Raw genomic sequence first — 144,179 nt, forward strand, 5'->3', positions numbered from 1 at the left:
GTTTCTCAATTGGGTATGTGTGAAATTAATTCTAGATTGAATACCAACTTGATAGACTACTCTAGTCTAGGCTATAAGCTTCTCAACCATAGATAAACAAATAATTTTCTTCCAAATACCTCCAAATAATTCAATTGTAAATGCTACCCCTTTCTCTTATTCCTATCTTCTATTAATTGCAATGGAAAGCCTCAAAGAAGCAAAATTTGTCTCAGAGATGAAAAATCAACCATTCAGTTGTAGCCCATTTTCAGCATTGAAGGCCTTGTGTTGTTTAGGGAAGTCCAAAAGTGTTATTTCTTGCCCCTTTTCAAATCAGAGGTGGTATTCTCACTTCTTTTGTACCATTTTTTTAAATTTACTTTTTTGGTATTTTTTTATTTTTTTGGTATTTTTGATGTCTTTCTCAAAGATTTTAGACATAAAACCATTTGAGATGGATGCTATTGATAGGTTCTATTAATTTTGTACCATCACAATCTAAAAGTTGGTAGGTAGCAATCCCAAAGGATTCTATGATAAGGTAAGGACCAATGTAGTTGGCCTCCCATTTCCCTTTCTTTTCCCTTGTTGCTTGGTTCTTAGGGTTTTCTCTGAGCACTAGGTCACCAATCTGAAAGACATGAGGTTTGACCTTTTTGTTATAATGCCTTGATAATCTATTCTGATACACTTTGAGATGTTTATGTACTAGACGTTGATGTTCTTCTAACAACTCTACCTGTTCTAGATGGGCCACTCTATAATCCTCATCTGATAGGACATCTTGAAGAGTAACTCTCAAGGATGGGATCTCAACCTCTAAAGGGAGAATAACTTCACAACCATAAACCAAAGAGAAGTGTGTCGCACCTATAGGCATCCTAACACTAATCCTGTAGGGCCAAAGGGTGGGATTCAATTGTAAATGCCAATCCCTACCAGTATCATTCACAGTTCTTTTGAGGATGTTGATGATGGTTTTGTTGGTAACCTCTACTTGCCCATTGCCTTGGGGATAATAAATTAATGAAGAATGGTGTATAATGTGAAATTTTTCACATAATTCATCAATTATTTGGTTTCTAAAATACAAGGCATTATCCGTGAGAATTGCATGAGGTATTCCAAACCAATAAATGATATGGTTGAGAATAAAAGAGATTTGTTTTCCTATAGAGTCAGCATGTGGCACTACTTTGACCCACTTGGTGAATTATTTGGTGGTGGTGATAATCCATTTATGCCCACCAGAGGAGGGTGGATGGATGGCTCCAATCAAATCAAAACCCCACTAATAAAAAGGCCATGGTATGGCCTAAGGATTTAGCTCTTGGGCTGGTGCATGAACAAGGCTACCATGGATCTGACATTTTTTGCAGGTTTTGACAAAATCAATAAAATCCTTTTCCATGGTCAGCTAGAAATAGCCCATTCTAAGAATCTTCTTTGCTAATGTGAACCCACTAGAGTGTGACCTGCAACTCCCTACATAGACTTCTTGTAGAGCAAATCTAGACTCATCTTTTTTGAGACACCTAAATAAAGTACTATCAAGACCTTTCCTATATAGCATAATAGCCAACAAAGTGTAATGGGAGGCTTGGAAAATGAAATTTTATTTTTGGTTGCGTGAGAGGTCAGAAGAAATGGTGTTATCACAAAGGTAAGTGATAATGGGACCATACCAAAGGGAATTAGGGGCATTTAGATGGAAAATGATAAGGGCATCAGGTTGAGTAAATGTACGTTGAACCACCTCTTCCACTAGGAACTCATACTGCTCATGCTATTCCAGGAGTTGAAGTAAGGAGGCCAAGGTGACCATAGCATCTACTGCTCTATTCCTTTCTTTGGGAATTTGTTCAAAAGTAATGTGAAAAAAAATATGCCTTGAGTGTATCGACTATATCTTTATAAGGCAATAATTTTTCATCCTTTTTCTAATAAGTATTAGCAACTTGATTGATGATTAACTGTGAATCTCCATAAACTCCTAGGGTCGTCAATTTCCATTCCAAAGCCAACTTGAGACCCAACACCAAAGCTTCATATTCGGCCATGTTGTTGGTGTGAGGGAAGAGTAGTTTGTAAGATTTAGGGATGGTAACACCAAGTGGTGTGATGAACAAAATATCGGTGCCTGATCCATGGTGTGTGTAGGAACCATCAAAATAAAATTTCCATTTTACTGGCTCTATTTGAAGGATGTGCATATCAGGGAATTCAACTGAGATAGGATTGGAACTATCTATAGGCACATATGCCAATTGATCAAAAATGGCATGTCCTTTTGTTTCCTTCCTATCAACATACTCAATGTCAAACTCTCTTAGGATCATCACCCATTTAGCTAGTCTACCCATTAATGTTGTCTTGCTGAGGAGGTATTTGAGAGGATCAATTTTGGAGATGAGCTTGACTTTGTGTGTCAAGAGATAATGACATAGTTTTTGGGAAGCAAAAACTACAGTCAGGCAAGCCTTTTCAATGAAAGAATAATTAAGCTCATAGTTGACCAAGGTGTGGCTAATGTAGTAAATGGCTCGTTCTTTTCCTTGGTCATTTTCTTGTGCTAGGAGGGATCCTATAGACTTATCTGTTATAGAAATATACAATAGTAATTATTTGTGTGATACTAGAGGTACCAACATAGGTAGATTTATCAAATAGGTTTTATGTGTTTCAAAAGCCTTCTGACATTGATCATCCCACTTAAAATTTATGCCTTTATGTAGCAAGTGTGTAAAAGGTATACACTTTTTTGCCAACTAAGAGAATAACTGATGAATTGATTGAAGCCTATCTTGAAGAGAGCATAACTAATTCAAGTTCTTTGGAGGTTGCATACTAATGATGTCTTGTACCTTCTTGGGGTCAACTTCTATCCCTTTGGCTAAGATAATGTATCCTAGGAGCTTGCCTAATTTGATGTCAAAAGTGCATTTCTTGGGATTGAGCCTGACCTTGAACGCTTCTAGGTGGGTGAATATTTTGGCTAGAATGGGAAGATGTTCTTCTTGACTATGAGATTTGGCAAGAATGTCATCCACATAATCTTCCATAAATATATGCATCATATCATGAAAGACAGTGGTCATGACCCATTGATAGGTAGCCCCAACGTTCTTTAACCCAAAGGGCATTACATTCCAACAAAATGTGTCCCATGCACAAGTAAAAGTTGTTTTCTCTTGACCTTTTGGTGCTATTCTGATTTGGTTATACCCTAAAAACCCATCCATGAGTGAAAACATGGAATGCCCTACTATGAGATTGACAATGGTGTTGATATTAGGGAGGAGAAAGTCATCTTTAGGATATGCTTTTTTTAAATCCTAGAAGTCAATACAGATGCATATGCTACCATTCTTCTTTGATATGGGGAAAATGGTGGAGATCCATGATGCATATGCTAGGGGCTGGATGAAATTGGTGCTAATTAATTTTTCCAATTTTGCTTTCACTAATAGGGCTATATGGGGATGCATCTTTTTGAGTTTTTGTTTTACCAGCTTGACCTCTGGAGAGATGTTAAGATGGTGGAGGATTAGGGTCGGGTCTAAATCAGGCATGTCTGTATAAGACCATGTGAAGTTTATCTATCTTTCTTTGAAGAATTCAATGAAGGCCTTCCTTTCTTCTAGGTTCAAAGACTGCCAAGTAAATGACCTTTGGTTCTTGTTATGTGTTGATGTTGACTAGTTTAGTTAGCTCAATCAAAATAGAAGATCACTCCTTGGAATGTTAAGGTAAGGTATCAATTACCCCATCCACGGGTTTCATAGTTGGGTTTTCACCTTGGGATACATCACTTCTATTTGTTTCCATTTTTTTATCAAGATTAGCCACAACTTGTTGGTGGTCTATAAGGTTGTGGGATGCTTGCCCTGCTCTAGTGTGACTAAGGTGATTGATACTCAACTTGACTATATGCTCTTCTTCTATTCTTCATTGATGAGATAGTTCAACCACGTTAAGGTAGATGAAAACTTCATGGTTGGTGTCAAAATGAGGGAGGTGATGAGGTTTGGTTGTATCCTAGTTAATGAGTTTGGGATGGTCTAGGGAAAGTGATTCATGGTATGGGAAGGGTTTGACAAGGTTTAAAGACATAAATTCATTAGATGGCTCATATGTTATATCTGTTAGATCTATGACATGGACTTCTTCTAGAGTGTCAAGGAAAGTAGAGCTTGCGAGAGGCTCATAGTAATCATCTTCAACTTCTACTAGGAAGAAGTCAAGGAATAAGGTTTGAAATTGAAACCCTTCAATGTGTTCATCATCTTCTAAACCACCCTAATGTACTCTATTTCTTGGTGAAGTGGATCTTGAATTATGATTTGTTCTTTTTATAGCCAAACTGTCAAGGGTGGGTATGTGGACAACATCACATTCTTTGTCATGGAGAGATTCCTTAGATAGTGACTCAAATTCCTACTTAGCAAAATCATGATCATCTGTATTATTGGAGGTATTTGTGGGTAGTTCTTTTGTGAAATGTGAACTTGAGAGGGCCAAATTCTTATTTATGATATCAGTTGTTACTGGGGTATGATTGTCCTTTTGTTTGGGTACCCACACCAAGGAGGAAGGATCATTATGCTTTGGGTGAGCTTCAGAAGAGATTTGTACCTTGTCTTGTCCATCATACCCTACCCCTATTTTAGATTTATTGGACCTAAACTATGTCATTAGAGGTTTGATGATTCCTTTCCCTTTCCCTAAGGGACCATCTCTCATGTATCCCATCTTTTTCATTACATCAAAGCCTTTCCTGTATAGGTTGGAGGAGATGTCAATGTTCTGCTGACTGATGTCTTCCACTAGGTTTGGAGGTGTGCCACTTGCTTTGATAAAATGTGCATGATATGGTTTGGTGGAAGTTAGTTTCCATGAGACCTTGGAGAAAGTGGGGGATCAAATAAGGAGACTAAGTACTCACCTACCCCTTTATGGTGCAATTTACACTTTCTATCAAATTCCTTCATCAGTTTATCTATTTCTTCATAGTGTAGTTGTTTATGATCTTTTGATGATGATGGTAGTGAAGCGGCAGTAGGACCCGAACAAACCAGTTTCTCTTTACCCTTAGTTGATGTTGATGAGTGGTTTCTTGTTTGGTTAGTGGAGTGTAAAGTGCCTGTAACTATAAACTAACGACTGGTATCTGTTGGTGTATCATCTTTTTCTCTATTATGAGGGACAAATGAGTTACAATACTAGGAAAAGTATTGATCTCCAAGTATGGTTATCTCTTGACCCATGTATGGAAATATAAGGCACTAGTGGTAGGTGGAGGGAATGGCTTGCATGTCATGAATCCATGGTCTTCCTAGTAGGATGTTATAAGTTAATTGTAGGTCTAAGACCTGACAAACAGTTTCTATCATGACTAGCCCTACTCTGACGGGTAATATGACCATGCCTTTGGAGGATCTTTCTTCATCATCATAAGCCTTGATGGTAATTTTTTTTCTTGGGTCAACAGCATCCTCTACGTACCTGAGGGCTTTCACTAAACTAAGAGTGTAAATATTGAGACCAACCCCACCACCGACCAATGCTCTCTTTACTTGGTTCCTATGGATGAATACCTCTACGTGAAAAGGAGAATTTTTTGACATGTCATCTTGAGTTGAAAAAGACATGCAGTGAGGAGCAACTAAAGTATTGACCATGTTTTGGAATCTACTCACATCTAGGTCATTTGGCACTAAGGCTTTGGTGAGTATCACTTTATCCTTTAGGGGTATTTGCAATAGTTTGAGAATGGAGATGTGAGCCAAAGTCTAGAGTAATTGGTTAACAAGGTTATGCTTGGCCATGGAGGAACTTGGAGCTGTTTGGTCAGGATTTGTCACAGGGCTTGGTAGGATAATTTTGGAGGCTTGACCTCGAGTGATGGCATTTGAGGACTATTTTTTTATTTTTATCTTTAATTATGATGACATTTATAGTGTCATCAAATTTGGAAATCATGCCAATGGTATTATAATAGTGGTGTGCATAGTTAACCTTTATTTGCAGAGGTGCACTTTGATTGGCCTTGGAAGACTCCCCCTTTTCATGACTCATGAAGGGGTTCTTGAAGGTCGTATGGTCTTCATTATCACTGAGATTATTTACTTCAATGGTTCCATCATTTATTAATTTTTGGATGACCCCCTTGAGGGTGAAATAATTATTTGTTAAGTGCCTCTAATTTAGATGATAGGCACAAATGTGTTTCTCGTTCCACCATTTCGGCTTGACTTGGGGTTCATATGGTCTAGCCTCAGGTAACATGATGAGGTCATCGGCAAAGAGTGTTTATAAAGAACTCTCATAGGACACCCCTATGGGTGTATACTCCTTAGGTATATTAGAAGACTGATATCTTCGTGGTGGAGAAGCTTGATTGTTAGCAACTTATTGATTAGACATAGAGGGAGTCTTTTTGTTATGTCAATAAAATGGGTAGGCATTATTTTGTTGAGGCACAACAATGGGACCCAGTTGATTTAAAGGGGGTTGACTTTGAATTTTGACATGATTGGCTTCAACTATCCCATCATTTGTGATGTTTTTATTATTGTTCCTCCACCATGAATTATGTTTGTCAATGGACCAATTAGAGGAATTGTGTGTTTGTGTGGAATTGTTGGAGAAACCTTTACCATCTTTAGATAATTTAATTATTTCATTGTTTACCAAGGTTTCTTCCACTTTAGTAGCATTTTCTAAGGTGGTTTTAAAATCTTTAGGCCCTTGGAGTTGGAGCTAATAATTCATTGGCTTCGAGAGACTGTTAATGAAGATATCCATCTTCTCTTTATTTAGTATGTCTCTGTGATATTTGGCAAACATGTCCTTTACCGTTGTAGGAAGACCTTGAATGATTCATCTAGGAGTTGTTTTGAGTTACATAGATCAATCATTGTAACCTCTCTTTCAATTTTATATGAATATTGGGTGATAAAAATGGAGGCCAATTGATCAAAGGTTTTAATATTGGAGGGTAGTTTGGAGAACCACTCCATAGCTTGCCCCCTGAGGCTCCTAGGAAATAGACACATTAGGTATGTTGTGTCACAGACAAACTCCATGCTTAGCATATAGAATTGCCTCAGGTGATCTTGTGGATCTGACATGCCTAAATATTTATCATATTTTGGTATCTACACATTTGGAGGAAAAGGTGTGAAGGCAATGTTTTTATCGAATGGTAGGGGACACACCATTTCAAGGCTAAACTCTGCGGGTTGTGTTTTTCCTCTTTTCACCTTTTTCATTTCTAGTTGTAAGTCTTGCAATTTTTGTGTGACTACATCTAAAGGTGATTGTTCTTCATCTCATTTTTGATTGGTCACATCAAAATCAAATGGCAATTTTACACCTTGTTGTGCTAATGCGAGTATGTAGTGTTCTTTGATTTTTTCTAGTATCTTTTCCATGATATTGACAAGTTTGGGATTTTGTTGAGAATCTTCAATTTTAGATTTAATACTTCTATCAACTCACATATGAAATGAGCCCATTGTGGCTAGAGATTTTGAATTTTGATTGAATAAGGATGACTCGGGAGTAACTTTGTTCTCTGTGCAATCTATTGTTGTGGTAGATTTGAGGAGGTTTAGAGATTTCATGTGTTTGACGGTTCTACTTGCTATCCTAGCACTCACTCATATGAGAAACTATTTTGGTTTTGTTGGTACTCCTATTTTGCATGGTGGCATGAAAGGTGAGCTGGATTCTTTTAGTTTTTAGGCATTTTTCAAAAGTGAAAGTTTTTGTTGACTGTGATTTGTTTTGAACAACAAGCTAGACTAGACAAGGTGTTTTCCAATGTTGATAGGATAAGGTTTAATTTTGAAAAGTCAAGTAAAGGAATAGATGTGTGTTTCTGAATGTTTCTAGCTTGATGTGGAAAGTGAGGTAATGGTAACTGTTGGGTTAATGATAATATAGCTTTTCTTGTTCCAAAAGATGTTTTCGGTCAAACGCAAAAATTCTTAGACTTTGTAAAATACAAGCACGGAAAAGGGTATCCAAATTTATTGTTTGTTCATAGGTATCATGTTTGCAAATAGCTTCTATTTCATGTTTTTGTTTAGATGTGTCATAGGAATGCTTAGATGCATTGTTACAGTAACCAAATGTGTTGTTCTAGTAATCAAATGTGTTGTTTTAGTAATCAAATGCATTGTTTCATTGTTCATATGCACTATTTAAGTACTCAATTGCACTATTTTAAATTTCATATGCACTATTTTTGAATCATATGCATTTTTATAAGTCTCAGATGCATTGTTTCATAGGTGCATGCATCACAATAGAGATCAGAAGGATTATAGGAATGTTTAGAAGTATGTAGTATATGCATTATTTCAAGGATTATTCAACAATGTCTTCATTTTAAACTTGGTTTCTCGATACTGGTTTGAGGTTTGTCTTTCTAGAAGGTTTATGATCCACACTAGTGTTCATTATTAAGTTTTAAAGCACTTTCAAGCATAGTAGTGAGATCCAAAAAAAATGAAAAATTGCACCCACCTAGAAAATGAAAAAAAAGGCTTCCCACCAAGGTTATTTAAGGTCGGTGACTAGTGGGTCTTAGTCTTCCAACTGTGTTCAAATTAACCTCTCCTATGATAGAGAGCTTCTCACCAATGCCAGGGAGGTTTGGTGCAATCCCTTGTGGGACTACTAGAGTAAGGCTATGTTTCAAACATAGGTGGCTTGTATTCGATTAAGAATACACGATTGGGGGCAATTCCTCTCACTAGCGCTGCTAAGGCAACTTGGGAGGTAGCCCTTCTATGGCTAGATTATCCTACCTAGTGAAAAACAAGAAATGGAAGTACAAATAGGTCTAGGAATCTGATCACTTGAGAAGAGTGAGAGCATATCCCTATTGTTTTTGCTCCCCAAACACAATAGACACAAAGATTTGATTTCCAGCCCTTATTCTATTGAAGACAGGGGGCTCCTAATTAGACTATGTGTGGGTTCTTTCCTCATTCTATTGTAACTGGTCTTTACAAAAGGTCAGGCATTCTAATAAACTCAAAGGAGTTGAGAGCATAGGCCTACCTCTTTATCAAATCAACTAGATTGAACATTCTTATTAAGCTATGTTTGAAAAACTTTAAAATGCCACACTTTTAATTGACGAGTCAAGGCCCAGCTACCTGATTCGAAGCTAGCAAAGGCTAGGTGCATTTATGAGGGTCTTCATTCCAATTGCACGTTGTCTACAATCTGAAAGCTTGTTTGTTAATGTAGAAGGGACCTATAAGCAAAAGATGTTCGGATCTAGAAGTTAAATTCAAGAAACTGCAACTTTTATCAAATGTGCTACATAAATGCTCATATGCATCACAAGAAATCTCATATGCACTATTCTATCATGCAAAAGCACTATAAGAAAATCAAATGTGCTTTAAGATGCTTCACATGCTTTACAAAAATAATCAAATGCATAATAGAAATATTCAAAAGTGTTGTAGGAATAGGCAGATGCATTACAGAAGTATGCAAATGCATTACAAAAAAATGTAAATGCACTATAGGACTATACAAGTGCATTACTAAACTATGTAAATGTGTTATAGTACAATGCAAATGCACTATAGTAAGATTAAATGTGTTAAAAAAAGTTCATAATCATTAGAATATCTTTTGAAAGTGTTGAAACAAAGTGCAGAAGTGTCAGAAGATTTAGATCTAACCCCTCTATGCTAGGGAAAGACTTTGGAATGTTGTTCTTGCTAATATGAGGTCTCCCAGATGTAGTAGAACCTGTATTTGGTTAGATCTACGCAAGAGAATAGCCAAAAAAGCACAGATCTATACTAGAAATGAAAGATTAGACTAAAAATCTTGAAAATAGAGAGGCTATTTGTTTAGCCCCATAGTGGGCACCATTTTGCACATGGTATGAATGCATATTCATGAAACTTTAGTTTAGAATGCAAATGGACTGATGATAAACTATACTAGACCCAAGATATCATCATTAGAATGTAATCTCTACAAGTGTCTCATGTCTCCCTAACTACAACTACTAAAATAGGTCTCATACCAACATCTTAGTGATAGTTCTAGAATGCGATTGTGCTAAAAATGTAGATCTACAATGAAGAATGCATGATCTATGACTAAAATGTGGATTATATGTGAAATACAACCCTTAGAAATGACCTTGAAATGATCATGCTATGAGCTAATATGAAATAAATGAAGATAAACGATACAAAATGATGTTAAATGATACAAAATGATGCTAAAAATGCTATGAACATGCTATAAAGGAAATGCTAAAACAATGAGTCTAAATATGCCTATAGTGTAGATGCATAAAAACTTGGGTCCCTTGCCTCTTAGATTTCCCTCCTATTTATAGGATTTTGGAAGGGGTTGGGGTAAGAATGAGGATTTTTTCTTTTGACTAGGGGTGAAAGTGAAACTCAAAATATCTCATAAGAGGCCAGAAGGAAGAGTCCAACAAACTTGGTTTTGAGGATAATATGAGGATTTTTCAAATTATTTTAAATGGTAAAAGGGAGATTTTCAATCTTGTGAGGATAAATGATTTTATTGATTTAATAAATGATTTATTTTCAACACTTTGTCTTCTTCTTCCTCCCTTTTTGAATTTCATTTTAATTTTGAATTGTTTTCTTCCTCTTTTAAAGTTGATTTAGGTCTTGTCGATTTGATAGGTGATTAATGACCTGATGTGATTTTTTATTTGAAAGTCTATTGTGTTTCTTCTAATTTTCTCTTTAATTTGGACTTGATTGATCAGGATTTATATCCCTGGCAATGGCACATGGAATTAGTGATTCAGCTATTCATATCTAGCCAATATCATCCTTGTATGGTTGATGAATCCTATTTTATTATTTAAATTAAACCTTCTAGTGATTTATTAAACTTAGACTCATTTGAATTATGTGATTATACCTATGAGTGTGTCTGTGCATTTAGAGGTTCGCATTTGTAGCAAAAGTTATTAAAAAATTCTATGATTTTGGTTTCAATGATTTTTGAGCTTTATTTTAATTAATTTTAATTCATGGCAGCTTTTTCATAGATGAATTCCAATTACTTGGAATAGTCTATTTTCATTTGGGTTGATTCAACATTTAACTTGGTTATTTACCCTAATCCATTATTCACTCAAAAAGTGAACAAGTATCCAAAGAGTAATGTTATTCCTCGCTTCTCACTTTTGGAAAATAGGAAATTGAGAGCTATTTCCAAATCCTCTTCTATAGGAGTATGTTTTTGTTCACTATAGGATCTATGGGTGTGGGATCTTCATGAGATCAGTCTCGTCCGATCTAGCTTGGGGAGACCTTAGATCATCATGACTTTAGATAGCTTCTACGCAATATTTATTTTATTATGTTGATTCATGTCTCTGCTCTTTTGGCTGTCAAGTAGGGCTCTCTCATTTTTATGTTTATGCTTTCATTTCTAGTGGTTGTATGTTAGGAGGTTGAGAACTAGTGTTCCCTTCCATTTTTTATCATTGGTTCTACCTAGTTGGTCACATATGAATTTTTTCCCAATTTTTGGGATGAGGGTTTGCGGTTTCACACCATTATGCTAGCCATTTTTGCATACGTCATTCCAACCCTATTTTTATTAGGTTTTTGTGGCTTATTCATCCTTGGGGTGAATGGTTTTAATTTTTGTTGAATTTAGTCAACGTTGGTTTTTGGGAGGTTTTTACCTCGATTTATGTGTCATCAAGTTTTCTTAGGTTTTCTTGGCATGATATTGTTCATGACTTGGATTATCCATATAATGTCAATCTGATCATTGTTGCACTTTTATGTTGCATGGGGATGCATGACACATCTGTACTCCTGAGCTTGTATTTGGTTGAGTGTTATTTTACTTTTGTTCTCATCCAACCCTTGTTTTATGATCTTTGTGATGGTGGTGCACCCACACACAAGCACATACATGTGCATTTTCCAGGTGACTTGCAAGGCCCAAACTCCTAGTTATATTTCAGTGGATTTATGTTCTTTGGGGTTGGGTTGGGAATATGCATGCCTATAGGAACTCATCATTGTGATGGGCATGGGTATGTAGGGTAGCATGGAGGGGCTTCTCTCACAACCTTGGTGACTATTTCCTAGAGGGTTGGCATAATGAATTTCTAAACAAGTGATAACTAAATAAATCACTAGGAAATGAACTTAAGACAATAAAATGTTATGTGAGCACTAGGTTAAGTCCAAAGAAATAGGATTGTGCATCTCCCCAAGGGAGTTGATGCTACCACCACTAGCTTGGGCTACCCGATGCCAAGTGACTTACCCTCTAGTGAGTCCCTACATAGTGACCCATAGAGTGTCTAAACAAGACCTAATCCACTAGCATTATCTCATGATCTTGGTTGCAATCCTCCTTACTATCTAGCGTGAGTGTTAGCCATGGACATTTTCTTTATGTGTGTTTCTGGTTGGACCATTATCTCCATCAACATGATAGGAGTGGGCCTATGGGTTCCACATGGTTGGGAGGTGTAGCTACCTACATCACTACTAAGGATTGATGTACAAAGATGATGTATTATTCTAGTGTGACTAGTGCTTGATGTTTCACTTGGTATTTCAAGTTTCTAGAGCATGTTTCATGGTGATTTATGCTTTACTTTGAATGCTTGGATATCATGTTTAGATGATGTTAAATATTTGATGCATTCCTTTATTATGATGTTTAGCATATGGTTAGATGATGTGATTTACTTAGTTCGAGTATCTATTGCTTTGCTGATTAGCATGTTAGATCTTTATATTCTTATGATGTTATTATGTTATAGTAGTGACGCCCTCATAAGACATCTCTGACTATCTAGTTGGCAGTTTGGGATGTTATGCACAATGGATGGCTAGGGCCTTCAAGGTATCATGATGCTATTATAGTTGGGAGGAATCATGCAAGAGTTTGGTCATTTTTGTTTATTAGAAATGTTGTTTTCAGCATGTTTCCTTATATTGCTATGCTTTAGATGGTTAGTTGCATTTATGTCATGTTTCTCTTTTGTTTGAGTGTCCAAGCCTCGATTTGTGCATCCAATACGCCATAGTGTGGAGGTTCTAACTCTCTATTCTACTCTTTTGTTGCTTTTTAGAATGTTTCTTGTATTCTTGAGCAACAATGCTTCAGCATTGGGCAATACTTGTAAAGTATCACACACTCAAAGAAATTATATTGTACAATACTAGAAAGTATTGCACTCCTTAGTGGATTCTATCGTACAATACTAGAAAGTATTACACTCCTTAGTGGATTCTATCGTACAATACTAGAAAGTATTGCATGCCCTTTAGAGAACAGTCATACGCCACTGGAAGTGTGTCACACGACCATAGAAACTTTATCGCCCATACCTTGAAAGTGTCATACGACCATTGTGGAAATTTTGTATGATACAAGTAAAGTATCACCTAGGTTGTATGGAAATATTACCTGGGTCTATGAGAAAATTTTCTTAGGTGACCAATAGGCACCTTTCGACTTGATTGGAAGGTTATGAGAGGTGATCAAGATACCCTTTATAGAGTTCTTTAACCTTTTTTTTTAACCTTTCAAATTTGGGATGTTTTGGATTCGAATACATTTTTTACTTTCGTAGTTTTGTCATTGTGGTCAGTAGTAACACTTGGGGATTCATTGGTGGTTAGATGTTTGTTTAGTCTTTTGTTCTAATCTTTGTGATCCTTGTATGTTGATTTTCATGTGTATCCATACTTTTTTTTTAAATATATATCTTGGCTTTTAATTTATCCTTGTTCTAAGGATCTTCAAGTGGAGCATTACACTAGCTATATCTTCAGATCTACAAACTTGCAAGATTGATGCCATTATTATGATGCAAAAACTCTCACATCACCATGTTGAAATAAATATGGGAAACAAGATTCTGAGGGGGGGGGGGTGAATCAAGATCTTAAACTTTTGACTATCAAATTAATTTCATTAAATTATACCTAATTCATCATTAAAACTATAATGTTGGAACAAAATAAGTTCATCACATCCATAACAGTTCAACACATAACACACCGATTTGGTTACCTAGAAACACTTCAAGATGAAGGTAAAACTAGGGTGGGGATAAAACTCACAAATCTTCATTATTTCAAAAATAAAGTTAACCTATTAAGGTTATAATGTTTGACCATAAGATATGATCTACTCAGTGAAAGGTTTGGCATGTTAAAGGCTTGAAAGACTATTAGGTCTTTCCTTGTTAGAGGGCTTGACACTTACAATAAAGTAAGGACTCTATTAGGAGATTTATATAAGACTGTTAGGACCACTCTATTAAGAGATTTACACTATTTCAATTACAAAATAATTTATTGAGTACCTAACCCTCGGTATGCTCTATAAGTTAAGCTTGGGTCTCCTTGTTCCTCTATCTTTGATTTGATTCTCCTAATTTGATATAACCATTCAAGCCTTCACTGCTTTGATTTCTCTCTATGTTGGATTTGTCTCTTTAACTCCTCCACATACATGTATCCTTTCCACATTTAATTCTTTCAGTTTTGTCTCTCTCCATATCTCTCACTCTCTTTAATTCTAGAGTTAGAATCCTTCTTAGATAGATTTCATGTGAATTTTCTAGATCTTGATCAACGGTTTAAACTTCATCATCATTTTTCATTTATATCCATTTTTCTAATTGGTCAAATTTATTTTCCTAGGGATCATTACCTTTAGCAAATGATTCTTAATTAGAATCTGATCTGGCTCTATAGATATTAAATCTTATAGAAATATCGGCCAAAATTATTCACATATGTGTTTGTGTTATGTTACAAATTCATATGCCAAAACTACATTTCTCGACACTTGAGTACTCTAACACTCAGTCATGTATGTTGTTGGTCAACTTCTATAAGCATGTGTGCTCAAAACTTTATAACTTCTCAATATTATTTATTCATCACTGGGCAAGATTTGATGGGACCCTTCACCGGGTTTCCATGGTTTGGAATCAATTCTTTCATAAAACTATTGATCCATCTTATCAATTTTCCTATTTGATTATTCTCATGTTAACGATATCTGCATATAAAGGTTGTTATTGCATGGGATAGGTTTCCTTTTATTTCTTGTATTCATTGTAGATGTATTTCATCACTTAATGACTTTGAGCTTGTTCCATTCACTCTAAATAATTTCTAACATTAGAACTTTTATTGTGTCTATAGTCAATAGTACAAAGGCAATATAATGTTGTTGCTAATGCTTGTTCTATTTTATTGGCCCTTCCACTAATTACTACTTCAGAAACGTTCATTACTTCCTTTAATCTAGTCACCGCTTTCCTTTAACCAAATAGGTTTCAAATATTATTCCCTCAATGGACTTTCAATATGATCATTATAGATATTATTTATACTATTAGTATTATATTTTCAAGGCACAACTCTGTTATGTGTATATTTGGATTGAGCTCGAGCCAACAATCTACATGGGTGTGATTTCGATATTCATCTTTTGCTGCTCTATATAGATATATATCATTGTATACTTGTCACTTAGAATATGTATTACTGCTATTTGTTTCTCATCATGCTGAATATACATGTTGTGTGTTGTGAGAAGGCATAAAATGGACATAACATTGATTGTATAATGAATTTGCCTTATCCATCAATCTCCATCTCATTAGTTCAACATCCTAGTTAAGCATGGCTTGTTCGCAAAGCTTCATGTCATTGAAGGATTTAATTAAACAATCTAAGTTGCTTATTATCCTTCCTATCCATGGTGAGGTTATATTAATAACTCTAATTTCCCCATCACCATATGCCAGTCATGCATGACATTTCTTCAATAACCATCTCTTCCATATGTCTTATCTACATCACTTATGTGAAGTTAGGAACATTATAAAACTTAAAGCCTATAGATAGATATGTATGACTTAATAATAGTCTTAGGAATTAGGTTCAAGCAATAGGATATAGGTTCTTATTTCGCTAGAACCTTAGTTCTATTAGAAGATCCAAACCAATTAAACAATAGATATTAGCAAAAAATTCAATCTCCTCAAGATGGTAACTACTTCAACTAGGAACATAACACATCTTAAAGGTCAATAATGAATTATCATGTTGTGTCATGATACATAAAAACTACCTATCTGAAGTCTACTGCTGGCTAGATATGTCATAATACTCTCTATTTCTGGTAGATTTCCTTGATGGCTTGACGATATATATACAAATGAATCATAATCCTTGTCTTGTTAATATATGCTCACAACCAATTTTTTATTAAATCTACTATTTAGTATTGTTCTTTCTACTAAGCTCTTGAAATTTTTCTATAGGATGGCAAGAAATAGACTTTGATACTACTTGTAATGAACCCTTTCGAAGGGTCATTCATTTATTTATGACTTTTTCTTTATTTGTATCTTTTAATAAACAAGCCTACCTTTATATTGACACTTGGTCCAATATTCTGAATTTCATTCTGATATTCATGTCGATCCCAGGAAAATATCTTGTTGACATGGGATGACTTCACTAGAGAACCACCAATTACAATTAGGTGCCTTCACTCACCTTGCATTGACATTTTGTTCAAAGACCAGACCATAGCAATAATGTGGATAATCACTGAATCATTAAATGCAATAGCTTGATGTCTATTGGGATATGAGAAACCTTTGCTTGCTATTCCCGAGACAACATGGTATGTTTCTCAATTTCTTCCTACAGTTCATGATGGTTTTGTGCCTTGGTTCAAGTCCAAATATTCCTTCATAATGCAAGTTGTAATAATCCATATACATGGCTCCGAAAAGGTACTATGTGTATTGATCGATCAACCCAACATACTATGATCAAAGTATTTGTCATGGGAATTTTACTGATGGGTCGCAATAAGGGAGTCTTCGTAATAGTGAAGACATCATATTGGAGCTTGGTGAGCTATCCCAATGATTGTGATGTGGAACTGCCTGCTCTTTCCTATTTACTCACTTCTGACATATATATTCATTTGAAATCCTCTATCATGACTCATCACTGGTTCTGTTGACTTCCATAACTATTGATCAACATATTTACTCCATATTTATCTATGATTATACATGGAGACATGACTTTTTTCAAAAGAAGACGTCTCTTAACATAGCCTTTCATTTTAATTAATCTCTTTAATTTAATTACCCATAATATTATGACTATGAAACCTTAATATAATATGAAGCAGTTTAAGACTTGGGATGTTTATCATTTGAATAATATCTAACATACTTTTATATTTGTATACTTATATTGTACTATCATTTTATATTAATGGTTGTACCATATTTATTAATAGATATAATATTATATTGATTAATTAATCAATTCATTATCTTTAGTTATCAGTAGTATTTATATTCAAATGTGATAGTAGTTAGATATAGTACCATCTTATTGATTTATAATGTAATTTTAACATATTATATATTATATTAATAATAGTATTAGTAATATCACTATTCTTAATACTATTATATAGGATATTTTCTTTATATATTATTTACAATAATATTTAATTCTCAATTATATTATAATATTATCCTTGAATATGCCCATTTCATAATATAATATCATTAATCGTTTATTTATATATTTTTATACTATCATAATAATAATTATATATCAATATTATATAATAATGCTTGATGCACTACTATTAATATTTATATATTCAATATTTATTTAATAATAGTGTACATAATTTATTAATAACATTATTGTTATTATTATGTGTAATGCCTCGCTAAGGGATCCAAAAGAATTAACCTAAAGTTTTCCAAATATTTTTTTTTGAAACATGAAAGATAACATCATACACCTCATACACATAGTAGCGGAAGCAATGACATGTAATCATCTAAAAGAATACATAACAGGTTACATTCCTTAAGGATCCCAAGACGTTGAGTCACATTTAATATAATTAATACTAAGTCTAACAACTACCACATCCACATGTAGGAATATGTAGTGCCTGCCCCTTGTCTACATTTTCGAGCTACATTTAAGATATGATTGCCAAACTCTTTTAGGCCAATTTATGTTTGATGATTAGTATTATTATTTTAGAGATTATCAGATGATGTTTACACTCAGTTTATTATATGATGAGATTACTTGGTACTCTATATTTCATGCATGTATGATGATTATTCAATGGTTTGAGTTATCGATGATGATTAGTTAGATGGTTTATTATTCCATGTGCTTCTTATGGATACTTACCCCATACTGCATGTGTATGGTGTGCGTGTTGTTTTATTTATGTATGGTGTTTCTGATATGGTTAAGGAAGGGAGTCATAGTCACCTGCTAGTCGGGATCTACACGATGCACCACTTCTTGCCATTGTCTGTTTAGCTTAGAATATTGTGTTTGTACATGCATGGATTTTATGCAAGTTGCAGGTACCGGGTATCGACTTCCTTGAATTTTCAGGATGAGCGTACCCTATCGCACTATCTCAATGGTAAGAGAGGGGAGATAAACTCTTAAGTCCAAATCCTAAACCCTTTAGCCAATTGTCCTAATTGATAATTAGGACAAGTGTCTGAGTTAAGTACCCTCTGAATGCATCAAATGATGTAATTTCGTGATTATAACCCTTTTTGTTGTTTTGGTATGTATTTCTCTATGATGGGTTTTCGTATGTTGCTTTATGAGTCCTTGGTGTATTTTCTATTAATTAAGTCTAATTAAAAAAAAAAGATTAATTAATGATTTAATTTAATAGAGAATTATTATGATATTTTTATATTTAATTAATTAATTAATTAAATAAAAGAATTAAAGTTCAAAGATAAATTTAGAACAGGATAATATTTATTTAATTTAATAATAATATATTTGGAGTTCATTTTTAAATAAATGCTAAATATTATTGTTATTTAAATTAATTAAATATGTTATCAATTAAGTTCTAAAATAAATTAAAAGTTGAAAGATATTAAATTATTAAGAATTCTAGATCGCATGATCTAAACATGAGTTTTAATATGAGAATTAATTAAAAGATTAAATTATAGAAATTAATAATGTTATTTTAATTTCTTAAAAGTGCACATAAGATTAAAGTAATAAATTAATTAAGAATAGAAGTCAAGTGGAATTTTAAATAAAGTTATTTAATAATTCAACTTAATGTGCATGAAAGTTGAATGCAAAAAAATAAGAAAAGATAATAAAGGTTAATTTGGAGTTAACTGAGTTGTGCAAAGAGTCTTCTCGGGTAAATGCACAATTAGTGCCCCGATTTGAGGAGAAATTGCTTATCACAACTTTGAGGGTTCATTTTTGAGATATACGAAGTTGGACGGGAATTTTTGGGAGACAATTTTTGGAAGCGAATTTCAGAAAGCTGATACCAAGAAAGTTTTCCAGAGGAAGGTTATTGAGAAGAGCGAATTCTCATACAGCTCTTGGAGATTGCATAATAGCATCAGGATCCGGTAGGGTCTTGTGTTTTTTATTATCCATTAAATATGCAATTATCCCTTCCTGCCTTCTTCGTGTCTAGGGTTTGTAGATCTGAATTCTCTGTGATGAAAGTTTTAAGCTTTCAATATTGTGAAGTTATTAATTGTTCGTCAATAATTTCTGTATCCATGGAGACTGGATGAATTAATTAGAACCCTTGTCTTCTTGATTTAGAAATTAAGATTTAATTTAGTAAGGGTTTTGTTTTAATGAAATTGAAAGTTCTAGATATAAAAAAAATTTATATATATATCATATATATATATTCTTTAAAAAAAAAATTTGTTCAATTGAAAATTAAACAAAACTAATATTTAAAATAAAACTGGATTTGTTTTATTTATATTGAAATTATATATATATATATATATATATATATATATATATATATATATATATATATATAGTGGGGGGGAGGGAATCACCCCGTACCCACCCCCCACTGTCGGAGGCCGACAGTACCTGCGTCGCAGGTACTGCGATGGTAGGTATAGAGTACCTACCGCCGTAGGCCCTGTGACCGCAGGCCTGCGGCCAAGCCGACGGGCTATAAACGTTTGTTTTAATTTTAAAAAAATAAAAAACAAAACAAATTTGTTTAATTCGCTTTTTTTTTATATATAATTTTAATTTTTAATTTTTGTAAAAACAAATTTTATTATTTAAAATTTTTAATTAATAAAATTATAATATATTTTAAATTAATAATAGTTTTAACTTTTTTAATATTTAATAAATAAATATTAAATGCATAAACATAGTTGTAAATATTAATTTATTAATTTTGGTATAAAATTAATAAATTAACAATTAGTGATTAGATTAAGATAAGTAAGTAGAACAAGCAATTATTGATTAATTTAATTAGTTTAATTAAGTTAATTAATAATGAATATTATTTGACTAAATTATAGATTTGGATTATGGATTTAATGAAAGTTATTATAGAAATGGGTTATTCGTAAAGGGTAGTTGTGAAAACTTTGTTACTTGAATTCGACATTAAACTGAAACATAAACCTTACCTTAACTCAAATAATATACTTTCAGATCCAATCTTTGAGACTTTGATGTTGTCTTTGTACTTTGAATGTTTTGGGGTTGGTTTAGCGTCGACCAGTTTAGGTTGTTACCAGAGACTCGGGGGTTGTGAATGTGATGTCATGATGAATTGGTCTCGATCTTTCTTAACCCGACCATGGTAATGTGATGAAGTGCTCTATGACATGATTGTGTTTACTGTTTGTTATTGCTTTCCAGTTTCCTTGTGTGAAGCTGAGGTGTATGTATTTGAGAATACCTAACTTAACCATTTCTGAGTCTCGATCAGTTATACTTATATTACTTTTTGGTTGCTCATTGGAGAACCATTGGATTTTGTGACTTATCATTGATGCCTTCAGTTGCTGATAGAGAACTGTCGTGATTACATGATTACTATTTGATGTTATCTGTTGCTCATGAAGAACTGATGTAATTTTGTGGATTATATTTTTATGATGTTTTTCAGTTGCTTGTATAGGACTGAGGTGGTTTTATTATGATTCTTTGATTTACGAGTTCATGAGCTAGGGTAGGTTATCTATGTGTAGAGTCGGGAAGTGGCTTGCAATGGGGGTCGGAGCCCTAAGAGGCTGCCTTGATAAACCCATTGTAAGTCATTTTTAATAAGTGAAAACATTTACACTAAATGAGAGAAAATGAACCTAACAAGATAATTGTATGTTCTCTCCCATGCCATGAGTGCTATTACAGACTAGGATGGGGTAGAGAGGACGCTTGGTTACGACCTTGCATTTCATAGTATGCCTCGTCAGTACGAGAGGATACTAGTGGCCGCAGGATCAGTAGGGACCTGGGATTCTTAAGGGATTGCTTGGGTAACTTCTACGTGACTTTTGCGATGACACTTTCCCACTTGCATATTAGGTTTCCTACGTGTCTTGTGGTACCTCTGGGATTTAGATGTCGATCTTTTTAGGAACCCTTGAGTTAGCATACTTATAAGATTTCCTGGACTTAGAGAGTATTTATGATTATAGGTTTCATTATCCTATTTGGGACTTGAGACTATCTCCTCAGCATGGTAGGAGTGGACCATTTAGGTTCCACGCGGTCAGGTGGTAGTGCTTTTACTCTTACCATTGAGATCCGTTCCGTGGTCACCGTGGCTGGAGATTTCGTGATTGGCATTTACCTTCACTATGTTCTTGGATTATTATGATGGATGGTTAGATTTTATGATAGATGTTTTATCATTATGGATGTATCATGTATGGTGAATAGTTTCATATATTTTACTTTACTTTGTATCATGGATTTGAGGATGTTGTATATTGATCTTTACATATGTATATTCTTTTAAGCCTTTCATACCCTGTGACTTGTACAGTGGATGATTGAGCATTCCGAATTAATTTGCCAAGAGGCATTCGGAACAAATGTATAATATGGACATGGGACTTCTGATTATTCTTTCATATTTATGTGGTATTTGTTAGACTTAGAATTAATTAAATTTAAACGTGACTCAACGTCTTGGGATCTTTAAGAAATGTAACTTGCAATGTATGTTTGTCGATGATTACATGTTATTGCTTCCGCTACTATGTGTTTGATGTGTATGTTATACTTTCTTACTTTAAAAAAAAAATGTTTAGCAAACTTAGTGAAACTTTAGGTTAATTCTTTTGGATCCCTTGGCGGGGCATTACAGAATAATTAGAAAGTCCAAAGTCCATAATACACATTTGTTCTAAATGCCTCTTGGCAAATGAAATTCAAAATTCTCAATCATCCACTGTACATGTCACAAGGTATGAAAGGCTTAAAAGAATATACATATGTAAAGGTACAATATCCTCCACAAATCCATGATACAAGTACAATAAAGTAAATGGAATCAATAACATACATGATACATTCATCCATCAATCATCATAAAACATAATTAATTTAAGTGTGTGGTTCCTCCCAACCGTCAATAGCATCATTAGACCATCGTGGGCCCTAGCCATCCCTCCACACATAACAATCTCAAGTCACCGAAGAGATCATCGGTATTATCATAGTAGGAATGTCACACCTAAGACATACTACAACTTATGTAGAAAGAAATCTAACATGCTACAACATATGCATGCAAACATTAAGCATAAGATGATCCTACAAATTAGATAACATCATCTATCACATGCTAATCATCAATATAAAGAAACATGTTAGTAGATAACATCCATCATAAGATATAACATCTATCATAATGATCCAAGAACAGAATGAAGGTAAATGCCAACAAAGAATGTGTTGGAGGAGATAGGCTCAAGTCAAAATCCACATGTCAAAAGTACATCATCCAAAAATTGCCAATCATCATTAAGGAAAGTAAATAACCATACTAAGCACATCCAACAATAAGTACACCACTAGAGGTATACCAACTCTATAGAGGAGACTTAGGCTACATTCTAGGGAGTATCATCACATGGATGCTTGAGTTACCCTCGACTGGTCTCTCAATAGACCCTGGACCCTCAAGTGTTGAGTTACCCTGGACTAGTTACTTTGAACCCTGGACCCTCAACGTGGCACATGTGGAACCAGAAAAGCCCTCTCATGAAGATGAGAAAATAATTTCATTCCCATCCTTAGTCTATACAAGCACTCAAGGTATGAGTAATTCAAATATCTCTAACTTATCTTTTTAGTGTGTTTTCCCAAAATTATTCATTACTAGATTATCACTTATTACATAACTTGCAATAGGTTACCTTGGTACTGACCACTTTGGGCCTTGGACCCCTACTGCAAGCCACTCCCAAAGAAATGTACCTAGACAAACTCTTTTAAGAACATAAAATACAGTTGTGTCCCATACCACAACATTCACAATAATCAAACTCAGTTCCTTAATAGGAAACCTAAAACTAAGATGATACTTCCACCCAAGTGCACATAAATGCTCCAAAGGGTAAACCTCATAAGTATAGTTTTCAATTTGAATCATAGGACATATCATGACATCGAGCCACATAATCAGTGTAAAAGAAATCTCACAAAACCTCATCCAAAGATAATCCACAATGATCACATCAGTTCTCCACGAGCAACTGAAAGACATTAAATGATAATCTATATAGATTGGCCCAATTCTTGGATCTAATCAAAAGTCCAATTACCCTTCTTGATTTAAATCAATTCTCTAAAATGTTCTAAAGGCAAGTCATTTATTCAACTCACTAAAATAATTAGGTCATTCCAATTCAAACTATATTATCAAACAATTTTACAATTTCCATCTAACTGAATACATCATTAAATAAATTTTAACTAAACCATTTTAAATTAAATTAATTAATGATTATTATCTCAGCAATTATTAGTTATCAATAATTAATAAAATTATCAATAATGTTATTAATTATAAATTAACTATATTTAAAGCATTACTACTTACATCAATAGATAGTAACAAAACTTCATTAATAATTACTTTTTAAGTAATAAAGAATTATTAAAATCTTATTATTAAATATTATTTATAAAATAATATTTATCAATAACATAACAACTTTATTAAAATTCATTTTATGATAATAGTAAATCACTTCTAAAATCTATTAATGAAACTATTAAATATCAATAATCTTCACTATAAAACTTATTAATAATTTAATATCAAATTCCTATTCAATCTCAATCAATTTATAAAATTTTAACAAACTTTAATATAACTAAACTTCATAAAAATCCAACAGCTTGATGGCAGTCGTACGACTGAATGAGCAGCATAAAACTAAACTCATATACTATGAAACATGTTATATAAAATAAACTTTAATAAAGTTACATTTAACACTTATCTGTGGTTAATTGTTCATAAACGGTCGTGCATAAACAAAAGTTGCATAATAACTTAACAAAGCCATATATGGTCGATTGCCTATTGAGGGATGGCTAGTTTATGCAGTGTACTGTGAAAACAAGCAATGAACAGTAGATAATAAGCCCCAACAATGGGATGAGGTTAAGCTCGGGCTCTTCATGAAGTAGATGTAGGCAGCGAGGGAAATGGTATACATTGCGTGAATGTGTTGGGTGTAGCATTGTGTGTATATGTTTATACATTCACCTCAAGGATCGATTCTCAATCCATTGATTGAGAGTACATTTGTTGGGATGAAGAAAAATATTACTTTACTTCTAAAATATTTTGAACACACTTAAATAGCTCTAAATTTAGGCCCACGTTTCATACACTATGAGAACAAATCTAAAAAGTAATGATAGGGCAAATTTTTATAAGAAAACTATATCATTGTTAACTTTTACTTTAATTGAGTCAATTCCATCCCTAGTTGGTGTTCTTTGTTTTCACTTTACAATATTTTAAATAGGTTCCTACCTTCTCTAAGCCATCATGTCTATTCCTTCACAACCTGAACCATTCATGAATAAATAATTTTCTTCTTATATAACATCTAAAAACCATATTATAAAGTAGCATAATATTAAAAGAAATGTACCACTATCACCTGCGATATGCATTTTTATGCCAGGTGTGCTTAATACACTATCGGCCGACTGAGCAGTTGCCTGCTAACACAGGCCTGCGACTACTGTCACAGGGCACAGTGGCTGCTGGCGTTAAAGTAAGAAGGGTGGAGGTATGGGGTTATTCCCTCCCCACCCCACCATATATTTTGTTTTATTAATATTTTGCATAAACGTTTCTATATTAACATTTTCCCTTTGTACAACATTTTCTATATATATATATATTTTTTTTAAATAATAATTTACTGTATGACTAGATTGATGCCAACTCCAACTATTATTGTTTCCTAGAAAGCATAACTTGTGATAATGTCACCTATAATGTCAAGAATCATTCTGTAAACTGAACCCAAGCTGAATGTATCAATCAATAAATATAATCTGAGACTAAGCTTGTCTAGAGTGAATTTGATGGAATGATATTAGATCAGTGTTCGATGTTAAAATTTGATATAGAGGTTCTTCAAAAGAAATAGAGAAACTTTTCACAACAACAAGGCCATTGTCACTATTATATCTTTAATAAACCTTTACCAGTTTCAGCATGTTTTTCATAATTTTTCTTATCAACCATTTGTTAGCTGAAAATATCCTTTAATTCTTCTTCTTGACCACACTGTAATATTTATTAATATTAAAGCTTTAATAGTGTTAAACTTTACCTTATGTTTAATATCACTAGCTTATTATATAGCTGCCAGTGTATGATCAATGTGTAATACGAGAGAAAGGCATTTGCTCATGACATCGCTGTGGACTTGTAACGTTGTTTCTCAGTTGATAGAAAATTGAAGGTAATATACAGGATGAACTTTTCCACACTAGATTACTTCCAGCTAAATCAAAAATATTAGTGTACTATACAAGTTGATGCAACAGTTCATCTAAATATAAGGAAGATGAATTGACGATCTCCAAAATCATATAAGAGAATAGTAAGGATGGTGACAGTCACATAGACAGGGTACAAGAACTGTTGACGACATATGATGATAAAGGTTGTTCCACTACTTCCATCAGAAACAAAGTGTAACCCATACAAAATTGGTGGTATGGTTATTCCTCAGCGATTGAATCATGAAAGGCTTAGTTCAGTAGTTTTCGTAGGGTTAAATAAAATTCCAATCACTATCATCATTTCTCCTTGAGATATGAAAACATCCTTCTTGTAAATTATCAATTTGGGATCAGGACGAAGCAGTTGAATATATTTTAACTGGCCTTCCCTAGGTGAGACCATAGGTACCCAGCTAGGTGCTAGCATAGTAACAGTTAAAAGATGAATGCATGTATGAATTGAAAGGTGGAATCGATGAATTTCTCAAGTGTTTTTTGAGTGTATAGGAGACTTTGAAAGCCTTGATCAGGCGAAGAGAATAGTCACATATGTCAACAGTCGACAACCTTGTGGAGTTGGCTTAAAAGCCAAGGTCAAATCATCCAACATGTTAAAGATGAGCATTGCCAGTATGAAGAAGGCAATCACCAGCGCTTGTGTTAGATGCCCGAACTTAGTCAAACAAAACTCCAAGTTAACTATTAAGAAATTATGAACAGATCCAAACACCATACATATAAAGTTGCAGAAAGCTTTAAAATATCTTTCATGTTTAAAAATTATTTGCATACAATAGTAGTAGCGTTAGAGATCTACTAATAATTTTCAAGGAGATGTACAAGTTAATAGATATAGTGATAAAGAGGGCTGAGTGATCCAATCTATTCCATGGGAATGGTTAATGTACACTTCCACTTATTCAATGGGGTGAGTAATAACCAAACATCTACTTATTTGGAAAACAAATATAGAACAACTCTTCTACTTATTCACTACGGATATGCTAACATTCAATCCTACTGGTAGTAATATCATTCACTCTTACAACATAAATTGCAATGGAATATATATGCACTGACCTCAAACCAAATCTTGTGCAAATAAAAATCCCTTCTCCAATATTCGCAGCCCTTCCAAAAACCTTCCCCTCCAAAGAGACCAAGAGTGTTTGAAGACAAAGACTCCTCAAGAAGCACTTGGAATCCTCTAGAAGCAACCAGGAGATAAGATAAGCATTGACAACTAAGCACGAGCCTTATCCAACCTTCTAGATAAATGAATAAGAATGATAAGGCTGTAGACACCATGTATTTAATTAGTATGCTAACTCCCATGTCATAGACAACTCGTGCATCAAGGAGGTACGCATACTCCTAGGTGAATAATTATTAAAATAATTCACATTACTTTATTTAATATTCACCTGACCCTTTTTAATTAATTTATTAATTTTTAAATCTCATGCACTTATCATGCAATCATGACATTTTTAATAAATTAATTTATTTTCCACTTTAAAATTTATTTTTGAAACGTAATTAACTTAAATAATAATGTTATTTAACATTTATTAAAAATGAACTCTAAATATATTATTATTAAGTTAAATAAATATTATCACGTTCCAACTTTGAACTTATAATTTTCATCTCCAAATTTAATTCTTTTATTTAATTAATTTCCCAATTAATTAAATAATAAAATATCATATTAATTTTCCATTTAATTAAATCATTAATTAAATAATTTAATTAGACTTAATTAATAGAAAATACACCAAGGACTCACAAAGTAAAATACGAAAGTACATCATAGCAAACTGTAAACTAGGGTAGGCACTACATTATGTGTACAATTGATATCCATGAATCTTGATTACCTAACTAATATTATCAATCTTTTTATTTATTTATTATTAATACTATTATCACATTATAATTATAATGTAATATCATACTGTATGATAATAACATTATTATTATTTTATTTATTAATAATGATTTGACCTTTAATATTACCTTATTACCTTAGTAACGTATTATTATTATTATATCAATAATATATTATTATTTATTCTTTAATAATATATTATACCATTAATAATATATTAGTATTTCTTTTAATATATTATAACATTAAGAAATAATGTATTTATTTATTCATAATAATTTACTTATATTACCCTAATTAGGGCTAATTAGGGGACATGACAGTCCGCCCTTCCTCAAATTGCTTATCCTCAAGCAATGATTGTTTACACTAAACCTTTACTGTGAATTCAATATACAAGTTATACACTGGAATAAAAGAATACATAAGGTATGCATGTAGTTAATGTCATACTGCATGAAGTAAATATCTAAGTACTTGCAAACATGAAGCATACACGAAGAAGACACGTTAATGCATGAAGACACAAAGTATACATGATGCAGACACATGATGCATGAAGGCACAAAACATACACGATGCAAACACATCATACATTCTTTGTTGATTTTTCACAATGAAGTATACTAAAAGGAATGAAAAATATACTTCCCCAATATGCCTTTTGATCATGGACCCTACAAACACAAATAATTATTAGCATATAATAGCTCCAAAGAAAGGTGAGTCTTGTGGTGATCCCTTTTCTCATTTACATAATCCTTTGGAAGGAATCTTTCTCTCTCTCCTTATTACAATCATCATAAGATGGTAGATTTACGGTGCAGAGAGCACATGAAATAGGCTACAAGTGATTCCCTGGAGGATATCTATCATGTGCCCGAAATTACTTTGCCTCTCCCTCCACCAACTCCCTACCTTAGGATATCATAATGTGGATGAGAAGATGAGTGTTAAATTTAATTTACTTAGTTCATTTGAAAGATTTCTTCTTATAGTACATAGAAAACTTTCTCTCTCCTTATTATGATCATCTTGAGATGGTAGATTTACGGTGCAAAGGGCGCATGAAACAGGCTACAAGTAGTTCCCTAGAGGATATCTGTCATGTGCCCAAAATTACTCCGCCTCTCCCTCCACCAACTCCCTAGCTTAAGAGATCATAATGTGGACGAGAAAATGAGTGTTAATCTAATAGCATAATTATTTGGCACAGGAATCTTTCTCTCTCCTTATTATGACCATCTTGAGATGGTAGATTTACAATGCAAAGGGCGCATGAAACAGGCTACAAGCGGTTCCCTAGAGGATATCTGTCAAGTGCCTAAATTTACTCTGCCTCTCCCTCTACCAACTCCCTATCTTAAGAGATCATAATGTGGATGAGAAATGGACTCCTATGTACTATCTAATCACATGGCTTTCTCTTCTATCATAATTGGTTAAATTCTTTATTTTCTTTTTTGGAATATACACTGCTCTATGGACATATATTTACTCTTTTGTAATGTTAGGTGTAAAACCAATAGTCACTAAACTATGATAGGTCACTACACCTCATTTCATATATTTCCATGGTGTTTAATACTTCACTTGAGTGGTGGGACAACATTTGTCATGGCTCATGCCACACATTTTTTTTTTTTCTCAAACCTATTTGATTTCCCATGGTCTAGTAGTCTGTTGATATTATTCTCTTTTTCCATTGTCTATTAGAATACTAGGATGGTCTTTTTTATGTAAAATCAACTGCACACTCTATCCAAGTACCTTTTTAAATCTTAGTGGTACCTAGTTTTAGTATTGTACTCCATATGATCTACAAAATTTTCATGGTGGTGGTACTACCATCATCTTTCTCTAACATTTAACTCTGCATTTAATTTCTCTATATATTTCATAACAATATTATAAATTATCATAATATTTGAATTTTTTTTTTCTATACTAAAATGAAAGGAAAAATGTGAATTAAGCATACCTTATGCATTGTCCTGTGACATAAGCTCATGGGGTGACCACAATCATAAAATAAATTCATGGGCCATTCTCATAGCCATGTATGTTTTCTCAATCTCTTAAATTTGCAATGTTATTAGGAAGACTATCAAATTAGATCCGACCTTTATGGATTTGTTCATAGACCGATGGAATCATTCTTCCTCCACGTAGATCGTTGGGCTATTATGTTTGTCTTATTCTTTTTCTCTATGTTTGGAAGTGATATTTGAATTGCACCTTCAAATTACTACTTTTGGTTATGTTAATTAACCCTTAAATAATTCATGCTAGCACATTGACTTGTCTTGACTCCCACTTCCTCTTTGCACTTGATTAATTTGTTGTCCATAAGATTTTTATGGTGACCACCATATATTTATTCCAAATTTTTCTCATTTGCCTCCTGTTAAATACAGATCACTCCATCTATTAATTTTATTGTATTTATTGAGCCATGTAATTAACAGAGTCATCATCCAAGGTATTGATGTACTTGCTACTTTGAAATACAATTCTATAGCACCATGCCCTAAACATTCCCAATAGCTGGTGAATATTAATCTCCTAATAAAATGTACTCTTTGACCATACATTGTTGGAGTTCACTGTAAAATCTCATCATGGGCACATTTTCTTTGTACATAATTTGACACCATTTATAGTGTTCAAATTAGAACTTATTAGTTATGAATAGAAGTTTCTAACGGCATCTCTAGGAATATCTCACTACTTGCTTGGTTTATTTGGGATGTAGTCTCTTCCTCATTTCATAGTAACTTTATTATTCTCTTTGTGTTTGCTAAGCCTCAGCTAGTGTTTATTGCAGATTTATTCATCACTGGTCAAGATTTGATGGCACCCTTCACTAGGTTTCCATGGTTTGGAATCAATTCTTTCATAAAACTATTGAGCTATCTTATCACTTTTCATATTTGAGTATTCTCATGTTAACAATATCTACATATACAGGTTGCTATTGCATGGGATAGGTTCCCTTTTATTTCTTGTATTCATCGCAAATGTATTTCATCACTTAATGACTTTGACATCGTTCCATTCACTCTAAATAATTTCTAACATCAGAACTTTTATTGTGTCTATAGTCAATAGTACAAAGGCAATTGATATAATATTGTTGGTAATGTTTGTTCTATTTTATTGGCCCTTCCACTAATTACTACAAAAAATTTCATTGCTTCCTTTAATCTGGTCACCGCTTCCTTTTAACCAAATAGGTTTCAAATATTATTCCCTCAATGGACTTGTAATATGATCGTTGTAGATATTACTTATACTATCAATATTATATTTGCAAGGCACAACTCTATTATGTCTATATTTGCATTGAGCTCGAGCCAACAATCTACATGGGTGTGATTTCGATATTCATCTTCTGCCGCTCTATATAGATATATATCATTGCATACTTGTCACTCAGAATATGTATTACTGCTATCTATTTCTCATCATGTTGAATATACATGTTGTTTGTTCTGAGAAGGCATATCACTGACATAACATTGATTGTATAATGAATCTTCCTTATCCATCAATCTCCATCTCATCAATTCAACTTCCCAGTTAAGCATGGCTTGTTCAGAAAGCTTCATATCATTGAAGGATTTAATTAAATAATCTAAGTTTCTTATTATCCTTCCTATCCGTGGTGAGGTTATATTAATAACTCTAATTTCCCCATCACTATATGCTAGTCATGCATAACATTTCTTCAATAACCATCTCTTCCATATGTCTTGTCCGCATCACTTATGTGAAGTTAGGAACAATATAAAACTTAAAGCCTATAGATAGATATGTATGACTTAATAATAGTCTTAGGAATTAGGTTCAAGCAATAGGATATAGGTTTTTATTTTGTTGGAACCTTATTTCTATTAGAAGATCCAAACCAATTAAATAATAGATATTAGCAAAAAATCCAATCTCCTCAAGATGGTAACTATTTCAACTAGGAACATAACACATCTTAAAGGTCAATAATGAATTATCATGTTGTGTCATGATACATAAACACTGCCTCTCTGAAGTCTACTACTGACTAGATATGTCATAATGCTCTCTATTTTGGGTAGATTTCCTTGTTGGCTTGACGATATATATATGAATGATTCATAATCCTTGTCTTGTTAATAAATGCTCACAACCAATTTGTTATTAGATCTGCTATTTAGTATTGTTCTTTCTACTAAGCTCTTGAAATTTTTCTACAAGATGGCAGGAAATAGACTCTGATACCACTTGTAATGAACCCTTTCAGAGGGATATTCATTTATTTATGACTTTTTCTTTATTTGTATCCTTTTAATAAACAAACCTACATTTATATTGACACCTGGTCCAATATTCTGAATTTCATTCCAATATTCATGTTGATCCCAGGATAATATCTAGTTGACATGGGATGACTTCACTAGGGAACCACCAATTACAATCAGGTGCCTTCACTCACCTTGCTTTGATTTTTTTTTCAAAAACCAGACCTTAGCAATAATGTGGATAATCACTGAATCATTAATTGTGATAGTTTGATGTCTATTGGGATATGAGAAACCTTTGCTTTCTATTCCCAAGACATCATGGTATGTTTCTTAATTTCTTCATGCTGTTCACGGTGGTTTTGTACCTTGGTTCAAGTGCAAATATTCCTTCATAATACAAGTTGTAATAATCCATATACATGGCTTTGAAAAGGTACTATGTGTATTGGTCGATCAACCCAACATACTATGATCAAAGTATTTTTCATGGGAATTTTACTAATGGGGTGCAATAAGGGAGTCTTCATGATAGTGGAGACATCAAATTGGAGCTTGGTGAGCTATCTCGATGACTGTGATGTGGAACTGCCTGCTCTTTCCTATTTACTCACTACTGACATAAATATTCATTTGAAATCCTCTATCATGTCTCGTCACTGGTTTTTTTGACTTCCATACATATTGATCAACATATTTACTCTATATTTATCTATGATTATACATGGAGACATGACTTTTTTCAAAAGAAGATGTCTCTTAACATAGCCTTTCATTTTAATTAATCTCTTTAATTTGATTACCCATAATATTATGACTATGAAACCTTAATATAATATGAAGCAGTTTAAGACTTGGGATGTTTATCATTGGAATAATATCTAACATACTTTTATATTTGTATACTTATATTGTACTATCATTTTATATTAATGGTTGTACCATATTTATTAATAGATATAATAATATATTGATTAATTAATCAATTCATTATCTTTAGTTATCAATAGTATTTATATTCAAATGTGATAATAGTTAGATATATTACCGTCTTATTGATTTATAATGTAATTATAACATGTTATATATTATATTAATAATAATATTAGTAATATCACTATTCTTAATACTATTACGTAGTATATTTTCTTTATATATTATTTACAATAATATTTAATTCTCAATTATATTATAATATTATCCTTGAATATGTTCATTTCATAATATAATATCATTACTCATTTATTTATATATTTTTATACTATCATAATAATAATTATATATCAATATTATATAATAATGCTTGATGCACTACTATTAATATTTATATATTCAATATTTATTTAATAATAGTGTACATAATTTATTAATAACATTATTGTTATTATTATGTGTACAATTGATATCCATGAATCTTGATTACCTGACTAATATTATCAATCTTTTTAGTTAATATATTTTAATACTATTATCACATTATAATTATAATGTAATATCATATTGTATGATAATAACATTATTATTATTATTTTATTTATTAATAATTATTTGACCTTTAATAGTACCTTATCACCTTAGTAATGTATTATTATTATTATATCAATAATATATTATTATTTATTCTTTAATAATATATTATACCATTAATAATATATCAATATTTCTTTTAATATATTATAACATTAAGAAATAATATATTTATTTATTCATAATAATTTACTTATATTACCCTAATTAGGGGACATGACATAATAATTGAAGTTGATAGTCCCAACTTATTTCATATTTTTGCATCTTTAGTTGTGAGCTCAGCTACCTTGTCTGACTGATTGTAAGTTCACTGAATGAATTTGAACTTAAACTTTTGTTCTTGCTCAATGAGTGAACATTAGTCTTCATTCGTGCATGTAATAACTCTAAAGATTGTTTTGTATCAGTTGTAAGGAAAATTATATTACACAATTTTAAGTATAAAGCATTTATATTTTCAAAATTGTTTCCAATTGTGTAATAGCTATAGAAAGCTCAGCTTGGCATTGTACAAGTTCATGCGAGACTTTCTACAATACTTTATGCTCCATTCTCCTTTCAAACCATTGTAATAACTTCTCATTTGTTTCTATGTCCTCTATATGAACTCTATCTACTATAGATACTAGTTGATCCAAAATTGTATGCTGATGATTTACATTTATAATACCAAAAGCATTTATAAAAATGTCCCTAACAATATGCAATACATGTCTTCTCTTCTATTCTCTCTTTAGCTATTCTTGTTTGGCCTTTCAACTCAACAAGATTTTCAGTTCATGCATTTACTCTAAGGTAAGATTATTCAAGTCATATATAGGTAAAGTAATTACCTCATTCAGGTCTGTTGACTCATCATTGTCCTCTTCTATGTCACTTATAACCTAAGAGCTTGAGGGTGTATCACTTGGCAATGATAGTTGTATTTGCTTCCCTTTCTCATTTGATCTCTCATTTGTTTGTAGCACAGGTGTAGATATCACCTATTGTATAGGTGTCACTAGTGTAGGTTCTACAACCTTTGTGTCATATCCCCATTTTAAGATAGAATTTTAATAATAATTAGATAATAAAATGTTATTAAATAAATAATGATAATAAAGTTATATTTATAAAACTAGGAAATAATAATTATTTAATCTATATTATTAATGAAATAATATTTAGTATGATATTTTAAATAATTAAAAAAAAATTCAAAAAGAAAATAAAGAAAAAAAATACAAGAGATAATATTGTAGAAAGTATGCTAACTTTCTAAATTTCATAATAAATAATAATAAACAAAAATAAGTAAGTAAATAAATAATATAACATAGAATAATATAAAATAACTAAATCTAATAAAAAGTCAAGAGAGATTTAACAAATAGACATGACTCTTTAAAATTAAGATATAAAAAGGGAGGAGAGTTTATTTTAGAGAGGGGAAAAAAGGAAGAGGAGAGGAGAGGAGTTCAAAAAGGGAAAATGGAAGAGGAAAGTAATATGATTAAAATAAGTGACTTTCTAAAAAGGTATCAACAATATTGAAAGGATGTGAACCTTTTGAAAGGGTCATAATTATGAACAGTTGTGACTCTTCAAAATTATTTTGATTATAAAGTATTGGAACTTTTCCAAAAGATTTTAGTTATGAAGTGTTGTGACTTTTTAAAAGCATTATAACTATGAAGTGTTGTAACTTTTCAAAGGATTTGTATTATGAAAGGTTGTGACTATTGGAAAAGAAGAAATGAAAAAGTATATTTTTTCCTTTCCTTATAATTAGAAAATGAAGAGTTTTGGAAAGTAAATATAGATTTGAGATAATCTAGAAGAAATAATTCATTGAAGGGCTAACTAAGGATAGAGCCACATAGACTTGGAAAAGAAGAAGATAAGAAAGGTATGTTTATGAATTATATTTTTTAAGTATGTTTATGAATTTATTTATATTAATGAACCATACTTTTGGATAATATTGTGTTATCTCATGGGGTTAACACCATGGATATTAATGTGAACTAGAAGCATAGAACATGTGAAATATTAAGATCTCCATTGTCCATCATGGCTGAGAATTGATATCGAAGCATGGAGCATGGAGATATTAATATCTCCATTGTTTGCCATGGCTAATAATCAATGTGCTAGAATATTCTGATGTTGTCAAACATATGCATATGTCATTGGCCTTGGATAGAGGATGCACATCCAAGAAGAATCTTAAGGGTTGCACTCCTAGGATGACAATGAGGTAGCTATGAGCTAAGAAGCCTAGTCTAAAGACTTTCTTAAGATTGGGGTTAACTTAGAGGGTAGAATAATATAGTTAGCTTTATTATTATTGTGATTCTAACATTTATTTTCTAGGTATTACTTGTCCCTAACTAACCCTATTAGTGGGGACATTACATTGCACTCGACATTTGAATGAGAGCTTGAGTAGCCTCTTGCTCTTTTGTTGTAATTTCTTCATCTACCAACTTTGTACTTGAAAATTTCTTAGAATTTATTTCCTTTTTTAATATTTTCGTACAAGTTATTGGTGACGAATATACAATCAATGCCTTACCAAGTTTCTCAGTACTCGTAGCCCCTATAATTAGTGCGATTATAGCATCATCAAAGTTCTTAACTTCAAGCTTTGGATATTCATTTATTTGTAATAGAATTGGATTTTTATAGAGTTTTCTTGAGTCCTTCATCAATCCTTGGATTTCCTCTTTAGTTAGTACATTTTTATTAGGTGGAGGGATGTTAATATCATCTTCAATTGTGATAATATCCTTAAATTTAATTCTATTGATAAGTTCTTCCATTTTTGTTGCTAGCTTTGCTACTTCTTGCTCATCTTCATCTTTAAGTTTTGTAGCATCTTGACCTTCCCTCACCTCTATAGTTGGAGTAAGTACTCTAAATACTTATTTCTAAAATTTAATACTGGCTTCCTCAAATTTAGGAACTTTAATCTTTAAAACTTTGAATGCCCTATCCCTTGACATAAGCTTCTTAATAGAATCTTTAAGGGTTATATGTTAGGGTTAAACCACAGACAGAAATAAAAATTACATAGAAATATAACCAATAACAGAAAATAATAGATCACACAGAAAAGAACACAAGGCACCAAGATTTAACATGGTTCACCCAATCCTTGGGCTACATCCACCAAACAGTAAGTCTGATATTATTACAATCTAGTGATTACAACCTTATTACAATATATAATCCCTTATAGCTCAATACCATAGCAAGAACTGATTTTGCATCACAACTAAATGAAAATACCTAACCCTAAGCCCTTTTATACAACTAATTTTATGGCACTTTAGGGTTACAACATGTCAGCCATATGTCGGCAATATGTCAGCCACAACATATGTACAATTCTTTCCTTATTAGTCACCACAAATTAACAATCTCCCACTTGAGGATTGATCAGGCTCTACACTAAACAACAATCTCTCACTTGGAGACTGATCCTAAAGCTATATAGCTACCACATGGGGCTCCCACTGGATCAAACCACCCTAGAGTCTGCTACTCTTTTATGCATATTTAGTCTAGAAAACCAACCAAAGATGAAGAGGAGTTTAGCTTCTCCCTTGTTACTACCTTTGTAAACATATATGCTAGATTATCATCTATATGTATCTTATCCAGCTTTAACTATCCATCCTCCAAAATTCACTGAATGAAATGGTACCATAGCTGTATGTGTTTGGTCTTTGAATGTAGAGTCAAATTCTTCACAAGATGAATGGCACTCTGACTATCTGTAAACAAATAATTATCCTTTTGAGGGTGTCCCAATTCTTCCAAGAAGAACTAAAGCCATATCATCTCCTTGGCTACCTCTATAATAGCTACATACTTTGTCTCTATAGTAGATAAAGCATTAACCTTCTGTAACCTAAAAATCTAGCTCACGGCTACCCCACCAATAGTAAAGACACAACCTGTAGTACTCCACCTGGTATCAATATCCCCTACCAAATCTAAGTCAACATAGCCCTATAAATCAATAGTAGAGCCCCCAAAGTGTAAACACTTATTAGATATTCCTCCCAAATATCTGAGAATCCATTTGATGGCATTCCAATGCTCAATTCCTGGATGACTCATATACTTGCTAACGACTCCCATTGCATGTGCAATATTTGGCCTAGTACATACCATAGTATACATCAAACTTCCTACAATGGAAGCATACGGTACCTTAGACATCTTATCCTCCTCTTCTTGTGTCTTAGGACACATCTCCTTAGTCAACTTCAAATGACTAGGTAAAGGTGTGCTAACTGCTTTAGCATTCTCCATAAAGAAATGTTGCAACACCTTCTCAACATAATTAGCCTAAGATAGTGTCAATTTTATGTTTTTCCTATCTCTGCAAATCTTCATACCAAGGATTTTTTTTTCTACCCCCAAATCCTTCATAGAAAATGCATGTGCTAATTGGCATTTCAGCCCCTTAATGTGATCCATGTTAGACCTAGTTACAAGCATTAAATCAACATACAAACATAAAATAATGTAGCTATCATCATCCAACCTCTTAAAATAAACACAATGATCTGAATGACACCTATTGTATCCATGCTCATGCATAAAACTGTCAAATTTTAGACACCATTGTCGAGGTTCTTGCTTCAAGCCATATAATTTATTTTTCAATTTGCACACTAAGTTCTCCTTACCTTTGACCACAAATCCCTATGGCTGAGCCAAATATATCTCTTCATCCAAATCACCATGAAGGAAGGTTGTTTTAACATCAAGATACTCTAAATGAAAATCTTCAATAGGCACAAGACTTAAAATAGTACAGATAGAAGTCATCTTAACAATAGAAGAAAATATCTCATCAAAATCAATGCCCTTTTTCTATGCAAATCCTTTCACAACTAAACTAGTTTTAAATCTTTTCTTTACCTCCTTCCTATTCTTTCAACCTGTAAACCCACTTATTCTATAAAGCTCTTTTACCTACAAAAAATGTGCATAAATCCCATGTCTTATTCTTTAGCAAAGAGTCCATTTCATCATTCATTGCAGACTCCCACTGAATCTTAGTATCCATCTGCACAGCTTCATCATAACATTCAAGTTGACCAACATTAGTAAGTAAAATTGAATACAAAGAGGAAGAGAATCTTTCTGGAGGTCTAATTTGCCTTGTTGACCATCTAACATTCATCAATGTGTGTGGTATTTGTTGTTGTGGTTGTTGCACATCATGAGGAATGGCTAGAACATCAGCTTTTGGAGTATCATCCAACATTACATAATCATCTTCTTTCTTCTCATGTTGCTGCAATAGATCTTTGTACAACACTTTCTCATTGAATATGACATCCCTACTTCTTACAATTTTTTTATTTGCAAAATCTCAAAGCCTATAACCAAATTCATTAATGCCATATCCAAAAAATACACATTTCTTTCACTTAACTTCCATCTTGGTTCTGTTTTTAGAATCTATGTGAGAAAATGCTTCACAACTAGAAAGTTTTGAGAAAAGAATAAATCACCTTCTTACCAGTTCATGCTTCCTCTAGAATAACACAACCTAAAGGAGTAGAGAGACCTCTATTAATCAAATATACAAAAGTATTGACAACCTTTTCCTACATGTGTAAGGGCAACCTAGCATGCAACCTCATGCTCCTTGCACATTCCATTATAGTCTCGTTCATGTGTTTAGTCACTCCATTTTCCTATGGAGTCCTTAGAATAGTTTTCTATCTACAAATACCATTAGTGGAGCAATAATCTTCAAATTCATGACTGCAATACTCACCACCATTGTCAGATCTGAGACATTTTAATTTCTTACTAGTCTCATTTTCAACCAAGCATTTCCATTTCTTAAAAGTTTGAAATACATCATATTTCTGTCTAAGGAAATAAACCCATACTTTTCTAGTTGCATCATCAATAAATGAAACATAATAATGAGAACCATCGAGGGAAGATACCTGAGGCAATCCCCATACATCTATATGCACAAGCTCTAATTTCTCCTTTTTGTTTTCCTTCCTAGTCTTTACAAAACTCACTCTCTTTTATTTTTCATACACACAACTTTCATAGAAATTCATATTAACACATTTCAGACCTGGTAAAATTTTCTTTGAATGAAGTACTTTCATACCATTCTCACTCATGTGCCCAAGTCTATTGTGCCACAGTCTTGTATTAGAATATACAGCAACTATTTTTTCTCCCTACTCAACTACAGCAATTGTTCCTGAACATTCATTTTTCTCTAAAACGATTAAAGTAGAAGGAAAAATATGACCTGTACAAAGATATAAGGTGCCTACTTTCACACCTTTTTCTACTACAAGGGAACCTTTTGAAACCTTCCAATTTTTATCATTAAAAGTAACTACACAACCCTCATGAACGAGTTGCCCTGCTGAAATTAAATTCCTGCTCAGCCTTGGAACATGTCTTACCTCATGTAGTAGCCAATGATTCCCATTTTGCAACTTAATCTTAATTTTTCCCTTTCCAACAATCTGATAGGGTTCATTATCCCCCAAATAAACAAGCCCAAAATCCCCTTGCACATAATCAATGAAATAACCTCTAAGAGGTGTAGCATGAAATGAAGCACCAGAATCTAAAACCCATGAATCATCAACACTTTCCTCTTGGTTTTCCACAATTTTTAGAATTACTTCCTCTCTCAGTCATTCTGCCCCTACTTTGTGCATTTAAAGCACTTCCTAATGTAGATCCACTTAAGAATTTCCTATGAGTTTCCTCACTCAAAATAACACTGATAACATCATCATATTTTAGGGTACTAGATCCAGGAATAGAATTACTCATAGCCATTACCAAGCCACTCTAGCTTTCAGGCAAAGAACACAAAATCAAGAGAGCCCTAATTTTTTCTTCAAACTTGATACCCATAGAAGATAACTGACTAGTAATAGTATTAAAATCATTTAAATGATCTACAACAGATCCACCTTCTGCCATTTTCATATTAAATAAATGCTTCATGAGAAATACCTTGTTTGAAGTGGAGGGCTTTTCATACAATGTCGCTAGGGTTTTCATCAACTCTTCTATTGTCTTCACTTTTGTAATATTAAATACCATTGATGGTACAAAGCATAATTGAATTCTTTCAAGTGCCTTTTTTCCAAAAGATCTCATTCATCATTTGGCATAGATCCCTAATTCTTGGCTTTTTCTTCTAACATCTTCCATAAATCCTTTGATAAAGATAGTCTTCCATTTGCATCTTCCATAACTAGAAGTTCTACCCATTAAACCTATCAACCCTCAGCTTACCCTCGTTTGACATCACTCCCACTCAACTGTGAGACTCCCACTCAACCATGACACTTTCCTATAGAGGATAACTGAAAAAACAACCTCGCTCTAATACCACTTGCTAGGGTTAAACCACAGACAAAAATAACAATTACATGCAAATATAGCCAATATTAGAAAATAATAGATCACACAGAAAAGAACACAAGGCACCAAGATTTAACATGGTTTACCCAATCCTTGTGCTACGTCCACCAAACAGAAAGTCCGATATTATTATAATCTAGTGATTACAACTTGATTACAATCTGTAATCTCTTACAACTCAACTGCCGCAAGAACTAATTCCACATCACAACTAAATGAAAATACCTAACCCTAAGCCCTTTTATACAAGTAATTTTATGTTACTTTAGGGTTACAACATGTTGGTCATATGTCGGCCACAACATCGGCCACCGCCCAAAAAAAATTTGGGGTATGAAGTATGTACAGTACTTTCCCGATCAGTCACCACAAACTAACACTACAGAGATATGTGTCTTTTCCAAATCTGGCATGATATGTATCAATGTTGTTTCTTGTATTTTCTTCTCTATGGTCAATACCCATTTCCATTTGGCATCCATACAATCCCATGGGAATTCTAGTTCCTAATTCCATGGGTGTGCATGTAAACTTGATCAATATATCAATTAAAGCTTCTTCAAGTTTAACTTGATCTTCATTGCTCAAAGAATCAAACTATAAGTCTTTAAGAGTCAAAATAATTTCTAATTCTATCAATTTTTCACATACCAGATCTACAATCATTGGAGGGAGTCTCTTTACAACTTGTAGTTTGTTGACTTTATCAGACTCTATCCTTTCTTCTTCTTCCTCCTCCTCTTGTGCAACTATCATCTTCCTCTTTGGTTATACTTGCTCATTATAATGCCCCGCTCGAGAAACCAAGGGAAATAAACCTATTATGTTATAATGTTTAATGAACTATTTTTTAAAAAAGTTTGACAACATCAAGATAACATTAATGCAGAAGCAATATGAACATACACATAAGCAATTACAGTTACAATTTCAATTCTTTAAGGGTTCCCTTACATTAAGTCACATTTAAGAAGTTTAAATTAATTAGTTTAAGTTTCAAGTACAATGTCTCCTGAACATAAAGAAATAACATATACATAATCACATAAGAAAATGCATAATTATAACTAATACAATGGAAGCACATCCAATAAATAACATCTATTGCACATGTCGTAGTGTATGTGAGAATAGATATAATACATCAGAATACATGATAACATATATACATCAATTGAAAAGAAGTCTCTGAGATAAGAAATAAAAATGATAAAGGTACAACTGCCTCACCAAACATTGAACAATTGGAAATGTGAGCGGGACCCAAATGGTAAGAAGACACTACCTCTCGACCATGTGGTTACCTAGTCAGGCTAAAAATAGAAAACTAAGCATAGTATGGTTACATGCATGTGAAAACAAATATGCTAAAAATAGAAAGCTAAGTATAGTATGGTTACATGCATGTGAAAATAAATATGCTAAAAATAGAAAAACTAAGTACAATATGATTTCATGATTCGAGAGATCAAAGAATGCAAAAAATACTAATTGCATGTGTAATTTTCTTTTATATAATTTAATTTTCAGATTTATGTATTTGATAATAATAATAATAATTTATTAATTTCTAAAATTAAATAAACATTATCCATTTAATTATAAACTAAATGTTAGTATTAGTGATTATTCAAGTCTAATTAAACTCTTAGTTGCATATAAATAATTTTATATTTATTATTGCAAGAGGGGGGTTAATAAATAAATATTTAAAATTTTATTATATTTTAAGAGAAGTGTGGTAGAGTTCACTGTTAGAGTAATTATTTGTTCTAACTTATTAATTAAATCACTTTGATTTAATTAATTAAGTTGCCTATTACTCTAGTTTGCTTAACCTATCTTGTAGGTTCATATAATTAATATTTTATTAATTATATTGTGCAACCCTAGCTTTTTTAGGATTTAGTTTCCCTTTTCGGGTTTCGTGATTCCTTTATAAGGATTCACCTCTTTGTATTTTATTCATTCACTTATTGGATTATATGAGATATTGCTCTTTGTATGTCCATAAGATGGATCTGGCTTTTTGGCCTCCTTGATTTTTCCTTGCCTCTATTCTTTGCTTCATCCATGTGACAGGTTTATGCATGTAGGTGTTCTTGGGAGATTAGTTTTTCACCTAATCTAACATGGTATCAGAGCAAGCTTGTTGCTTGATGTTTGTAGTTTGTTGAAGCATTTCAGAAGCTGCTTTTTCAAGGGTTTCAGAAGCTTTTTATGTGGATTTAGGGGGGACCTTATTTTTTGGTCACTTTGGGCTCAAACAAACATCACCATTGCGCTCAGAGCGCCCAAAAACCCTAGAATCCATATAAAATTTGTCCATTTTGTACACCGTTGGTCTGGGAGGCAAAAAAATTTGTCGTACAGGGTCGTACGGCCTCTGCACGCATTCCAAGATGCAGAATTGTAGCATTTTTTCACCGTGGCAGTTAATTAACTGCAGCGGAGCCGCTAGCGGTCACCGCTGTCGGCCACCGTCGCAGCTCCGCCCCACGGCGGCCCTCCACCCTCCCGCCACCCGGCCGCCGCTCTGCCAGCGGTGGAGAGTTTGTTTTTTTTTATTAATATATATATATATATATATATATATATATATAGTTTTTTTTTTTATTTGTTTTATTAAAAAAAAAAAAAATTCTTGCATCTAGAGGCCCTGGAAGTTTTTTCTCCGTAACTTGAGCATACGGACGTATTTTTTCAATCTGAAAAATGCGTTGGAAAGCTGGTTCTGAGGTGGAGATGTTGGTATAGGTTTTTTTGGATTTTGATGTAGTTTGGCTTCCTATTTTGGCAGTCAAAGCTAGATGTTTTGTTTTGCACTCCGGGAGGCATATCTTGAGCTTCCGATCTCCAATTTTGGACTTCTTTATATCGCTGGAAAGCTCTTTCTATGCTCTTTATAGTGATTTGGTTGTTGTTCCAGATTCTATTCCAGGCACATCCTATTCAATCTTTTTCATTTTAGCATTCTGGTGGATATTCTATTTGTTTCAGGTCCGAAGATCAATTTTGTTGCTTCAGTTGCTTCGTTTTGGGCTCTACCTTCTATTGTTTTAGCCTTATATTTTTTCTGATCATTTTTTATATTCATTGTAAGCATCTTTATGCAACACACTGAGATAAAGTGCCACTCTTGCGTTTCGAGATCCTTTTCATCATTGTGATTCATTGTACTCGCACTATTTTATAAAGTGCCATGGGGGGGGGGGATAGTTGTTTGCCGCTTATAGACCCTCTTTCTCTATTTTCTCATGCAGTTTTGATGACATGTGCCTTTATTGGTGTTTGTACCTCACTCTTGATGTGTTTGGCTCCTATGTTGTAGGAGATTTTAGGCTCATCTTTTCAACTTCCTGTCACCTCACCTGCCTTAAGGGGAGGTTATATTATTGTTCTATGCTTCTTTGGTTGATGGTTCATGCATTCTATTTCCATGGAGGTTCCTTTGGTTGATGGTTCGTGCCTTCTATTTCCATGGAGGTTCTATAGATCAGCATTTTGACAGAGTTTTGTGGTTCTTCATGCTTCAATGATTCTCTTCTGATCTCTTTGTTCCTTCTTCTAGAACATTCTTTGCTTTCTCTTTTTGGAGTAGGGTTTTTCCCATGTGGTTTTCTCTATTTCTCCTCTTTATAGAGATTTTGTTGTGATTGGGTACCTGATGAGGCCTTGTTGTCAGGACCCAATTCTCTTTCGTAGCTGTGCTAGGTTAGCTTACCTCCTGAGCTTCGCTTAAGGGGGGGTGTTAGAGTAATTATTTGTTCTAACTTATTAATTAAATCACTTTGATTTAATTAATTAAGTTTCCTATTACTCTAATTTTCTTAAGATATCTTGTAGATGCATACAATTAATATTTTATTAATTATATTGTGCAACCCTAGCTTTTTTAGGATTTAGTTTTCCTTTTCGAGTTTTGTGATTCCTTTATAAGGATTCACCTCTTTGTATTTTATTCATTCACTTATTGGATTATATGAGATATTGCTCTTTGCATGTCCATAAGATGGATCTGACTTTTTGGCCTCATTGATTTTTCCTTGCCTCTGTTCTTTGCTTCATCCATGTGACAGGTTTATGCATGCAGGTGTTCTTGGGAGATTAGTTTTTCACCTAATATAACATTCACTTTGTAATCACCTAGTTTAATAACTATTTGACTTTGAGAGAAATTATAAATAATTCAATTAAATTTATAATTTTATCTCTAGCTGCATTATGAATTAAAGGAAAAGTAAATATTAATATTGGACTTAAATAAAAGTCAAATTAATATTTTAGAAATGAAATTTATATTAGTATGTAATCTAATAATATACATTTATGCTATTAAATAAATTGTTTATATTTAAGATTGTTTAAATTAATAACATGATAATATTGCATGATATTTTATATGCACAGAAAGATTGGATATTTAAATACTTATTGTTTTAAATAAGTTTATTAGCATAACAATTTATATTAACATGTATATTCTTACTTAATTTCTAAACACATCCTTATGACCCAAACAAAACAAGAAAAATTGGTGGAATTAAATCATGTGGCGAAAAATTATGTGTTTTCTAATATTGTTTTTATAGTCTTCCGATGTTTATTTTCTTGATAATTTTTCTTTGTGGGTTGTTTAGTTGGCCAAGTTAGGATGTGCACCAGAGGTTGTCATTGTGATTTCTTTTATGACGTATATTTATTCTGAATATTATGATGAGCTTGTGTTTTTTTTTAAATCTAAAAGAGCATTTATGAATTTTTCTATGTAGTGCATTTATGTCTACTTGGGTTGGGAGAACTAATTTATTTTTGGGTTGCATGTTAAGGAACTAGGTTTGATCTTTATGGGTGTTATGGTATGGGATACAACTGTGTTTTATGTACTTAGGAGAGGTTGTCTAGGTACATGTCTTTGGGAGTGGCTTGTAGTAGGGGTCCAAGACCCAAAGTGGTCAGTGCCAGGGTAACCTATTGTAATTTATTTAATAAGTGATAATCTAGTAATTAATATTTTGGGGAAACATGATAAGAAGATAAGTTAAAGATATTTTCCCTACCCATGCCTTGATTGCTTGTATAGACTAAGGATGGGAATGGGATGATAATATGACTGGTTTGCCTCATCTTCTTGAGAGTGTTCTCTAGTTCTGCATGTGTCACATTGAGGGTCTGGGGTTCAGAGTAATCAATCTAGGGTAATTCAGTACTTGAGGATCCAGGGTCTATTGAGAGACCAATCCAGGGTAACTCAAGTAGTTTGACCATGTGATGACACTCTCTAGAATGAAGCCTGAGTCTCCTTTGTAGAGTTTTTTTATACCTCTGTTGGTGTACTTATTGTTGGATGCATTTAATGTGGTTATTTTCTTTCATTGATGGTGATTGGTGGTTTATGAATATTGTACTTTTGACATGTGGCTTTTTTCTTGAGGTGGATATCTTTTATTGACTTTATCTTATGATTTTGGTGATTTGATATATTATTGGTATATGTACGATGTTTTTTATGTGATGTTGGTGTAGGAGTTGATGAAATCCAACTCCACAACTCACCAAGATCACCTGCATGCAATAACCTATCGAAGGGAAACCAAAGAAGGAAGAGGTGGAGCTTGGAAAAACCTTAAATGAACTTGAGAGAGAACATATTGCAAAATAATGAAAATGTATTTACTATGAAAATAAAATATGAGTTGAGAAAATACAATGAGAGAGCCCAAATATAAAGGCCTCATGGAAGCCTTTAGAACAAGTTGAAAAGTGGTAGAAGATAAGGTTGACAACCAAGCACACTTCCACAAAAAGGTGGAACATGCTAAAAGGGAACGAACTCCCATGTTGTCAACAACTCATCACTACAACTATTAAATGAATGCATTAATCTAAGTAAGCTTAAGTAAATAGAATAAATAATTAATAATTAATTAATTATTTACTCTAACACCCCCTCTTAAGTGAAACTTAGGGGAATGCCTTAAGCTCACAAAAATAAGATGAAATGTAGAATGGGTCTCAGCAATGATGCCATGTTAGGTACCCATGTACAATGCAAAGGGATGCAACCTTTGAAAATGGGGAAAGAGAGAAAACCACTTGGGAAAAACCCTCCCCCAAAAAGAGGTTATCTAGTGAAGGACTAAAGAAGCCTCCAACTAGGGGAATTGTCAAAAAAGTGATCATGAAGAGCATCATTAAAGCATGAAGAAGCTGCAAAATCTGCCATCAGAAAGAAACTACTAATCTAAATAACCTCCATGGAAGAAGAAGGCACGAACCGAGCGTGTCTATATGGTAGATGATCCATCTCACTGAAATGCATAGGTAGTCGACCACTGCAATTGCCTTGTATATAGGATCAACCACTAAATACATAGCTCACACTATCAAACCATTTAACCAAAGATGCATTAGAACAATAGCATAACCCCCCCTAATACAGATGGGGTGAGATGATAGGCAACTGAGAAGGTGGGCCAAAATCCTTTGCAAATAGAATAAAAAATGACGAGAGAGGAAGAGGTACAAACACCTATAAAGACATGGTCACACCGATACTGCATGGGAAAACAAAAGGAAGAAGGCCAAAAAACACAAACAACTATCCCCCCATGGTGCTTTATAAAAATAGTGCAAGTACAACTATCTCAAAACAACGTTCATGAACCTGGAATGCAAGAGTGACACTTTATCTCAATGTGTATACATAAAAGTGCTTACAAATGATGTCTACAATGATCAGAAAAGGAAAACAACTTACACAGAAGGTAGTACAGCTCAAAACAAAAGAAACCATGCCAGGAAAATGATCCTTGGACCTGAAACACCCAAGATATCCACCATAGAGAAAAAATGCAAAAAATATGATAGAAAGAGCATGGGCTAGAATCTAAGGAAAAAGACCACATTTCTAAAACGATGACAAAACCAACTTTCCAAAAATATAACATTTTCAAAAAATTGACATGGGATGCAAAAAATATGCATGCAAGAGTCAAAAATAGAACTTTGAATTTCAACTAGAAAAAGGTCAACAAAACTACATCAAAACCTTAAAATACCTACACCAATATCTCTATCTTAGAACCAACTTTCTGGTGCTTCTTTCAAATTGCAAAAATACCTCTGTATTCTCAAGTTATGCCCAAAAAATTGCAAGTAGGTCCAAAATGACCCTAGAGAGGTGCAAGAGGTATGTTATTGTAGTGTTGACATCAGCATTTCACGCAATTAAATTTGACAGCTTGGGGGCCATCGCAGCAAAAAAAAGATGCCACATAGATGCCATGTGGCAGTAAGCTGACATGGCAGGTGATGTGTCAGGGTCCACATGGCACCCATGCCACATGTCACCACCAAATAGGTGCCAACTATGGAAAAAGTGATGTGCTGTGTCCACATGTGTAGAAAGGACAATTGACTATGCAGAGGCTATGGGTGAGTAGGGAACACCAGCAGAGAGGCTGTAAGTGACCGGCAACACCAGTTGAGAGGTGGTAGGAACAGAGGCACCACTAGGAAAGGTGGCGGGGAGGTCGTAGTAGGGCTGAGTGCCTAGTGGGCTGTGTAGCTGGTCTATGGTGAGGTGCAGGTGGAGCACAAGCATTCACTAGGTGGTGCGGTGGCGGCCACCTCATGGTGCACCCGTTTATATATATATATATATATATATATATATATATATATATATATATATATATATATATATATATATATATATATATATATATATATATATATATTTTTAAAAAAAATTTGCTCCAATCGTCCATACAATTCGTACAGAAAGCCCTCCAACTAAAAAAATTTTGCCTCTTAGAGCCCTGTCTCCAAAATTGACAAATTTTATATGAATCCTAACTATAAACAGCCTTATAGATCCAATGCCAATGTTCATTTGGGCCCAAAGTGCTCCAAAAAAATGCTCTTCCCTTAGATTGAAGAAAAAAGCACAAAAAACTAGGGTTTGTGTCTTTGAATCGTGGCTTCAAAAATCCTTCAATGAAGCAGTAGTAGGGAGGCTCTAATATCATATAGGAGTTGATGAAACCCAACTCCATAGCTTACCAAGATCACCTACATGCAAATAACCTATCGAAGGAAAACCAAAGAAGGAAGAGGTGGAGCTTAGAAAAACCCTAAACAAACTTGAGAGAGAACGTATTACAAAACAATGAAACTTTATTTACAATGAAAATGAAATATGAGTTGAGAAAATACAATGAGACAACCCAAATATAAAGGCTTCATGGAAGCTTGTAGAATGATCTAGAAAGTGGTAGAAGATAAGGTTGACAACTAAGCACACTTCCACAAAAAGGTGGAACATGCTAGAAGGGAACAAACTCCGGTGTTGTCAAAAATTTATCACTACAACTATTAAATGAATGCATTAACCTAAGTAAGCTTAAGTAAATAGAATAATTAATTAATTATTTACTCTAATAGTTGGTATTGGATTGAGTGTTCTTTCTTTTGGAGTATCTTATCTTCTTGAGTAGTATGTGTTACCTTTGAGGTAGTTTTGGCTTTTAGGATTCCTATCCTAAGAATGCTTTATGTTTGATTAGCCATTTGTGGATCATTCAATATCTTCCTTACATGATGGGAGTGGAAGCCTGACTAGGTAACCACATGGTTAGAAGGTAGTGTCTTCTTACCATTTGGGTCCCCCTCACATTTCTAGTTGTTCAATGTTCAGTAAGGCAATTGTACCTTTATCATTCTTATTTCTTATATCAGAGACTTCTTTTGAATTGATGTATATATGTTATCATGTTATCTGATGTATTGTATCTATTCTCACATATCCTATGACATGTGTGCAGTGGATGTTATTTATTGGATGTACTTTTATTGTATTAGTTATACTTATGCATTTTCTTATGTGATTGTGTATTTTTTATTTCTTTATGTTCAGGAGACATTGTACTTGAAACTAAAACTAATTAGCTTAAACTTCTTAAATGTGACTCAACATAAGGGAACCCTTAAGGAATTGAAACTGTATCTATAATTGCTTATGTTTATTTGATGTGTATGTTCATATTGCTTCCACATTAATGTTATCTTGATGTTGTCAAACTTTTAAAAAAATAGTTCATTAAACATTGTAACATAATAGGTTTATTTCTCTTGGGTTCTCAAGTGGGGCATTACACTCATTTGTCTGATTTCTCTTCTTTGATTGGCTTCCTGGTAGTAGCTTGGTAGTAGGTTATGTTGACATCCTTGTAATCATAACTTTTCCCTTTGCCATGGATGGTTTTATCATTTCTTGCATATCTTTTTGAACATCTTCCTTTACCTTAGGTGCAATTATTACAACCTTCCTTTGTTTTGTGGCCTTCTACTTTTTAACTGCAAGCTCTTTTTCTTTTTCTTCCTTGGCCTTTGAGGGTTGACCTAACCCTTCTCCTTGTTCAATTTCTCTCATGTCAAAAAAAATTCTTTTTCTCTGCTTAGTAGACTTAGGTTTGCTAGCTTCAATAGTTAGCTCAGTAATAACTATTTCATATGTGCCAAAATTCTCGGCACTATCATCAATGTCTTCTACTAATAGTGCACTAACTATTGTTGATATGTCATCAACATTTAGCTTATAGGGCATAGGCCTCAACTATGCTACTCTTGTTATTATTTCTTGTGCATACACAAAATTTGTATCCATAATGAAACATCTTTCATCATAATATTTAACCACAACTAATTTTGGAATCCTTATCATGTTCTTCATTTTAGTTTTGAATTCTTCAAAATAGTTGTCCATGACTACTTCAAGATTATCTCCCAACCTCTTTATTACATCATTCAGCCAATCTACAAGAATCCTATTCCTATCCCATGTTACCTTTCCAATAGTAGGAAAATAGTTTTGTACATCAAAAATATACAAATAATAGGGAATCAAACTTACACAATGTGTTCTTAGCTTTTCTTACTACTTGCATGTTCTCTATAAGTTGTTGTAACTCTAGCTCGACAAGATTGTATGTATGATCTTTCTTCACAATTTTGTAGCCCAAATTAACTACAATGCATAGTATGTTGTTCAATCTATTGGATTGAATATAAAACTTGTGTGCAAACACATGAACAATGAATTCAATTGTTGGGTCCCCAATGTTGTCTATTGAAATTCCATGACCATTCCACTTTTTCTTTGTTAGGTTTATAATTTCATTCCATGTACCACTCCTTATGCCCTTAGGTTCATCCAATGTAGGATACCCAATTACTCTTTGAATTATTGTCTTGTTGATCTTGATTGGCATGCATTCCAACCATACTTTCATGTTGTGAACTCATCTTAAAACAATTTTTATCCATTCATTCTTGGAAACTTCAAGAAAATCTAGGATACAAGTTAGCCCTTTGTTTGCAACAATCTTGAATTCATCTTTTAGAATTTCATCTACACATAAGTTGTCCTAATTTTGAAATATCCAATTTCTCGAATTTTACATTGATAACATATTTGATGTCTTTCACAATCAAGACTCTAGGTGGAATAGATGACAACTCTCTAGCATTATCAACAACGGTTTCAATATTAACTATTTTTGTCAAATTTGGTGGAGGTTGTTGATCATTCCTTATGATTTGTGTATTTTTATCCTTTGACATTTCACTTCTAGCACCATTGTCAACTAGGATTTTCAATAAAATAATTTTCACAAAATACCTTACTTGGCAATAAGAGTAATACATATTTCTCTTCACAAATTTCATGATAAGTTGGTATGGTTCCTTGCTCTGGTTCCTGAGATCATTTTTGAATCTTTATGTAAACTCCTTGATTGTTGGGTAAGAAAAATTATCATTCAATTTTGATATATACCTTTGATCTTTCAATTTAGGTCTACAATAAATGTCCTCATACTCAAATAGTATTGTATGACAACTAGACTTGGCCTTAACTTTATTTTGATCAAATTTATGCACTCAGCCATAACCAACTTACTTACTTAGTATATAATCCTTCTCAATCACTTGATTTATATTGTAAGGCTTAGTCAATATAGAATGTACCACTGATGCTCGATACTTACTGAACATTCATTTATATTATTTCTCATTGCATCTCCAATTATGTACATATATATTTTCATCACTTTAATGCTAGGAGCTAATGTAAAATATAGCTTTTAAGAATACAATTCGTACAAACCTCTTCCTTTTAGTGAGATGTGGTGTGATCACTAGATCCATTAGATTGGGTGATCACAATGTCTTCTACTCTACTTCTTCCAACTCTTACTACCTCTATCCATTTCTTTTCTGGTTTGTAAATTTCATTTCTTGGTGTTGGTGCAAGTATCCTGGTTTTGCAATTCTTACTGATGTGTCCCACTCTAAGACAACTAAAACATACTATCTCACCATTTAGCCATTTCTTGTAATTTCCTTGGAAATGTGCCTTGATACAATTCTTTGGAATGTGTCCATACTCTCCACAATAGCGACAATTATACCATGTGTTATAATCCTAGTCATAGGAATTTCCTTTCTTTGCTGCATAAGTATATTTTCCAAATGACCAGTGTGATTTCTTCTTAAGTCTACACTCATAAGCCTTATGTCCATACTTTTGATGATTGTAGTAGTAACCTTAGAATCTAGATACCTTTCCAGTTGAATCCGTGTTTTCTATTTTTTGTTCATGAGTTGATGTCTTATTTTCTTGCATTTAGAACAATTACCACTTGGCTTAAGTTTAGAAGTTTTCTTACCATATTTGCTTTTGCAAATGTTTTTTGTATGTCTAATCTTTCCATAGTAATTACATGTATGTTTTCCTTGTGATTTTGCATTCCTTTCTTCACCACTTTTGGATGATTCTCCTTCTTCAGTAGTTGAAAATTGCTTGTATCCAAGTCCTAGTCTTTCTTTTCCTCTTGGTGACTTCATCATGTCTTCAAAAAAAAAATTGTTTCATTTGGTTTGTTCATCCTTTCCATGAGATCCCTTTCATTCTTTAACTCATTCTTCAATTTCTCATTTTGTAACTTTATATTTGTGATCTCCAAATATTTTATGTTTGCTTCTTGATTTCCAATCACTAATTGATTTATCATGTTAATCTAAGCATTTATAAACTTCTAAACTTCAAATGATGTTTCTTCAATTTTGCTAGCTATTTGTCTTTTTTCTTCTTCATCTATGAGCTTATCTTCTATTTTTTTTATCTTTTGTTTAATGGCTTCATGTAATGTGATAGATTGAATTTCTTATTCAATCTTTAGATCTTTTGCTTCTTTCACTAGGGCACTATTATATTCTAGTATTTTGTCATAGCTTCATATTTGTTAGTAGTCCTTCCATTTTCCAACAATCCTTCTATATCAACTTCTATGTACTGATTGTCATTAATATGTATAGCCATCTCTCTTCTCCTTTAGAGAGATTTTCACAACTCTTCTTTAGTTGTGTACAATTGTTGCAACCCGATCTAGATTTCAATTATCTAATTCTCAAAGATCTTTCCCATCTTGTATACTTCCATCTCAATGATCCTATACTCTCAAGTTGTTAAACTTCCTCACAAGAGAACTCAGCTCTTATACTAATTATTACAATAAATATGGGAAACAAGATACTGAGAGGGGGGGTTTGAGTTGGGATCTTAAACTTTTGACTAAAAAATTAATTTCATTAAATCAATACCTAATTCATCATTAAAACTATAATGCTGAAAAAAATAAGTCCATCACATCCATAGCAATTCAACACATAACACATTGATTTGGTTACCCAAAAACACTTCAAGATGAAGGTAAAATTTGGGTGAGGATAAAACCCACAAATCTTCACTATTGCAACAATAAAGTTAACTTGCACTAAGGTTACAATTTTTTACCATAAGATATGATCCACCTGGTGAAAGTTCTATCATGTTAAAGACTTGAAAGACTATTAGGTCTTTCCTTGTTAGAGGGCTTAACACTTACAATAAAGTAAGGACTCTATTAGGAGATTTACATAGGCTTGTTAGAAACACTCTATTAAGAGATTTACCCTGTCTTAATTACAAAATAACTGATTCAGTACCTAACCCTTGGTATGCTCTGCAAGGTGATATTGGGTCTCCTCTTTCCTCTATCTCTAATCTAATTCTCCTAATCTGATATAATTGTTCAGTCCTTCACTACTCTAATTTATCTCTACTAGATCTGTCACTTTAACTCCTTCACATGCATGTATCCTCTCTGCATTTTATCCTTTCTTTTTTGTCTCACTCCATGTCTGTCACTCTATTTGATTCTAGGGTTAGAATCCTTCTTAAATAGATTTTATGTGAAGTTTCTAGATCTTGATCAATGGTTTAAACTTCATCATCTTTTTTCATTTTATCCATTTCTCTTATTGGTCAAATTGTTTTCCTAGGGATCATTAACTTCTACTAATGAGGCATAATAAGAATTTGATCTGGCTCTAAAAGTATTAAATGTCATAGAAATGGTGGTCAAAATGATTAACATATGTGTTTTTACCATCACAAAATCATATATCAAAACATCATTGCTCAACACTTGAGTACTCTAATTCTCAATCATGTATGTTGTTGTTTGACTTCTATAAGTTTGTGTGCTCAGCACTTGATAACTTCTCAATATTCTTTTTCATCATTATATTACTTGGCTCATACTATATTCTTCGGCTCGCATATCTTCTTGGTCTCTACTGAATTCTCAACAATCATTGTTTTTCTTACTCTAAGTATTACTTGTTCAACCTTTACTAGATAACTCAGTCGCAGTGATGACCTTGTAATCTTTCCTAGTAAATGACTAAGTGTTTGGTCACTAATCAGCAACATATTCTTAGAGATCAACATGCCATAGTCTTCCTTGGAATTACAATTTGTTTCTTGCTTCCACACTATGATGACAAGAACTTGTTAGCATCCCTCCAAGTCTTGTCACTTTTTATAATGCTAAGCAATAAATTTGCAACTCTATCCCACACAAGGATGCATAGGCATCAAGCCTTTACAACCATCTTGAAAGTCATGAAAAATCTTATAAAGAAGCCACTAAGTTTTTATCTCTCTATTTTTATCACAAGAGACCACTTATTTCATAAAACTCTCAATAGCTCTCACTCCAAACCCTTCGCTAAGAGAAAATACTCTTCAAGAGATTTTACATATAATGAGAATACACAATAATTTCTTCGAGATTCTCCTCTTTGGAAAACTACAAAGACTTCTCCAAGTCCCCTCCCAAAGTCTAATTTCCTCTTCAAAGCTAAAATTTCCCCCTTTATATACATTTATTTACTAATATAGCTTTCAACCATTATTCCTAATTTTAAAATATATCCATTAGAAAATCAATAACCTCCACTAAAATTATTTGGAGTTTATTCATTTTGAGAAAAATGGAGATTGATTTTAACCCATTCCTTATTTTGGAAGCTTGGACTCATTTAATAATGGGCTTCCTTCTACAAAGAAAATTGCATCTAGTTTATTCCATTGCATTTCATTTCAATGGGGTTGTTATGTTTCTTTTCAATTTTCATCCGTTACATTCAAGATATTCCATTTCATGCCTATGATGAAAACTTAGTTTTTCCTTGCATTGATTCATGTTTCCCCTTAAAGGGTAATCTTTTCAAAGATGTTTTTGATCAACCTTTAGTGGTTCATGATGTTATTACTTTTAATAGTGACACTATTTGGGATGAACCCTTAGATAAGCATATAGATCACTCCATTTCTCATGAGTTAATTTCTTGTTATAACATGGTTATTTCTCTAATTGATGAACTCATTTCTATGCATCTCATTGATATTCATTCTATACATTAGGCCTTTATGATATTTGTATGTACTTATCCTAAGAGTGCCTTAGACATATAACACCACACCTTTGATTCCACTTCTTGCTCCTTTCAAAATATATCTCAAATATTTGTGTCTCACGAATCTGATTTTGCTTCTTTTAAACTCTTGAAGATTGTTGAGGAGCAAATTTCTAGAGATATGGTTCCTCCCTTTTTGGATCTACCACCTCTTTAGAGTGTAATAAGGATATTTGGATTTAAACAATGTGTTTGGCTTAGTGGTGGTCTTATTCTCTTTAAAAGATGAAGTTAGGGATTCAAACCTTGCTAATTGTATTTTGAACAAATCTTCGTCCATGTAGGACAACCACATGCCATGTGACACTACTTCATTGGTTCACATCCGAAGTCACATAGATGTCATATCATCATCAGTTTCTATGAGTCCTTTTTTTTTTTTTTACTTCCACATCAGTAGTCTTGACTCCCACTTGTTGCTATAGGAATGGAGGAAGATGATGACTAAGCTACTCATGTCATACTGATGTCACCATTTTGACTATCAACCCTTTTCCTAGGCAACTTCCAATGAGCATAACTTTCACATACAATCTTCATTTTTGACATAATGAATGTCATTGGAATGCTCTTGACAAGATCTTTATTTTGAAACCCATTGTTGACCACTTTTAAGATGGTCAAATTTCACCTTTTTGGTCAACCCTTGTTTTGCCTATTTGGCCAAACCTTTGACCAAGCATATCTCAAGCAAACAAACTCTTTTTGATAGGCTTCAAGTTGTGTTAGGAACATTTCCCCATGCTCTATTCATTGATGCCAATCTTGGGAGATTCTACGTGGGTTGAATCTTTTAGGTCTTCAAGATCCACTTAGATCATGCAGACTTGAAACTTGTTATCAATCTTTCGTCATTAACCTAACAATAACTCTTCCAGTGTTAGTGTATGTGTAACTATATTTTAACCTTTTAAAATAATAATTATTGGTGTGTTTTTTCCTAAATTTTGGGCATTAGAATGTCATATGGTAAGATTTACTAGTGGACAAAGAAACTCTTTTAGTTATTCATGCAATTAGTTGCACCATCAAAAAAAGTAAACACATACACATTGTTGGATCTTTCACTATCAATATTGTAATGTCCTTTCTTGGGGTTCACCCTTAATTCACTTCTAATTCTAAACTTAGGGGTTGGAAAGGTCTTATTTATATAAATATTATGGATAACTTATTAGAGCTTCAATTATATTTCACTATTGAAAATATAAAAGTTTATTCCCACACAATATGTTCCCAAAAATATACAAGCTCTTTGAATATCATATATATATGTTATATATAAGATAAGATAATTTGTATGCAAAAATAAATCTTATTTAGCATTATACTCTTTCTACCATAATATTGATATGACTTGAATTGGTGTATCTATTTCCATCTTCTATTGTCCTTCCTCACACTTTGTTTTGCTCCTTAATAACTTCAATGCCCATTTACCAATTTTATTCATTGCCAATTATTTATTGCAGCTTTTATACCAACCTTTATACATTTAGAAGGGCTTCCTTCTTCATTATCTAGTCTTATTATTTTATGCAATTTAATATCTCTCCGTCGTATAATGTTAACTTGGCTTTAATATACTATATTCCCTTTTTGTCTTTTTGTTGCTAGTCTCATTTCATATATTTTCTTAGTTTACATTAGACTCCATATTCTTTGCTTCCCTTTTGTATGTAGAAATTTCTTATTATATTCCTCTTCTATTTGGTGAATGCCCCCTCCTCTATATATTTACTCAAATGGTCACCTTTTGAATGTGATTCCCCCACATGCATAAACACTAGCACCTTTGTATATGGGCCTCTCAATCGAAAGGGTCATTTAATTGATTGATTAGATTTGAAACGTATTTAGGAAAGGTGATGAATTAAATATTATTATAGTTAACAAGAATACGAATAAGAATAGAGTATTATTATTATTTAGAATGAATAATGATATATATTAATTATTATGTAACGTTATTATTGATAAAATAAATTATATATGGTATTTTATGATATTTATTTTGATTATTCAATATTTCTCTTATTTATTTTTTATTTAATTTAAATTAGGTATATACATTTATCTTAATGATATTTAATAATTATTTCATATATCGATATAAGATAATATATTACTTATTATATATTCTAATCATAATAATAATATATCACATTGTGTTAGTATATAAATATTTATTATTTCTAATCATGTATAATTGTTGGATCCCATTCAAGGAGAGGTCATGACAAATATCATCTACCTTGTCTAAATTCACATAAATTAAAGAGATCAAATTTCCACAATCTATTGCATAAATATATCGATTTGTTTCTGGATTTGATTGTGTAAATATTTTTATCATCAATGTTTTGAATCACACTATGTGATCCATCAATGTAAACTAAGAAATTCTTTGTTTAGCATCTCTTGCTCTCTTTCATCCTGATGCTGGATCATGTAGTGATTCAAAACATTGATCGTAAAAATATTTACACAATTGAATCTAGAAACAAATCAATATATTTAAATTCACATAACCATAAATATCAATTGAATATTTTCCTTCTATCATATGACCATTATAATGCAAAGAATAATCTCATACGTCCTTCAAATATTTGAAGACTCTTTTGATTGCATCATTATGGACTCTATCAAGATTAGACACACATCTAGAAAGATCTCCCATTATTTAGGAAGTGACTAGTCTAGTATAGATAATAACATACATCAAATTTTCCAACTACAATTTGGTAAGCTACTTTGCTCATTTATTCCATCTCAAATGGGGATGTAGGACAATTTGAAATAGATAACTTTATTCTAGTTTTAAAAAGGAATGAATTAATAGTTTATAATCTTACATGTTGAACTTATGTAAAACGAGTTTACATACCTAATGTAGCATAGCCATAACTTTCTATTAAGTATATCTCATTAATATTATTTTATGATTGAATAATACAATGGAGTATATATTATTTTGCAGTCTATGTTTTTTCCTTCATGAAGGCTTTCTTAGGGTATATCTTATGTTCTATTATGGCTTCTCTTTTTTATCAATTCATAATAGTTATTTTATAATCTTTTATATATTGTTTTCTTACATGGGTTGTGTAGGAGCTTAATTACATTTAATTTGATATAAAGCATTATTCCCTAGAAGTGATATAAGAGATTTTCATGGTTTCCTTTTTATTTATTATCCTAAATTCAAGTCATGCATGAAATATTCAAATGCTACAAGATTAGGGATACACTTGCAAGTTGTTGCTTTTTAAATTGGAGGGTTTTGGGTTTATTGTTATGATGAGTTCTTCACAAATTTGGGTAAAGAAAGTTTCTCTAAATGGGTTTTTATGTGATGGTTTTGTAAAGAAAATTGGATAGATGATTTATCGAGACAAAGGAAATCTCACTATTGGATTCAATCTGGCTAAGCAATGGATTCTTATATTAAATTTTCTCTATATGAAACATGTTTTATCTACAACATGGTCATATAGTCAAACTAAGGTGTAAATTTGTAAAATCTTAAAAATATGTGTTTGTGCTTGTGAATCAAACATTTACCTACAAAAGAAAAATTTTAATTAAGTAAAAATATATTGGTAGGGGTTTCTGATTTTGAAATGGAAAAAAAGAAAAGAAAGAAGATAGGGATGAGTGTACCACACATTGTCCCCATAGTTATGTAGTTATCCACAAAACAATGGCCAGCGATAGTCCCCACCTTCTAGACACTAGGGAACTAAAAACTAAGCCTGTTGTTTTTTTTTGCTAAGAAACTTTATTTAATTTATACAAATTAGTTTGTAAAAAATTTCAACAGGTTTTTTTAATATTGGAAATTTTATTTAGGTTTTTATTATCTTAAAAGAACATACGTACTTTGTAAGACCTTTTAGCTCTTCATTATGGCAATCTACTTGAGCATAGATGTATTATGCTCAATCTATTGTCTTTCCTCAAGTATTTTCTTATTTCTAATCATTATTTTTTCCTCTCCAAGATCTTGCATTGAATCCTGATGCATGAAATCTCTTGGGTTGATGTTGAGATTCATCTCAACTGAAGACTGAGGTTGAGGTAAACCTCAACCCTTGGCACTTTGCCTCAAAATCCCAAGCCTATTTCAAGGTTTTTAATTTTTTTCATGCCCATTAAAATTGTTCCTTTCAATTTTGATGTTCAAATATCTATGAAATGAGGCCTTCTCACATCATTTTATTATCATTTTTTTTTTCACATTTATTCTATGTGCAAGCTATTCATTTTCATTCATTAACACACACAAGAAAACCAGACTTCAAGCATAAAACCATCATTTGTAAGAAACCTTTCAAGGTAAATTCAAGGAGTTCAATTATCACAAGAAAGGATTCATTGAATACACTTAGTTCATATCATCATCTATTTATTTCCTTTTAAGAATCTAGCTTCTTTCTTGATTGGAGATAGTGGAGTTGGTCATCAAGGAAGGATATTTTCACCCGCCAAACCTTGCAAAAGCATTCAAGAGAACATTTGTATCCATGGATCTATGATTTCACATTTGTAGTTCTATTGCATTTTTTAGAGATCAAAAATTATCATTATACATCATTCATCAACATATAAGAATCTATTCATATCTGTGGATAATGGATCTGAATTCATCCATAAAGGTGAATGTTTATAGTTGTGTTGCTTTTACATTCTTTTTCATTTCAAGTTTAATTCCTAAATGGGGGCATGACCAAGGAAAGATTCTTCCCCCAAAAAAAAAAACCCATTTTTAATGTTTTTAGGAGTAGATCTATAGGTTTTTGAATAATTAATTTGGATTTTGGAACAAGGGTGTCAAGATTCTATTAGACTTTTTGGGTCTTGCATTTATATAAAGAGAAGGTTGACATCAACCTCATGTAGTGCCTGCCCCTAGTTTACACTTTTCGAGCTACATTTATGATATGATTGCCAAACTCTTTTAGGCCAATTTATGTTTGATGAGTAGTATTATTATTTTAGAGATTATCAGAGGATGTTTACACTCAGTTTATTATATGATGAGATTACTTGATACTCTATATTTCGTGCATGTATGATGATTATTCAATGGTATTAGTTATCGATGATGATTAGTTAGATGGTTCATTATTCCATGTGTTTCTTATGGATACTTACCCCATACTGCATGTGTATGGTGTGCGTGCTGTTTTATTTATGTATGGTGTTTCTGATATGGTTAAGGAAGGGAGTCGTAGTCACCTGCTAGTCGGGATCTACACGATGCACCACTTCCTGCCATTGCCTGTTTAGCTTAGAATATTGTGTTTGTACATGCGTGGATTTTATGCAGGTTGCAGGTACCGGGTATCGACTTCCCTGAATTGTCAGGATGAGCGTACCCTATCGCACTGTCTCAATGGTAAGAGAGGGGAGATAAACTCTTAAGTCCAAATCCTAAACCCTTTAGCCAATTGTCCTAATTGATAATTAGGACAAATATCTGAGTTAAGTACCCTCCGAATGCATCAAATGATGTAATTTGGTGATTTTAACCCTTTTGTTTGATTTGGTATGTATTTTTGTATGATGGGTTTTCGTATGTTGCTTTATGAGTCCTTGGTGTATTTTTATATTAATTAAGTCTAATTAAAAAGACTAATTAATGATTTAATTTAATAAGGAATTATTATGATATCTTTATAGTTAATTAATTAATTAATTAATTAAATAAAAGAATTAAAGTTGGAAATTAAAGTTCAAGATATATTTAGAACAGGATAATATTTATTTAATTTAATAATAATATATTTGGAGTTCATTTTTAAATAAATGTTAAATATTATTGTTATTTAAATTAATTAAATATGTTATCAATTAAGTTCTAAAATAAATTAAAAAGTTGAAAGATATTAATTTATTAAGAATTCTAGATCGCATGATCTAAACATGAGTTAAATATAAGAATTAAATTAAAAGATTAAATTATAAAAATTAATAATGTTATTTTAATTTCTTAAAAGTGCACATAAGATTTAAAATAATAAATTAATTAAGAATTGAAGTCAAGTGAAATTTTAAATAAAGTTATTTAATCATTCAACTTAATGTGCATGAAAGTTGAATGCAAAAGAATTAGAAAAGATAATAAAAGTTAATTTGAGTTAACTGAGTTGTGCAAAGAGTCTTCTGGGGTAAACGCACAATTAGTGCCCCGAATTGAGGAGAATTTGCTTATCACAACTTTGGGGGTTCATTTTTGTGATATACGAATTTGGACGAGAATTTTTGGGGAAGACAATTTTTGAAAGCAAATTTCAGAAGGCTGATACGAAGAAAGTCTTGAAGGGGAAGGTTATTGAGAGGAGCGAATTCGCATACAGTTCCTGAAGATTGCATAATAGCATCAGGATCAGGTAGGGTCTTGTGATTTTTATCCATTAAATATGCAAATTATCCCTTCCTGCCTTCTTCGTGTCTGGGGTTTGTAGATCTGAATTCTCTGTGATGAAAGTTTTAAGCTTTCAATATTGTGAATTTATTCGTCAATAATTTATGTATCCATGGAGACTGGATGAATTAATTAGAACCATTGTTTTCTTGATTTAGAAATTAAGATCTAATTTGATAAGGGTTTTGTTTTTATGAATTTGAAAAGTTCTAGATAAATAAATAAAATAAATAAATAAATAAATATATATATAAACATATATATTTATATTTTACATATTTACCCTTTAGAAGAAATTGTTTTTTATTAAAAAGATTAAACCAAATTAATTTTTAAAATAAAACTTATTTTATTTGTATTAGAATAAAATAAAATCAAATATAAAAAAAATATATAAAAAAATATATATATATATTATCATATTTGGTGGGGGGGGAGGGAATCACCCCGTACCTGCCCCCCACTGTCGGCAGGCGACAGTACCTACGTCGCAGGTACTGCGACGGCAGGTACAGAGTACCTGCCGCCGCAGGCCCTGTGACCGCAGGCCTGCGGCGAAAGCCGACGGGCTATAAACGTGGGAGAACTTGAATTCATTTTTTTATTTTTTATTTTTTATTTTTATAATTTATTTTAAAATTATTAAAACGAATTTTATTTATTTAAAAATTTTAAATAATAAAATTATAATATATTCAATTTTTATAATAGATTAAACTTTTTAAATATTTAATAAATAAATATTAATTGCATAGATATAGTTGTAAATTTTAATTTATTAATAATTTTGCTTAAATATTAATAAATTAACAATTATTAGTGGGATTAAAATAAGTAATTAGATCTAATGAATATTGATTAATTTAATTAAAATTAGTTTAATTAAGTTAATTAATAATGAATGTTATTTGACTAAATTATAAATTTGGATATTGACTTAATGAAAGTTATTATAGAAATGGGTTATTCGAAAAAGGGTAGTTGTGAAAACTTTGTTACTTGAATTCGACATTAAACTAAAACACAAACCTTACCTTAACTTAAATAATATACTTTCAGATCCAATCTCTGAGACTTTGATGTTGTCTTTGTACTTTGAATGTTTTGGGGTTGGTTTAGCATTGACCAGTTCAGGTTGTTACCAGAGGCTCGGGGTTGTGAATGTGATGTCTTGATGATTTGGTCTCGATCTTTCTTAACCTGACCATGGTAATGTGATGAAGTGCTCTATGACATGATAGTGTTTACTGTTTGTTATTGCTTTCCAGTTTCCTTGTGTGAAGCTGAGGTGTATGTATTTGAGAATACCTAACTTAACCATTTTTGAGTCTCGATTAGTTATATTTGATAACCATTTCTGACTCTCGATCAGTTATACTTGTATTACTTTCTGGTTGCTCATTAGAGAACCATTGAATTTTGTGACTTATCATTGATGCCTTCAGTTGCTGATAGAGAACTGTCGTGATTACATGATTACTATTTGATGTTATCTGTTGCTCATGAAGAACTGATATATTTTTGTGGATTATCTTTTTATGATATTTTCAGTTGCTCGTATAGGGCTAAGATGGTTTTATTATGATTCTTTGATTTACGAGTTCATGAGCTAGGGTAGGTTATCTATGTGTAGAGTCGGGAAGTGGCTTGCAATGGGGGTCAGAGCCCTAAGAGGCTGCCTTGAGAAACCCATTGTAAGTCATTTTTTTATAAGTGAAAACATTTACACTAAATGAGAGAAAATGAACCTAACAAGATAATTGTATGTTCTCTCCCATGCCATGAGTGCTAGTACAGACTAGGATGGGGTAGAGAGGACACTTGGTTATGACCTTGCATTCCATAGTATGCCTCGTCAGTACGAGAGGATACTAGTGGCCGCAGGATCAGTAGGGACCCGGGATTCCTAAGGGATTGCTCGGGTAACTTCTACATGACTTTTGCGATGACACTTTCCCGCTTGCATATTAGGTTTCCTACGTGTCTTGTGGTACCTCTGGGATTTAGATGTCGATCTTTTTAGGAACCCTTGAGTTAGCATACTTATAGGATTTCCTGGACTTAGAGAGTATTTATGATTATAGGTTTTGTTATCCTATTTGGGACTTGAGACTATCTCCTCAGCGCGGTGGGAGTGGACCATTTAGGTTCCACACGGTCGGGTGGTAGTGCTTTTACTCTTATCATTGAGATCCGTTCTGTGATCACCGTGGCTGGAGTTTTCGTGATTGGCATTTACCTTCACTATGTTCTTGGATTATTATGATGGATGGTTAGATTTTATGATAGATGTTTTATCATTATGGATGTATGGATGTATCATGTATGGTGAATAGTTTCATATATTTTTACTGTACTTTGTATCATGGATTTGAGGATGTTGTATCTTGATCTTTACATATGTATATTCTTTTAAGCCTTTCATACCCTGTGACATGTGGAGTGGATGAATGAGCATTCTGAATTAATTTGCCAAGGAGCATTCGGAACAAATGTATATTATGGACATTGGAGTTTCTGATTATTCTTTTCTATGTATGTGATAGTTGTTAGACTTAGAATTAATTAAATTTAAACGTGACTCAACGTCTTGGGATCTTTAAGAAATGTAACTTGCAATGTATGTTTGTCGATGATTACATGTTAGTGCTTCCGCTACTATTTGTTTGATGTGTATGTCATACTTTCTTACTTTAAAAAAAAAAAATGTTTAGCAAACTTAGTGAAACTTTAGGTTAATTCTTTTGGATCCCTTGGTGGGGCGTTACATCTGGTATCAGAGCCCAAGTTTCTACATTGGGAGCTCTGGGTATATTGGAACGCCACTAGTGTTAACTAGTTGAATAAAAATGCAAACCTTAAACTAAAACTGGAAGCTAGTTGAACTGAAATAGTATATAAACTATTAGTTACCTATTTTATTCATACTTCAACACTCAAAACTTCAAAACTGAAATTATACTTAAACTGAAATTATAGGTAAACTGAAAACTGAAAATATCTTGTTTGCAAAACATGTGTCTTTTATCTATGTATTTCAGTAGTATGTTTCATGGTTATTTTAGCATCTTGTGTCTTGGATATTATTGTAGGATGGTATCTGGGACGAGATCTTCCGTTAGGGGCCATAGCCTTGGCCATGGCAGAGGTCGTGGACGAGGCAGAGAGGTTAGTGTTCATGAGTCTATCCATGAGAGCCCCATTCAGGAAGAGAATAGGGAAGAGCATGTCAGTGAGCATCAGGAAGAGAACCATGATGAGGGACATGCCGACTCTGAGGAGGTTGATCTGAGGAAAATGATGCGAACCCTTATTGATTGCTTACCTCCTGTTCTTGAGCAGGATAGAGCACACCAGGTTGGACATGAGCATAGACGCAGATCTAGGAGTCCTCAGAGGGATCGACATAGATTCATAGTATCTTCTCAGATGAAGGATCTTCAGAGGTCCAAGATCAAGCCCTTTAATGGGCAAGGTTTTGGGTATGTAGCTGAGCAGTGGCTTATTGCCCTTGACAGGATTTTTGCTATGCAGGACTTTGACAGTAATGTCAAAGCGAGGTTTGCCATTACCAATCTAGAGTTATTTGGAGCCACCTAGTGGACTATTGAGGAGAAGAAGTTGGGCATTGACATGGGTAGTGTCACTTGGGAGATTTTCTTGGAGAGTTTTCATGAGCGATTCCTACCAGAGGAATGGAAGCAGCATAGAGCAGATGAGTTCCATAACCTAAGACAGTTTACTATGACCGTTGTAGAGTAGGAGTGCAAGTTCTATGAGCTCATGCCTTTTTCGGGATTCAGTGACAACCCAGCACAGTTGGCACAACATTTCATTCGAGGCTTGAACAACCGTTTTATTGGGGGTGTTAAGGTATTTGAGCCTAAGACCCTCAAGGATGCGGTACATCGAGCTATCCTGGTAGAGCAGAGTGTCAACTTTGGGCAAGGGGGATTTGTGGGAGCGCCTACTATAGCAGGATCTAAGGGCAACCACAATTCTGGTGGAATTAGGAAGCCTCCCTTCCCTAGGAGGAATCAGTATTCTCAGCAGCACTCTCAGCAGCATTCTCAGCAGCAGCCTCAGTAGCATAAGGGATTTTAGCCTCAGGCACAGAGTGGTGGCGGTGGATCCAACTCTATGATCAATCGCAATGCTCAACGTAATAGACAGAATCAGCAATCTCGGCCTGCACAGAGCAACCAGTCTTTTGCTAGCAGGGGTAGCCACCAGCGGTCGAATGCACCACCTATAGGGAGAGGATTTGGCAGAGGCACGGGATGTTATTCGTGTGGACAGATTGGTCACATTGCGGCATACTGCCCACAGCGAGCATCTCAGTACTCAGGACCCAAGCCAGCGGCATCTGAGCCTACAGTCGAAAATACAGGTGGATCTCATAGAGTATTTGCAGCGGTGGATCACCATCAGGCAGACCATCAGGGGACAGTAGTTGGGACTACAGGAGCTATCCGAGGTACACCTCTCTCTGTATTATTTGATTCAGGTGCTACAGATTCTTTCATTTCTCCATCTCTAGTTGATAAGTGTAAGCTAGAGTCGGTTAAGCAAGATCATGGTTGGCAAGTGGAACTAGCCTCAGGCGCTAAAGTTTCCACAGATTCGGTAGTTCATAAGTGTGGACTTAGCATAGGAGGGTTCGAGACTTCAGTCAATTTTCGAGTTATTCCTCTTGGCTCCTACGATGTGGTCTTAGGTATGGATTGGCTTGGCTCTCATAGGGCTAGTATTGACTACAGAAAGAAGACCATTATGTGTCAGGATGACCAAGGGAAGGATGTTGAGATTGTGGGGATACCGAGACCTATATCCCTACGGATGATCTCTGCTATGCAACTTAAGTGAAGCTTTCGTAAGGGGTGTCAGGTATTTGCCGTTACGATAAATGAGCTTGATGAGGAAGAATCTACGAGGAAGACCCTAGATCACCCTATTTTACAGGAGTATGTTGATGTCTTTCCGAGTGAGATTCCAGGCATGCCTCCGAAGAGAGACATTGATTTTAGCATTGAGCTCACTCCAGGAGCGGAACCTATCTCTAGAGCTCCTTACCGTATGACCACTCAAGAGCTAAGTGAGTTGCGTTTGCAGTTAGAGGAACTTTTGGCCAAGGGTAGTATTCGACCTAGTGTATCACCATGGGGAGCTCCAGTGCTCTTTGTGAAGAAGAAGGATGGTTCTTTGCACCTTTGCATTGATTACAGACAGCTAAATAAGGTGACAATAAAGAACAGGTATCCTTTACCAAGGATTGATGATTTATTTGATCAGATCAAGGGAGCTATAGTGTTCTCTAAGATTGATCTTAAGTCAGGATACCATCAACTTCGCATCAAGGAGGCTGATATTCATAAGACCGCCTTCTGAACTCGCTATGGGCATTATGAGTTCACAGTGGTACCCTTTGGGCTGACGAACGCTCCATCAGTTTTCATGTGCTTAATGAATGGGGTGTTCCATTCCTATCTTGATAGATTTGTTCTTGTGTTCCTCGATGATATTTTGATATATTCTAAGTCCCAAAAGGAACATGAGGAACATTTGAGTTTAGTTTTGCAGTGCTTGAGAGATAATCAACTTTATGCCAATGCGGCAAAGTGTGATTTCTTTCAATCAGAGATACAGTATTTGGGACACGTTATTTCAGGCGAAGGTATCTTTGTAGACCCTGCGAAGATCCAGGCAATAGTAGATTGGCCTGCACCCACTACTGTGTCAAAAATTCGTAGGTTTATGGGTCTAGCTGGGTATTATCGCAGATTTGTTCAAAACTTCTCCAGAATAGCACACCCTATTACCTCCCTTCAGAGGAAAGGAAAGAAGTTTCTTTGGACAGAAAAGTGTGTAGAAGCATTTCAGAAACTCAAAGAGCTTCTGACCAGTGCACCGATCTTAGCAGTACTTGATCCAGAAGGTGAGTTCATGGTGTGTACAGATGCTTCCCTCGAGGGTATTGGAGCAGTTCTAATGCAGAATGGTCGAGTGATTGCATATGAGTCACGCAAACTCAAGGATCATGAGTTGAATTATCCTACACATGACCTTGAGTTAGCAGTAGTAGTTCATGCCTTAGTGAGATGGAGACATTTCTTGTTGGGACACAGATTTGAACTACATAGCGATCATCGTAGTCTTCAGTACATATTCACGCAGCCTAATCTGAATGCTAGGCAAAGGCGTTGGATGGAGTTTTTGTGCGAGTATGACTTTGAGGTGAAGTATATCCAGGAAAAGGAGAATGTTGTAGCTGATGCTTTGAGTTTCAGGAAACATGTGATATCATCTATGACCCTTAGTGTCGATTTGAGGTGTCAGATACTTCAGGCACTCCCCACTGATTCATGGTATCTGGAGGTGTGCAGTGAGATCAATTCAGGGAGATCCTTGGAGGGTAAGTTTTCAGGCTATGTCTTAGAATCAGATGGCCTTTTGAGACTTTCAGGAAGGATCTATGTGCCGCTACTGGATGAGCTTCGCATATTGATCCTATCAGAGGCCCATCGTGCACCTTACTCAGCACATCCAAGTGTCAAGAAGATGCATGCAGATTTGCGACGTTTATTCTATTGGTCCGGGATGAAGCACGACATTGCTGATTTTGTGGCTAGATGCCTTGAGTGTCAGAGAGTCAAGGAAGAACACCAGCATCCGGCAGGACTCTTGCAACCGAATCTCATTCCTTCATGGAAGTGGGACATCATCTCTATGGATTTTATAGTAGGATTACCTATGACTCTTCGTCGTCATGATGCTATCATGGTCACCTTTGATCGGTTGACCAAGGTGGCACATTTTGCACCAATCAGGTCTTCCTACACTGCAGCTTCAGTAGCTAATGTCTTCATGCGTGACATTGTGAGACTACATGGTATTCCCCGAAAGATCATTTCGAATAGGGATCATGTTTTCACTTCCGCATTTTGGACATCACTACAGCATGATCTTGGAGCACAGTTGAACTTCAATTCAGCATATCACCCAGAGACAGATGGGCAGACAGAGAGAGTGAATCAGGTTCTCGAAGATATGTTGAGGATGTACGTGATGGATAGGCAGACTCATTGGGAGGACTATCTCTACCTAGTGGAGTTTGCTTACAACAACGGGTATCACAGTTCTATTGGCATGGCACCTTTCCAAGCCTTATATGGACGCCCTTGTCGTACACCTTTGAGTTGGGATAGCCTTGAGGATCGCATCCTGTTGGGCCCAGAGATGCTTCGTGACATGGAGCAACAGGTGGTGCGTATCCGAGAGCACTTGACAATGGCACAGGATAGGCAGAAGAAGTATGCTGATGCTCATAGGTCAGATAAGCAGTTTGCTGTGGGAGAGAAGGTTTTCTTGAGAGTGCATCTGCGGAAGAGTCTGATCCATTATGGAAAGGGCTCGAAGCTAGCACCTCGCTTTGTGGGACCATTCGATATTCTTGAGAGGATTGGTCCAGTTGCCTATCGTCTTGCTTTACCGCCCAGCCTTGCTCGCATTCACGATGTTTTCCATGTTTCAGTACTTAGACAGTATATTCCTGATGTTGTACATATTCTTGATTGGAATGCATTATAGGTAGAGGACGGGCAGCTGGCTTTGGAGCCAATACGTATTCTGGAGCAGCGGGAGTTGACCCTCAAGGGTCGAACCATAGAGCAGGTAAGGGTCCAATGGGACCCTACTGATGACTCTTTAGCTACATGGGAGGATGCATCTAGATTATGGGATTTATATCCCTATTTGTTTATAGGCTTCCAGGAGTAAGCCTAAGTCTAGGGGGGGTGGATGTAGTGCCTGCCCCTAGTTTACACTTTTCGAGCTACATTTATGATATGATTGCCAAACTCTTTTAGGCCAATTTATGTTTGATGAGTAGTATTATTATTTTAGAGATTATCAGAGGATGTTTACACTCAGTTTATTATATGATGAGATTACTTGATACTCTATATTTCGTGCATGTATGATGATTATTCAATGGTTTTAGTTATCGATGATGATTAGTTAGATGGTTCATTATTCCATGTGTTTCTTATGGATACTTACCCCATACTGCATGTGTATGGTGTGCGTGCTATTTTATTTATGTATGGTGTTTCTGATATGGTTAAGGAAGGGAGTCGTAGTCACCTGCTAGTCGGGATCTACACGATGCACCACTTCCTGCCATTGCCTGTTTAGCTTAGAATATTGTGTTTGTACATGCGTGGATTTTATGCAGGTTGCAGGTACCGGGTATCGACTTCCCTGAATTGTCAGGATGAGCGTACCCTATCGCACTGTCTCAATGGTAAGAGAGGGGAGATAAACTCTTAAGTCCAAATCCTAAACCCTTTAGCCAATTGTCCTAATTGATAATTAGGACAAATATCTAAGTTAAGTACCCTCCGAATGCATCAAATGATGTAATTTGGTGATTTTAACCCTTTTGTTTGATTTGGTATGTATTTTTCTATGATGGGTTTTCGTATGTTGCTTTATGAGTCCTTGGTGTATTTTTCTATTAATTAAGTCTAATTAAAAAGACTAATTAATGATTTAATTTAATAAGGAATTATTATGATATCTTTATAGTTAATTAATTAATTAATTAATTAAATAAAAGAATTAAAGTTGGAAATTAAAGTTCAAGATATATTTAGAACAGGATAATATTTATTTAATTTAATAATAATATATTTGGAGTTCATTTTTAAATAAATGTTAAATATTATTGTTATTTAAATTAATTAAATATGTTATCAATTAAGTTCTAAAATAAATTAAAAAGTTGAAAGATATTAATTTATTAAGAATTCTAGATCGCATGATCTAAACATGAGTTAAATATAAGAATTAAATTAAAAGATTAAATTATAAAAATTAATAATGTTATTTTAATTTCTTAAAAGTGCACATAAGATTTAAAATAATAAATTAATTAAGAATTGAAGTCAAGTGAAATTTTAAATAAAGTTATTTAATCATTCAACTTAATGTGCATGAAAGTTGAATGCAAAAGAATTAGAAAAGATAATAAAAGTTAATTTGAGTTAACTAAGTTGTGCAAAGAGTCTTCTGGGGTAAACGCACAATTAGTGCCCCGAATTGAGGAGAATTTTCTTATCACAACTTTGGGGGTTCATTTTTGTGATATACGAATTTGGACGAGAATTTTTGGGGAAGACAATTTTTGAAAGCAAATTTCAGAAGGCTGATACGAAGAAAGTCTTGAAGGGGAAGGTTATTGAGAGGAGCGAATTCGCATACAGTTCCTGAAGATTGCATAATAGCATTAGGATCAGATAGGGTCTTGTGATTTTTATCCATTAAATATGCAAATTATCCCTTCCTGCCTTCTTTGTGTCTGGGGTTTGTAGATCTGAATTCTCTGTGATGAAAGTTTTAAGCTTTCAATATTGTGAATTTATTTGTCAATAATTTCTGTATCCATGGAGACTGGATGAATTAATTAGAACCATTGTTTTCTTGATTTAGAAATTAAGATCTAATTTGATAAGGGTTTTGTTTTTATGAATTTGAAAAGTTCTAGATAAATAAATAAAATAAATAAATATATATATTTATATTTTACATATTTACCCTTTAGAAGAAATTATTTTTTATTAAAAAGATTAAACAAAATTAATTTTTAAAATAAAACTTATTTTATTTGTATTAGAATAAAATAAAATCAAATATAAAAAATATATATATATATATATTATCATATTTGGTGGGGGGGGAGGGAATCACCCCGTACCTGCCCCCCACTGTCGGCAGGCGACAGTACCTGCGTCGTAGGTACTGCAACGGCAGGTACAGAGTACCTGCCGCCGCAGGCCCTGCGGCCAAAGCCGACGGGCTATAAACGTGGGAGAACTTGAATTCATTTTTTTTATTTTTATTTTTATTTTTTATAATTTTTTTTAAAATTATTAAAACGAATTTTATTTATTTAAAAATTTTAAATAATAAAATTATAATATATTCAATTTTTATAATAGATTAAACTTTTTAAATATTTAATAAATAAATATTAATTGCATAGATATAGTTGTAAATTTTAATTTATTAATAATTTTGCTTAAATATTAATAAATTAACAATTATTAGTGGGATTAAAATAAGTAATTAGATCTAATGAATATTGATTAATTTAATTAAAATTAGTTTAATTAAGTTAATTAATAATGAATGTTATTTGACTAAATTATAAATTTGGATATTGACTTAATGAAAGTTATTATAGAAATGGGTTATTCGAAAAAGGGTAGTTGTGAAAACTTTGTTACTTGAATTCGACATTAAACTAAAACACAAACCTTACCTTAACTTAAATAATATACTTTCAGATCCAATCTCTGAGACTTTGATGTTGTCTTTGTACTTTGAATGTTTTGGGGTTGGTTTAGCGTTGACCAGTTCAGGTTGTTACCAGAGGCTCGGGGTTGTGAATGTGATGTCTTGATGATTTGGTCTCGATCTTTCTTAACCTGACCATGGTAATGTGATGAAGTGCTCTATGACATGATAGTGTTTACTGTTTGTTATTGCTTTCCAGTTTCCTTGTGTGAAGCTGAGGTGTATGTATTTGAGAATACCTAACTTAACCATTTTTGAGTCTCGATTAGTTATATTTGATAACCATTTCTGACTCTCGATCAGTTATACTTGTATTACTTTCTGGTTGCTCATTAGAGAACCATTGGATTTTGTGACTTATCATTGATGCCTTCAGTTGCTGATAGAGAACTGTCGTGATTACATGATTACTATTTGATGTTATCTGTTGCTCATGAAGAACTGATATATTTTTGTGGATTATCTTTTTATGATATTTTCAGTTGCTTGTATAGGGCTAAGATGGTTTTATTATGATTCTTTGATTTACGAGTTCATGAGCTAGGGTAGGTTATCTATGTGTAGAGTCGGGAAGTGGCTTGCAATGGGGGTCAGAGCCCTAAGAGGCTGCCTTGAGAAACCCATTGTAAGTCATTTTTTTATAAGTGAAAACATTTACACTAAATGAGAGAAAATGAACCTAACAAGATAATTGTATGTTCTCTCCCATGCCATGAGTGCTAGTACAGACTAGGATGGGGTAGAGAGGACGCTTGGTTATGACCTTGCATTCCATAGTATGCCTCGTCAGTACGAGAGGATACTAGTGGCCGCAGGATCAGTAGGGACCCGGGATTCCTAAGGGATTGCTCGAGTAACTTCTACATGACTTTTGCGATGACACTTTCCCGCTTGCATATTAGGTTTCCTACGTGTCTTGTGGTACCTCTGGGATTTAGATGTCGATCTTTTTAGGAACCCTTGAGTTAGCATACTTATAGGATTTCCTGGACTTAGAGAGTATTTATGATTATAGGTTTTGTTATCCTATTTGGGACTTGAGACTATCTCCTCAGCGCGGTGGGAGTGGACCATTTAGGTTCCACGCGGTCGGGTGGTAGTGCTTTTACTCTTATCATTGAGATCCGTTCCGTGATCACCGTGGCTGGAGTTTTCATGATTGGCATTTACCTTCACTATGTTCTTGGATTATTATGATGGATGGTTAGATTTTATGATAGATGTTTTATCATTATGGATGTATGGATGTATCATGTATGGTGAATAGTTTCATATATTTTTACTGTACTTTGTATCATGGATTTGAGGATGTTGTATCTTGATCTTTACATATGTATATTCTTTTAAGCCTTTCATACCCTGTGACATGTACAGTGGATGAATGAGCATTCCGAATTAATTTGCCAAGGAGCATTCGGAACAAATGTATATTATGGACATTGGAGTTTCTGATTATTCTTTTCTATGTATGTGATAGTTGTTAGACTTAGAATTAATTAAATTTAAACGTGACTCAACGTCTTGGGATCTTTAAGAAATGTAACTTGCAATGTATGTTTGTCGATGATTACATGTTAGTGCTTCCGCTACTATTTGTTTGATGTGTATGTCATACTTTCGTACTTTAAAAAAAAAAAAAATGTTTAGCAAACTTAGTGAAACTTTAGGTTAATTCTTTTGGATCCCTTGGCGGGGCGTTACACCTCAACCTCAACCTAGGTCATCCTTGACCGCAAGCCATACATAACCCTCTAGGATTTCTCTTTCCCTAGTCCTCCATACTTTTAGAATCAATGAGTCTCAATATCGGGGCCTTTGATCCAACTCTAAACTAGTGTATATCACAATTTGATGGCTAGTTTTCATATTTGAATTGGTCCATCCTACTAGCCCTCAAGGTGAGTTTTATTTCTCATTTTTTATTTCATATCTTAATTAGATGTTTTATATCTAATCCTTTGGTGTTCTTGGTGATCATAAGTATTTTTACATTACTTGCAAATAATTGGTCAATTTACTTGCACTAAACACACACATAATCAAATCAATTAATAACACAATATTAAAGTGAAAGAAGAGTCCTATAAAAAAAGATAATTTGGGTATTCATCTTGGAAACGGACTTGTATCTAGTACTTTTACCCTATTCATTCTTTGTGGGTCATGCTAATTTAATTTGGTCCCTTTCAAAGGTTATACTTAAAGGGACCTCTTTGATGTTCCCTAATGTACATTTTAACTTAGGCATTCAATATTCGAATCTTAATCTCTATTTCACATATTCAATGTGCCCCTAAATTTTATGTTACATTTTGGTGAACCTAGCACAAATATTGGTCTCTTTGCATTTTCACATTGTATGCATAATTGCAGTTCACACATTCTTGATTTAATAGTTAGATCTCATCTTGGAGTTACATTTGGCACTTTCATTTCTTGATCTACATTGTATGAATTTTTATCTTCAAAATTTACATTATATATTTGATACATTGTTATTTTCTTTACCTCTTTTTGCTTGAGCTTCATTATTTTTTGTCCCACCTATAGCATTCCAATTAGAAGAAGTCATAGGCTCATGGGCTCTTTGATCTCAACTATTCCTTCTTAACCAAAAATCTTGATGAGATAGGCACCCAATCCTATTGTGGAGAATAATCTCTCTCATTATTCTCACCATACTAATTATACATTATGTCTTCCTCCTACCCAAGTCCAAAATCTTAAAATGAATTGGAGAAATTAGAAAAAATTTTAGGTCAATAAAATCACAAACGTGTTACTATTTTTATTATAGAAGCATCAAGGAAGCTCATTCACAATGATAACATAAAACTATCTTCTTTTCTAGCTTTTCCCATCATATTGATTCCAGTATTAAACCTTTATCACATGGTTATCAAGAGATAGGGTATTGCGTTCCTTCTATGCATGTTAAAATTTCCTTCCTAATTTCTACTTCTATTACTAGTGTTTCTACTTATACACTGCCTATTTTTACCACTTCAACCCAATTTTTCAATTCTACAAGTATGATTCTTCCTCTTCCCATTCTTCCTACAAGTGTCTCATGTATTTCATTACCTTCATCTATGCATTCCTACCATAACGTTCTATTTACCTATGCCAAACCTCTTCTTGCCACTTCTACCATGTGCCATGCTTCTACCAACATTCCCTCCACTTTACATAACTTTCCTAACACTATCAATGTATCTATTTATTTATTTTCATATCTCTAGCTCAAATGGTTACTTTCTTGAAATAAAAACTCTTATTGTTGACTCAATCCAAATTCAATGTTCTCATGTCTGACATTGACAATCTTTTTTCCTTAGACATTACTCAAGTTTTAATTCCTCTAAATATTGATATCTCATTTCTTAAAACTTATAGTGGTAAGGATGATTTTGTGACTCATGTTAAAACTTTTCAAACCTTGTATAGTGATTTTTCTCATGACTATAGGTTCATGAATAAGTTATTGACAAGAACTGTTTAAGATGAAGTTGTTGAATGGTATTGATACTTACCTCCCCATTTCTTTGATTCATTTCAAAAACTTTCCAATTATTTTATTCAAAAATTTCAAAATAACATTGGCCCTCAAATTTCTTTGAATAAATAATGCATTAAAAATATGAGGTTAAAGAAACATATAGTGACTTTATTGAAAAACTAAAATATTTGAATTATGAAATTTATTATCAAGTGTTTGATGTTGATATAACACATATTACTTTATGATTTGTAAAAAGGTATTAAAGATAAGATCCTCAATACCAATTTCACCTCTTTCTCACAATTATATGTAGGTTTCACCATTATCAACTATAAGTGAGTCAATTTGAGAGAAACACTCTATCTCGTATTATTATTTATAAGAGTGATATCACATCTCATAATAACAATTTTCAAAATCCTAAAAACTTAAAAAAGATCAAAAAATTATCCAATATGTTAGATGATCAAGTGGTAACAACATCCAAAACTATTCCTCCCTTTTTCTCTAATTTTAGACCTAATCATACTTACACTCCACTGTTTGAATATTTTTATAATGTGATTATGAAGTTACTTCATGCTGGCATAATTAGGATTCCTCCTATAATAATAATCAATCCAAACAAACCTCTTCCCATATCCTTGGATAACAAATCCTTTTGCTAATATCAATGCAACAATCGTGACAGTGAAAGGTATTATTCTTATAAGAAATCTATTCAAGATCTTATTGATTCTAATGCTAGATTTTCTTATGCTAATGTTAATCATGAAAAATAAATCTATTGCATCTCCTATTAGGGAATTTGAAAATTTACACTAATTCTTTACCATCTCACTCTACTAATACTATTTCCCAACTCTCTTGTTTTGCTACACATACTATTTATGATGATAAAGTTGAAGAATCTGGTTATGTTGTTAACAATGTTGAGCATGCCCAAAATGAACATAACCATCAACCCCAACCTAAAACTAAAGATCAATATAAACCCAAACCTTAAATCAACTTCAATTTGTAATCACCTAAAAATGGTCATCTAGACTATTAGCCCCCCTCCCAACATTTTGGCTAAATTAATTAATTATTTCCATAGGCCAAATTGCTAAAACTTAATTTATTTTATTATAAGCTATAGTTTTACTATAGTATCCTAAGTCCATATTTGATTAAAAGAACATGTCCCCTTTTAATTAAATAAAATACCCCATTCTCCTAACCCACTCAATGTGCACATGTAAAGTCCTTTTCCCATTTACAAATTAAAAGAAAAAGGCTTTTGTCTCACATGAAAAGTAAACTCCTTTTCATTGGTTGACTTTCTCTTATACATGAATCATGCCAAAAGTCAATCCTCATCCTTGATCATCCATTTCTTGGTCTTGATCTCAACCGTTTGTAACCCTTTGAAAGAAAGATCTATCTCCCTCTCTAAGGATCCATTTTTATTATTATTGTTATGTTGTAGGTTTCTTGACAAGTTTTTTTGAGAAAACTTGTGGAGAAATTCTTGCTTCTTTTCTCATTCTTGCATACTCCATCCTAGCTTAGATTCATCTAGGACAGCTTGATTTCCTTTGTTATATCATATCTCATGTAGTCTAATTAGCAATGGTTGCAATTCATTCATCTTGTTTAACTTAGTTGAATCCTTACACTCATATTATCATAGTTCATTCTTGCATTTCATATTTGAGGGTTCTCCTAGGCACTTGCATTCTTTCTCTTATCTTAGGAGCCTCTTATTTCATGGTTTACTAGAAAGGGATGTATCTCTAAGGCTCATTTTGAGAGCTCACTCCATGCTTATTTTTTCTCTTGCACTCCATGACTAGGGATCTCTAAGATACTATTCCAGTATTCGAATCTATGGGATATCTTGGATAAAATGGTTTAGAGAAGTATACAAATAAAGTGTACATTTTTGGCACCCACCATGGGGTAGAATGTTTTGGTTCTTCCTCTCAATCTACCCTTTTACCTTGCATTGTTTACTCTTTTTTTTGTCTTTTCATTCTCTACAGTCATGATTACCGTGTGATACTTTTTTAGTATCATATGGTATTTCTTAGTACTTTCGTGCAATACTTTTCCAATAAAAGTATCACACACACACATACAAATCTCTATCCCACTAGTATATTAAGTTATATCACCTAGGTATAGTATGAAATATCACACCAAATAGAAGTATTGTATGACTATATTGAGAAGTATCATACGATATTTTGTTAGCATAAAATTGTTGCCAAGCCTGTAACTGGTTGTTATTTGAGTTCTTTAGTCAGTTCTTGGTCCTTGACATTTTCTTTCTCAGGTTCCTCAAGTTTATTTGTTGTCTTACAGAGGTCTATTGTAGGTTTTATCTTGTTTTTGGACTAACTTTTGTTGGACTAACATTTTTGCGTGTACGGTTGCCCTAAATGCTTGTGAAATTGCTATAAAAACAACACATGTCAAAGCTTCAAATGCAAAAAGGCTACTAATGGTTGTTTGTAGGGCTTCCTAAAAGCATAAAAATAAATAAGTGCTTGTATTTTCCTTATCTTTGTGTGTGGAAATATTACTAGTTGTTTATCTTTCATAGGCACATAAGACTTTTAATTGGGGTCTCTCGATGGTAGGAAAGTATTCTCTTCACCCTTGTGGTGAATCAAAAATCTTGGCCCACCTTTATATTTCAAAAGCAAGACAATTAATTGAACTTGTTTGATGTTTTTTGGGGAAGCAATTGGGATAGGAGAGTATGTTTTTCACAATTGCAGTGAATCATAAATCTTGACCCCTAAGAGTGGACCTAGTCTATTGTAGTCTAGAATCCTTTAGAGGCCTTTCTCTTGAGAAATCAAGAGGAAAGACCCAAATGGGGACAAGCAAACCCAGTTTTCCTAACTCTCTATAAACTCAAGGCTATCAAGAACACAAAACCTTGGTAGATGTAGTGCTTGTCTTCTCTTAGTGTGAGTACTTGTGGGATCAGGACCATGAGGAAAATGATAGGCAAGAATACTTAAGTTACTCTTGTGGCCACAAGGTTTCTTACTTGTCGCGAGACAAGGTGTCTTGTAATTGGTTGGAAGAGGAGTACTATGAATGGAAGCCTAATCTAAACACTATAGGTTAGAAGCTACATTATTTTTTCGCTCAACATCTTGGTGCAAGGATTTATCCTAGTGGATAACGCAGATCACCCCAAGATTTTACACTCATCATTTGTGCCCCCTTGGTTATGCTAATGGAATCTCGATGAGAAAGCCAATATCTCTTGTGGGAAACCACTTAGTGTGAGGCAAAGGGGCATCAAGCATGGGCCAAGTTGAGTAATTAATTGTGACTCTTAGGTATATCTTTCTTGGAATATTTCTTTGAATATGAAAAGACCCATGTATATGCTCTTGCAAATCAAACATTTCATTAGCATTTGTAGCAATTTTCTTTGATATCACAATTGTGTGTTGGCAAGATTTCTTTGTCCCTTGTCCAACTATTTGATACATGTTAATTACCCTTACTATTTTCAAACCATGATGTTATCTACTATATATTAAGGTCCTATACTATCTGCATCACATTTTGGTATGAAAACATTCAAAAAATCAACCTGAAACATAGGATTTTCAAGCTTCAAACTGCCTTTTTTATAGTTCACTAGCCCTTTATCACACAACCTTTTGAGAAATATCCTATAAAATTTTGTACATGAGAATGTATTGTCTACCTATTATAAATTCTATTGCCTGATAGTAGTGAAGTCTATCACACTCCTTAGGGGAAACTAATGTCTGGAACAAAAGTATTACCCAACTATTGTAATATCTATCTTATGATATGTTTTTTTGATCAAATATCATCCACCTCTCTAAGAAATATTGCTCAATTTAAGTTGCTTCTAAAATAGAGTCAAAATTGCATCTTAGCTGATCTAGGGGTTTCGTCACTTCATCGTACCCAAGTCAGGTCTAAAATCACCAAGTTAGGTATTGTTCCAAGTTGAAAAGATGGGTTTAGTCTATTAGATGTAAGCTTAAAAAATGTCACTAATGGTCACTTATCAAAATCCAATTACCTTTCTATGCTAGCTACTTGTTATTAGGATTTTTTCTCTCTCTTATCTCAAGTCATTAGTGTTGTTAATTCTTGAGCATTCTTGACAAGCCACTTGATTTTTTTTTACCCTACAAGCTTCAAATTTGAAACAATTTTTCTCATCCTATTAAACAAAGGTATATCCTTACATGTTGGTTGTGACTAGGTTCCAAGTTGGTAAAGCTAGTTATCCTTCTTTTACCTTTGAACAATTGAAGACTCCAACTAGACATCCTTGTGGGTAACCTTGCATGGAGGAACCCATCTCTAACAAGCCATAAGAAGCTAATAGTTGGCTTAACCCACTCTATAGCTTTGAGAAGTTGTTTGATACACCTTAGGCTGAGGACAACATGTCACTCACCATGCATCTAGAGGAGAGGAAATGCCACATAGAAGAACAAGCATGGCTAGAAATGGAAAAAATACAAGAGGTCATACGTAACGCCACTAGAGAAAGATCCTATGATCAAGCTGAGGCTGATCCTCTTGCTCATGCTCATAATGCTGAAAATAGGCATGGCTACTATAGCAACCCATTTGATAACATTCCTCTTGGTGGAAATGATGGAAAAAGTATACCCCCTAGAACTCCTATAATAAATGATGAATGGTGTCCATCACCACCTAGGCACTCACAGTCACATCGTGAAAGTGAGACCAATAACGTAGTTACTAGAAAAAATCTCAAGAGATTTCAACAAGACAAGGCTACCCAAAGGCTAATGCTAAAGGCCTTAGAACAAAATGGGGGCCAATACTTCCAATACATGACAACTAAGGGATGGAAACTCCCTCATAATTTTGATGTGTAAAGAATCATCCAAAAACAAGAACCTAGTAAAGTTGAGATCTTGAGAGAGGAAATGTGAGAGCTCAAAAATAAACTTGCACAACTAAAAGTTTCCAAGGAGCAACCCAAGACTTCCTTTGTTGAATCAATATGTTCTCTTCTTTTTTATTGGAGTCTTTACATGCTCCCATTTCCTAGGGAAATAGAGGTTCCTAAATATGATAAATATGAAGGAAATAGCGATCCTTATGACTATGTAAGGCACTTATATGCTCTTAGTATGGAATTCATGCACAAAGACACTTACCTTACTGGGTTTTTTCCTAGGATCTTGAGAGGCTAAGCCATGGAATGGTTCATGAAACTATCACCCCCTCTCAAGACATTTGATGAACTCATACAATGATTCATCCAGTAGTATTCTTATAACATTCCATCCTATTACTATATATGCTAGATTTGTGTAATATTAAATAGAAACAAGGTGAACCCTTTGCCACATACCTCTAGTGATGGAGATATTTACACTCTAGGTACCCTTAGCATATTCCTAAGACCGAGAAGATTGACTTTTTTTAAATACACTTATACCTAAACTCTATTATGATCTTAGGAACAACTGGTCACATCCTTCAACAACATGGTTGAAAGTGCATATTGTATTAAGGATGTTTCTATTAGGAAAGGTGATATTGTTCTAAATAAAGATAAAAATGGCAATGGGAATAGGAATGGAAAAGACAAGAACAAGCCATGGAAAAAAATATATGTTGTCAATGATGGAGTAGTGGATGCTCCTAAGTCTAAGGAAATTGCCTTTAACCTTTCCAATGCTATTTATGTTGCAAAATAACAAGAGACTTCAAAGCCTCAAACCTTTGGTAAGAACAAGAAATCATCTAAACCAAATCATGTTTATACACCCATGGTAGCATATTATGAAGTGGTCTTAAAGATATTTGTCACAAATAAACTTTTCATGCTTCTAGACAACTCTAAGCCCTATGACCCACCAGTCAAACTTGATTGATGGAGAGATGATCATTTCTACAACTACCATATGAGCAAGGGTCATAATATTCAAAACTTCTTCAAACATAAAGAGTTTATCCAAGACCTCATCGATGGAGGAAAAGTTGTAATAGATAGCTTAGTCAAGAATTTTTATCACAAAGCCTTCAAATAACCAATACCTGAGTATGAAAAAGGGGAATCATCCAAGGCTCACAAGAAGAATCATGATGCAAATATCAACTGTAACTACACTAGCACTGACAATATTATAAACATGCTAGAACCTATTGAACATATTTGCATGATGGGTCCTAAGTTTGATAAGGATCCCAATTATGATATAGATGATGAAGGACCTAAGATATTCCTAAAAATGTGAAATGCTCAACAAAATCATACTGACACTAGGCCTAAGGTGGTTCTTAGAGTGTTAGAACCTTCCTTGCATGATGAGACACTTATGCTATTAGTAGGGTGGAATCTAAAGTTGTCCTTAAAGTTGAAAATGATACTAAGAATTCCTCATCATCCTAGCTATATCCAACTATGACCTTGTCAGTTAGTTGCAACAAACCCTGGCACAAATTTCAATCTTTGAGTTGCTAGAACTATCTCCCTTGCACAAGGAAATTCTTAAGAAATATTTACGTACAACCAAAATCCCTATAGATATTGACACTAAGAGATTCCAAGCTATGGTGAACCATATCTCCTTACCCCACTATCTCACATTCTCTAAAGAAGATTACAAGTCACTCAGTCATCCTCATAACCTAGCTCTACACATAGAAGTCCAAATATTTTGTACTCACGTTCTCTGATTCTTGATGGATATTGGTGTTGGGTTAAACATCATCTCCTTCAATTTTATTCAATATCCAGGTATGTCTGAATTTATTATCAACCCTAGGTGAAAAAATACCATCAAAGTCTATGATGAGGTTGAACAACCTTCTAAAGGTCTTATTGTGTTGATGATCTATGTGGGTCCTATTAAAAAATATGTGTTGTTTGAATTTTTAGATATTTCACTGGCATATAATCTATTTCTAGGAAGACCTTAGATCCATGACATGCAAGCAGCGTCTTCAATGTACGATCAATGTATCAAGTTCCCTTTCAATGGCACCAAGATAGTTAGTCCAACAGACAATTCAATGTCTATCAACATGTTTTCTATTGCTGAAATTTTATTCCCCCACAATTTCCCTTCTCATGAGCTCAAACTCTCAAAGAGTGAAAAAAATTGAAAATGTTGAGCCTTGGTATAAGTGAATACACTCTAGACTCTATTGTTGCTTTATCAATTTATCCTCAATCTTATAGGAAACCTTCTAAGAAATTGAAGTCCTCAACTTCTACTATGACCAATTTTGGAACCTTTATTCATTCCTCTATTCCCGTAGAAGTAGAAAAAGAAGACCAAGCTATCAGAGATTGGATATACAGGGAAGATGAAGATGTGTAGGAAGTTACAGTCACTACTCCCATTTCACCGAAGCATTATGGAAAGGACTACAAATTTCTATAAAATATGGGTTGTCATGGCCAAGGGTCCCTAATTGGTGATAGGAAAGCTCTTATAGAACCCTTAAGTCATATCGAGGGAAAGAGAGAGAGAGAGAGAGAGAGAGAGAGAGAGAGATACAACTAGATTAGGATTTGGGTTAGAGTTATTCTTACCAAGATTTGATAGAAGGCCTCATATGACTAGTGACTCCAAAGATGATGACCCACCTTTTGTTTCTACTACTTAGTAAAATGAGTATTATGTGCCTCCTACTAACCTCCTTTGGGGAGAACAATAAATGGTTACCCATAATGATTTCAAGACTTCCACCTCTAGAACCCATGAATTTGATTAAATAGGTCCTAACAATCTTAACAAAGGAACGATATAGGAGAACATTGCTCAATAACTAGTCTGAGATCAAAGTACTAACTTTGGTGAATATGAATGGGACTCTCTATCAGTTGCTTCATGTGAGTTAGAATTGGATGTCATCCATGCCTATGCTACCCAACCAAACATAGTTGAAGAGTCTAGTTTAGGGTATGATGATTTTGGTTTGCAAATTGATTTAGTGTATCACACTGGTCCCTCTAGGTCTATTTCTGATTTAGCTTCTTTTGGAGCTTCCCCTCTGGGTTTGTCCTTTCATGCCACTAGAGATGACTCATTCCACATCAAAAACATTGAATCCTTCATGCCTCTCTCACTACTTCACTCGGATTTCATAGATTAGTCTACCCAACACCAAAGACCAAAACTACCATCTTTTCATAATGATTATGAGATTTCTTGCTACCTCAGTTCCATTAAACATATGATATCTTCCACCATAAAACCTATAGTTAACATGAAAGAAATAGATATCAAGTACCTTAGTCATAAAATCAAAAGAAAATAAAATAAATGAGCATTCAGATGGCGAAAACCACTTCGTGGCAATGTTTGAACCCACAAAAAGTAAAAACAAAGACATATCTAAGGGTGAAAACCTCTTTGAGGTACTTGAGGATGAGGTACTTGGTAGTCTTCCAAGTTATTTTTAGGATAGATCTTAGTTCTTTTTGAGCCTACACAGCCTATTAATCTAGGTACAGATGAGTCCACCAAAATCATTCATGTTGCTCAATCTCTATCAACTAAATAAAAGAAGAACTTCACTAAGTTCTTTCAAGAGAATAAAATCAACTTTTCTTGGACCTATTCAAATATTTTTTGCCTTGACAAAGATCTAATCATGCATCATCTATTTACATCTCCTAGTGTCAAACCTATCTAGCAAAAGTTGAGAAAAATGCATCCATGTATGGCTCTCTTGGTTAAGGTAGAACTTGCAAAGCTCTTAAGTGAAAACTTCATCTGAGATATTGACTATGCAAAATGGATCTCCAACATTTTACCTATGTCCAAACATGAAAATTCCATTCAAGTGTAAACTAACTTTAGAGACTTAAAAAAAGCATTCCCTAAGGATGATTTTCCACTGCCTAACATATACATGATAGTTGACAGGACTGCAGGTTATGAAATGTACTCTTCAATGGATGACTTCTCTGGATATAATAAAATCAAATTTTCCCTTAAGGACCAAGAGAAAACCACCTTTACATGCGCGTGGGGTACTTTTTGTTGGAATATCATGCCCTTTGGGTTAAAGAATGCAGGAGCCACCTACCAAAGAGCCATGACCATCATCTTCCACGATATGATTCAAAAAAATATGGAAGACTATGTTGATGACACATTGGAAAAATCTAAAAAAAGAGATACACATCTTGAAGACCTTAGTTTGATATTGGATAGCATGGAACAATTTTAGCTTAGGTTAACTTCAAAAGGGTGTTCCTTTGGTGTCACATCAAGAAAACTATTAGGCTATATCATATCTATGGAAGACATTGAAGTTGGTCCAGAAAAGATGCAAGCCATCATGAAAATTCCTCCTCATAACAATATAAGTGAATTAAGAAGTCTTCAATGACATCAGGAATCTATTAGGAGGTTTATATCTCAACTGGCTAATAAAGCTCAATCTTTCAATAAGAACTTGCACAAAGGCTCCTCATGTATTTGGAATGAGGAATGTCAACAAATCTTAGATCAAATGAAAGGTTATTTATCCAAACCTCCAATATTGATGCCACCTATACTAGAAAAATTGTTGATACTATATATCTCAACTACAGACTCATATCTAGGAGCATTGCTAGCAAAAAGTGATGACAATGGAAAATAATGTGTTATTTACTACATTAATTGCACTCTAGTGGATTACGAGATGAACCATAGAAACATTGGAAATTCTTGCCTTGTAGTGGTATTTTCCTCCCAAAAGCTTAGACACTACATATTGACTCACACAGTGCATCTCATTACAAAAATTGATCCCCTCAAATATTAAATAAGTAAAGTTGCACTTATTGGACACCTTGCTAAATGGATGATGATTCCCTCTGAATTTGACATTCAATATGTCAAACGCAAAGTTATTAAGGGACAAGCCATATTCAATCGACTTTCTAATTTTCTGTTGCAAGATAGCACTCCTATGCAGATTGAAAATCCTGATGCTTCCATCATGTATATCACTGAAAGAACCTAGAAGATGTTCTTTGACAACTCTCACACCCAGAATGGGGCTAGTGTAAGCATTCTATTTGTCACATCTCATGCTTATACAATCTCAAAGTCTTACAAACTATTAATCCCTTGAACTAACAATATAGCAGAGTATGAGGCTCTAACCAACGAGATTAAAATGGCTTTAGAATGGAGGATCATAGAGTTGTGAATCTATGAAGACTCTCAGCTTGTTATAAACCAACTTAATTATTATTATCAAACCAAAGATGACAATCTGGTACCCTACAAGAGATTGATTTATGCTCTATGAAACTACTTTACATTTGTGACATCTCAATGAATTCCTAGAGCAAAAAATAAGGTTGCAGATGCTATGACCACCCTAGCATCTATTCTTCAGTTACAAGAGTGTGAATCACACTTTGAGTTCCTAGTGGAATAATTATGTCATCCTACATATGACTCTCCTAATAATCATGTGATCTACACCATTTTCAGTCATGATTCATCTTGCTACTCCATCATTTTCTCCTATTTGTGTGATGAGGTAATCTCTAAAATATCTTGCGTGAAACCAAAAATTCCAACTCCTTCACAATACCTCACACTATACCCTTGTCTCTAGTGACTTGTATAGGAAGGGTCTAGATAGAACACTTCTTATGTGTCTAAAACTAGATGAGTCTGAAAAGGCATTAGCCGAAGTCCATGATGACATTTGTGGGGCACACTCCAATGGCTGTGCACTTTCTCAAAAACTACTTAGGGCGGGCTACTGGTGGCCAACTATGTAGGTTGACACTATCAAATATGCTAAATCTTGCAAGAAATATTAGCTACATGGTAACTTGATTCATGCTCCTAGATGTGAGCTTATACCATCTATTACATATAGGCCCTTTTCAATAGTGGGGCTTTAATTTGGTAGGAAATATTCATCTAAGTTCCTCTAATGGACACAAGTTTATCATTACAAAGATGAAATACTTCACAAAATGGGTTGAAGTTTTACCTTTATCTACTGCTACAGGAAATCGTGTTTCCTTATTTATTCTTAACCACATTATTTGTCACTATGGCATCCCATCTTTCATTGTTACTGATAATAGAGGACAATTTCAAAACAAGGACCTTAAACAACTCTGTAATAAATTCAAAGATTAAACAATAATGGTCCTCAATATACTACCCCCAAGGGAACATCCAATTTGAGTCCTCTAACAAGATATTGCTTAACATATTACACAGAATGGTCCACAAATTAGGTACAGATGGGCACCTATAGATCAATCTAGCACTATGGGATTTCTGGACCACTATACAAATTCCTATAGGGACTACACCCTTTTCACTAGTCTATGGTTTTGATGATATCTTACCTTTAGAAGTAAATATTCCCTCCCTATGAATCTCCCTACATGGATTGATAACTAATGAAGACCATAGGGCTATGAGAATACATGAGCTAGAAACCCTCGATGAGCGATGAGGGCTTATCAAAAAATGATGCCTCCTACCTACAACAAAAAGATCCATCCTCATGAGTTCCAAATGGGTGAACTTATACTTGGAGAGAAATTTTATACTTATGGCTCATAGCTCAACTATATATATATATAATGATATTGAAAATCCTAAAAATAAAAAAATGTCCTAAAAAATGATCATATTAATGAAAACTTAGGAATAGGCACTTTGATGTATTGCCAAAAAAATCAAAAATTACAAAAAATACAAAAAAATCATAAAAAGTCTTGAAAAAATCTGCCAAGTAGTGAAAACCTAGAAATAGTCACTACTTGAGACCCTTGCAGCTATGTCTATCAATCTTACTTATCCACTCCAGAACACATTTCCTAGCTTGGAATTGTCTCTTGTCCTTGTCTTGGGGGCATGACTACTTAGCTACAGTCTTTCCATCGATTATTTCTCAACACTAACCCCCCCACCCCCCTCCCCCCCCCCAACTCACTTGACATCGAGTGTTTCTCAACACTTTTTGGATACCTTACCTACAATCTAGATTGATATGATATTTCTCACCATCAAATGTGAGTCTTGAAGAAATGGCCATGTGACTTCCACACATGCACTTAGACATTAAACTTGTTGAGCTATGATGAATTTTATCTTTTGTGTGTGTTGTTTATGATGATTTCTTTGCTAAAGTGCTCCATCCCTAATAATCTTTTGAGGATGTCCTGGACTAGAAGACTTGGGGCATGGGACATGTTTTGCTTGTTTTCTTCTTGTGGGTATACTTTGTTAGTCTAAAGTATTGAGAGCATTCATTCTTGTCCTACTTTATGCTTTAACCTACAATGCATCATCCTTGTCTATTTTTGCAAAACCACACTCAAAGGTTATGATGGTGCTTATGCCTTGATACAGGTGTAATCTCGCTATATTAAACGTAGGGAATCTAATTGCATTAGTCATTGTGAATTACATGTCTTTTATTCTTAGGTTAGATTCCCGCATTTATATCCAACATAGATCATATTCATATCCGCATAGTTATATAGTGAGGTTGCAGGATCTTCCAATGAGCCTAATAATGTTCAATGATGACATTGGAGTCTAAATATTTTGTGTCGCTTGCAAGTAAACTATTTTGAATTATAGGTTCATTCTAGCTTAGTTTTGCATTTTGCATATGCAGAGAGTTGTCTCTTCATCTTTCATGGACGCATTAGCTAACAACTTTTTCTTGATCATATCTTTTCATTTTCTTGATCTTTCATGTCGACTCTTTGCTATCTTGTCATCACAAGAGGTTAATCTAAATCATCACATCTAATCTACCCAAGTATTACATTTTCAAAACATAAGTGTGCATCACAAAAATGAAATCTGAAAAAATCTATGAGAGAGATCCATAAGCATATAAACATGAACATAAAATTGAGCATACATAAACATGAGTAGGAGCTGAAACATCACATAAACACAAACACAAGTGTTGAAATATCCATATACAAAAAATGAACATAAAATGAAACAAGCACACAAAGACATCAATCGAATCTAGTATCTCATATATATCAGGTGTGTTAAAGTACATATACAATATGGCATCCAAAATCTTGATAAATGTCTCAAAAAAACATATGGTACAGAAAAATATCACAAGGCCATCAACCTAGACCTAATCCTTACTCTAGGATTGACTACCAGCCTCCTAGGCTAGTGGTGATCATGGAGGTGGAGCTTGTCTCTTGTTTGGCAGTTGTACCACACCCTCTAATCTTCTTACTCACTCAGAGTAGTCTGGCAGTCCTTGTCAATGTGATAAAACTACCGCTATAGACAACATAATAGTAGCATCCTGCGCTCCATGATACTCTGACTCCCACCTCACAACATCTCACTCCCTATGGATCTCCTTACTCTGTGCTCTCTCATCTATGAGTTTTTGATCTTGCATGACTATGGTAATTTATGCCAACTTTAGCTCTACCTCTAGGGCCTGAATCTGGGCATCTTGATCATCCTCTCCTCTAACCCTGACAAGTTGCTCTTATTAAGGCTTTGCTTACTCCACTCTCCTATGTGTCAATGGATTTGTTGGTGTTTGAAAATTCTAGAGGGTTTTCAATTATCCCAATGAGAATATAACACATCTAGGGGCATCTAACTCCCATTTTCAACATGTCATTTTAGACACTGGGCCAACTATAAGGCATGACCCTTCTTCTACTTCAAGCTCTGCTAAACCTAGGTAGGTAGACCTCAGATTCAATTGATACCGTAATAGTGCAAAAACATATCCCTAAATCTATTAAGTAGATGAAAACCCTTATTTCTCCTAATAACTCATGACATGACATAGATCTACAGTAGCTAAATGCAAAACCATGAATCTCATCAATTGAGTGAGGGTTAGATATTTAGCTTCTTCAACATGAAAGGGAAAGAATGTTTGATTTATAATGTTGAATTTAGAAAAACCTCAGATATGCAATAGTAAGACCTAATGATCCTGTAAACTAATCAGTGCCTTAATCATTTGGAAAATCTATGAATCAAAAACACACATATGGATATCTGATACCTATTTGTATATTCAGATATCTGATCTATCCATCCACCTTATGAATGAACATCTGTACTCAATCCAAACCTCATTCTTACATTATATCCTTCTCAATAAACTTGCAACCATGTTGATTCACTGAAGCATTTACATAACCCCTTGAATTACAAGCAACAATAAGACAACATATAGCCTTAAGGGACTGCAACTACGATCTAGGCTCTTTGTTCAAATATCATAAAACATTGAAGCTCACTGAGATAGGAGACAAGATTCAAGATGCAACTCAACTTGTTGTTCTTTGTATTAATTTCTTTGAAATAATACAACCATATGCATGAAATGAAAACATAAAAACACCTAACAGATCTGAAAAATCTGCATTAACCTTCCTAATGTTGTTCATACAAAAGAGAATATGCTAAAGAAAATGGTTTCACAGTATTGGGAATGCATCAAGACTGGAACCAAAAACCCTAGTATCACAGTAGTGTGCAAATTTTCTCCAAAAAAATTGGAACCTGTAAAATGAAAAAGAAAGGGAATGATATAGGAAGAAGTGAATTCTCAGATCTGATCAGGAGATGACAAGTGTCTACTCAGAATTCCTTCCCAAGAAGATGAAAAAACCTCTTTCTACCCTCTCTCTTCAATTGCATGTCAAATCCCATCATTTGGCCTCTACAAGGCAGAAATATCTCAGATATTTGATTCACCATCATAACTGATTTCTGATGCTAAAGTTGAACTCACGGTAAAAGTGAAAAATCAGTTGAATATGGCCTTCAAAATGCAATATAATCTTTCTCAGCTTATTTTTACCACATTCAAGCTCCAAAAAGTCATCAAATCTGCCCTCTAACAAACTCTGATGATTAATGATCAAATTTGACTATTTTGTTGCCAATACCCCAGATTTTACAAATTGACCTATAGCATGAACTGGTGAATACCTGTGCACAAACTGACTTCATATTCAAAAATTTTATCTCATTTTGGTTCCACTGGTATATTGAAGTGCCCATTTTTGATAAAAATTGCCCCAGTTATGCCCTTTTCAAAACTAGGTCTTCATTCTTGGCTTCCATTGCATTTGAAAATTTCAAAAATTTTGACACATTATAAAGTCTGAACTATGTTATAAGTTCAAACTTTATTTAAAATGAGCATATACGTGCATAGGACACAAAATAAAAATTAATTTTATGACTTTGAAATTTTCTTCAATCTTCCATCTGGGTCAAACTTGGTTTGACCATTGGTGACACGTGGCACATTTTGATTGGCTCAGTGTTGCTTCATCATTAGACCCTGTCACCTAGGTGCCACATCATCACCAGTTGGTCCTGCCACATAGGCACTCGCTATGTTACTATACTAACCTTCTTGCATCTTTTCTTTAGTGACATACCGAGAACCATTTGATTCGCCACATGACATGATCTTGTGCCCCTGAGATATCTACTGCCACATCATAGTCTACCTTGGAATTTGTGCCATGTGGCACCTTGCGATTGGTCGTTGACACCTAGATTTTTTGGCTAGTGACATAGCGACTAGCCAAATTTCTCAACTTACCGATGACCTTGAAATGTGATGACATCACCAGGTTCTTGGGAATATTCATTCAAAATTAATGCATTGCACCTCCACGTTGGCCAGCTGGGACCCACAACATGAGTGTTGGCTTTGCCTTTTAAAATGTGTTTCTCTTTAAACACTTAACCTATGTGAGCAATAGCATTTAAAAAACAAAACTTACTCTGCCACAATGCATGTGGGATAAATATCTTATATGGTTTCCTATACTTCTGCGCTACTCTTTTTTGTTGACTGCCCATTCTTTTTATCTGGCCTGCATGGGATGACTATGACATGGGTTCCTTTGTTGAATATGTTGCCTCTTTTTTAAATCACTGAACCTCCTCCTTTTTAATGCCACCTTAACACTTAGATGGTTCCCTTATTCAAGAATGGGCTTCTTGTTGCTTGATGTGCTTACTTTTTGATGCATGAAGACCATAGGCTGCGGCTTCTATGCTATTTTCATGGCACTTCCCTTTTTTCATGTGTGTTCCTTTATATGTGGAGTGCTCCTTTTATTGTTTGCATGGGTTTCTGGCTAATGGCATGGATTGCTTGTTTCTTGATGCGTTTTGCTGGATCTCCCCTGCATGAGTTGTTCTTGCTCCAGGCGTTGACTTCTCTGCAATCAACGTGGGCCTCTTAATACTCTACGTGGGTGTCTTGTGTTATTGAGCCTCTTTTTACTTAAAACTGTGGCACTTTCCTTTGGGCATGACTGCGAGTTTCTCGCTATTGATTGTGGGTTCTCCTCTCAAAATGGCTCCCTTTTTATACTGCTAGATGCTTTCACTGCATTTTTTTTAATGTCATGTATGGAGTTCTTACTAGCTGTGAGTTGCTCTTGGAGGTTGGCTTTCTCATTTTTGGCATGTTGCTCATTCCCCTTCATATGGATGCATGCTCCTTCCTGACTAGTCTACTCCCCTGCTATGGGTCGCCTTGTCTCTTTAAATGCATTAGCGGCTCTTGGATTTCGCATAGTGAGCAGCCTCTCTTTTTATGCAGCTCCCCTCTTCAAACGACTTGCCCCCTTCATTTTGGCATGAATGCTCAATCACTCTTGGCTTCTTAGAGATCTACTTTATATCCACATCCTTTTACTCTTGCAATAGTGTGATCTTCCAGTCTAGCGTGGACTAGTCAAACTCTTATTTTGGCGGCTTTAGCAAGGAAAAATATCATATTTTTATGCAACCTTCTTCTTTGAAAATATGGAAGGCTTTCTTGGATGTGTGTTTTACTTCATTTCGCAAGTCTACAAATTCACACTTGCATGGAGGTTCTTTCATTGGCGTGGCGTCTCCTTCATTATATCACACGTTTTGGCTCTGAACCTGCAATTTTCCCCTTTACAACATAGCACAGTGGGGCATTGTGTGTTCTAGTTATGAATAGATTTTCAAATATTTTGCTTCCACTGTGTTGGATAGAAAGTAATATTTCTTGAATTTTCTGGCCCTCCACTATTCGATCAAAAGTATATTGCCCTTTGCCTTTTTTTATCATTAGCTTTGTCAATATTGTTTAATGTTTTTGACCTCTCAATGAATGACATTTATTCCTCCAAACAAATTATGAGTGCTTCCTATAAGAACTAATTTACACTAGAGTTGACTCCCTTCATCTATGACATCTTTTATAGTTGAGATGGATTATATCTGAGAACCAATGTGAAAATGAAGCGATTGCAAGCATTGCAATATGTTTTCTTTTTTGAGCTTGTGCACAACTTGAATGAGTTTATTGATGCTGAGTCCAAATTTCCCACTATCACCAGGAGTTCCACACTAGTGACCATTGTGCTTGGTTCTAAACTTGGCTCTTAGTCCAATTACTAGTTGAGCCTTCACTACTCTACTGGTTTTTATCACCAGATTCAACTCCTCTATCTGTTCAAGAACTGGTACAACTTTAATACCCAATCACATTTCTAATATAGCAATTTCAGTATAACTCTTGTCCAAAAATCTTATCAACATCATTTACATCATCATTTGACTATGACATTTTAATCCCTTTTCACATTATCTTAAAAATCTCCCAATGCCTTATCGATCTGATGGAATTAGTCAGGCCCCAAAGTGGGTTTGGCTTAAAAAATTTCATTTTCGGACAACTGATACTCCAAACTAACCAACTGAACATCTCAAACTGATTAAACTCGAATTCAAGCACTAATTGATCATCAAAACTCATTTTTCATTAATCTGCAACTTGTGATTTTCTGCTAACAGGGCCTGTCAACTGGCTTTAAAAACTAATCTGAACCTATGACCAGGCTCTAAAAATTGGCACACTGAATCTTTGTTCCACATTCTGGCACCCTTTCAAATCTTGTCTCATGATGAATTCAGGGTCAAAAGATATTCACTATCAAAGTTGACCTCTCAGAACTGCCTGCAAGAAAACATGTCAGAAAACCATAAATTGCATTTGGAATTAGCTTCAAAAATTGTGCAAACTAACACTTGGGAGAACGAAAACTAGGGCATAGTTTCTCTGTCATGAAGACATTATGGATCTACAATTTGGGCTCATGATGAATAATAGGAGGTGTTTGGTGAGCGGTCAAAGTGAGCTACTTGGATTTGTTGACTGGAAAGAATGACAAGAAATTGATTTTTGCAAATGGAAATGACCTGGAAAAGTATGCAAATGGATTCGTCGTGACATAAAAATTAACACACTTGGAGTATTTTTAGAGGAAAACACAAGGGTACAATCCATTCGATCTTACCAATCACAGATCTCAAGAAATAACATCATGAATAGGGCTACCGACAAATTTGCAAATGCTGACACCAGTAAAACTTAAGAAATTGCATTTGGAATCGCGTTTGAAAACTGATCAAACGGATTCTTCATGAGCTAAAACTTGAAACATAACAAGTCGCTGACATCTAAAATGCAATGTAATAAGAATTTTAGTATTTTGGTCAACTGGGTCAAAGTTATAGTACGTCAAACAAGGCTTCCCAGAATTTTAAATACTTCATATCAACGTGACATTGATAACTAACCAACTTTGAGGGATTCAAAACCTAGGCAAACGGACTCAAAATGACTTGAAATCTGGAACATAGGCACTTAGGTATGGACACTAAATACTCTCAAAGTGGCATGCCGGTCACAAAACATTTTTGTGTGCAAGATATTTAGATCCAAACAAGGCCTCCTGTCGCTATTTGACACTGGTAAAAAATGCAGATTTGTCATTTGCTCAAAATAGGACTTCGCCAAATGACTCAAAATGAAAATTTAACTTCATGGAATAGGTAGACGCACTAAATGGAAGGTGTTAGAAGCATTGAACACCTCACGAGGCTCAAAAGTACAATCGAGTACAATCTCATCAAAAAGCATTTATAGGGCTTAATTTCTCCAATTGTGCTAAAAATTTGGGCTACAATTTTGAGCACCAACAGGATGCTTCTCCTCCTTTTTATCCTCCAACTCCTCCCCCTTTTCCTCCTCACTCTTCTCTCTGGTAGCTCAGGCCTATGTCCATCTCATCCTGATAGATCAAGAACTTCTCTCAATCTCCATTTGTCTCCTACCTTTGCCTCCACCATCATCTCCCCCCTATTTTGTTGTCATAGGTGATGCATCTAGCTATATAAAACATGGGAAAAGGTACCTTTGCATCTCACAAAAATATGTTTGATCTTCCCCTACATCTGTTAAGTCTAAGCAGTAATCCCAAGGCTCTGGCATCAGTTTTGATGTATCTCTCAAGGATATATGGTAGTCCAACATGGGAAAATGCCCCTAATCCTCCTCCCTTGGAAACTGCCCCTAATACTCCAACTCCCATGCATCATCCCATTTATAACATTGTTGATATGGCTACCAGACAAAGGAGGTAAGCTTATGAAATAGATGTTGGTAGTTTTTCACATCCTCATTGTGGCTCTAAGGAATGAACCATATGTATCTATAAATATGAGGCTGACTGGGCTCTCATGACTACACCTAGGGCCATATAATTGTGATGTGCTCCCATGCCCATAACTAGGCCAAAATTGTGCCACACGCCCAGGTCTTTCCATCTCAATACACTATCTCATGTAGCTCATGGTACATTTCTACAAGGATAGATGGTCCCCATACAATCCATCTTGGTTGGCCCACCAAGTTTGCAACCAATCTGCCCCAACCTAGAGAGAAGCTCTTTTGGCCCCTATCAGTGACAAGCACCTAGGAAACTAGTGAACACCTAAGGCAAGGTAATGGATACTAGTCTCCATACTTGTCTTTGAGCCTCTCCTAGCTCAAGTGGTGATCTAGGATGGTGAAGTCCTCAAACAAATTTTGTATTTCCAACATCCCCTCTATCAAGGTCTGATCATAATAAACCTGTGACATAATCAAACTCACATCAAGACACCTCATAGGAAAATTAGAAACTTAAAATAGGAAAATGTCAAAGCATAACAATTATGCTCACAAGGTCTCCATGGCATGGCACGTGAAGGATGTGATATGTTGGAAATCTGATTGAAAAGCTCATTGTTGTTGAAGATCAAAGAGGGAGATTTTTGTAAAAGAATGTTTCAATCATTGTTTTTCCATTGATGTCAAACCTACTATTTGTAGGAATGATATTTTCTTATAAGATTTAAGAACTATCACTTAGCTTATTGATGAAGAGGATTTGATCAACAAGATGTAACAAGAGCACCTTAGGGAAAGGTTGATTATGATGTTGTAATGAAGTGCAAGGATTAGCTAAGACAATGGTTAAGTAGTGTATTGATAACATACTCAAAGATACAAAGGATGGTCACATTTAGACATATTAAAAAAAAGAGTTGTAACAAAGTTGTCCGCAAAGCTTTAACCTTAATTATTAGAAGAAGCTGAGAAAATTAGTTGAAGCCAAGTAAATTCTTAGTAGAAGCCAAGTAATAGACATTTTTAGTTAGTGTCAAGTGATCTTCAAGTGTTGAGTAAAAGATTAGGTGATGAGCATTAGGAAAAAAAAATTTAGTTAGTGTCGAGTAATCTTCAGGTGCCGAGCATCAGGAAAAACATAGTTGATGCTGAGTAACACAATATGTGTTGAGCACCAGTAGTTCAATAGTGTCGAGCTACTACATTATTTCAAATAACAAAGATTCACCAAATCCAAGCTAACTTAGTAGTTACATTGAATTTTGTGACCAAGTTGGAGGATAAGGATGATGAGTTGTTGGCATTGAATCCTATGTAAACCATTTTTGGGCAAATTCTAATAGATTATTCAAGAAGCTTCTAAAGGAAACAGAATATGGGTTAGATGCAATGAATCCTACCTAATCCATGCGAATTGAAATTGAAGAAAAAGATGAATTGAGCAGGAAAAGGAACTCCAAGACTTCTATTTAAGAAGTCATAACCAAGAAGAAAGGAGCTACTGATATTGTTGCTACAGAAGTGTCAAATCTATGAAGTGATTGAAAGAGTGTCAAGAAGGAGAAGGAAGAGCACAGAGGCTCTTCTTCTACAAGTGGTCATGAGGAGATGATTGCACTGGTACATTGAGTATGGAGACTCAAGAAGACAAAGCTTGAAAGATAAGGCAAGCAATTAAGAGTTGCAGAGATAGAAGGCAAGGCAAGGCTATGAGCAAATAAGCGATCTAAAATCTGCAAGCCAAGTTGTATGTTGTAGTCAAGTCAAGATTTTCTAATACTCTCTAGCAATTTTATTAGATCTAAAAATCCTATGGACTTAGGTTGTCCTAATAGCCATTTGTAAATCATTTAATAGGGTGACATTCCAAGTGAATGTTCTAAAGTCCTTTTACTAGGCCCACTTCTAATAGGGTGGTTAAATCCTCTAATGAGGTCACATTTAACAGTGTGTGTTGTAAGCCTTTAATAGGGCAGCCTTTCGCAAGGCATCACTTCAGAAGGGTGAGAATTGAGTAGCATGTTACTGGTAGTTTTTTCCAAATTGGGTTTCCATGTAAATCATTATGTCATTTTTTGATTTCCTATGTGTTATACTTGCATGATGATTTACAGTAACTTGCTAATTAGACAACTTAAAGTTTGAATGAATGAATGATTGAATGGATTTACCACACTTAGATAAAGATTTGAAAGGGACATCTAGACCTTGAATAACTGTTCTAATAGTGATATGCATCCTCCAAAGTAATGGTGGTCTTGCTAGTGGGAAAATAGAATGTGTTATGCTCAATATGCTACCACTTAGCTAAAGTTGTCAAATAAACCATGGTACACCCATATATGGGGCATGCATAGAACCCACCTGAATCTCATGCTATCTATAGTGGACTTCTTGTCATCCTCTAGATGATGAAGGATGTGCAATCCCACCACCTTGGGGGCTCTGATTAAAAGGGCAGGGAAGACAATCTACATTATTGAGTCAAGAAAATATTGAAAATATCAGTATTAGCTATAAATAGATCAAGAACATCATAAATAGATCAAAATGATAGAAAATATTTCTCACACATGCAAAATTTGACACTAAACATTCAAAAAAAACTCAATAATAACTTGTGTGATACTTTTCACAATATTTAGGTGATAAAATTTATTGATTAACTTTTGTACAATACTTTTTATAGTACTCGTGCAATACTTTCCTTTCTTGTGATAGTTTGATATTTGGATATACTTGATCTGATAAACATTTGCAAAGCATGTGATACAATTTGGGTAATAGAAGTATTCTACAATACTTATCAAAATATTTGTGTGATACTTTTAAATTATCACATGTTATTTTTACAAAACCCCCCAAAAAATTGTTTAAAACATGTAAATATGCATATAGAGGCTCAAAAAAGCATAAAAAAATTTAAGACTCACTGGGGCCTCATACTCAAGTGGCTGGTTGTGCAACCAATTACACTCAAAATGGTGCCTGTGTGTGAGAATTCCTACTAGAGCCACAATCTCTCTCAAAATCACTCAAGAGCTCTCCAAAACCACAAAAGACAAATGAATTTAAAATGACCCTTGGACCCCTTATATAGTCCTCCAACCTCATTTTGGCTCATTTTTCAAACTCCTCAAAATTCTATGAAAATTGCATCCCTAGCTAATTTTGACATCCTAGATCCATTTTTACGATCAAAATCAAAATTTGAGTTCATCTTGATAGCCAAAATTACATTTCAAGATTCTACCTTCTTTTATGCATTTAATTGACCTTTTGAGGTCCAATCTTTGAATCTTCATTAGGGCATCTTCATTTCTTTATAGGCTCATCATTTTTGCACTTCATACCTACTTCAATTTTCCTATTCCACTTCTAAATCATCTTTCTTCTTGATTTGACCTAATTTTCATACTACGTCTTTCTTGGTCAACTCTAGTCAAACTAGGGCATTCTATCATTTCCTTATGATCACTCTCAGGTTCTGATCACTTATTTATCCTCATGGAATTTTCTATATCTTAATCTTATCATATCTTTCTCATTTTTGCATTCCCTTTAGCTCATTTTAATTTTAATCTCAAGGGGGCAAAAATACTCTATCATTGCTTACTGTAGCTATCTATTTCTCAGGAGCATATGTTTGATCTTTTCATTTGCTCTCAATCTATCTACTTTTCTTGGTGTTAGTAATCCTCTTGAGTTTTGATATCATCTATCTTCTAGTACTTAGTACTATCTTTATCAAGATGTACATGCAGGACTTGTTATCTCTTTATGCATTTTGTTCTTCAGAATCAAATCTCTTTATCTATTGTTGCCTACTTGGCTTTTGTATTCTTTGACATAATGTGTTTCCAAATTGTTCACACACTAGTCAAAGAGGGGAAAATTTTATCACCTAAAAATAGTCATCTAGATTATTATCCCCCTTCTCAACATTTTGGCTAAATTAATTAATTATTTCCTTAGGCCAAATTGCTAAAAATTAATTTATTTGATTATAACCTATAGTTTGACTATAATATCCTGAGTTCGTATTTGATATTATGTCCCCCTTTTAATTAAATAAAATACCCCATTCTTCTAACCAACTCAATGTGCACACATAAAGTCATTTTCCTATTTACAAATTAAAAGAAAAAGGCTTTTGCCTCACATGAAAAGTCAACTCCTTTTCATTGGTTGACTTGTTCTTACACATGGACCATGCCAAAAATTAACCCTCACCATTGATCATCCATTTCTAGATCTTGATCTCAACCATCGGTACCCCTTTAAAAGAAAGAGATCTTCCCCTCTCTAAGGATCCAATTTTTTAGTATTGTTATGTTGCAGGTTTCTTGAGAGCAGTTGTCAAGAACTTGCTTCTTGTCTCATTCTTGCATACTCTATCCTAGCTTATATTCATTTATAATAGCTTTTGTAACACACTCATCTTGTTTAGTTTAGTTGCATCCTTGCACTCATATTAGCATAGTTCATTCTTACATTGCATGTTTGAGGATTCTCTTGTACACTTGCATTCTTGCTCTTGTCTCAAGAACCTCCCATTTCATGGTTTACTAGTAAGGGTTGCATCTTTAAGGCTCATTTTGAGAGCTCACTCCATGCTTATTTTATGCCTCTTGCACTCCATGACTAGGGAGCTCTAAGTCAAAATTTGACTATTCCAATCTGTGGGATATCTTGGATAGAAGGGTTTAAAGAAGTGCACAAAAAAAGTGCATACAATCATGTTGAGATGATTAAAGAACATGGTGGTTTTCTTTACATTATTGCTGCAATTCCTAGTATTCCTTCCCTAGAGTCCTTATTAGCCTTTCTTTCATGGTGAATATCATAATTGAAGAGCATCTTTTCAATAAAAGTTTTGAAAAGGATTTCTATGACACATCTAGTGTTTGTATTCAAACTTGTAAATTTTTTTCTTCATCACCCTTGTGGTTATATTTCTTTTCTTGTGGAATTGTGTTATAGTTGTGCATACTACCTTCTGTAGACACCTAAATCTGATCACATTACTAAGTAATCTTATTTAGTCATCTTCTAGGACATTATTGATTAAATATTTTATATTTAATTAATTAATCATCATCTCCTAGTTAATTTATTGATTTAATTAACTATAGTCCAATTGATAAAATCAAATGACAACCCAAATTAAAATTATCAATTAAATCCCTATTCCTCTACTAAATTAAATACATTCATAAATCTATTTAGTTTAATCCCACATCCCCTTTTATTAAATAAAAAATTAATCAATTGATTCCAAACTCCTAATCATCCCTAAAACTCTATCATTATCTAAATCCAACCCATTCACCCATACTAACCTCACTTAGCCAACTAATTGATCTATCTCATTAATACTAAGCCACTTGCATTGTAATCTCCTAAGTTAAGCCTAATTCCCCCTCCTAAACATGTACACAACCATAAACAAGGGCTAAGACTTTTGTAACCCAAGCTAAAGTCAAAGTATTATCCCATCCTTCTTACATTCCTATCCAAGGACTTTAAGGATCTTACGTGACTTAATGACTCTTTCATGCCTCTTACATCCCTCTTCCACACTCCTCCCTTATAACTCCCTTTAAACCTTCATTGTTGACCCTCTTCCCCTATCCAATTGAAGAAGCACGATCCACATGCTTCCCCTTTCTTGTATCCTATCCCTTCCTCATCAAACCTCCATCTTTGCATCTTGGCCCTCCATGTCACTACCCCTTTAGCCTATAAATTGGACCCTTCCCCTTTAATAATTAATCCACTTTTCATGCAAACTTATAATGCTTCATTAACCACCAAAGTTATCCATTGCATCCTTACCATGTCAAAATCCATTTACACATCCATTGTTGAATCCTTCATCCATCTTTATCCTTGATCACAAATCCATCATTGAAGCTTGAAGCATGCTTGAGCACACATCTATCATCATTTGGACACATCAAAACATCAACATCACACTTGCGGAGCTCACCATACATGGTTTGCATTCCTCTATAGTGTTTCCTTTGTCTTATCATACGTATTGTTATTTTATTTAGTTGTGTGAATGTTAGATTAATCTTGTTGTTCTTTTAACACTAATTTCATCGCATATACATTTTGGCACGCCTAGTGGGAACCCACATTCAGGTCACTTTTAATCATTTTTTGTACTTACATTTTCTAATTAACCAAACTGACATATTTTGCTTATTGTTGTTATGTGATAGGTTTTTAACTTTTTTTGTAGGTGTTTTAATCCCAATACAGGCAATGCACTTTCAACCATATCATCCACTTGCGAGTTTAAGGGAAGAACCTTGTGGGAGTGCAAAATCTTGAATATGGTATCGAGGTCATCACCAAAATTACTTGCCACATGACCATTAAAACGTCTTCCTCCATTCCTACTCTCCAATCTCTCGATAGGATTGATTTTCATTGTTAGTGGGTTCATTTACAACACCTGTGGGATCATGAAATGTCCCTTTATTGGTTTTGTATGATATTTCCAACCTCTAATCAGATATTTAAGATCAAACAACCAATATTTCAAAGATCCACCAATTTCTCAATAAACCCTGAATCGGGTATGTTGAAAATAGTGCCAAAAACTTCACAACTTCACATATTATTAATAAATCTGAAAATGGACATTTTTATAGAAATTTCAGCAGCATAACGGCCTACAAAATGACATTTCTAAATCTGTATAACATGCACACAATAGCTTCCAAACGGAGGACAAAATAATGCTCATCGGGCTCCCGAAAATAGCACAAAATAGCTCGGAATCACCACAAAAAACTTAATAATCTATTATAGAAGTATAATCATATCAAAATACATATATTCAGCTATATTTTAACATCTAAAAGTCTGAAATACAGCAGCAACCCAAACTGATATGAAATACTCAACCGAAAACACCAAACTCTTACAAAAAACACACCTGAAAAATCACAAATCTACATTGTTCAGCACAAAGGCAAACTCTGCATGAGCATGCACATGGAATGGCTTCAAATTCTCATCCTTAGCCTTCCTAAAAACCTGAAAACTCCCGTTCTTGGGTCTCCCTAGAAACCTGCAAACTCTCGTTCTTGGGTCTCCTTCTCCACAAGTTTGGCAGCCTCTAAAGAATAACAAAGAAATGAGCAAAAATCAAGTTCTGGAATGAGCCCAAAATGCCTCCAAACCCCTTAAAAGAGGGCATAACCCTAACTCATGTCCAACAGGGGTTAATAAAACATATTTTAATAATAATTTTCATTTATTAGTCCATTCACTTCCAAAGATTATCCCCTTTTGCTGAAACTTCACCTTTTTGGGCCTGCCTGCCTTAGCAAAGATTATTATTTTTAATTATTTGAAAAGGGGACATGACAAGTCCTCCCCTCCCAAATATTTCTTGTCCTCAAGCAATGGCTAAACAATAAACCAATCAATCCACCTGGATCCCAAATGTAGTCATGAACTATACTACTGCCAATTAACACAGGCTCCTGCAATATCCTCTGCAATATGACCAAGAGGAATCCATAATCAAACTGACAATTATAGCTCAACCAAACTCCAAAATCACCACTACCACAGTCATAAACCCATGAGACACAAACTCTTAGAACATCAAAACCCAAGTAAAGTGGACAAATCAAACTACCAACACAGTAAATACCATCAACGCATCCCACTGGCCTATACGAAATGTACAATCCAACTCTGCAACAATGGTGAACACTCTCAAATGAAACTATACCAAGTATGGAGAATCCACACATTGTACAACTCCTGCAGTTAACACAACTCTACAAATCACCAGCCACTATCTCATAACCATAACTCCCATGCACTGTTGATGGTGGAAAGACATTACAAGATAGAGAGTAAGAAATGGAACCCAAACCAAATTTGCCATGAACAAGTGATATAGCCCACTGTGACTGACTACCAGCTAAGTTAGGAGATGTCATAGCCAAAGGAGTAGAATTAGTAACAACAACTACTGAAGCATCACTCCCAAACTCCTGCTCTAAGTCATGTATTATCAAGTTGTCAACTACAGAACCTATCACCATGTCATGCCCATCACAACTCTCATCTCGAGGCATCAAACTATCCCATAACTGATGACAAGCACTAGGAACCAAAGTACATCTTTGTATCATCATCTCATCAACATGGTCATCAAAGTTAAATTGATGAGTGTACCTCACAGTGTAATGCCGATAGAATGTGCCAATCTCAGTTAGTGGCTCAAACTGTAATCCAGATGAAACTAATTGCAATTGATCACTAACCATGTTGGAACTGATTACTACCTCTGAAGATATCACCAAGGGAGTACTATTACTAGCAGGAACCATGCCAACTGCCGACTCACCAACATCACACATGATCTTTGATACATCTCTAGTCTCTATGCCATCAGTACTAGAGGCCACCACCATGTTAGGCATACAACAATCTGCTACAACACCCAACTCAACTAAACCTGACTCTAGTGGGAATGAACCTGATATGCCAATGTTAGTATCAAGGATGGATGCATCCCCATCTCCACTATCTCTGACAATCTCGGCCATGGACATCCTCGGATCACCAAACACCACAGCTTGTGACTGTATAGAATCAGGTAAAGATTGTAGTTGCTCTAACTCCATGGTCACCTTAGCCAAATGAAACTGTGACTCCTTGAAAGCCAACTGTGTACTCTCAAGAATCTCAGAAGTCACCTCAAGCTGCTGAGTAAGCTCACTCACCTCATCTTCCTTGGCCAACAATGCATCGTATGTTGTACTGCCCCACTTCATAAGATAATCTCTATCGGCTACCAACTGCATATAATCTTGTCTTAGAATCTGGATAGCCTCCCATAAAGAGTGGAACTCTGTCAAGGAAAGATAACTGCCTCCCTGCTCATCACTAGTAGGAGAACCCCATCCATAAATGGCTAACAACTAACGAGCAGCATCAAAATGCTGGCAAGCGATAGCAATGTCTCGCTCACTAACTCTCAACTGATTAGACACATGATGGCACTGGCTAGACTGTCTCCTACAAACCTCCTCTGATGCACTGTCTAAAGGAGTATCCTCAAAGTTACTAGTCTCTAGAGTATTACCATCCATATCCTGTGGATCAACTCTAAAGCTCATATCAACAAACGAAGTATCAAAAACTGTAGCATTGTTGTTCAACTCCTTTGTACCCAAGGAAACTAAGTCTTCAAAACTACCCACTGCATCCTCCTGGATTTCATCAATGCCAATATGATCCTGGGACTCATGTGTACACACTGCCAAATATGAAAGATCATCAACACATTCCAGCAAGTATGGTCGACTCGATATATGAACAAAGCTCAACACCGGTGTATAAAAACTAATACCAACATTGGACAAGCTGCTAGCACAAGAAAAGACAACACCATGCAATCTGCTAATCAAATCCATGATAGCACCCAAACAAACACTGCTACCAAAAAGTGTTAAAGATCTCCAGTCAACTGAATCCCAAACGCCAATATAATAATCTCGAGTCCATATCTGTAAACTAGAATCAACTGGTAACTCAAGAAAACTCCTCACCTAAGTAATATGACCAATACCAACTAACTCCATACCTGTCATGATGAGATAATGAAGTCAAAATACTATCTTTGTTCACTTTCAGCTGGCTGGACAAATCATGTGAAGTACTACCAGTCTCAACCTCATGTGTCGAAGCATCTAACTGTGCCTGATACTCTCTCTCAGAAAAGTCATGAATGCTCAATGTCTGCTCATCTCTACCAGGTATCTCACCATCATGCACAACAACATCCTCATTATCATCATCCTTGAGGTCAAATCTATCTATCACTCTTTGACTAAAATCATCAAATGTAGTTACCTGATCATGACCTTGAGTAGTCATTCCATGATACCACCAATCATAGGCTGCATCTTCCAAGTGTAGACTTGCAATTTGAACAGCATCACTCTCCTTCATGGGGTTAAGTGTGAAGAAGGTCTGTAATTTTTGTAGCCATGCTCTAGCTGAATTTTATTTGTTCCATCAAAAGTAGGTGCTATAAACTTGCTTATTTTATTTTTGAGCTCTCTTCCACTTATGTCATGCTCCCTTCTGTACTCTTGCTTGGGCATCAAAGTGTTCATCATATCCACATATTCTCTAAAAGAAACTAAACTGTGAAATTCATCATCTAAACCATTGTAAGTAGCTCTTAATGCAATCAAGTTACCTATAACCTCTTCCATGGGATTAAGGGTTGGATTTGGCACTGGTGGCTCATTTGCATGCAGAAAAATAGTTTTTGTTGATTGAGAGGGTGTGAGTTTCAGATTTCTTGACTCCTCTGAAGTGCTCCCTTTCTCATTAATAGATGCAACTCCTTGCAATTTTTTTTGTCAATATTCGCAAAGCCTCTCTAGTTTTTGCCAAACTATCCATTGTTTGCTTCTGAGTATTTTGGATGTCTTGGAAGAATTTCTTTGCCATCTCATCTAGATTAGCCATACTTTTTCCTTCCTTGGATTTTATACTTTTACTTTCAACTGGAGGTTTGATCAAAATTTCTTTATTCTTTTCTTACTGTAAATATCTCTTTTCTCTTTCACTTAGTTGCATGCAACCATAAATTTTGACATGCAACTCATTAGAAGCAACATGAAACCACCAAATTCACCAAGAACTAACATGCAAATGATTAGAAGTAGAATGCATCCATAAATTTTGACATCTAGCTGATTGGAAGCAACATGCAACCATAAATTATGACATGCAAGATTTGGGTAGTTATCAAAACTGACATGCAAGATCTGGGTAGTTGTCAAAACTAACATGCAAGATCTGGGTAGTTGTCAAAACTGACATGCAAGATCTAGGTAGTTGTCAAAACTGACATGCAAGATCTGGGTAGTGTCAAAACTGACATGCAAGATCTGGGTAGTTGTCAAAACTGACATGCAAGATTTGGGTAGTTGTCAAAACTGACATGCAAACTTCTACAAACCTTCAGGCTGGCAAGATCATGGCTCTGATACCACTGAAATTTCCCTTTACTAGTTTTGTATGATATTTCCAACCTCTAATCAGATCTTTAAGATCAAACAACCAATATTTCAAAGATCCACCAATTTTTCAATAAACCCCAAATCGGGTATGTCCAAAATAGTGCCAAAAACTTCACAACTTCACATATTATTAATAAATCTGAAAATGGACATTTTTATATAAATTTCAGTAGCATAATGGCCTACAAAATGACATTTCCAAATCTGTATAACATGCACACAATAGCTTCCAAACGGAGGACAAAACAATGCTCATCGGGCTCCCGAAAATAGCACAAAATAGCCCAGAATCACCACAAAAAACTTAATAATCTATCACAGAAGTATAATCATATCCAAATACATATATTTAGATCTATTTTAATAGCTAAAAGTTTGAAATACAGCAGCAACCCAAACTGATATGAAATACTCAACCGGAAACACCAAACTCTTACAAAAAACACACCCGAAAAATCACAAATCTACACTGTTCAGCACAAAGGCAAACTTTGCATGAGCATGCACATGGAATGGCTTCAAACTCCCATCCTTAGCCTTCCTAAAAACCTAAAAACTCCTATTCTTGGGTCTCCCTAGAAACCTGCAAACTCTCGTTCTTGGGTCTCCTTCTCCACAGGTTTGGCAGCCTCTAAAGAATAACAAAGAAATAAGCAAAAATCAAGTTCTAGAATGAGCCCAAAATGCCTTCAAACCCCTTAAAAGAGGGCATAACCCTAACTCACGTCCAACAGGGGTTAATAAAACATATTTTAATAATAATTTTTATTTATTAGTCCATTCGCTTCCAAAGATTATCACCTTTTGCTGAAACTTCACCTTTTTGGGCCTGCCTACCTTAGCAAAGATTATTATTTTTTATTATTTGAAAAGGGGACATGACAGATCACTCTATCAAAAAGCTAGTCCCTAAAAAACTTGTTTAACCTACTGTTGTCAAACCCATAGTTAAATATGTTAGTAGGATCGCTATGTGATTATTTTGTCTACTACCCGCATTTTTTAAAATCTTTTTCACCAATTTTTAGACCATGACCCTACAAAGTTTGATTGCATTCTTGTATTGTGAGTTGATAGGTTGACTCCTGTGATTTTTTTGGTTTACCTTTAATCTATTTATGTTAAGTTCTTATAGGAGGAGCAAAGTGTAGGAGTTGTTTTGGATTTTAAATTGTCTGCTTGCAGATTTATTGTAGTCTAACAATAGTCAAATTCAATCTTGAATTCCTTAAAGAAAAATTTACAATATTTACAAATGGAATGAATGATTAAATAGAAAAAAATCTTGAATGCTAAATGTTAAAAAGAATGGATGTGATGAACATTTGATTTAAGTGTTAAAAGAGCATTGTAGATCAAACACTTCAAGATTTAGTGCTTTAAAATGGGTTGTGGGTCATAATGTCCTAATGTATTGGATCAAACTAAGTCTGTACAAGACCACCAAACCATTGAACCAGTCTCATGCACCCAACTTGGAGCATTTATATCAATACCTAGTCTAACTTTTTCAATTAGGTTAAAGTGTTGTTTGCAAATGTTTTGTGTTGCATGAGTAAGATTGGTACTTGATGTTTGAGGAAGTAAAAGTGTTCCATTTGAGTAGACTAAATCCATTTCAAAAGTCCCTATGTCCATAGCTTTACCCTTTATTTGAGAGGAAGATTTCTAGGTGAGACCTAGTTTGCAACAAGGCTCAAAGACCACAAGTTGTTGTTTGTGTGTCCAAACTTCATAAGATGTTTTGGTTGTTGGTGTTTAGGATAAATCCACCATTTAAATAGGTCTAGAGTTCCCTAGGACTTGAATCATCATCTTTTGTTTTGTTGTGCCTTTCAAGGAAGGTAGATCTTAGGAATAAGGAGTAAACCTAGGTAAGGAAGATTGGAAGTTTGAATAGGAATTGTAGAACCTATCAGTGCAAGTGGAAGATTTAACAAGGTCACCCTAGTTCTGTTGTGTGCACTCTACACCATCTCCTCCCAAAATACTATGAAATTTATCTCTCTCTAAGGGAAGTTGCAATCAATCAGAAGATGCATCTCACAGTTTGCAGATGAATGTCAGTTATTCACACATTTTCTAAAAAATGATTTGAATTTTAGATGGGATCCTATTTTCTAGTGTAGCACTAAAAAAATCAACCAATACTTGGCTAACCCAGCTATCCTAGTTACATCCATTCCTAGAAGACCTTTCATATTATATATAAAAACTACCCAATAGCACTAGGTACACTTCTAGCACAACTTGATGACAAAGGAAAGGGGCTATCTACTACATCAGTCACACTCTAGTTGGTTATGAGTTTAATTGCATGACTATGGAAAAGGATTGTTTAGTTGTGGTTTTCACCACTTAGAATCTTTTCCATTACATGTTGAGTCATATTGTGAAACTCATATCAAAAATTGATCTTTTGAAATGCATACTGTCATACATAGTACCCACAAGCCTCCTAGACAAAAGGGTCATGCTTCTTAGTGAATTTGGCATCTAGTATATCAATAGAAGGGCAATCAAAGGACAAGCTATTGTAGATCATTTGGGTGATGCACCCTTAGTCATTGATCATCCTCTTATTATTGAGTTTCTAGATGATCATCTCTATATGATAGAGGAGCAACATCACAAAAACTATACTTTGATTGATCTTATACATCCCATGGCTCTAAAGAAGGCATATTATTGGTCACCCCTCAAGGTGACTACATTCCTAAACCTTTCAAACTTTAGTTCTACTACACCAACAACATATCAAAGTATGAAGCTTTTATTGCAGGACTCAAGATAGAAGTTGAATGGAACATCACAGAGCTACAGTTCTTTGGAGACTCACAACTAATTATCAAGAAATTCCTTTATGAGTACCAGCAAAAATATGGTAAACTTCAACCCTACAAAGAATTGGTTGATCAGTTAAAACAACACTTCATTTAGATCCAATTCACACAGGTGCCAAGGTGTTAGAAATGCTTTAGAATAACTAAGAGGGGGGGTAAATTAGTTATTCAAGGTCCAAATGTCCTATTCAAACTTGTTCACTAAGTTTAGTGAGCCCATTCAACCATTCATTCATCCAAGCTTTAAATTTCCTATTCAGCAAGTTACTGTAAATCAACATGCAAGCATAACACATAAAAAGATCAACACATAACACAATGATTTACGTGGAAACCCAATTTGGGAAAAACCACCAGTAACATGCTACTCAATTCTCACTCTTCTAAAGTGATGCCCTATGAAAGGCCTGCCCTGTTAAAGGCTTACAACACACTATTAAATGTGACCTTGTTAGAGGATTTAACAACCCTGTTAGAAGTGGGCCTAGTTAGAGGACTTTAGAACATTCACTTGGAATGCCAGCTTGTTAAAGGATTTACAAATGGCTATTAAACCAACCTAAGTCCATAGGATTTTCATATCTAATACAATTGTTAGAGAGTATTAGAAAGTGATTGACCTAATTACAACATACAACTTAACTTGCAGATCTCAGATCACTCTTCAGCTCATAACATTGCCTGGTCTTCAGTCTCTGCAATTCTTGACAGCTTGTCCTCCTTTCAAGCTTTGTCTCCTTGAGTCTCCATGCTCAATGTACCACTGCAATCATCTTTCTCTAACCACTTTTCCAAGTAGACCCTTTGTGTGCTTCCTTCTCGTAGATGCCTTCTCCTTGACACCCTTCTAATCACTTCATAATTTGGCACTTCAGTAGCAACACTTGATTCTTGGTCTATGACTCCTTAAATAGAAGTCTTGGAGTTCCTTTCCCACTCGATTCTTCCTTCCTTTGATTTCAATTCATATGGATTAGGTAGGATTCATTGTATCTAACCCATTTTTTTTTCCTCTAGAAACTTCTTGAATAATTCTTTTGAATTCACCCAAAAATAGTTTACATAGAATTCTGTGCCACCAACTCATCATCTTTATCCTCTAACTAGTTCACAAAATTCAAGGTAACAACTATGTCAACTCAGAATTTCCAAATCTTTGTCATTTCCAATAATGGAGTAGCTCAGCACTATTGAAATTCTAGTACTCGACACATATTGTGTTACTCGGCACCTACTATGTCTTACTGATGCTCAACATCTGAAGTTCGCTCGGTACCAACTAAGATTTTCTGATGCTCGACACCTAATACTTTTCTCGACAATTGAACTTCACTTGGCACCTAAAGATCACTCGGCACACACTAGATTTTTCTTTTTGCTCAGCTCCAACTGAGAATTTTCTTGGCTTCAACTAGCTTGCTCAACACCCACTAATGAACTTAGTTTAAGCTTTATAGTCAACCTTGTTACAGCTTCTTCCTCCAATGTTTCTAAGTGTGACCAACCTCTATATCTTCAAGTATGTTATCAATACATCATTTTATCATTGTCTTAACTGATCCTTGCACGTCATTACAATATCATAACTCAACCTTTCCCTTCGGTACTCTTGTTGATCAAATCCTCTTCATCAATCAACTAAGTGATAGTACTTGGATCTTATAAGAAATTTTCATTCCTACACATAGCAAGTTTGACATCAATGATAAAAAAATGATTGAAAAGATTCTTTTAACAACAATCTCCCTCTTTGATCTTCAATCTTCTTCTCACAATGATCTTTTCAATCAAATTTCCAAAACAAGGTTGCACAATAAGGTTTTAGATGTCATGGCCACTATCAGTTCACTCTTGGAGATCCCTCAAGAAGCTACATGAGCCCACATTGGAGAATGATGAATCCACATAGGTATTTTGTCTTGGTTAGTCCCCAATCCCCATAGTGCCATGAAATTCATGCTTATCTAAAAAATGGTTTCATATCTCCTCATATCTCATGAACCCAATGCCAAAACCTTATTCATAGAGCATCTTGCTACACTATCGTAGCTAACACCCTCTATCATTGAGGTTATCATGATACACTCTCTTTTTGTTTAGACTAAAACAAGGCCACAATGGCTCTTAAAGAGGTACATGCTGAACTTTGTGGTACTCACATGAATACTATAGTCCTAGTTAGACAAAAACTTAGAGTTGGATGTTATTGGCCTAATATAAAACATGATGATTGTGATTTTATCAAAAGGTGTCTACCTTGTCAATAGCATGCAAATTTGATATAAGCTTTGGCTTAAGATCTTCAACCCATTGCACTACCATGGTTGTTTGCATGCCAAGGGTTTGACCTTATATACCTCTATCTTCAGAAGGCCACAAATGGATAAAAACAACAACATATTATTTCACCAAGTGGGTAGAAGCAAACCCACTTGTTACCGCCACAGGAGTTCAAGTATCTAAATTTATCCTCTATCACATTATATGCCACTTCAGTATCCCTACTACTATTTTAACCAACCATGGAGGTAATTTTGAAAACCTCAATATGGAAGAGTTGTGTACCTCCCTCTATAGTCATCACCATTTTTCCAACCCCTATTTCCCACAAGGTAATGGTTAGGTTGAGGAAAATAACAAAACCCTACTCAAAATCCTCAAGAAAGTTGTTAATGATTCTGGCCATGATTGGCATTTACAAATTAACCTTGCCCTATGGGCTTATAGTATCTCATTCCATACATCCGCAGGCACAAACCCATAGCCCCTAGTCTATGGTGTTGAAGCAATCCTACCTATAGAAGTTGAACTCTCATCCTTATGCATCTCTTTGTAAGGAAAAATATCAAATGAGGATTATAGAGTTGCCAGACTCACAGAACTAGATCTACTTGATGAAAAAAGTAAAGAAGCCTATGATCATCTCACAGTCTATCAGAATTGCCTCAAGCACAACTTCAACAAGAAATTTCATCCATGAAAATTTCAAATAGGTGACATGGTCCTCAAAGAAAACATGAAAGTCCAAATAGACCAAGAGAAGAAGGGAAAGTTTGAGCCCACATGGCTTGGTCCATACGTTGTCACAACATCTTTTGGCTTAGGAGCATATTAGCTATCAACACTTGAAGATGAAACACTAAATTATCCCACTAGCATCATTCACCTCAAGAAGATCTATGCCTAAGCTCCTTAGTGTATCTTTCTAATCTTGCAAAAAGACAAACAAAAATTCTAAAAAGTCTTTAAAAAAAAAAAAAAATAGTAAAGAAAAATAAGCATCCAAAGGTGAAATTTGGCAATTCAAATGCTTTGGATAGGTACCTTGATGAAAACCTAGAAAATAGGCACCATGTGTATTTGGCCTTCCCATTATCTGCCATTGACCTAGATCCAACCTCATCATCTTTCCCACATCTCATCATCCATCTCTCTATTTTCCCAAGGTTTTCCAAAGATCTTATTACCGCACTACCACTATCACTATCCTCATACCTAAACTTGGAAATCAAATTAGAGCAGTGTATTATATCATGGTGCTTCCCACATATATCATATCCTTGTACCTTTTTCACAATTATAATATCACTTTTATCTTATCTCTTGTATCATATATGTGTATCATACACCTTGTTAAATAGTGTACCATATCGTGTTTCATGTTATCTCCTCATCCTGAGCTTTTTCATAATGTATTGTATAAGATCATTCCCACTATTTCCTCATCCTAAGATTTTTCCCATTGTAAATAAAACCACTATTCTATCACACTAACTATCCCACCCCTCTAAGATTTTGTATAGTAATCCTTCAACATATCTTGGATATTTTTTTGTACATCCTCCATTTCATCCTTCCTAGTCTAGTCCCTATGCACATACCTCATTTTATTTTCCAAGTTAGTTTATTTCTAGTCATAGATCACGCTTATGTAAATCTCATGCAAAATATATTATTATTTAGTGTCAAAACACTTAGTCATAATGAAAAGATAGTTGCAACTGAGTCACTAGTATGCAATTTTAACCAAGCTCATAGCGGATCCAAATAAACAAGTTAAGCTTAAAGAAACTTGTAGTGTCAACCAAGCTATAGTGGCAACCAAGTTGATAGTTTACATCAATCTCTAGTGTCAACCAAGTTGAATATGTCTACCAAGCTCCAATGTGAACCGAGTTAGTAGAGCAGTCTTGTTCCAAGGTAATAATCAAGATGGGAGAATAGTGCAAACCAAGTCAGAATCATCTACCAAGTGATCAATGTGAATTGAGCACCCAACATCTACCGAGCACTAGAGCTATCCAAGGATACAATGGTGGCTAAGTGTTTCCAATATCACCTGAGTATGACACTGACTGAAGTTATTGCACCGAGCTAACTTGGTGATTACTTTTGGAACTAGACTTATTGTAGCCAACCTATGTAACAACTATTTGGATGGATATAAGTATGAGAATATTGTGTTATGAGTTTCATCCCCACCCTAGTTTTACCTTCTACTTGGATGGTTTTTGGGTTACCAAATATTGTGTTATAGGGTTGTTATTTTAACTCTTTAATGTTTCATGCACTTAAGTATAATAGACAAATATAACAAAGTGGTTCAAGTAAAGAAGTATAAGTGGTTCCTAATTCACCTCACACCCCCCCCCCCCCCCCCCACTCTTAGTCACCTAGTTTGTATTACATTTCCAATAATTGGTATCAAGGCATGGTTCTCTTTTAAGAAATTTTAGCAGCTTGAGAGAAAAGATCAGACATAATGGAGTTCTACAAGCTAGAGAAGGTCATTGAGAATGAAAAGTTGGATCTGCATATGGCCATGGAGAACATAAAGAAACTAAAGGAGTGACTCTTTCAATCCCTAAGAAGAAGAAAAGAATTGGTAGCACAAATGAATGACAATCTCTACATAGAAGAGAAAATTGAAGATATTTGTAAAGAAATAAATTTAGATGAAGCAAATGTAGCTATATAAGAATGACTTGGAAGGAACCTTATTCTTTAAGAAGAACTCAAAATTTGAAAAGGGAACAAGAGATCCACTCAGTCAGAATATGTGAAGCCATAGAACAAAAGAACCAAGCTGAAATATGGTAGAAGAAGACATAAGACTACTTAGCACTAGGATAGATGAAAAAGATAATGAAATCCACCAGCTTTCACTACATCAAGTATACTTAGTAAATTAGTTGAACAATTAAAATTTAGAAATCATCCATCTAAGGACAAAAAATGAAAGACTCATGAATGATATTAGAGCAAGAAAAGAAACCAATGAAAGAATGATGAATCCACAAGTAAGCATGAATCAATTGGTTGAGATATCCTAGAAAAGATAGAAAGGTAAAGTAGAATTGGGCTACAATCAAAAAGGAGAGTAATCATAGTAAGGAGCTCAAAGAAATAAAACACCTACATGCAATCATTATGGAAAAATAGGGCATACTTCAAACAAGTGTTGGAGCAATGGAAAGTCAAAGTTTAATGGAAAATATTGTAGTTGTAATAAGAGTGGGCATAGAGCAAGTGAATGCACAAAGAAGACCAAATTTTAAGGAAAACATTTTTTATGCAACAAACAAGGTCATAAATCTTTAGAGTGTAGAACCAAGAATTGGAATCCTATTGAAAAACTTGCTCAAGTTATCTTTGGTTGGGATTACAACACTTGGTGCAGATATTATTTATGTGGAGTTTGGGCATGTTGGACCAAATTACATGAAGAATCACCTCATAAAAATAGATCCTACTAGAAGATGCTATGTACGCAAAGAACTTGGTCATCTAGCAAAGAATTGCATGAATAGAGGAAAAATTGAAGATGATGATGAGGCCAATTATTGCCTCTATATTATGTTAATTTTAATACTATTTTTTAATACTACCAAGAGATTTGTGAAGTTATAACTTATGATAAAGTCTAGATAAAATTATTAAACCATGGGTAGATAGTTATGACATATTTTGCCAATATTATACATATAATGCAGTATTTCATATAACCATCAAAATGTGTGTTCTAATATTTGGATTTAATTTGATTATGCTTATTTGCATAAATATTTCTGCATCGCAACTAACTTGTTAGGAAAGGAAGAAGACGAAGAGTGGTCAACAGCATTCAAGGAGTGTCAAGGCCCAATTATGGTAGAGGAATCATTGTGGCACCAGAAGACATGGCTACTAAAAAGGAGGAGCTATTATTCTAGGAATGCAAGGATGAAGTATTGTTCTATTCCCTCTACATTTACTATTATGTTGAATTGGTCACCCAAACTTTATTACTTATACCATGAGCTCTTATATTTCCCTCTTCTTCTTTGGTAGATTTTTAGTCAGTTTGTTTTCTTTCCTATTTTAGAATAAGTGTCAATCCTCTATTTATAGGGATGGGATGATTGTTTTAGAAGGTTGGAAATAGTTTATGGAAAAACATTGTTGACTCTTGTAGCAAGTTATCTGTTGTTTTATGTATTGTTCTTATGTAAGGATTTTTTGAAATATAATGAAGTAATTCTTGGTTTGCATTATGTATTAGTAGATTAGTAGAAGAAAACCAAGGGGGCCCACTTGGGAGGTGGATTAGATTAGAGTAGTGTAGATTTACTTCCAAGATTTCATGTATTTCAAATAGAAGTTACAGTTTCTTCCTGCAGCATCGTACATTGCAAATGTTCTTGTAGCATCTGCAAGACTAGCTATAGTGGATGGTCTAGTTTGAAATATAGATTAGCATAGATTTGCATTTCCAGCATTCATTTTAGTAAGGAGTAAAGTGTGTTACTTTCCTATAGCACTAATATAGTTTATTTATATACATTTAACTTTCTTGTAGCTTAAGCATAATGACTCTTCAAGGAACCTAGTGCACATACTATGCTAACCATTTCAAGTGTATGTCCTTGGGTTGACAAATTAAATACACCTCATGGTGGGAGAGGTAATCCTTAGATTGAATAAACTATTCCTAAGTAACACCTTGGGCATGATTATCACACACCTATTATGAGCTGGACCAGATGAAAAGAAAGAAAAGGCTAACACAATCAAAAAATAAATGAAGCAGCAATGAGTAAAGAAGTCTCCCGAGAATTCAAGTGACATCAGTGAGTTCATTGACACCCAAGACAATGGATCGGGTGACTTAATCATCTATGCATAAATATGCAAGGTGATCACTCGAGCTCTAATAAAATTCATACTCTGCATCAACTCCAGTCATCCAACCAAAATACTCTAGATCAACATATTAGATTCACTTGGACATATTATAGATTTCAACAAGACTGAGTTATTAGTTCTAACCAAGATGTTAGACCTTACTGGGCATTGGTAGAGTTGGCTAAGTCACAAACTCAACCAAGCATGTAAAGACTATACTAACCAAGCTTCAAGACCAAATCAATTATCTTTTACCTACTGAGGTATGGAGAATTAAATGAAGCCCTAAATTTGTAAATTTGATAAAAGGTAAAGATCAAAGCTTTTTTTTCAATGCATTTTCAAAATTCTCTTCAAACTCGGCATTTTTTAAGCCCCCTAGAGAAGTTTTAGTGCAAACTATTGAAGGATATTCATAGGAGAATTCATCATCTTGAAATTCTTCCTTCACTAAGCATTATGGATGCATCTTCTAGTTTGAAGGTCAAGAAAGGTTTAGAGATGTTGGTAAAGAGTTCAGATTGTACTCCTCCCAAATTCTAGCTCTATCCAACAACTGCAGAGGAAAATGATCCTCAAGGTGCTCACTCTTCCATTCCTCCAAAGGTGTTGCTCATCCATGATATCAAATTATTTTATTATTTTTCCTTCCAAGAGCTAGGAAATCTCCAGCTAGATCAGGCATATGCAACTTTGTGTGAAAATGATGTTCTTAAGCTAGATCACAAACATTTGGAGGTCAAGGGATTGACCCACATCATCCAAATGCCTAGGTACTTTCAAATAAAGTGGATAAATCTTATACTAAGTTGAGTTCATGATATGTCATTTTGGTTGAAATAGACTTACCCTATCACTAAGAAGATGATTCACATGATAACATGGTATCCTATGATAGAGAAAGCGAAAACTACTAAAACCCTAGGTTAGGTAGAACTAGCCAAGTTAAACCTAGCTGAATGGGATGATAGAGGCATGAAGATGAACAATGTGAATGACATGGAAATCAAGTTTAGCGTCCATTTCATTGCTCATAAAATCTACATCTCAACTCATGCCAACAATGTACCATACAAGGTAGTGTACCTAATATACAAGATTGTAAAGAAGAATCTGTCATTTGACCTTTCTGAGATTTAGTAGTCTTAGCTAAGAAAAAACATGGAGAGAATTTGGGCCTCAAAAAACAATCCATGTAAGTTCAGTTCACTCTTAGTATGTCTATTCTTTTATGTTCATAAATTATTTCATTCCAAAGGAATGTTGTTTGGAAGAAAGACACTCTTGTTTTGTATCAAATCAATGAATTCATAAGTGAAATGGGTCAAAACTTTGATGGCATCATGGATTCTTGCTTTGAAAATTTCAAATAAAGGATGCAAAGTAGGCTTAGGATCCCTAAGAATCTTTTCAAAGACTATGAGTAGGATATATGCTTCCTAGTTGACTATGGTAGAGTCCACATTTAGGTAGTTAAGCCTAGGATAACATGGGTTAAACCTCTAGCATATGAGGTGAATATTGATGAAACAAAGGATATTATTGATGCTCTCATGAATGAGCCTATAGACCCCAAAGCTTCTTATTTTGGAATTTATGAAGAAGCAAAGACAAAAATTTCTCTTCAGATTTAGATCCCTCAAATTCTAAAGAGAGGGAAGAAAAGGTTGGAAACCACTGGGAAGAAACTTCCCAAGTTAGACACATCTCTTATGATCATTGAAGGCAAGGGTAATAATGTAGAAGAGGAAGAAGAAGATACAGAGGGAGAGGAAAGTGTTGAAGAAGAGGAAGAAGAGGAACCTCCCAAAAAGAAGGTAAAGACCCCGTCCAAGCCACTCAAGAGAGAAACAAAATCAGCAACAAGATCAACACCTGTGTTTATAGATACAAAGCCAAGGAAGGTAAGAAAGCACCTAAAACTTTAGGATGAGGATGAAGATGATGAAGATGAAGACAATGCCCCATTCATATCCTTGAAGAAGGCAAACCCTACCTTTTAAAAACAACTAAAAAGTATAAGGGAAGGAAGGGTTATGGTAGGATTCACATACTGCAAATATGTCTCTAGAAGCCAAGAGGAGAAGAAATATATTGAAAATGCATTAGTTGTGAAAATGAAAAAGTGGAAATATGACCCTTCTAAGCTTAAGGACCATACTCCTAAAAATATATTGAAGTCTATTTCACACCATTTGGATAATGCAATAAAAATAGAGAAGGATATTAGAGAGCATACTTTAAGAAATCTTATGCCTAATCTCTCTGATAAATAAATCAAGGAGGCAATGTCTAAATATGTAGATAAACATACTCCTAGATTTAAAGCTTTCCAAATTTTGCCAAATAAAATAGAAAATTTTGTGTAGTCCATAAAAAAGAAATGGGAGAACATATTTGACATCATGGAAGAAGGATATCTTCTATATATTTAGAAAATTGAGGACTCTGATGTTGAGAATATTGTAGTAGAAGTCATGACATCACTTCCCTTCACTCCACTTAAGGTAGTAATTGTGAAGAAATCAATTGAGTTGAACCTAGTTCAACCTAGAAGTGAAGTGACAACTTTCACACTTTCACCAATATTTGTCACAAAGGTAACCAAGCATAAAGATCCATTAGTCTCAACTAAGAATGGGGCTCTCTCCATCTCAACCTAGCAGTAGCAACAAGAACAGCAGAAGGAGTCAGTTGACAAGGGAAAACCTATCATTCCTTCTTCAGCAAAAAAAAGCAAGAGAAAAAAGAACATAGTTAATGGCATTGATCTTGATGATGAGATTTCAATCCCAAATTGGGACCAATCAAATCTATCAACTGAGGAAATGGACATTTTGGGAGAGTTATGGAAGAAAAGGGTAAAGCAAAGAATACTAAGAGCTAAAACAAATAGGAGCCAAGTCTTGGAAGACATCAAAGAAATATTCATAGATGCTCTATCTATAGAGATAAATAAAAAATCTCCCATCATTGATCAATTAATTGATATTGTACACAAGCTCAATGCGGATACTAATGGGCAAGAGAAACTTCTCATGAAAGCTGAGAGAAAGTTTGAGAATAAAGTGCTAGATAATGTAGCACAAAAGATAGCAATTGATCAAGTAGAACTATCTACCTTGATATCTTCATTAGAAAATATTGTAAATAATTTTTTATCTTTATTTATAAATTTGAGTGATTCCACTAGCTTTACCAAGGAAATAAAAGAAAAACTAGCTCTAGATTCTTGAAAAATCTACATGTAGAATTGTTAAGGGAAGAGGTTAGAATAAGGGCAACATTGATTGATATTCAAGGTATGTTACTTCCCCATATGGAAATTATGCAAAAGAGGATGGATCATACAAGGACATTAGTCAAAGACACAAATCTGTTAGTTGTAGATCATATGTATGAGTTATCGGTAGAGATTCAAATTGATCTACATATTTTGAAGGTTCTGCAAGATAACTGGGATAAGACTTTGTCCATAATTTTGAAGGTACACCACAATTTTCTCTCATTTTATCATAACCTTGTAAATACTTGGACATTTGTAACAAAAACAAGGGGGAAAGAAAGTGTACAAAGGGGGAAAGCATATAGAAAGTACATGTACATATTTATATACGTGTAAGGAGAAAATATGTACATCAACATGAAAGATATGTATAAAGTAGAAAAGCAAAAAATAGTTTTGACAAACCAAAAACAAAGTGTTTAGTTCTAACTAAGTTGCAAAATCTTCAGTGCAAACTGAGCTACCAAATCAAGCATATTTCAAGGGGAAGTTTGACTGAAGAATTTTTTCAAATTTTGTATGATAATTTTTTTTGTCACTGATGCCAAAGGGGGAGATTGTTAATCTCATGCAAGATATATTGTTAGTCAGTGTCAAAACACTTAGTCATAATGAAAATATAGTTGCAACCAATTCATTAGTATGTAGTGTTAACCGATCTCATAGCAGATCCAAACAAATAAGTTAACCTTGCAAAAATTTGTGGTGTCAACCAAGTTGCAGTGGAAATTGAGTTGATAGTTCACACTAAGCTCTAGTGTCAACTGAGTTGACTATGTCTACTGAGCTCCAATGTGAACCGAGTTAGAAAAGATGTCTTGTTCCAAGGTAATAATCAAGATGGAAGAACATTGCAAGTTGAGTGAGAAGCATTTACCAAGTGATCAGTGTGAACCAAACACCCAACATCTACCAAGTGTCAGAGCTAGCCAAGCAGACAATGGCAACTGAGTGTTTCCAGTATCGCCAGATTATGCCATTGACCCGAGTTATTGCACTAAACCGACTTGGTGATTTTTTTTTTGGAACTAGACTTATTGTATCTGACCTATGTAAGAACTATTTGGATGGATATAAGTATGATATATTTGTTTGTCCAAAGTGAAGAATTATTAATTGTATCATCATTCAAGCATTAGTGAATATGGAAGGGTAGATTTTCTAAGGAAAGGAAGAGACTTCTCTATCACATTCAAGTGATCAGTTTACTTCAAAGGATCTTTACCAGCAATCATAGTTGCATTTCAAAGATCATCCTTTGATTCATCCTAATAGGTGCATCAGTCCCAAATCCTTTAACCAGGTGGGCCTAAGAGTCCTTTGCAGAAACTCCTAAAAAGTACATACTTAACTGTATTGAATAAATCCTTTCACAAGGTAGACCTAACAATCCTTATTACTCCTAAAAGGTTAAGATCACCAAAAGTGATCATTTGTAATCCTTAACCAGCCAACTTTATTACAGAAATAGTGAAGCATTGTGGTTGTCATCCCCAGCTCATTTTTACCTTCTACTTGGAGGGTTTCTAGGTTACCAAATATTGTGTTATGGTGTTGTTACTTTAATTTTTTAATGTTTCATGAATTTAAGTAGATTAGAAAAATATAACAAATTGGTTCAAGTAAAGAAGTTTAAGTGGTTCATGATTCAACCCCCCTTCCCCCCTCTCAGTCACTTATTTTTATTACATTTCCAATAGCTTCTCCTACCAAGTCATCTTTTGAACCCTCCAATGAGATTCCTTGTCATCAAAGTGTTGTCCTAAGAAAGTTTTAGTTTCCAAAACTCATCAGATTCCAAAATACTACCAATAGGTCCTTATAGGATGTATACTTCCTCATGTCTGATCTTGGTCCCTCGGTATCTAGTCCTACCGATCTCTTAGGAAAAAGGTTACATTTTATGGATTTATTCTTTCTTTCAATATTGGATTTCACTTTTTGGTTCTTAAAATACCCTTTCTAATCAATTTTTTTGTTCCCTCCTCAAGGTCATCATGATCTTCTATATCATGGTGTGCTCCAAATGGGGCAATTAGAGAGCGAGGTCTTGATCAGGTCTTTTTCTACATGTGACTCTGTCAGATGTGACCCTTGCATGTTCCAATTATATAACCATTCCTGATCACATGGTGCAATTAGGAAATATCATTTTCTTGTGGATTACCCAATATAGTTTCCACTTTGATTCCTTTGGAATTCATATGTGATGTTGGGGTAATCCTTGTGTACTTGTTTGAGTCAGTCCTATGTAATATTTTTGTATAGACCTTGATGTTCTTGGTAAACATGGTATATCCCCAATATTCCTATATCAAACTAAGTGCTCAAACTACATGGTGGTACTTCTTTATGAAGTACCCCACCCTCAAGCTTCAACCATAATTTCACCCCCCCCCCCCCCCCCCCACCATTACCTTTATCTCCCTCATCTCATTTTTACCACCATCTATACTACTAATCCTACACATTCCTATCTTACCATATACTTCCATCCTACCATCTCTTACGAATCCTATTCCCAAAGCACCCCTAGTTCCCCTATTTTGCTATCCCAGTTCCATCCCATCACATGGGTCCAATCTAACAAATGTCACCTTTTCCTTTCTCCCCAATCCCCTAGCCCATCAAATCTTCTTGGATCTCCTATCTCACACCAACTATGTTCAAAGTTGTGCACATTATTCCCCTCCTACAAGCCAAGGCTACAATTATCAATGATATGCTACAGGTCCATCCTACCCATCCTCCTACTCCCATATTTGTTTCCCTGTCATTCTACTTGCATTTCGTATCATATCCATTTGTCTCTCACTTCATTATCATGATCTTTCTCAATCAGCTATGATTTAGCATTATTAAAGTTTTTAGGTTCCTTTTAGTTATCTTCTGCATCATCATAATTTTTAGGTTCATTTTTGTTATCTTTTGCATCATCATAGTTTTTTAGGTTCATTTTAGTTATATTTTACATCATATAGTTTTTAGGTTCCTTTTAGTTATCTTTTGCATCATCATAGTTTTTAGGTTCCTTTTAGTTATCTTTTGCATCATCATAGTTTTTAGGTTCATTTTAGTTATCATTCGCATCATTATAGTTTTTAGGTTCATTTTGGTTATCAGGTGCATCATCATATTTTTTAGATTTGCTTTAGTTATCAGGTGCATCATTATAGTTTTTAGGTTTATTTTACATCATCATAGTCTTTTTAGATTAATTTTTTACATTATCATTCTTTCCATCTCATATAAACCATAAACAACATCACATCTAGCATCAAAATATCAGTAACATCATGCATCTCATATCACTCCTATAATGTATCACATCCTACATCAAAATGTCAATAACATCATGCATCTCATATCATTCTTATGATGCATCACATCCTACACCAAAAATGTCAGTAAAATCATACACAACATCACGTCCTACATCAAACATGTGTCCATTCACATCATTTAATATCCACATGCATCTCATAAAAATATACAATACCATAAAAACCCATAGGCATAGTACTCATTACACACATATCCCACCCCAGAGAATGTTCATCATATATATATATATATATATATATATATCCAATATCCTCCAACGAATAAAGAATACATCACCCACCCCTAAAAGAATACAAAATGTCCATCATAGTCCAATCTAGTGTCCATAGAGTACATATGTCCATACAAATACATTTGGGTTTGTGCCCACAAAAAATCTATATCTATACATCAAAAATATCCTGAAGATCACAAAACTACAGCATATCACTGCTAATTTGCATCCTCATCCATTGCCTCCTCTCTATGAGACTCATAAGTATCCCTCTCTACACCTATCACCCCTAATGGTGGTAGTGGCCTCATCCTCCATCCTCCTGTCCCTGAACTCTCTACCTCATCTCTCCTCCAAGTTGTCCTGCACACCTATCTCTGGCTTTGCCTAGTCTACTAAGACCCACCAGTCCTCTGTGAGCCCCCAGTGTTCCACCCACTCTCCCCCACCACCCTACATGATTATATGTGTGCTAGTTGTACTCAACCATGTTGGTCACCTATAGTGCTCAATCTGATCTATTGGCACAACTATATGGTATCTCCCCCTGTAGAAACCTTCTCTCTCCTGTAGATCCTCCACTTTCCCCCCTAGTCGCCTCAACTCATCCAACCCTCCCCCCACTAGCATCTATGCCATCAGTATCACCACCTCCACCACCATCCTATCTCTCTACTCCTATAGAGTGTCCACTCTCCCCTGAAGTTTGTCCCTCTTTGACTCCATCACCTCCAATCTCCCCTCCAACTACCCTGAATCCATCTATAGTCCCCCTAGCTCAATCTCCACTCTTTCCAATTGTCCCTGGGTAGTATCTAGATCCCTCATGAACTGATCCCACTCATCTCTAATTTTTTCCCTCTCATGTTGTGTATTCCATAGCAACTAGCTCATCGCCTCATGTGCATGCTCCAGGGATGCATATCTATCCACTAATCCATTATCCTCTCCTCTAGCCAAAGACCCTCCTCCTCCTTCCCCAACCAATCCCTGGGGACCCTGTGGCATTGCCTCCTCCTACCTCTCCTCCTCTCCCTCCCTTCTCCTCCTCCTCTATGGCACCTCCTCCTACACCATAGCATCCACCTATTGTATCAACCCCCTCACCTCATACCTCCCCCTCCTTGTTGCTCGAGCGATCTCTCCTGCCACCACTACCACCCTAGTCACCTGTGCTCTCCCCACCAGCCTCAAGCACTAGAACTAATCCCTATAGCCCTGATTGGACCCAACATCTACAACCCCATTAAAGTAATCCCAATCTTGGGGCACCAAATACCACCATGCCTAAAATAATCCCTCTCTCTATAAGGGTGGCTCAAATAGTGTGACTAACTCTCTAGTAACCCTCTCATACCACATAGGATCCCTCTACATGTCTTGTGGCCATATGAATTGTCACAACACCCTATTCGGCCGATACTTCTCAGCTCTATTCTCCCACCAACCAAAAATGAAACATGATGATATGGTGTATAGCAATTGATGCTTCCTCTGCCCATGGCCCAAGACATATGTGTGGCCTCCATGTCACTGCCTAGATATCGTCGATCTAGACTTGTTAGTAGTCCACTTCCTCTATCTAGTGGTATGCCAACAAATCTCCCCAACTATATACCATTGGCTCCATTGGTTACATGTCCCTCTTTCAAATCAATCTAAAAATCATGATATGCTCCCAAGCCCAAACCTATAGTAGGGTCAAAAATCCCACAATCCTCCCTTGGTAACACCCTACACCCTAATATACTATCTGATGTAGATCCTGGTACAACTCTGATAGCATTAGTGAGCCCCATATAGCTAAGATTCCCTCATCTATAATCTAGATGATCATAGGAATCAATGCCAATGTAACTCTCATACCACTAGTATTTGGGGAAATATACCCAACACTAGCCCATACATGTAGAAGTATGTTCGTTGATCTACAGCCACCTGATCCAAGTGCTCATCTAAATAGAACTACCCCCTCCACATCTAAGACTAGACTTTGGGTCCTACTAATCATCGCACAACCCACTCTCCTATGACTCCACTATCTTCCATCATTGGCATACCCAACACTTGTAGTCGAAAGATCTTGTAGACATCCACCAAGGTGACAGTCATCTCATTTGTTGGAAAATGAAATGGCCTTGTCTTGCTACACCAACCCTCACACAATGTTGTCTCCATTGCCATGTTTGTGCATGTATGTGGCAACCTCGTTAGATATCCTAGCTTGATTGCATCAATCCTAGCCCAATCTGCTGGTGTGAACTACTCTCCAACATGCAGAACCGTAATGCATTGTTCTCGTGACACCAATACATCTAGTGACCACTACATCCACAAAACATCACACATTAGTCAATTCTTCTTTCCATTAACCCCTTCTACCTCTTTTCATAACCCTCCCTTTACCCCTCAAAACACTAAAAATACTTTACCTGTATTCCCACAAGTGGGATTGTGTTCCTGCAACCCCTCCCTATCTCCACATTCCCATAGTTATAGATCATAGTTGGAACCCATCTCTTGTTTCCCCCTCATAGGTCAAACATTTCCTTGTTTTCACATTGACTTTTATCCTATCCCACTCTTAGCTATTGGAAATGCATACCCACTAACGGGACTGCTTTCCCACATCCAAAATTGATTTCCTACCCCCAAATTTTCTTTCCTATGAAAGAAGCTTACAACACTCCATTTGACACCTTACCCTTGGCCCTTTTGTAGGATTGCAATCCTACGGATCCCTAGAGTGATCTCACTAAACCTGTGCTTGTGGGAATGCGCTTTTTATTTTTTGGGAACATTATAAACTAAAATACCAAAATCACAAGAGAATAATCCAGTGCTTACCAATCAATATAGTATCCCCCATGTCTGTACTTGTCATACCATGTCTACCCAATGCTCCAGTCATCCTTGCCCAATCATCATGTTGTCTCACCCGGAGCTCCAAAATGACAATATCTTGTTGTAAATATGAGACTAATTACTCCTTTCTAGCCATTATAGACCCTCTTATAGGACCCTTGCGGTGCCTTATATCCCTCTTTAACCCCTCTAGCACCCCCCTTTTCCTCCATCTATGTTACTTTTTCAATTTTACCACTCTTTTAGTCTATCTACATCTTCCTGCTCATTCTAGCTTATTGTACCTTTTCAAGAAGTTGTCAAGCCTCATCTTCTCTCCTCGTCACTTTCTTAAGGCGACATCGCACAATCTAGCCTCTCCTCTACTACTTAAGACTGGGGTAACACTATTTCCTTTAAAATAAATCTTCTTCTATCATTTATGTTCAAACTTCTTTGAAATAGTGGTGTCCCAATACTATGTCAAAGACGAGAAAAATGTAGACACCTAAATCTAATTACATTACTAACAAATCTTATTTAGTCATCTTTTAGGACATTATTGATTAAATATTTTATATTTAATTAGTCAATCATCATCCCCTAGTTAATTTATTAATTTAATTAACTATATTCCAATTGATAAAATCAAATGACAAACCAAAGTCAAATTATCAATTAAATCCCTATTCCTCTATTAAATTAAATAAATGCATAAATCAATTTAATTTAGTCCCGCATCCCCTTTTATTAAATAAATCGTTTAATAAATTGATTCCTAACCCCTAACCATCCCTAAAACCCTATCATTATCCAAATCTAACACATTCATCCATGCTAACCTCACTTATCCAGCTAATTAACCCATCTCATTAATGCTAAGCCACTTTCATCATAATCTCCTCCTAAGCTAAGCCTAAATCTCCCTCCTAAACATGTGCACAACCTTAAACAAGGGTTAAAACTTTTGTAACTTGAGAAAAAATAAAATTCATGTCCCATCCTTCTTACATTCCTATCCAAGGACTTTAATGCTCTTACATGTCTTGATTACTCTTTAATGCCTCTTACATCCCTCTTCCATAGTCCTCCCTCATAACTCCCTTTGTCCCTTCATTGTCAACCATCTTCTCCTATCTAATCCCCTTGTGACACTTTTCACAAGGCTATGGATTTGAGAAGCACAATCTATGTGCTTCCCCTTCCTTGCATCCTAGCCCTTCCTTATCAAACCTCCATCTTTGCATCTTGACCCTCCATCTCACTACCTATAGGTCTATAAATTGGACCCTTCCCCTCTCACAAATCATCCACTTTTCATGGAAATTTATAATGCTCCATTAACCACCAAAGTTATCCATTGCATCCATACCATGTCAAAACCCATTTACACCTCCATTGTTGGATCCTTCATCCATCTTTATCCTTGATCAAAAATCCATCATTTGAAGCTTGAAGCAGGCTTGAGAACACATCCATCATCATTTGGAAACATCAAAACATCAAGGTCGCACTTGGGCAGCTCACCATACTTGGTTTGCATTCCTCTATAATGTTTCCTTTGTCTTATCATGTGTATTTTTGTTCTATTTAGTTGTGTGGATGTTAGATTATTCTTGATGTTCTTTGCACACTAATTTCATAGCATACACCTTCATTATAATTCCTACTTCTAATCAATTTCAAGTTAAGATTGGTTTCTTTGGATCTCTTCTGTGCAATACATGCAAGTGATAGCTTCTCCTATTCACAAATGTCTTAATTTCCCCATGATGGTGAGAACAAGACCATTAAACATAGTATTTATCGTCTATCTAGGGCTCAAGAATTTTTTGACCTTGATTTATTTTGGCATTATATACCTCAAACACCATCAAACTATTTGGATTATCTCTCTTTCAATCTTACCAAGCTTTCAAAATTAATAATATTCTTAAGCTTACAACCCAATGTTGATCCCAGTTGTGGTATTCATCCTATTCCATGTGTTTTTCCGTTATCAACTTCTCTACTACATGTTCGACATCCTCTTATTTATATCTCTCAACCTAGTGTGATTCCTTCAATTCTTCTATCACAAGAAGAAAGGGGCTTGATGTTGAATGATCCAACCCCACCTCAAGTGTCTACCAAAACTAAACATAATTGATCCACCTATGAGTGTCATTAAAGTTACCAAGGTAAAGCTAAAGCTCACACTCATGTATCTGCTGACCCAACCGGTCACATTGGCATGAGGAAGTATAATTGGCATAATTGTGTTGTCATTGACTGGCAATCAGTCGAAGAGATACATCATCTTCCATGCACCAATAGATACTTCACTTGTTTGAATAGTAGGAGAAGACATGACATAGGCTATTACAATCACTATGAGGAGTCATCAATATGACATGGTAGGTCGGGTATGGAAAAATTTGAATTTGGCTTGTATTTTGAAAAGAACAATGAAGCACAAAAAGGATAACTAAATTGAGACAAGAACTAAATTATATGGGTTGTGTTACTAGTCTAAACCCTACATCTTAGGTGACACAGGTTGCTTGTGAATCACTCAATAGTTCAAATTCAAATTTTGAATTCACTAGTTTGAGTGGAATAATGCTCTAGGGTTTCAACACCCATAGATAAGAATAGACTTCACACATCTAAATTAAGTAGCTTACATTAATAAATCATGAGAGAGAAAATATAGAGAATTGGTGCACAAAAGAATAAAAAATGGTAAAAAGGAAGAATAGAAAACAAGATTTTGCACTAAGTCAATGGCAAGGGAGAATAGAGTAATAGATAGAAGTTGTTAAGGAGAAGACCCAGATGAAGTGCCATAACTAACTAGACACAATAGTGTGTACATCAAGTAGGGTAAGAAGAAAAGCAAGTTGATATAGAAAGATATCGCCAAATGTGCCCAAGAGAAAGCAGGAAATCATGATATCTCATGAGGTATACACTGGAGATCTATCAAGAAAGGGAGTGATATATATCTTAGATCACTTCTTCTTTTTTCTCTAACCATTGTAATCATTTTGGAAGCTCTTAATTAAGCATGCTTCAGTAGAAAGAATTTGTTGAATCCTCTAATGAGGTGCCTCTTAGAAGGAGTACTAAATCCTATAACTAGGTAGTCTTAGCAGACTAATTATAATCCTAACGAGTTACAAACATTCTTAACAGAATGAGTTCTTAGAAGGAACAAACTATAGTTCATAACATGGAAAGATTTTATCTGTAGTAAAAGGCTAGTGGGTATATTATCCCCATAGTGATTCTCATCCTCACATCAAGGGTTCCCATGTACAAAAATATGTGTCCATTGATTCATTATTTTGTGTAGGAGTTTATTTGGTTTTACTTTACTACATTTATATTCTTGTTGTACATCAAGTGGTTGTTATTCAAAGATAAAATTGATAAACATGATAATACTATTTGTATTGTGGATTGTATTGTCATTAATCTATATGAAAAAGATACTCTTCATGATTTTATTGATACTAATAATGATGTGAAGTTAAGTGATTTTGATGATTTATATGAGACTATTTATCTTGATCATGATTCATCACATATACTTTCTTAACAATTACCTATTACTCTTAGTAATGAACATAGTGACCTAGTTTCACAGCACAATCCTTGTTTGGAATGATCTATTGTTCCTTTACTTATGTTTGATGTTTCTCCTCTTGTGTTTATTCTACCTTTCCTAAACCATATATACTAAGAAGGGCGAGGGGGTAGGGGAGAGTGATACACTTGATTAAATCCTTTTCTACGAAAGTCATTTTGTGTTTTCCTATTGTAATGTGCTTCCCCCATGACTTGCTACTTATTAAATATTTTTTTTCTATATTTCTTTAAATGTATTTCTCTATTGCCACAAGGTGATAAAGGAATTGAGAATATTTTGTGATCATTTTTCAAATTGCACCTCTCTTTTTTCAATATGTTGTTACATGTGGTGGTGTACATGTGTCATTATTCATAAATGTGCCTTTGTATAGTCCACTTGGGGTGATGTAACATAGAAGCACCAAAAAAAAATTGGTCTTTGTGAGGTTGGCTCAAAAAGAATCTTCTTTGTAACTCTTACATGTATTTCTTCTAGTGTGTTGTAATTATACTTTCTTTATGGAATGATAAAATTTCATTTTGACATTTAATATTTCACATATTGCCATACGATCTTATGGTAAATCCCTCTCATGTTCTTCTTTTCATGTGCTCATTTCCCTTGGTGTGTCCTTGCTTAGAAGCATTTCATAGTTGAAATGTCTCTAGTGGATGAATGTACTCTCTATTTAAGTCATTGCTCTCATTAAGACATTTGCAGTTGTTTTTATTGGGGGGCATACACTTCACTCATATTGTACACAATTACACTATGTTTGATGACCTTATGCATTTTCAAATCCCTCATTGGATTACTAACATTCCTCGAAGCCCAACTCTTGTATTTGCATGTTTTTATCTCCTAGGGATACACAAATCCTTGTGCCAAATTCATATCTTTTTAGATTCCCCTTTTCAAGACACAAGTTCTTAAGGGTGTAGATCTTTGATAAGTTGAATATCATGCCAGAAAAACCTACTAGAATATCAGTGTTATCTCCTTTAGCATAATCTATTTTTGTGTGATTCATAGTAAGAGACACAAATCTTATTGGGTGAGTTATTCACACTCCCTTTTTAATTTTATCATCCATTATTTTCCACAATAACTCTATGTGAAAGCTATTTATTATCATCAATTATTCATGCAAGAAAACTACACACTTTCAAGCATATAAGTCATCATTTGCAAGCAATATTTCAAGGTTTACTCAAGGAGTTCAAGTCTAGCAAGAAATGATTCATTGAAGGTCCTAATGTCATATCATCATTCATTCATTTTCTTCTCAAGATCTAGCTTCTTTATTCATTGGAGAGAGTGGAGTTGGCCATCAAGGAAGGAAATCCTCACTCATCAACCCTTGTGAAAGCATTCAAGCATTTAACGTTTTCAAGCATTGAAGAGAATTCTTATATCTATGGATCTATCTTTGGGGAAAAGAGGGGTAAAAATTTATTAAAATAGAAAGGATTACAAAAAGGAGAGCTCAACAAGGAGCTCTATCCTAAGCAACAAGATCATCAAATTCTTATAACAACTCAATGGGGAGTTGTCCCCTATTCATAATATTCTAGCCTAGAGCATGACCAGAAGCCCATTTGGCCAAACAATCAGCAGCTTTGTTTCATTAAGGAAGGAATGTAAGTAAACCTAATGAACTTAGGTACAAAAGAGAAGAGTCTAATCAATAATAGTGGCTAGATGCCAACTAACATCCTCAAGCTCTTGCGAGGCAAGTAAGTTCACCGTCACTTGGGAGTCAGACTCTCAAATGATCTTACGCCATCCCCATAAACAAAATTTTTCTATAGCATATAAAATGTCTTGAGCCTCCATGAGATTATTATTATGGTTAACTTTATGCACTGAGAAAAAGAATTTAACTTCACCAAAACTGCAACGACCCACTCCTCCAATACCAATAGGACCTGGATTCCCTCAGGAAGAACATTAGTGTTAATTTCCAGAACTTGATTAGGAGGAGGAGTCCAATGCCCCTTCTATTTCACCCATCTTTTTCCTTGTCGTTGAGGTTTTTTGGGCACTCTATGATACCATTGAGCTATAACCCCATCCTAAAGATGAAAATTGAGGCAATTGCATATAGCAATATCATCTGATTCCATACCCCCATCTAGTGCACACTTCACTTGAATAGTTTCTTGTGAGATCTTCCACCAAAGATGCATAACACCAATCTAAACATCTTGGAAGATTCAATGATTCCTCTCCATAACACCAAAGATCTAGTGCTCAGGCTGGAGTAGTACTGGGATGGGTGACCTCCCCGAAAGTCTCAATGCTTCACCCCTGTGAGCATCACGTAGATCCAATGAGTGCTAAGTGTTCAATTTATTCTCATGAGAGATGGATTCATGTTGAATCACTACTCATGAAACATGGGTCAATGAGTTTGACTCAAAATCACATAGTTAAATCCTAGTAGCAATATCACAATTTGACTTACTATGGAAATTATCTCCTACTTATCAATTGATGAGCTTCAAGGGCTTTCTAATGAATGGTTCATAAGGCACAACATTTGGTGCAGGTTTTTCAAATGGGGTTGCAAGATTTGGGTTTAACCATGGAGGAAACTTCGTAGTTAAGTGCACTTAGGCTAGAGTAGTACTGGGATGGGTGACCTCCTAGGAAGTTCCGGTGCTTCACCCCTATAAGAATCACCTAGATCCAATGAGTGTTAAGTGTTCCATTTATTCTCATGAGATATGGATTCATTTTGAACTACTACTGATGAAACATGGGTCAATGAGGTTGACTCAAAATTGCATAGTTAAATCCTAATAGAAATATCATGATTCCTCTCCAGCCAAATATGCCAAAGAATGAACGATGGGCCAAAAATCCAAGCAACATGTAGAGGAGAAGACTTGGAGGGAGCACTACCCAAGTAGGCCCAAAACTCGGGCAAAGAGGAAGCTTTTCTACAAGAGCAACCTCAAGCACTCCACCAAAGGTGTCATAATTAAGTAGAAAAGGAGCAATGGAAGAATAGATGGGAGATAGACTCCTCCCCATTACCATACAAAACATAATAAGAGGGGCCCTAAAGTCCACATTTACAATTATTATCCCACATAAGACAGCATTTGTGACCCACTAGCCACATGAAAAAATTTCACTTGGACCAAGAAAATTTACTCCAAACTTGCTTCCATCAAGGGACCTTAGCATCCCTAAATAATTGTCTAGTTATCTCCTGATACCCAACATAGACATGATATTTATCAAAAAAGGTACCTCCCCAAGCCAAAACATCTAGTCCTAGCAGAGAGGAACACTCCCTAGAATCCAAAATTTGAGAAAGCTCCTAATGATCCACCTTTGTGCCTCCAGGAGGCCAATCAAAAGTGTCCTTCCATCTGTAACCAACTATAGGTCCCAATTGATAAGGAGTCTTCTAATGAGCCACTTTATCGCATCTAGCAACATGAAAAGAATCATAGAGAGTCTAAATATGAGGGTACATGGATAAAATAGATGGGAATCCATCCCAAGCATTAGACCAAAACAAAGGCTTAGAGCCTCCCTTCCATATCCATAAGAGACCTCTCTTGACTACCAGAGCACCAATCTTCAGAGTATGTCAGACTATAGAGCCACAACCTTCAAGAAGAACTGTAGAAATAGAGCAAGGATCAGCACCTTGAAAATATTTGTGGGTGATAATATGAGCCCAAAGTTGATGTTGACTAGAACACCATCGCCAATAAAGCTTAGCAGCCAATGCTTGACTACTCAAGAGAGTTGATCGAAGACCAAGACTAGCCTCCTTTTTAAGCCTGCAAATAGTCTCCCAGCTAATCAAACTCCATTTAGTGCTATGAAAATTACCACTCCAAAAGAATTTTCAAGAAAGAGCATCAAACTCCTTGAGAAATTAAATAGGAATAGCCTGAGCCATGCTTCTATAAGTAGGAAGAGCTTGAATAACAGATTGAAGAAGAGTAACTTGAATAGTAGTAGAAATTCATCTATGAGTCCAATGATTTACCATTTCTTGAAGCTTGATAATCAAATTTTTCCAAAAGAGTCATGGCTACCTAGAAACAACAATAGGGATGCCAAGATAAGTCAAAGGAAGTGACCCAATGTGAAAATGTAGGATATCAACAATGCTTCCCTGAATAGAACTAGGAGTGTTAAAAAAGTAAATGGAAGATTTGTGCTAATTAACTTTTTGGCCTAAAGCTACCAAATAAATATCCAAAGTATACCAAAAGGCTTCATCTTATATCTATGGATCTATGATTTGGAACTTGTACATCTGTTTTGTGCAGACATTGTGTACATTATCTCTCTACATCATTTGTAAACATACAAGAATCTATAAATCTTGGGGGTAATAAATCTGAATCCATCCATAGAGGTTTGATAAGTAAGGTGAATATTTATATTTTTATTAGTTTTACATGATTGCTCATGTCAAGGTTAATTCCTAAATGTGGGCTTGTCATGTCCTTGTTTTAAGATAGATTTTTTATAATAATTAAATATTATTAAATAAATAATGATAATAAAATCATATGGTATAATTAATATTAAAAGAAGAAATAAAAATAAAAATAAAATATATATTTTATTTTTTTATCGGTAAAAGGCCAAGGCCATAATTTAACAAATTAAATTAAATCATATGAAGTCTTCATTTAGTGTCGTCACTGGTGTTTTAGGAGACATGCCTCCTACAAAGAATTATCAAGGCATAGCCTTGTTTATGAAAGATTCAAAAATATTCAATTTATTCATATTTACAAATATTATTCATTCCCAATCTGTCCATCTGTCATAAATGTATGATTTTAATACGTGTAAGAATCCTTCTCCAATCTTTTCTTTAGAAGTATCAAGTGTAGCTACAAAATTCAAAGCCTCTTGATAAATATCATTGTAAGTTATTTAATAGAATAGAATACATACAATATTCATACTAAAAGCAACCATATCTCTTTAGATGCATTATCAAAATAGGTAAGTTGAATTGGCTCACCTTTTTAATTAATTTTTTATTATTAATTATGAGTTTGTATAAATCGTGATATATTGAAAAGGTTCATTGATTTTATAGGAGGCATTTTTTTTAAATTAAATTAGATATATTAAGATAACATCTAATTATTGTTCTTTGAACCAATGTTTCTTAAAAAGAAAATGAAATTGTAAGTAAATGGATGTAGAAGTTGTGAAAACCAACTTCATAGATTGCCAAGATCACCTGCATGCAAATAACCTGCTGAAGAGAAATCGAAAAAAGAAGGAAAAAGAAAAGCTTGGAAAATCTCAACAAGATGAGAGAAAAATTGTATTCCAAGATTGATTGAATGAATGCTTGAAAAAAGAATTACAAGAGTTCAACCTTAAAGGTGAACGAAAGCCCTAAAGCCTAAAAAAGCTAGGTTGCACAATATAATTAATAAAATATTAATCATATGCACCTACAAGATAGCTTAAGAAAACTAGAGTTATAGGCAACTTAATGAATTAAATCAAAGTGATTTAATTAATAAGTGTGAACAAATAATTACTCTAACAATGGATTGATAATTATATAGTTGAATTATCTTCCCCTTGGACTTTCCTATCCCAATAATATGGCTACATAATAAACTATTATTGCAAAATAAAAATAATGTTAATCTAAGTGAAATATACATTCTAATTAAAAACTTTATATTTAGGAGTTGGATATTAGTCAAATATATATTAATATCTTAAATTTACAAACTTCTTGGATAGTGCTAATCATCTTCTAATTCATGAACATTCATTTCCTAGATTCTTTCTATTAGACATTGCTTCTCTATTTTCGTTGCTTCGCTTTCTTCATCTTTTGATTCAGAATCAAAATCCTCAAAGAGATCATCTTCATCTTAGATAACTTCATCTAAAGGAGATCTTGAGTCTAGATTACAGTTGAGTTCAAATTTTATTCTAATATTCTTATCTATCTCATCACCCTCAATGTAGTTACTTGAGGTTTTAGTACTATTATTTATAGCAGTCTTGATTTCACCTTAATTATTGTCTCTCAATCTATCTAGTTCTTTTAATGGTTCAGACATGATTATGTTGACATCAATCATCTTAGGACTTGGTTTAAGAAGAGAGTCTAGATGTAGATCTATTGTTTCTTTAACATTTGTATTAGTAGATTTATTATGGCTCATATTTTCTATAAGTTCTTTGTCAAAGATAAGAACATCATGATTGGAAGATGGAGCTATAGATGGGATACAGAATTATCTAAGTCTAAATCATGGCTCAAGTTGGTGGATACATTTAGACCACTTACCAAGGCTTGGGTTTGAATAGATTAGGCAGCAGAGGCTAAAGGATGTGAAATGAAGAGTTCAAGGGTTAAAGCACATTCAAGATTGATATATTCTATGCTTTTCACTATCTCTGCTTGATTGGCTAAATTTGAGATTCTAGTTATAAGTTGTTTTCCTTGAATGGTTGGGTTATATAATCTAGTTAACAGTTGATCCTTTGAGGTGGTTGATGAAGAATCATAATTTTGAGAAGGGCTATTACCCTGTACTGAGTGTTGAGGATTAACAGTTGACAAATTGTTGGTAGAAAGGGAGAAATGTGATGGAGGAGGGTTTTGATTTTTCAAGGTAGAGAAGGGATCATAGGAGGAAGAGGGGCAAGGATGGTGGCAGGGAGGAGAGTAGAATCCAAATTGATTTGATCATAGGTTCTACATATGAATCTAGAGGGATAGAAATATGTTGATCTAGTAGTGAAAAGGGGTTTGATTGGCTACTAACAATGGATTGTGCATTTGATGTAAAATGGTTATCTAGATCAATGAGTGGGCTTAGAGGCTCCTTTTTGAGGAGGGACATGAGATATTCTTATTTTTGGGTATTTTACCCTCTTCAAGATCTTTGTTAGTTGTCCAATGAGTCACCATGTTTAAAACTCTTCAATTAAATTTTTTCTCACACAGCTCTCAAATTTTTTCCTTTGTCACCTTACGTGTTCGCTATCTCTCGAAGTGTTGTCCAACATCCCTAATACTTTGTGTCATGGTTTCTTCTTTTGAACCACTTTGAACCCTAGTTCAAAGTAGTTCAAATTAGTTCAACCAAAGGTTTTACACTAATGAGCTTTCTTGCAGGAAATGTGTGCCAATCCGGCAAGGTGTTCTTCTAAATCACTTTGAACCACTTTGAACCTCAGTTCGAAGTAGTTCAAAGCCGTTCAATGGTAGAGGCATCTTGGTGAAATTGGATTATGGTGTATAATGCATCATCATTTCTCAAGGCATTGATAGCTATGTTAGAGGGTAATAATTAAAAGGACATTTTTACTCCCAATGTAAAAGATCATCATTATAAGGAAAAGTGGAAAATCTTTGGCTGGAAAAGGGGATTGGATGTTGCAATAAAGTTAATCATTATTGATATAGATGAAAAGGGGAATTATTAAATGAAATGGTTATATCACAAGGCTTTCAAACCTGTGAACTTTAACAAGGAGTGATTTGTCATTAATGCCTTATAATGAGCCTGTACTTCCACACGTAAGTGTTTTTCCTTCCTAAAATGAGCTCGGCTTTCTTTTTTTGTTTATCATGCGAAGAGTTGAAAGTTTGGAGAAGAAACTGTTAAGGAAGGGAAAATCATTTTTTTTCAGTAGATCATACGTGAGAAACATAGAAATTCTTGTTTTTTTTCTGCAATCTCTGTGTTTTCCAAGAAAATCAGTTTGAAGCCTTGCTATTTTGATTAAGGATGAAGTTTGTTTTACATTTAATTGGCAATGTTTCAAGTCTAGAATGTAAAAAGCCTTTCATAAGTGATACTAACTTAGAGGGTGTTAAGATGGAGAATTTGAAATCAAATTTCCTTGAGTATGCTGATAAATTGAAAGGGTGCATGGAGATTCTTACCAATGGACTAATTGAAGGTGCAGCTTTTCCCCCATCTCTTCTGAGTCCTGAGTTGCTCCAAATGTGTATTGACCATTATGATGTTAGGAGCAAATGTATTGTAAGCAAAGATGGTAAGTAGTGATCTCAATTTTGAGAGAAACTATTGCCTCCGTATTGTGTCTATCAGAGGGCACTTTTGGAGCATTCACCCCTATTCAAGCCTAGGCTGAATATCAAGAAACTCCAAACCAATTTCGCAATACCCTAGCTAGGAAATAAACTGAGACCATGTATGGTAGAGGTTCTAGGTTACCTAAATTTATCACTAAAGATCATGTTAAACCTCATATTCACAGCCTTGTGGTGTTATTGCATAGATTCAAAGGTTCTGTTGATGTTTTTCTCTTTGAGGAATGGATGTACAGTTATATAGAAATCATTTTGAAGGGAGAACAATGGATGGACTAGGCATAGATTAGTGCTAGTTCACTGAGGATGCAACTTAAGCATGCCAAAGAGTCTAGGGAAATTTTCTATATGGCTTCCTACTTGACTTATTGCATTTCCTGTGTTTGTAACCTTACCCCTCTTCCTCATAGAGTCTGGAATGAAGAAATAATGGTATACCAATATTTCCCTCTGCTGCAAAAAGATAAAGCACTGGAGAACTTTAGGAAGGTTCATGATGTGTTAATTGAAAACATATATACAGCCTTGAAGAAAGCACCAATGCCTAGGTTGTCTTCTGAAGCTCAAAGGTTGATTCAACAATATGGAAGTTATTTCATATAGTTTCCTAGGTTCACTTACTTGAGAATAGCCAGATTCAAAGAGGAACCTATAAAACTTCCACGATATGCTTTGGATTGCTTTGTTTTAACTGAGATTTGCAGGCAACCATTATTTTTTGTTAAGGATAATTTACCATAGGAGGATTGGGAGATAGCCTTCCCAATTAAATTGGGTTCTCTGGTTTGTAATAGTATGATTAATGCCTCTGTTATTGGAAGCAATTTGCTTGGATTCAATTTTGGTTCCTATCATAGTAGAAGAAATTTTGATAGCAAAGGATATGCAGTTTAGATTCTTGGTCTTGTAGGTCACCCATCAGCAACTCCACAGTTAGAGGATCTATGGAAAGATTGTAAAGATGAGGAGGTTTTGAGAAGAGACCATTCAAGGTTAACATTACAGCAAATCAACTCCCTTAAGTTGAAGTTCAAAATAGAAGGGGTGATTGAGGATGGCTTAGATATGGTTGAACCGGGCTGGGAAGAATCCCATGAATCGAAGCCACTAGTAGTATATTAGAACTAGGATGAAGAAGAAGATATAAATCTAAGAGCTAGATTTATATTTACTTACACAGATGACTAGCTAAAGAAGCAGAACAAGAAAGTTGTCAATGAACCCTCTTTAGGGGTGGTTTCCTTTTCGGAACCATCATCTTCTAACATCCCACTTTCATCTCATGTTGCAGGTAGTGAGTTGGCTCCAGTTAAATAGAAGAGGACACCCATCCATACACAAAATATGGCTCCTAGAACTAGATCTCAAGCTAAATCTGAGGCCCTTAAGCAACACAAGGTACAAACAGAGAGGATGTCAACTCAGGGGCAAGATTCTACTGATGGTCTCAATTTCTCAGATGGCGTTGATGGTGATGTACAACTCATCAAGGCTCCTAAGGTGGATCAACCAAGGTTTATGACTCCCACTAGAGATCCTCAAGCAATTTATGTAGGTCCTATTATTCCTACTTGGTTATCCAATACAATCAACAAGAAAAGAAGCCTGCAACCGGTTACATCACTTGTGAAGGACATTGTGACTAAATATGTTGCACGGGGTTCAAAGGTCAAGAAGTTGAAAACAAATGCCCACCTAACTAAGGACCCAATGACTAGGAAGATAATTGCTGAAATTGCCACATACAAATAGAAAACAGAGTCCAAAGATATTGATGATGAAGGTCTCAAAGTTACCTCGGTTGAATTAGGGACCATTAATAGAAGCATTGGTAATAACTTTTTCAAATTCTCTACCAATCACATGTTAACTCAATCTGAGAAGGATAGCAAAGAGAAAAAGGAACTTAAGGGCATGGTGATGACTATGGCTACATATATCAATTCCTTAATGAATCTTGGTGTATTGTCAATTGTTCAAGCCCCTCAAGCTTTCAACCCAAATTCTGCAGGAAGTCAACAGCTGGTGAAACAAATTCAAAGAGGAAAGTTGCTAGCAGATGCCATGAAGGATTGGGTGGAAGTCATCATCAAAGAAGGTAATAAGTTTATTTTGGAATTCATAAATGTATATACCGAAGGAGAATCACTGCTGGAGAGATTCAAACTCTAATTCTCGGATGGGAAGCCAAGCAAAGTCGATGTCAGACGATCATTTTTCAAGTAACTGAAGTCTAGAGGTTTGGGGTGCTTAAGTTTCTGAATGAGAATCCAATGAAGAATGTAGATCCCTGCATGTTGTTCATCATGAAAAAAAACATGAGTTGGAAGGAGGCAATTAAAGAAGTGCAAGGCATCAAGAACAAAGTCACTGGAATGCACGAAGAACTTCTTAAAGATATGAAAGTAGTAAATCCTATGGGAATTCTACAATTCGATGACAGGAATATGGATTCTGAGACACTAACTAAGAGCTTCAATGAAGTTGTTGAGAAGATTAGCGATAATGAATCGTCAAGTGTAGATGACTTCACTGCACTGGTGAACATCGAGTCGATGTTATGTCTCAACAAGAACCTCATGTCGCGTCAGAGCTTGAAGATAAAGGAGTTCAAATGGCAAAAGGACGTGTGTCGGGCTAGGTTGCTAAGTCTGGAGAATCCACATTCCCACGCAATGTAGGAGTTCATGAACACTTTCAAGAGCTAGAAGCTGGTGCGTCAGACCATGGGCGAGGAAGAGAAGACTAGTGGCGAGGCTTGAACAAAATAGTCATTTTAGTTACATTTTGACACCTATTTTATAACTGTTTTCTTGTTCATAACTGTTTCTTGTTTTAACCGAAATGGTTGGGTTTCGATGGAGGCCTTTCAGATTTGTATTGAAAAACTATAAATGTTGGGGCATTGAACTGGTTAAGGTTAGAAAACATATAGTTAGAAACTCTGATAAGTAGATACTTTAAAATAGTAATCAAAAAGATAGTATATGGATGTTTTGTTTTTTGAATGATTGTGTGCATAAAGACAGTTTAAACATATATATATATATATATATATATATATATATATATATATATATATATATATATATATATATGTATGTATGTATATGTATGTATATATATATGTATATATGTATATGTATGTATATATATATGTATATGTATATGTATGTATATATATATATATATATGTATATGTATGTATATGTATGTATATATATATGTATATGTATATGTATGTATATATATATATATATATGTATATGTATGTATATATATATGTATATGTATATGTATGTATATATATATGTATATGTATATGTATATATATATACATATATATATGTATATGTATATGTATATATATATATGTATGTGTATGTGTGTGTGTGTGTGTGTGTGTGTGTGTGTGTGTGTATGTGTATGTATATGTATATGTATATATATGTATATGTATATGTATATATATATATATATATGTATATATATATATATATATATATATCATCTTGAATTTGGCTTGGAAACTTGGCGTTCAAAGTGTTTAGATCACTATTACTTTGTGAACTCTGGTTTATTATTGGTTCAAGATATTTGATTGTTATTCTTACTGTAAGTTAATTTCAGTTAAGGTGCTCGAATGATTGATATCAATTTATGGTGTTATTCATTCCTTTGAAATAAATGTTCTGTAGAAATATGTTTTGATGAATGTTTGTTTTGTTGTTTGAATTGATTTTTACCTCACTACCTAGGAGTAAGTGAGAGATCCTTATGCACTTTCTAGTAAAAGTGCAAAGATAATTTTGAATTCATTGCAAATTTCATAAGGAAGCTATGCCTTTAAAATACAGAGAGAAAATCAAATAACATGAGATTTTCTCAACTGTTGTGAACATTTTGTGTTTTCCGTACCTTGGGCATAGAGTGAATTTGTTAAATAGTTGAAAAGACAATCTGTTCACCAATAGTCTTCAATCGATTCCCCCATTATTCATAAATCTAACATTAGAGAATTTAACAATAAGTTCAGGAGCGCTTATAACTAGTTTCGAATTCTCATCAAACACTTGTATAGTATTAGGGTCTGCAAATGGAATTTTTGAATTAAAAGTTCCATCATAAAAGGTGGGGCACATATTATATATTGAGTTATTAGTAATTAGTTTTATAGGTTTGAATTGTCTATTTGTCGAATAGACTACCAAGAATTGACATTATTTGATTGTATGAAATCTTCAAATAGACCTCTAAATCCACCCCAAAAAACTCCTATTTGGGTGACATCTGATCATATAACAGTTCAATACGAAAATTTAGGGATGTTGGTCCATCTATACGTTGAGGAAAATAAAACCTGAGATGCATCAAAATTTGGTTCCCACACAAAGAAAAATATGGAAAACCCTTTGCAAAATAATGTAGGGCCATTTAAAAGTGAATCTCCAAGCTATCGAATCTTTCATTCAACATATGAAAATTTATCTAGAATTCTGGGGGTACTTACCTAGCAACCAAATGTTGATTATAAGATGTGATTCCTAAGTAAAAGTGTTAAATAGTCAAAGTTGATTTATTTTTCCAAACTTAATTTTCCCATTAATGTGTGATGTTTACGGGTGACCTAATATGAGATGTGATTGTGCCCCAAAATAAATAAAGCCCTTTCTCCTTCCATCTTTCCCACAAATTATTAGAGTAGATGTTGCTGGCTATGAGGTAGTCATATTTGCACTTAGCATTTGCCGAAATAGCTTGTGCCCCAAGTTTTGGAGAAGGATCAATGTGGATTGGTTTCTGATGGGAAACACTTGCTCGGTCCAGCAACTCTAAATTAGCCCCAGTTGCATTTTTTGGGGTGATTCCAGTAATGGGTATCGCCTGAAATCTTTACCCTTTGCCATCGTTGCAGCGTTTGGTTGCCTTTTCCAAATGGAGCTACCTTGATAAGTTGTTCTTTTTAGTACCTTCATCCGTTTCTTTCAACACTTTTTTTTAGTTTACTGCCAGATTGTTTTTTTTTCAAATGTATCAATGTTATTCAGGTTATCAAATTGATTGTTAGTCTTCACTGCATATTTAGTCTGTGCAAAGTATTGTTCTTGAGAATAGATCAGTAAATACAAATTTGACTTCGCAACTCCCTGCTTCTTGTGAGCCTTCGGATTTTTCAAGTTTGCCCTGGATAAAATCATCTTACTAACACTCTCTGTAAAGAATTCCTTTTAGAATGTGGATGTCAAGTTTTGGCATTGTGGGATACCCAGATTTCACCTCATCTGTTCCTTTTTATCTCAGAATTTGCAATGAATCTTGTCAAATAACCCAAGATGTGTATGCTTTGAAGTATCAACTTAATGTTTTCGCTATCTTCACAGGACAATTCGCTGCTCTCTATGATGAGATTAGGTATGCCGATAGGAGAAGTTCATTGTGTATAAATCTTCAATAATTTTATTGGTACTGACTTCCTGGAAAAGTTTGCAGATCAGAGAAATATTGTGCGAATTGGGGGAAAATGAAGGATCTTTTCCTGAGACTTAAAATTATCGGCTAGAATCTAGAGCTTAAACTGTGCGCACTTTTGTTTCCATTCGACGCTTCAAATCTATGAACGACGGTGCAATCTCAATCCCAAGAGATAATTGTTTCCGTAAATGCAGTCGCTTCACCCGCTGTGGAAGTCGATCAGATCTCCTAGCTTCGCTCTCAGGTCGCCAAGATCTGTATCTTGGATATGACTTGCTTCGTTCCTTGGATATTTTGCTTGGTTCAAATTAGAGTATTTAATAACAAATTATGTTTACAAATATTATATAACACCAAATAAAAGGGAATAAAATAAAATAATTATACAACATAATTATGTTGTATGAAATTGTAATAGTTGAATAGGAATATGTAAATCATAAACATCGCTTCAAAAGAAATATACTAATTCACTAACAAAAAAATTAATTTTAAAAAAAAAAACTCCTTCTATAGTCAAA

The sequence above is a fragment of the Cupressus sempervirens genome, chromosome 11, assembly GCF_028749045.1.
Source record: "Cupressus sempervirens isolate cs-2001-9-10 chromosome 11, ASM2874904v1, whole genome shotgun sequence".
NCBI classification, from domain to species: Eukaryota; Viridiplantae; Streptophyta; class Pinopsida; order Cupressales; family Cupressaceae; genus Cupressus; species Cupressus sempervirens.